General features: G+C 35.8%; 8 protein-coding genes, 1 long non-coding RNA gene and 1 pseudogene across 9 annotated transcripts; 4 read left to right on the forward strand and 6 right to left on the reverse strand.

The window, feature by feature from the left end:
• Positions 1 to 7,846: 7,846 nt before the first annotated feature.
• LOC125203101 (branched-chain-amino-acid aminotransferase 2, chloroplastic-like) lies at positions 7,847 to 12,373 on the forward strand. Its single transcript, XM_048101390.2, has 10 exons — positions 7,847 to 8,046; positions 8,126 to 8,175; positions 8,281 to 8,449; positions 10,067 to 10,243; positions 10,330 to 10,461; positions 10,550 to 10,648; positions 11,155 to 11,271; positions 11,447 to 11,542; positions 11,947 to 12,059; positions 12,143 to 12,373. The coding sequence occupies exons 1-10, from the start codon at positions 7,978 to 7,980 to the stop codon at positions 12,255 to 12,257; spliced, it is 1,137 nt and encodes a 378-aa protein (XP_047957347.1). The 5' UTR covers positions 7,847 to 7,977; the 3' UTR covers positions 12,258 to 12,373.
• A 543-nt stretch (positions 12,374 to 12,916) lies between these two features.
• On the forward strand, positions 12,917 to 17,051 carry LOC125201571 (branched-chain-amino-acid aminotransferase 2, chloroplastic-like). The gene is made up of 10 exons (XM_048099743.2): positions 12,917 to 13,080; positions 13,163 to 13,212; positions 13,302 to 13,473; positions 14,989 to 15,165; positions 15,248 to 15,379; positions 15,471 to 15,569; positions 15,880 to 15,996; positions 16,239 to 16,334; positions 16,567 to 16,679; positions 16,764 to 17,051. The coding sequence occupies exons 1-10, from the start codon at positions 13,012 to 13,014 to the stop codon at positions 16,876 to 16,878; spliced, it is 1,140 nt and encodes a 379-aa protein (XP_047955700.1). The 5' UTR covers positions 12,917 to 13,011; the 3' UTR covers positions 16,879 to 17,051.
• Positions 17,052 to 24,551: 7,500 nt separating this feature from the next.
• On the forward strand, positions 24,552 to 26,216 carry LOC125199512 (uncharacterized). Its single transcript, XM_089064318.1, has 3 exons — positions 24,552 to 24,781; positions 24,878 to 25,007; positions 25,442 to 26,216. The coding sequence occupies exons 1-3, from the start codon at positions 24,646 to 24,648 to the stop codon at positions 26,094 to 26,096; spliced, it is 921 nt and encodes a 306-aa protein (XP_088920444.1). The 5' UTR covers positions 24,552 to 24,645; the 3' UTR covers positions 26,097 to 26,216.
• Positions 26,217 to 29,855: 3,639 nt separating this feature from the next.
• Positions 29,856 to 34,598, reverse strand: LOC125207995 (hyperosmolality-gated Ca2+ permeable channel 2.1-like). Its single transcript, XM_048107563.2, has 9 exons — positions 34,228 to 34,598; positions 33,753 to 33,899; positions 33,463 to 33,526; positions 33,024 to 33,233; positions 32,762 to 32,941; positions 32,120 to 32,418; positions 31,685 to 31,973; positions 30,849 to 31,364; positions 29,856 to 30,224 (listed from the first exon to the last, which is right to left on the reverse strand). The coding sequence occupies exons 1-9, from the start codon at positions 34,506 to 34,508 to the stop codon at positions 30,036 to 30,038; spliced, it is 2,175 nt and encodes a 724-aa protein (XP_047963520.1). The 5' UTR covers positions 34,509 to 34,598; the 3' UTR covers positions 29,856 to 30,035.
• A 585-nt stretch (positions 34,599 to 35,183) lies between these two features.
• On the reverse strand, positions 35,184 to 38,280 carry LOC125207307 (putative pectin methylesterase CGR3). The gene is made up of 6 exons (XM_048106594.2): positions 37,999 to 38,280; positions 37,855 to 37,894; positions 37,466 to 37,504; positions 36,116 to 36,490; positions 35,868 to 35,914; positions 35,184 to 35,603 (listed from the first exon to the last, which is right to left on the reverse strand). Exons 1-6 carry the CDS (start codon positions 38,125 to 38,127, stop codon positions 35,451 to 35,453), a joined length of 783 nt encoding a protein of 260 aa, XP_047962551.1. The 5' UTR covers positions 38,128 to 38,280; the 3' UTR covers positions 35,184 to 35,450.
• Positions 38,281 to 38,892: 612 nt separating this feature from the next.
• On the reverse strand, positions 38,893 to 42,194 carry LOC125202166 (squalene monooxygenase SE1-like). The gene is made up of 8 exons (XM_048100519.2): positions 41,570 to 42,194; positions 41,266 to 41,377; positions 40,605 to 40,779; positions 40,236 to 40,404; positions 39,941 to 40,159; positions 39,594 to 39,869; positions 39,231 to 39,509; positions 38,893 to 39,142 (listed from the first exon to the last, which is right to left on the reverse strand). Exons 1-8 carry the CDS (start codon positions 41,792 to 41,794, stop codon positions 39,038 to 39,040), a joined length of 1,560 nt encoding a protein of 519 aa, XP_047956476.1. The 5' UTR covers positions 41,795 to 42,194; the 3' UTR covers positions 38,893 to 39,037.
• Positions 42,195 to 46,819: 4,625 nt separating this feature from the next.
• Positions 46,820 to 50,362, reverse strand: LOC125201205 (putative xyloglucan glycosyltransferase 12). Its single transcript, XM_048099223.2, has 5 exons — positions 49,054 to 50,362; positions 48,650 to 48,958; positions 48,197 to 48,487; positions 47,994 to 48,107; positions 46,820 to 47,888 (listed from the first exon to the last, which is right to left on the reverse strand). Exons 1-5 carry the CDS (start codon positions 49,774 to 49,776, stop codon positions 47,247 to 47,249), a joined length of 2,079 nt encoding a protein of 692 aa, XP_047955180.1. The 5' UTR covers positions 49,777 to 50,362; the 3' UTR covers positions 46,820 to 47,246.
• Positions 50,363 to 52,588: 2,226 nt separating this feature from the next.
• LOC148932865 (UDP-glucosyltransferase 29 pseudogene) lies at positions 52,589 to 54,173 on the forward strand (annotated as a pseudogene).
• A 4,560-nt stretch (positions 54,174 to 58,733) lies between these two features.
• LOC125205365 (uncharacterized) lies at positions 58,734 to 66,644 on the reverse strand. The gene is made up of 4 exons (XM_089065263.1): positions 66,316 to 66,644; positions 61,432 to 61,512; positions 61,070 to 61,244; positions 58,734 to 59,123 (listed from the first exon to the last, which is right to left on the reverse strand). Exons 1-4 carry the CDS (start codon positions 66,642 to 66,644, stop codon positions 58,860 to 58,862), a joined length of 849 nt encoding a protein of 282 aa, XP_088921389.1. The 3' UTR covers positions 58,734 to 58,859.
• A 62,118-nt stretch (positions 66,645 to 128,762) lies between these two features.
• On the reverse strand, positions 128,763 to 131,624 carry LOC125202566 (uncharacterized). Its single transcript, XR_007173117.2, has 2 exons — positions 129,462 to 131,624; positions 128,763 to 129,199 (listed from the first exon to the last, which is right to left on the reverse strand). It is a non-coding gene; the product is annotated as an uncharacterized LOC125202566 (long non-coding RNA).
• Between the last annotated feature and the right edge of the window lie 4,662 nt (positions 131,625 to 136,286).

Consider the following 136,286-nt stretch of genomic DNA (forward strand, 5'->3'; position numbering starts at 1 on the left):
TTTATGTAAGGGTTGATACTTAAGGGATATTGACCTCTAATATTAGGTAATTTTTAAAAATTTATTTTCTCACATAAACTTTGAACTTGGTATATAATATCACGAACTTAAATAATTGTTAAATATTTTCTATCAGTGTCAAAATTCGGAATTTGTCACTGGTCGAAAAATTCAACAATTGTTTAAGTTCGTGATATTATATCTCAAGTTCAAAATTCAAAATCCAAAGAAAAAAAAATATTAAATTTTTGAAAAATTTCATGATATCAAGCGACAATATCTCTAATAATAAATTTTTTTAAGAAAAGCACAATGACAATAAACCAAACGCCTCAACAAATCGTCACAACTCAACAATAGGTAACCCAAAACAATGAAAACGCTAAAACAAAAATGACACTCCGAACAACACGATTAAACGAAAGTAACCTACTTGTACTAATTTGATCTGAACATCATAGAAAACGCTAGGACACGGTTATCTTAATTAATTCATATAAATTGACATTGGACCATTCAAATTGTCGTTTTATATATCGATCTATTTAGATTTGAAACTTATCTGTCAAAAAAATCGAATTTAATTGACATAGATTATGGATTACTTAATAATCTGCTGTGCAACAACATAAGCCATTTTTTAGCTAAGTAATTATAAGTACTTTTTATTTTCTAAATCAAAATTTCAATTAAAGGAATATTCTACTATTAATTATTGAATTATGGAAAGAAGATATTCTATTATTGAATTATGGGAGAGAAGATGGGTGTTAGGTGTCACCAATGGCTTTGAGTGGCCATCTCCATCATGATCTTTGGGTTTATCTTTTGTGACAATATTCGAGAAAAAAACGTTTTATTTAATCATTGTGCCAATTTAATTATGTACATTTCTTCCCTTTCTAATCTCCTTTCGAATCATTATCTAAATGCCAACATTAGGATAAACTTGTGATATAGTGATGAAGTTTTAGTGTAATCATATGTTATGATAATATATGTTTAGTTACATTTGAAAATCTATGAATATGTTTTGTTACATAGTGACTTTTTGTTATATTTGTTAGAGCACTCCCAATGGAGGTGGCGAATTCTCGGCGATAAATCGCCGATTATCGCCGAATTATCGCCGGCCATTGTGGCGAAGTCGGCGATAATTCGGCGATAATGTTACCGTTGCTTCGCCGAGTGGCGATTTATCGCCGGATTATCGCCGAGCGATCGCCGGCCACTGTGGGCGACGCTCGGCGATAATCGGCGATTTTTAAAATTTTTTTTTTTTTTTTTGGCCGAACGGCTATTTTATCCCACCCCTATAAATATTTCATCCTCTTCCTCCATTCATCACCCACAAACTTCATTCACACAAATTTTCAATCTTTTTTCTCTCCATCTTTATTAAATGAGTTCTGATTCATCGTCTCGTGCTCAGTCCGACGAGGAAATATCACATTCTTCTTCCGAAGAAGAGGTACCTCCCGCTCCCACCGGATGGGATGTAGCGGGTTTCGCCAACAACCCAATCAACAACTATATCTCCCGCTGCATACAAAGCGAGATCGCTCGAATGCAGCAGCCACCCCCCCAACGGCCAATCCGCCGGCGGCGCCGATACATCCCTCGCAACCACACTGGTGCGCACGATCGGCTGTTCGCCGATTATTTCGCGGAGGAACCACGTTATCCGGCAGATGTATTTCGTCGCCGGTTCAGAATGCGCCGCTCCCTCTTCCTGCGCATTGTTAATGCGTTGTCCGCGCGTTACCCCGAGTTCCGGCTCCAGCGAGACGCAGCAGGGAAGCCCGGACTATCGCCCCTACAGAAATGCACTGTTGCCATCCGGCAGTTGGCATATGGAGGGTCCGCCGACATGTTCGATGAGTATCTGCAATGCGGCGAGACGACTGGCAACGAGTGCCTGAAGAATTTCTGTCAGGGCGTGCGAGAGATATTTGGGGAGCACTACCTTCGCTCGCCGGACGCAGCTGACTGCCAGTTCCTACTGGATTGGCACTGGAGGACCCACGGCTTTCCGGGGATGCTCGGCAGCATCGACTGTATGCACTGGCAGTGGAAGAACTGCCCAACCGCGTGGCGAGGCCAGTTTACTACCGGCTACAAAGGTACGCATCCCACCATCATTCTTGAAGCCGTTGCCGACCAACGGCTTTGGATTTGGCATGCTTATTTTGGTATAGCCGGGTCGAACAACGACCTAAATGTTCTCAATTCCTCGCCCCTTTTCAACGAGCGGATCAACGGATTAGGCCCCTCCATCGAATTCACGGCCAATGGCAATGTGCATAACATGGGGTACTACCTGGCTGACGGCATCTATCCGCAATGGCCCGTGTTTCTGAAGACGATCAGATGCCCACTCGGAGATAGAAGAAGGTATTTTGCCCGAGCGCAAGAGTCTGCGCGCAAGGATGTGGAGAGGGCATTTGGGGTGCTCCAATCGCGATTTGCACTGGTAAAGGGTCCGACGCGCTTTTTCTACCAGGGGGATATTGCCGATATCATGTATGCGTGCATCATCATGCATAACATGATCATCGAAGATGAACACGAAGGCGTCCTCGACGTCACCAACGACCCAAGTGTTGCATCATCGAGTCACGGTGTCTCAACCGAGTCCGCCCGCCAGGGTGTACCGCACAACGAACATGAACGGTTCCAGGCGTTCATGGACATACACCAGAAGGAGGCCCATCAAGCACTACAACACGATATCATCGAAGAATTGTGGGCAAATAGAAACCGCGCCCACCGCCCTTGAATTTTTTTTTCTTTGAATTTTTTTTTTGATTTTTTATTTCCATTCGTGTACTTTTTTTTTTTTTAATTTTCTTCGTTGTAATGTGTACCCGTGTTTAATACAACGAACTTTATTACTATTTATTTGATTTATCTTTATAAATTAAATAAGCTAGCTTTATTATATATAAAAATAAAACAATTAAATTAGTGATGATGTAAAAATGAAATGTTGAGTTAGGGAGAAATAAGGGAGAAATAAGGGAGAAACCATTGTAGGGGTTGGCTAAAAACTGGGGATAAAATGTGATGCTGATGTGGCGCTGATGTGGCAGGAGTTAGGGAGAAATAAGGGAGAAATAAGGGAACTCCATTGGGAGTGCTCTTAGTCAAATTTTGTTATAATAATAGTATTTTTTTTTATCACACAATATATATGAATAAGATCCAGTATTTTTCATTGTTTAATAAAAATAAAACATATTGAGATTGTTTTTAATTTTTTTATTTAAAAAATAAAGTTAGAAAAAAGGTATGCCCTAGCTAGCTTTGAGGTTAATTATAAACCATGGTATATAAACTAATTAATGAGAAATTAAATTATAAAATATAATCATACCCAATGGGATGCAAGAAATCTAAGTTGATGATTACAAAAGTAAAGTAAAACATATAAAAATAAAATAAAAGAAAAAAAATGAAAGTACTACCGACTACAATCTCAAGTGGTAACTGTAAAACTAACAATAAAACGCAATTAATCAATATGTAAAACACCATACAATAAATTGAGGGTTAGAATCGCATTAAAAAAAATAAAAAAAAAATAATTTATCCTGTTTAAAAACCCATCCAAAAAATCATTATTAATCCAATTTTAAATTAGGGATATTGACATCTAATATCACGAAACTTTCAAAAAGTTGGACTTTTCCCACGAACTTTAAAATTGACAAATAATATCACGAACTTTACCCCGTGTTTGTTTTTTCCCACGAATGAAAAAATTCATGTTATTTTAATAGATTGAAGAACAATTTTGGAGGGTGTGCTTCAAGAAAAACTATCTTCAAAAATTGAAAAACTTGAAACTTTCAAAATTGTTGTCGAGAAATTACGAAAAAAATCGGTATCATAATATTATTTGTGGGAATTTTTTCATTCGTGGGAAAAAACAAACACGGGGTAAAATTCGTGATATTATTTGCTAATTTTAAAATTCGTGGGAAAAACTCAACTTTTTGAAAGTTTCGTGATATTAGATGTCAATATCCCTTTAAATTAAAACCATCCAAAAATTCATTATTAATCATATTAATTTAAAAACCTATCCAAGTGCCAAAACTGACGCCATAAATTCACAATGTGATGTCCAATTCACATGAGATTCAAACACATAAATCAATAATCACACTAAAAAAATGCGGGTGTCATTTAGAAACTATTGTGTGTGGTCCGTTGAATTTGCAATTGGTAGCAAGTGTTTTGAACGTGTTTCGTATTTTAAACTTGTGATTTTAATGTTTGATTCACGAGCGTTGGTTTAATAAATTATATTCTACTTGTAATGTTACTGAATCGAATTCGATATAATGATATTCTAATTTAACTTCAAAATATTTGTTTAATATATTAAGTGATCAATACTATATAATTGCTATCTCGCGGCTCATTCATTCGGCATGACCATATTTCAATATTATATGAGATTTTCTTTAGATTTGTTTAGTGTATTGAAAGAGAAAGATAGAATGTAATTGGTTATTTTACTAAGGAGAGAGTCAACATTAAATAGAAAATATAGACCTCTTAAACAAATTAAAGAGTTTAAGTATATATTCTAATTCAAAATTATTTATCTCTGATAAGTAAAAATTAATCAAAAATTGACATATACTTTTATTGATTGTTGTTCACGCTACTTTATTTTTATATACTATCGATGTGCTAGTGTCTGTGTCGTGTTTGTTTTGTGTGCGCAATATTGTGTGTCGTGTGTGAGTTCAGTGTGTGCATTATGTGTTTGTGTTGTGTGCAGTACGTGTGCAGTATTATGTGACATGTGTTGCGTGTGTGTTTTTAGTGCTTTGTGTGCGCGCAACATGTGTTTGTTAAATATTCAATTACTCGAACATTTATTTACCCATAAAATTAAAATTATATAATAACAAGGGCCTGAAATATGCTAATTAAATTTCAAATTCAAATTTTTTATGATACTAAACAATAAATTTATAATTAAAATGTCTCCAAATCCAGATTCATACCTACAAATAATTAGTACCAAGTCCAAAAAATGAATTTGAATCGAACAGTTTAGTAGAGGAATTAATGTAATGAAGTTTGTAGTGCAATACGGCAGCTGCTGGTGAAATAAATTACAACTACATTTATACACTGCTTGAATCAAGACTTTTTTGTAACCTTCATTAATACTATAGACACATAAATGTGTCGAAATAAATTGATCGGTGCAAAATGCAATGACTTTTTGTTTATAAGTGCTTCAGTTATTCACTTGCAAAACATAGAGATGTAACTATGTAAGTCAGGGTGATGAAAATTTTGCTCTAAGAAAATTCAACTTTGAATTAATTTTGTGTAAATACTTCCCATTTTCATATAACAATCGATTGCGCGTGTAACATCTTATATTGTATATTTGTAGAGATAATTGACTCATGATAATGTTAATGCTTTTAAATTGGACTTATCTACTAAACTAATGCGTGCATATTTGGTAGAGTAGATAACTCATTTAGGGATGAAAATCTATAAATAAAAATGACATTTATAATGTACACCACTGAAGATTGATAATCTTAAAATACTAAAAATACCCACATATATTAGTAAGAGATTTATTTTTCTACGAAAATATATAGCATTACAATTTGGAGATAGTGGTTGGTTGCCTGCATTAAATTCTTCAACAGATTCCTATCTAAGAATTCTCATTAATATAGAGTGAGTGAGTAACAAAGTAACCAACTGCAAAATCCAATATAGAGAGTATTGCTATTTCACCATATTATAAGTTTTTTTTTAAGAGTAGTTATGCTATTTATCATAAACTATTCTCTCTATAATTACATCCATAAACAATGATATGAAAATTGAATTAATATAGTAACTCAAACGCATTATTTTACTTATTACATCACTCACAAATAACGAATATATTTTCATTATGCCACCTTGTTTTTTTTTCTTTCTAATTATCTCACTCATAAATCAAGAATACAATAGTAATTTAGTTCATGAAATTTGGTTTGATTAGTAAATTATGAAATTTAATTCTTAATTAATTGTCATATCCAGCTATCATCAAATTTAATTTATTCTTAATTTCTTTTATAATTTTTTATTTTATTAAGAGGCAAGCAAACCATGCAGCTAGGCTATGAGCAGGGACAGGAGTCCATGTGCTCAAAAACAGCGTACCCATCTCTATCAAATTCATTGTATCGACCAACCCCTTTTATTACAGTTATGGTATTTGCCTCAACCAGCATGGCATTTATCAACCAAATTAAAGACATAATATATACTTCCTTACTCAAATTATGCTTATCAACAAAATCAAATACTCCCTCCGTCCGCGAATATGAGTTCCGTTTTTCCATTTTGATCCGTCCGCGAATAGGAGTCCCGATTCATAATTACCATAAATGGTAATGAGGCCCACATTCCTCTAACTCATTTCACTCACACATCATTTAAAAGTAATTTATACAAGTGGGACCCGTATTCCACTAATTTTTTTCCACTCACTTTTCTTTAAACTTTTTAAAACCGCGCCGGAGTGAAATGAGACTCCTATTCGCGAACGGAGGAAGTAATCATCTTATCAACTACTACCACAATTGCATCAAGTTTTGAAAAATACTAAACATTAAATATCTCATTTTGCCATTTTGATTTGTTCGTTTATAAAAGTCTGATTTCACTTTTGATTATAAATGAAAGTATGTTACATTTCATTATAAACTATATAAAAAAATGAGACTCTTATTTGTTAACTTATCATATTGAAAAGGAGTTATTGAAGATGGTACAATGGTGTGTCCTTTTACTTCTGTTTTATTGTGTTCGTCAGCTATTTTATTTGTATAATATTTTTGGTAAATGCTTTTATTTTTGTATAGGTTCTGTTCTAAATGGATCATTGCTCGAGCATTTACACTACCTCAAAAACGACCACATGCTATACCATTATCAATTTATCATTTATGATCATCTTGACATTTTATGATTTATTCACAAGTTATGATGGCTGTTAGTGTCCCACATTCATATCTATTTATTCTTTTATTTACAATTCATTATAGTTTTGGTAAAATTAGTTCAATCAGGCCGGGCCCTTCCCTAACAGAGAAAATAAGTCTCTATCACTCACCGTTGGATTGAAGCCTATTAGTAAATGAATTACCCAATCCTACTTTCATAGTATAATAAATAAATTACCCATTCCTACTTTCTTAGTTGTAAATAAGTTACCCATTCACGTGATCATTTTTTTTATCAATTATTTATATTTAGTATTTTAATACATAATATTCCCCCCATTACACAAAATATGGACATATATTTAGATGATTTATAAAAAAAAATTGTGTTGTTTATATTTTGAGTTTAGGAAAAAGACTCATAGCATGTAAATTAATAGTAAATAAATTACGACAATAAGAGTATTTATTGTATCAAATTGTGGTAGAGAAAGAACAAAAAGTAGGAGTAATATTCATGCTTTTATAGTTTTATGGGACAGAAAAAATATTAAGGTCCATATTTACAATTACTTTAACTTATAATATAGGAGTATTAATTTTAAAAATATTGCAATTTATATAAATATATTATATAATAAAAAAGTTAATAATGCAAATAAATTCGGAAAAGTAAGTACGATAAATTAAATAACTAATTAAGGTCCGACCTCATCCGAGGCCCGTGGATAGTGGATATTTCTAAGCTGATATGTCACGTGAATAGTACAGGTCTTGACACAGTGGCCTAATATGCAACTACTATATCAATAGAAATATTGAATCAATCACACGTAGATGCAAATTCAAAGATATATACGTATCACAACATATATAGTGTATAAAAAAGTTAGGCCAGCAATCAGATTAAATAGCCAATTTGCATGTCTATCCATCTCAAATCTTCCTCTTCAAACACAACTTTCTCTCTTTCTCCAAAAATCAAACAAGAATGTTTCTCAAAACCGCAACCACCAGAATCCTAAGCAGGATTACATCAACACCTCCCCACAAATCACAGGTTTGTTTGCCTCCTTTCAAAAACAGAGCTCTCTGCATTTAACTTCAAAAATTTCACTCAATTTTTCGTGAAATTTTAGATTGGATTGAGATTTTTGGGAGGCCAAGCTGCGTCTCCTCTACAAGAGAGGTGGTGTTTAATTTAATTTGATCTATTCAATTCAATTTAATTTAATTTAATTTAATTTTGATTTATGTTAGTTGTGATTTTGATTTATTGAATTAATGTGTGTAGTGTGGTGGAGGAAGAAATGGAGTGGGAAAATTTGGGATTTGGTTTGGTGCAGACTGATTATATGTATGTGATGAAGTGTGGAGAAGAAAACGAGTTCGAGGCGGGTCAACTCAGTCGTTTTGGCAATATTGAATTGAGTCCTTCTGCTGGAGTCTTGAATTATGGACAGGTATTCTTTTTTCACTATTTTTTGGATTTATTTTGACAAAAAAAATGCCATAATAAATGAGTTTTGTCTTCTCTCTCATCTGTTTTTCTGAATTTGTGTTTTAATGATTTGAGAGTTTCATGGCATATGTTGCCTAACTTGCCATTTTATCTCTTTTTGTCTTTTTGTTCAATTTTTGATTGAGAGTTTCATGGTACAAGTGGCCGAGCTTAAAATTTTTATAAATTTGTTTATTTTTTCTCAATTGTTGATGCTAGATTGCTAGTGGTGCTATTTTGTTACAGTCCTATATTAGAAATCCGAGCTATATCTATATTATTCACGTGATATATCATCTTGGCGTACCAGACCCCAGACCCCAAATATCCCACATTCCACAAATCATTGCTTAACAAAGCCATACATATATCCTAGGTCATAAAAACAATTAAAAAAGACAGAAAATAGGAAGAAAATCGAAATTCTAAATATTTAAATACCACTTATTATTATATGGTATATAAAATTGAATATTAAATTTGAAAAATACTACTAGTACTCTAATTCGAGGTTGTCATAAATACATCTTTATGCAAATATATGATTCTTTAAGAATGCAACTTATAAATTTGACAGCTAAATCAAGTTGGATATTAAATGAGCAATAAGGCGTTGGGCTAACTTGGGAAGATATGTTTTACACGTGCAACCCAGGCCCATCACACCCACTCAATCTTAATTAAATAATGTCCCCCACATCTAATTAACTTCAATTTTTTATTTTTATAATATTTTGATTATTAATTTATTAATAAATTTTTAACCAAATTATAATTGAAGTAAATATGACATATATCCATGCTATTAAATATCCGAAATATATATAATGCCAAGCTTTATTTTTAAATTCCTGATATTAATAGTTCAATTACATCCAAAACTTAATTGCATAGTCTCCCCAAAACCTTTATGTATCCATTTTATTAAGAATGACACTCTCCTCTTAAAATGTCTTATGAGGATAAGGGTTATCCACACTTATATAAATGAGATAAGATAATCACCAAGTCGATTTGGGAAAAGAGGTAATAGTTTTAACACATTTTCTTAAATGTGAAAAGTTATATGGTTATAAATACGACCTACTACTAGTGAAGCTTCGATTCCATAATCACTAGTCTCAGTTCAAAATTATTAATGATATTGGTAGAGAAATGGAATCATAACTTATTCGATTGATCCATACAAGAGTGACATGCATGAATAGAGAAAATTGATGGTTTTTGCTTTTGCAATGGAACTGCCCCTTTTTCCAATTTCGATTCAAAATCGACGATTTTCAACATTTTCTTTTTTTAGATTTTTACCGTTTTTACAATTTTATCCCGTTTATTATGAGTTTGTGTCGAAATTTACGACTACGATCGTTCATGGTTTCAAAATTTTTGAACCAAAACCGGATTAGTAGAACCATGCCATTTATGGTTCGAACCGTGAAGGCGCATGCGCTTGATTTAGAATATAATTATTAATTTAAAGATTAGTAGTAATTATTTTGGGATTATTATTAATTCAAAGATTAGAACTTCTTCACTGAAATAGAAAGTAACAGAGCTCAGTTTTTATGGAATCGATCAGGGAATTTTCGAAGGCACGAAAGCTTACCGAAGCGAAAATGGCGGTCTCTTTCTCTTCCGCCCACAAGAAAACGCGATTCGCATGCAAATCGGCGCTGACAGAATGTGTATGCAGTCTCCTTCAGTTCATCAATTCATCCATGCCGTCAAGCAAACCGCTCTCGCCAACCGCCGTTGGGTAATCAATCAATCAGCGATCTATTTTTGTTTCCTTAGCTGATTGCCTTTGCAGTTTTTCATTTTCTATCCCCTAAAATTGCGCAGATTCCTCCGCCGGGAATTGGATCTCTGTACATTCGGCCTCTGCTGATAGGGAGCGGGCCGGTTTTGGGGCTGGCGCCGTCTTCGGAGTACACATTTCTGGTGTATGCTTCTCCAGTTGGAAACTATTTCAAGGTTGTGTTTACGTTTTCAATTTTAATTCGATTGAATTATAGGAATATGAAGGAGTTGGTGGGTAAGGTTTGATTGTTGTGGTTTGCAGGAAGGGACTAAGCCGATCAATTTGTACGTTGAGGATGTGTTCCATCGCGCTGGTCGTGGCGGAGCTGGAGGTGTGAAGAGCATCACGAATTATGCGCCGGTATGTTAATTTTGCCTCTTTCTTCCAAGTGTTTGATGAAAGTTCTATATGAAGGTGGGGACTGGATAGAATCTACAATATGGAATTTTTGAAGCATGACAAAATTAACAAATTTGCAAAGTTCATTTGATGTTCAATAAATAAATTAATGAGTTAAAATTGAGGTCATAAATTAGAAAAAGAAGTAAAGCATGAGACCATGAACTGCTATAATCATATTTGGTCAAGATTTAATCTTGTAGTTAGTCTAGAATCTTTTTTTTTTGCACCAAAATCTCAGTCTTTACTCAGGTTTAGGTGGAGTATATGGAAATATGCAATTATTACATATCGAAAAATACTTGGTTAGATGTAGAGCGCATGATCTACCTTAAGGAAAACTCACTGGCCTAAGGAAATATTTTGTGTTAAGATTGTTTTGTTTTTTAGTTTTTTTGTATCATATTTCACCCGTATACTGCGTGATTCTGCGTATGCTTGATGCATATTGTTTTCATATCATGTAGGTGTTGAAAGCCATGAGGAGAGCCAAGGATAAAGGATTCTCCGATGTCTTATACCTGGATGCGAACAACAAAAGAGACATTGAGGAGGTCTCTTCTTCTAATGTTTTCATGCTCAAGGTATTTATCACCTAATCCTCTCATGTAAATGTTCAGCAGATATTGCCAGTATGACATGCATTTAACTCTTTTAGAGACTAGAGTTACTATGGCAGTCGATTAATTTGTGCTGTATTGTTTGTAACTGATGATATATTTACTTCTGGTGACTCACAGATGCTTTTTCTGTTTACAGGGCAATGTTATCTCCACTCCACCCACCAATGGTACAATTCTAGAAGGAATTACGCGTAAAAGCATCATGGACATTGCACGAGATCTCGGTTATCAGGTAAATCAATAGGATTTTCTAGGGGGTGTTACTCATGATTTTAAATATGTGGCTAGGCTAACGTTTAACTCTGGTTCCGGGAACACATGCTCAACTCGTACCGGAATGTGGTATCACTTAGCCAATCGTGGTATTATTGGATGCAGTAGAGCTTTGCCCATCCTGTCTTTGTATATCAGCCCCGAATAGATCTTATAACTAGTCCATTTCCTACTACAAAACAGTTATTATCGTGATGATTACCTAGTTGTCCTACTTTGATAGCTATAATTACCTGGTGCTTCCTATGTTGTCTTCTGCTATACTGTACGATGCAGATTCTTAAATGCTTTCGTGATGTTACCAACCAATTACCTTTGGTTCAATCTTTCTGAAAGCTCTACATTTTCTCTGAATTTGGGCAGGTTGAGGAGCGTTCTATTCCGATTGAAGAACTACTTGGCGCAGATGAAGTTTTCTGCACTGGAACCGCAGTTGTTGTTGCTCCTGTAGGAAGCATTACATACAAGGGTAACAGGTGAGTTCCAACTCCTTAGGCTGCAGTGCGTTCGATCTTTTTGTAGCTAACACCGTCCCGTTTCTTTGAATCGTTCCTCTCAGGGTCGAATATAAGATGAGCACTGAGCTTGGGTGCCTGAAACTTCACTCAACACTTGTTGGAATCCAAAGAGGTGAAATCGAAGATAGCAGGGGATGGTTGGTTCAAATTGAGTGATCCTGAAACTTATTTAGACTACTTTAGTAAGTATATATGCTATGAATGTAAATAAGACTGGCAGAATCGGTGTAAATCTCTATCTCATTAAACCCAAATTATTCTCTTTTATGGTATGTTGGAGTAAATTACCAGAGTCAAATTTGCAATTCTTTCAAAATTGTTTTGAAATTGAATAACTTTAGTTCACGATATTTAATTATCATAAAATTACAACAAAAAATAAGCCACAAAAACCATGTAGTTTTAAATTTTTAATTATTAATAGTACTATAAATTATCATAATTTAAATAAATATATAAAAATTGAAACAATAAACAAAAAAATTACTCCAAAAAGGTACTAAGTGATAAGAAGATGATGAATAATTAATTAAAGAATTGCTCGAAAAAGTACTAAGTGATAAGAAGATTATGAATAATTAATTAAAGCTAGCTAGACCTTGTATATGATCCGTGGACTGTGGATATGTCTAGCTCGGATCGAATAATTGACGTATCACGTGAATAGTATAGGTCTTGATCCGAATTTGCAGCCTAGTCAGCAGGTTCCCTAATAGTAAAGCAAATAATAATAGCAATAGAATCAATCACAGGTAGATGTATATTAATAGATTCGTATCAAAGCATTTACTGTTCAAAAAAGTTAGGCCAACAATCATATTTAATAGTAGCAAATTTGCATGACAATCCATACATCTTCTTCCTCCTCTTCACTCTCAAATTCCCCTCTCTCCCACAAAATCAAACAAACATGATTTTCAAAACCTTGAGCAGCAGAATCATACGCAGGATTACAGCAACACCTCCCCACAAATCACAGGTTTGTTTGCCTCCTCTAAAAAACAGAGCTCTCTCTCTGCATTAACTTCAAAATTTTCACTCAATTTTTGGTGAAATTTTAGATTGGAGTGAGGTTTTTAGGAGGTCAAGCTGCGTCTCCTCTACAAGAGAGGTATTGATTAATTTAATTTGATTTGATTTGATTTAATTTTGATTTATGTTTTATATTTTTTTGATTTATTGAATGAATAATGTGTGTAGTGTGGTAGAGGAAGAAATGGAGTGGGAGAATTTGGGATTTGGTTTGGTGCAGACTGATTATATGTATGTGATGAAGTGTGGAGAGGAAGAGGACGAGTTCGAGGCGGGTCAACTCAGTCGTTTTGGGAATATTGAATTGAATCCTGCTGCTGGAGTCTTGAATTATGGACAGGTATTCTTCTGTTTCTTTTTACAGTGTTTTTGGAATTATTTTGCATTTGGAGTGATGAACAATAAATGAGGGTTTTATGGCACAACTCACAAGTTGACAGACTTAACTTTTTTCATTCTATTTATTTTAATTCATTAAATCATAAATATAATTTGTTATAAGCTCTTTAGTATATATTGATGCTAAAAAAATCGAAAAACGAGATGGTAGACGATGAGCGAAAGGTGGATCATAGGCTCGGGCCATGTCTACGTCCGAAATACCATATATTAGTTCAAGCTACTAAATTGTTTTTTAAAGAAATTACGACCATATGGTGCTCTTATATTGACCGATGCCAATCGTGCAATGGATGATTCGCGCTCGTGCCTTAGATTTCGAAAATCGTTGTTCGTGACTGCGAGTAGCCTTGGTATCACTATCATATGCATGTCTCACTTTTAGACGTTCCATAAGCTTCTGATCTTAATTATAGTTCATTTAATAATAATTATTATGAAAATAATATTAGTATAGATGGACATACTTCTCATAATAATCCTATAATAGATTGATTTGGCCTGAAAACTGATTGGTCCCCCACTTTAACTGAAATATAGTTATTACTTATATTTTTAATTTCATTAGTTACTTATGTTAAATGTGTGTAGAATAATTCATTAGTTGTTCTATAAGTTAAACATTGCAATGATATTTTTTTTTCAAATATTAAATTAAATATTTTACTTTTAAAAAATTCGATCTAATTTCAGGTTGTCAATAATACATCTTTACATTTACATATGTAGATATGATGAATTGATGATAATTTATGAATTCAACTTATATACTTGCCAACTAAATCAAGTTGGAAATTTTAAGGCACTGGGCTAACATGCGAGGATATGTCTTACACGGGCCACCAGGCCCACCAAACCCACTCAATCTTAAATAAATAAAGGCCCCACTCGTGTGTGTCAGTGTGAATGAATTGGCGCCGTAATGTCCGAGACCGAACGTATCGGGTTCGAATCCACTGTGACGCAATCTCATTATCTGTGTGTGAGTTTGCTCAGTGGTGCAACGTTTAATATTTAAGACCAAATGTTTCGAGTTTGAGTCTCTCGTAGTGTATTCTTTAAATTTATATTCATTTAGAGGATGTTGGTCTCTAAACTAATGATCTTTGCTCAAATTTTGGTATTTCTCATTAATTTTAAATTTAACCTAAAAAATCATAAACTTTACATTTTGTTTGTTATTTTTCATGGCGCATCAATCACCATATCCAACCAACTTCCGTGAATTTTTTATCCTATTGACACTACTAAATCAACTTTTTTTCTACACAGCTTGTTATCCTAATTATCACAAATTTAAAAAATAATATAAAATATTATAAACATTTCACGATTACCACATATAATAAGATTTTTGTCAAAGATTTCTTATTTAGGCTAAAATATTTAAATTTTTTTTAATTATAATTATTGATTATAATAAATTTTAATCGAATTTTGATGTAATCGATCTCAGGGAGTTTTCGAAGGCACGAAAGCTTACCGAAGCGAAAATGGCGGACTCTTCCTCTTCCGTCCACGAGAAAACGCGATTCGCATGCAATTCGGCGCCGACAGAATGTGTATGCAGTCTCCCTCAGTTGATCAATTCATCCATGCCGTCAAGCAAACCGCTCTCGCCAACCGCCGATTTGTAATCAATCACCGATCTATTTTTGTTTCCTTAGCCGATTGCATTTGCAGTTTGTCATTCCGTATCCCCTGCAATTGCGCAGATTCCTCCGCCGGGAAAAGGATCTCTGTACATTCGGCCTCTGCTGATAGGGAGCGGGCCGGTTTTGGGGCTGGCGCCGTCACCGGAGTTCACATTTTTGGTGTATGCTTCTCCAGTTGGAAACTATTTCAAGGTTGTGTTTACGTTTTCAATTTTAATTCGATTGAATTGATGGAATATGAAGGAGCTGGTGGATAAGGTTTGATTGTTGTTGTGGTTTGCAGGAAGGTACTGCGCCGATCAGCTTGTACGTTGAGGATGAGTTCCATCGCGCTGGTCGCGGTGGTGCTGGAGGTGTGAAAAGCGTCACGAATTATGCGCCGGTATGTAAGTGTTGCCTCCTTCTTCCAAGTGTTTGATGAAAGTTCTAAATGAAGTTGGCGACTGAAAGTTCTTCCAAATTTACATAGTTCAATTGATATTCAATAAATAAATTACTTGGAGCATTACATGTCGATATTTGGTTGGAAGTAGAATATATATATGAATTATGATCTACCTTATGGAAAACTCACTGAAAATTTTTGTGATTAGATGGTTATGTTTTTAAGTTTTTGTGCATCATATTTCAAACCCTATGATACTGTTGTTCTGCATATGCTTTTGGTGAGATTATAACTTTGACCGGTGTAGGTGTTGAAAGCGATGAAGAGAGCCAAGGATAAAGGATTCTCCGATGTTTTATACCTGGATGCGAACAATAAAAGAGATGTTGAGGAGGTCTCAGCTTCTAATGTTTTCATGGTGAAGGTATTTATCACCTTGTTCCCTCATGTAGAATGTTCAGATGTGTCAGTAATCGGCATGCCAAGGATTTAACTCATGTATACAACACTGCACAAGTACACTATATTTTGTATGTGTATGTTGAGTTCTTGCATTCTGGTAATATTGATATGTTACTATGGCAGTAGATCAATATGTGCTGTATCGTTTGTAACTGATTATATTAAATGCTTCTGGTTACTCACAGATGGTTTTTCTGTTTACAGGACAATGTTATCTCCACTCCACCCACCAAGGGAACGATTCTTGAAGGAATTACGCGTAAAAGCATCATGGATATTGCACAAGATCTTGGTTATCAGGTAAAATCAGTGGGATTTTCTGGGGGTTATTCCATGGATCTCATGCTTTAAATGTTGGGAAAACATTTAACTCAGTTTCCGAGAACACAAGCTTTGGCCATCCCAGTCACTTTTCTGTCTCTGTATACCAGCCCCAAAGAGATCTTATAACTAGTCCATTTCATAATTAGTCCATCGACATCCTTTGTTTCAATCTGTCTGAAAGGTCTACATTCTCTCTGAATTCGGACAGGTTGAGGAGCGTTCTATTCCGATTGAAGAACTACTTGAGGCAGACGAAGTTTTCTGCACTGGGACCGCAGTTAGTGTTGCTCCTGTAGGAAGTATTACATACAAGGGTAACAGGTGAGTTCGAACTACTAAGTCTGCAGTGCGTTTCGATCTTTTTGTATCTGACAACGTTCCGTTTCTTTATATTGTTCCTTTCAGGGTCGAATATAAGATGAGCACTGAGCTCGGGTCCCTGAAACTTCACTCAAGACTTGTTGGGATCCAAAGAGGTGAGATTGAAGATAGCAGGGGATGGTTAGTTCAAATTGAGTGATCACAGAACTTATAAAGGCTACCTAAATATGCTATGAATATAAGATAGCCAAAATTGGTATAAATCTCTATTTCATTGATCTTATCATCCAAGCCATGCTTGTGCTGGCTGCCTCATGCCTAATCAATTTCATTTTAATTTTCTGAGTAATGCTACTTGAAAGTTTCTGATTAGTCATGTGCATTCAAGTTGAAATCTCTTTTTATAAAACTTTTTATCTGTCACAAAACGATGATGGAAGGCTGATTCTAACTGAGAAAAATATAAATTAAAAAAATGCATGATTGTAATTGCATTTTTGAAGAACTTGTGCTAATTAAAATTTGCTACTACTATCTTGTCAATTAAATGAGTGTATTTTCCCCAACACAGATACATTTTAATCCATCAAACATCTAAAATTAAGATATAAAAATTTTCATCAAAGTTTGAATTATTCTCCGAAGACAAGATGGTACAGTTTTGAAGTTTTTGATTTTAAATCTTGTAATATTTTGTTATTAGTTATTAGGACGTCGAATGTCAATTCTCTATTAGTTCATGAGCATTTTCTATTGATTTATTAAGAAAAATTGGGGAATCTTTGAATAAAAAATAAATGCAACTTTACTCCAAAAGTTTACGATAATAGCGAAGGACCGAACATTATTTCATCAGTTTTGAGGATCGCAATTTACGCCAAAAGAAAAAGCAATTTGAAAAATTATGTCTAGAAAATTATCAAAACAAAACTTCTATTTTATCCATATTGATATTGCACTTCATGAGTATGATATACTCCTTTCGTCCCGCTTTAGCAGTCCCATTGACTTTTCTGCACTCATTTTGTAAAAATGATAATAAATAGTTAAAGTGGAGAAATAATAAAGTAAAAAAGAGAATAATTTAGAGAAGAGTCTTATCTACATTATTCTCAATTTTACTTTATTATTTCTCCACTTTAACTATTTATTATCATTTTTACAAAATGAGTGCAGAAAAGTCAATGAGACTGTTAAAGCGGGACGGAGGGAGTAATAATATTCAAACTAATGTGAAACTAGAAAGAGAACCATTTTTCTGCTCATGTTTCTTTGCTTTTAAGCTTTTTTTATGAGATAGGACAAAAATAAAGAGTCTATTTTTATGAGACTTGGGGAAGTACTATTTTTAAAAATGGGGAAATATTAATCGAAATTAAAAACCGTTTAAGAATTTATAACAAAAAAAATCAGGATTGACCAAGAAGCCCAATAACACTATTACTTTATAAGCCCAATAACGCTGCTAGATAATATATAGCCCAGGCAAAAGTCCCAAATTAAATTCAATGTTATGATTAGATAATAGATAATATAAGTAAAATTAACAAGCAACCATTGCATTAAACATCATTTCTTTTGTTTCTTGGAATGTCTAGTATATGGCCTCGCAGTGGTCGAGCAAGCCGAGCCCGGGGAAGGGGGGCCGGACGGCCCAACGGACTTGGCATTCTTCCGGTCTTCTTCCGCAAGAAGTCCCACCGCTATCTTGCCTTGGCGGTCAAAGTGGAGACTATCCTCAATGTTGTATTGCTCCTTCGTTTGATCAGCAAATGAATCTATGATAATATTCATCTTTGGCTCAACTACCTTTTTGGGGGAGCTCGGGCCCCCCACCGACTCAGTGGGGTCCACAAGGGGTGGGTTGATCGGTTGTGGAGAGGCTGAGGAGGTGGCTTCCAAGGATTCGTCGAAGCTGGTGAATTCATTGCCCGGGAAGGGTTGATTTACTGATCGTGTAGAGCCCGTACTGGACTCGTGGAGTGAAATTTCCGACCTCTTCTTGGACGATAAGGAACCTACAATAATGTTGAGGGTACTCTCGGAGGAGGTAGAGTGACTGCCCGTGGAGGCAGCTGTGTTGATGGACATGTTGGAGTTACTGGTGTATGATTGACTCGACACACTACATGATAATATGCACGGATAAATGAATTTTGACTTGAGGAGTGGTTTTGTAATTAAAAAAAATATAAACATGTACGTTCAAATTGAGGGGTCAAAATAGGGAGTAGTACTATTAGCTAGAAAACCAGAATAACATATGCAAGTACTTATATACCCTTAAATTTTCATTTACAATTTTATAGCATTTCTTTCTTAAAATACAATTCATTTGTGAATAATTCATAAGTGGATCATACAACTTCTTAATTGAATTCTCGTTCTGCGTCATTACATAGACTTTTTTTTAGCAATATAAGCTCTTTTGGGCTCAGTTGTAGGACTGATAAATTTGGAGTGTAGTCGCTATCACGTCAACTTAATAACAATCCAACCCATTAAGGCCAAACATCAACTTGATCCATCCAGTAAACTCTCAATTCGGAAAGCAACATAACTTGATACCTCCAAATTCGAACAAAATCCGCACACGACACTAACCCAATAGCAACATGATTCTTTTCGGTTTAACACGACACCATATATAACCACACTATAGCATCACAAACTTGACATGATACAATAAATAATATGAAAACAATTAATACATGATTTTCATGATTCCAATTTAAATGATTCATCTTATGATTAGTGATTTGAGATTTACCAGTGGAAATGAGAGGCTCCTCGATTGAGGTTGACGTTGGTTAACAAAAGACTCTGGCAGTATAGAGTATAGACTATGATTTCCGACTTAGACATTTGGGGACTTTATACTTTAATTCCAATTTTGGATATATCCAATATAACATTTTCGTAACATCACAATATCGTATTTTCTCTCTTAAACAATATTGTAATGATGTTATTCACGATTCATAATATTATAATATCTTATAATCAATATCATTTTCTTTCCTACGTAATACCATATTCTCTCTTAAAGAATATTGTAATGATGTTATTCATGATTCATAATATTATAATATCTTTTAATAAATATCATTTTCTTTCGCCTAAGTAATACTTCCTCCGTCACATAATAGATGTCACACTTTTCTTTTTAGTTTGTTCCACAAAAGATGTCACATTTCCTTTTTTCGGAAAAAGTTCCCTCTCACATTAATATAAATATATTATTTTCTCTTTCCACGTAACACACAAAACAATCTCCTAAAATCTCGTGTCAATTCTCAAATGTGACATCTACTATGGGACGGAGGGAGTACCATATTCTCTCTCGTGCAATATCATCAAACATATCCTATAGACCAAAATTTTTAATATCATTACTTCTCTTGTACAATATCACTGATAATATCGTTTTCTCTTTTAAACTTTCATTTTCGCTCATAACATCGCATGAAACGATATTGTGATTGTTAAGAAAATGATAATGTGATTTTATCAATGATATTGTGAATAATATTATGGACGATATTAGGATTGATATTATGTAGGAGATATAATGATAATGTTTAAAAGAGAATGTTAATGTTTAAAAGATAATGATAATGTTTAAAAGATAATGATAATGATAATGATAATGTTTAACAGAGAATGTTATTGACTTATTGTGATGTTAAAAAAATGGTATTTAGCTCTTGAAACAATGGTAAAGGAAAAATGATAGTACGATTAATGTTTGTAAGCGATGATGATATTATAAAATCTCTTTATGTGTAATCATATGCAATTAAGATTTTGTTATAATCATAAGATTTTTGTTATAATCATAGAATTATGTAGAATTTAAAGTTTTGAGTAAATATTTAGAACAAATATGATTAGCGTTAATTTGTTACATAAATTACAGTCTAATATTTTCTGTCCGGACAAAAATACCCTCTAAATGATATGATCAACGAGATTAAATTGGAATAATCTATTTTCATATTTAATGGTTCATATTAGTGGTTTGGTGAATGAATCTTGTTATGATTTTTCTAATTCTGTGAAAAAGAAGATTGAGAAATATATAAATCATAAGATTATAATAATTGCATTTGGGAGAAAGCTGATTATCCAGATTGCCTTAAAATCTACAAAAGTGAGACCTAACAAAATTTCTTAAACATATATTATTATAGAAGTGATCAATTGCTAACTCATCATTTAATTGCTAACTACAACTAATTTAAGGCCATATGATTTTAAAAAGTGTGTGGTCTACAATTTGCCACGTGTAATTTTCGTTTTTATTAATTAAATTAATTTTTTTTTTTAAAAAACGTCAAATTAGGGTTTTGGATGAAAATGTCAATATAGTGTTTCGAAAATATCAACACAATGCTTTGAGAATGTCAACACAAATTTAGGATTGACATTGTACATGCTTTATATTGTCTTAGCTGTATTGACATTAGCCTGTGTACGAAAAATACGAAAATTCTAGATTTTTTTTTTTCAAATTTTGACGTCGGAACATATGCATGTAGTATATCGTTGGAATCCTTATAAAATTATCTTTAATTTGATATATGTTATATGAATTTAAAGTTTTGAAATTTCTTTTAAAAGTTAGTTATAACTAACTTGACATTAATACCCCTATTGATTTTTATTGGAATTAATCATATAGCCTTATTGACGTTTTTTGTTGATCGTATTGACATTTTGTGGTTAATGATCTAGACCTTTAATTTGAATATTTAATGACTATTATTAAGTTGTAGTTAGCAATTAAGCATTGAGTTAGCAATATAACACTCCCCATACTATATTTATGTTTGATATAATTTCTATCAGATTAATTCTAGATAACTCAGTTTGTTAAAACCTGTAGTACAACAATTAATCACGAAATCCCGAAGTTTTTGGATACATCCGAAAAGTCCTAATTATAAAAGTTAAAAATATTTGACCTTAAATATGCAAGGGAGTGATCAATTGCTAACTAATTGCTATCTTAGTTATTATATTAGAAGGTCTAGTGATTGAAATAATGACACATGAATTATATTTTTAATTAAGAAAATTAATAAATAAAATTAGAGAGTATTAATGTCAATTCTCTCTCATTAAAATCATCTTAAAAATTTAAATTTACGTAACTCTCTCGATTTAAAGTATTTTTTCGCAAAAAATATATCAAATTAAAGATAATTTTATAAGGATTCCAACGAGATCTCAATTGCATATGTTCCGACGACGTTCGGATGATGAAATTTGATATTTTTTATTTTAGTTTTTGTAAAGGTTGATAACCAAATTTTTATCAACAAATACATCAAAAAATCTCAATAAAACCATGTAAAAATCTCAATAAATATGGGTTGATATTTTCTTGTACTAGTATTGATATTCTTATGTCATATTGTTGATATTTGTAATACACTATGTTGATATAAAAAAACATTCACGAAAATTATCATATGATAACATAACGACAATATTACCCTTTTGTTGATATTTTGTCTACTATTTATTGAGATTCATAAGATTTAATTTCATTCACTCATTTTAAAATCTAATGGTGAAGATTTGGTCTTGATTTTGGATTATAGTGCTATAAGCATTAGAATATGACCTAATATTCAAAGGTCAAATTTACGAAATGAATAGTGATTCATTTTGTATGTATAAAGCAAGAAAGGATTGAGGTGGTATGAATTTGCATTTTATTCTCACTAGTTTTAACCCACGTGCGATGCACGACGGAATATTTTTTCGTCATACGATTTCAAATACCTAATTTATTAATTAAAATGAAAAACAGTATAACTATATAAGATATAGAAATAGAAAAATATATTATATAATAACAATTCAATAAATATATACTCAATTCATTTTGCATCTTAAGACATAATATTAAACAAATTTAAAAGGGAATCAAGACAAACATAATTATTTGGATAAACATAATTGTTAGAAATATAGGAATAAAATTCTCGAACCATATACACGCGGTACTCTAACTATTACAATAAAAAAACAACAACAATAATTGAAATGTAAATTATAATGAAAGTTATCAAATAAACCGAACTATAAGTATAGTAGAGATAAATCTCATTTCTGCAAGACAAATTACATCACAATTATTTCTCTCGTATTGACGTAGTATCCCCAAAGATGAAACAACTTCCTACTAACGTATATAACATCTCAAATCTGCTAGGCAACGATGAACTTGATGGGGCTCCAAAAATCAAGCAATACAATATTCCTAAAATGGAAAATAATGTTTAGAGCTTGATATAGAATGAAGATGCTTTTGTTGGTGTATAATTTATCCACAACTCTATGCCTTTTATAAGCATAAAATTAGGACATGAGAGATCATGATATTAAAACATCATAAATTATAAAATTAAGATCGCAGATGTTACAAATGTGGAACGTCAATTATGTGTGAATTATATTTTGAATTATGGTATAGTAGTCTTGAAAATTTGTTAAATTCTCATTATTCTATTTTAATATTTGTAACCTACGGTTACTCATTTATTAGCTCTTACATGATTATTAAGTTTTCTGTACATAAAACTGTTGATATAAGGTATTGACCAATGATTAAACAAACGGTTAAAATGTGCAGAGTATTAAACACAATGTTTATTGATTCATTTCACAATTCAACAATAATTAAAGAAACGGTCAAAATTTATAACCTGCTGAGTGCTAAAATAGATTCCATGTCTCATAAATATTCAAAATATAATTCAAAACTTGTAAATATTTCAATTCATGCCCAGAATTTATAAATATTCAAATTAAGGCTAAAACTCGCCTTTTATATATGTATAGATTTAACAGACCAATCGTCAATCACATTTACTATATAGTCTCAATCAACAAAATTACTTGTTAGGTTTACAACGTTTGCGTTGCACAAATCTCATTTTTATCACTTTTCCAAATTACTTGGGAGTATATGAGGTATGTAATTAAGAACTATGCCTAGTGGAGTAGAAAATTTATAATGCAAGTTCAAATAAACTACACTACAACACGCATAATATTCATTCGTACTCAGTCTCATTCTGTCAGTTTGATACGTCTTACTTCCTCCGTCCCAAATAATTTGGGACACTTTGACCCAGCACAGATTTTAAGAAATCCAATGAAAAATGAGTTGAAAAAGTTGGTGGGATGTGGGTCCTACTTTTAAAGTATTAGTTTTATAATAAAATATGAGTAGGAATGAGTTAGTGGAATATGAGGTCTACTACCAAAAATGGTAAAAGTGAAGTGGGACAAATTATGTGGGACGACCTGAAATGGAATACTGGGTCGAATTATCTGGGACGGATGGAGTATTTTATTTTTATATGTAGACCTCACATTATATTAATTTATTCTACTCAAATTTATTTATGAAACTAATAGAGTGTATTAAAACTGAGATCCACACTCCACTAACTTTTTCACTCACATTTATTCTTCTTATTTTTTTAAAATCCTAACTTTTTGACCACATTAATTCCTTCTTATTTTTACAATCCAGTTAAGCCGTCAAAAATTACGACATGTAATTCAGTAATTGGAGTATATGCTAGATAGTTATGTATGGATAAATATCTAAAATAGGAATGAGACAACCCGACCCATTTCCATATTCGAACCCGAAACGAATGTGTAATTTTCAGAAAGATTGGCAAATTGATGTCATAATGATTCTATCCAGAGGAAGACAAGAAGATAAACCTCTCAACATGGTTGCCATATTTCATTTTATATTCCAACACCCCTTTTTTGCCATTTGATTTCAATTATATATGTCCTCTCCATGTAACATGTCTATGGCCTTTTTTCCACCCCACCCCCCCTCTCTCTCTCACACACACAAACTAATTTTTTCACCCACATTAATTCAACAATAATTGAACCATAAATTAGCTAGAGAAAGAGAAAAAAAATGGGAAGAGCTCCATGCTGCGACAAAGCAAACGTGAAGAAAGGGCCGTGGTCTCCGGAAGAAGACGCCAAGCTCAAATCCTACATCGACCGCCATGGCACCGGCGGTAATTGGATTGCCCTCCCTCAAAAAATTGGTATATAAATCCTTTTTTTTCCTTTTAATTTCTACAACTTGAGAAAACCCTCTTTTTCACTGATCATCAATATATGTTGATTGATCGGAAAAATAGGCCTAAAGAGATGTGGCAAGAGTTGTCGTCTTAGATGGCTCAACTACCTCCGGCCCAACATCAAACACGGTGGCTTCTCCGAAGAAGAAGACAACATCATATGTAGCCTCTATATTAGCATCGGAAGCAGGTCACTTTCTTCACTGACAATATTTATTTCAGTTTAATCTGAATTGATGGATGATAGCCCCCTTTGTGTTTGATTTGTGAGAACCCTAGTTTTATGTAGAGAAATATTTGTTACATTTTGGAAATTTAGGTATTACCTAGCTAGGTCAAATTGATTTCCAAACTAGGTCAAAATAAAAAATAAAAAAACATATATACACATAACTTTTTTAAGGGGACATAGAAATCTGTTTTGTTAAGGGCTATATTTATTCTTAATTTTAAGTTTGAAATTTCAAGACTATAATTTTCCTATTATTCATCACGATTTTGCACAATGATTCAAACAAAATATAAAAAATTCGACGATATTTTACGAATAAAAAATATTTTTTTAGATTGTTAGGGGTTACTTGCTTCTATGTGTGTCTGCTTAAAGGTGGATTTCATGGACAGGTGGTCAATAATTGCAGCCCAGCTGCCGGGGAGAACTGACAACGACATCAAGAACTACTGGAACACGAGGCTAAAGAAGAAGCTTCTAGGAAAGCAGAGGAAAGAGAAGAGCGGCCGCGGCAAACAAACCACGGCCAAGGGTTCAGGCGGTGGCCCATGCTTCCAAACTGGGCCACCGCCTCAGCCTCTTCCACTGCCGTCTCTTCAACCCATACCCTACTCCTCGGGCGAGGAGGCACGGTTCAACAACCACGCCTCCATCAGAAGGCTTCTAATGAAGCTCGGGGGTAGGTTTTCGACGCAAGACCCGATTAGCTCAGGGCTCGCACCCGACAACGATCATCCTCGATATCCGGTCATCGATGATCAAGCCCTAATCCAACCAATGTACGGTGATCCAATCGATCAATTGATCAGTACTAGTTCTGACCAAACCCCTATCTTGGGCATGGTTCCGCCTCCGCCTCATTTCGGGCTGGGCCCGGCCGAGGCGAGCGGCGGAGTGTATGAGAATTTGCAAGGGCTGGAGTTCTTATATGATGATTTGGTGAATGGGAGTGTTTTTGGAGGAGAGAGTGTGGATTGGGGAGAAATGAATCAGTGGATTTGTGGACAAAATGAGGTACCATGGAACATAATCAATGGTCATTCTTGATTTGGATATTTGTACATTGTGCATTGTATATGGTACTCTTTGTGTGGCTTGTGTTTTTGGAGATGTTTGCTTAGTTTATGTCCCAAACCCTAATTATAGTACTTCTCACATTTTGATGCATATTCATGGAGTTTGGAATCACTATCTAATTATCTCACCAATAAAATATAAAGGAGAGAGGAATATATATCACTAAGACACAAATTGAAAATCATTGATCAAGAATGTTAGTGAAACTTTATTTTTTTGTGATAATTGAGTTTTTAAATCATTTATCGACCCACCTCGAAGTTCAACACGGGCGTTCCAAACAACTCAATCTCTGTTTTGTGTGTGTGTGTGTGTGTGTGTAAGAGAGAGAGAGAGGGAGAAAGAGAGAGTTGATATTGTGTTTCATATGTAAAACTGGGATTTCAGGGATTTTCTAGACTTGATATGATTAAAATTGACTTATATTTCATGCATGTGTCACGTTTTCCTCCTTCATTCCAACCGACCTAGTTAACTAATTAGGGCTCATCTCTCCCCAGTCACATGTTTTGACCACATCTAACTATTTTCGATTTTTTTTAATAGGACAGATTGCCCTGAATAAAATTATGAATTTTGGTTAAATTTTGGCCTGCAACTCTGAAAATTAACCGTACAAATAATGAATTTTAACATTTTCTCAATTTTCTCATAACCAATATTATGTTGATTTGGTGTACACGTGGTTCAAAGTGATGACGTGGTTGAATTATTTTCTAAGTATATTTAGAAAAATGATAAATTTCACGTTTGTTGTTGTCCTTGTTGAATTTTTTGGACCATCACATTAGATAAAATATCATCCAAATTAGACATTTGATTTTTACAACTAATTTTTCATGTGGGAAAATTGAAAAAAATGTTGAATTTATAGTTTTTACAGTTGATTTTTTTATTGCATGCGAATCAAAATTTAAGCAAAATTTATGATTTTTCTACAATGTGCCCTTTATAATATTTATCTTTCATTAACCTCTAAACTTAATTTCTCTCATTCTAGAAAGGGATAGGGGGACTGAGAAAGCACTCAATGATCTTTGTAGCAATCAATTGTTGAATGCTTAATTATTTAACATAAATGTTTAACCAAGTTTGTCAAATCAACTTCGTACTCTCCCTTTCATAAATTTAATAGAAATTTTTTTTCGTGGATATTGATTGTATTTGATTGCAATCAATTCGATTAAAAAGCTATGTTGATGATACAGGTTGTCATGAATGAAACCATTTGACTTTAACTGTGAAATTAAATTTGTTAGGTAAGCTATGGTCAAGGTTTGTTGCAATCAGAAGACATTTTAACCCAAATTGTTGCACAAGGGTCGTTTTGTAGATGACTTTAACACGACTACTTTTATTTTATATATTTGCAAAAATAGCATCTTGGTTGCGGAAAAAAGTACCTACGGAATAATTGATTGATCACCTTAATTAAATGATGTCATTGAAACTTTTGTACATAAAATGGTGGTAATATTTTCAAAAAAATCGCAAAATAATCACTTGTTAAGATTAGTATTTCCTCAAAAATAATTAGATCTGATTTAGATGACAAGAATTTAGAGCCATCAACGTAACACCATATATATGTAGACAAAGAGCATGCAACTATGGCGCGCTTTGTCTCTAATTAACTAATTGCAAGCTATTTCTAGTTAATTTAATTTATATTTAGGGTGGGCTAAAGGTGCGGCCACCCCGCAAGACCAGTAGGGGGGGGGGGGGGTGGCTTTGAGTCGACGGAAAATGTCGTGAACGCATTCCCGATCCCTACTGATATTTTTTTTAAGAAAAGGAAGACATCAAACGAAGTCGTTTTGGGATTAAAAAAAATGCTTAATACGGTAAAATTACAAAATAATTTACCTCCTGCTAGAGCCAAATTAATTTACCTCATGTTGCAAATCATTTTCACCCAATAATATTTTTAAAAAATAAATTATGTTTTAGATCAGCCACTTATTTCCGCATCATTTATCAATTTATAGTAGTTAATTCGTTATATAAATGTTATCCTTGTCATCTACTTTTATAAACATAAATTTTGTCCTTGGTAATAACTAGGCTGCCAATCATATTCTAACTACATGAGCCTCATTTAAACCACACAACTTTAATCTGACGCCAAGTTTTATATTTCTAATTCAATATCGATTTCATTGCTACATATATTGTGTATATAGACTAAAAACTAATTAGCAATTTTCTACTGCCATACAAGGTAATCATATTTTATGCAACCTCATAACATAATTAATTAAATTGATTTTAAGATCGAAGTGTGAATTGTGTCAATTTTGGTAAGCACCAATTCTAAACCCTAACTTATTAACGTTAATACTATACATGTATGTTCTTAGAATTTAAACCCTAACTTATTAATGTCAATTTTATGTTACCTTTTTGCTAGTCAATTTTTTTATATAAGTATTCTTTTTGTATATCTTATCTTAATTATGTTGATCTAGTGGAGTATTTTGATTGCTAGCTTTTGAATATGGAAGATAATAGTATTATTAATCCGGAAAGAAAGTAATGCAAGTAATCTTGTTATTATAGTATTACTAATTTTGAATGAAATTAAGTAGTGCAAGTAATTAATCGTGTCATGAAATAAAATAGTACCCATTCAACTCTAAAAAGCACGTTATTAGCAGCCACGGAATAAAATAAAAGGGACAACAAGATGGTACTACAAAATTATTTTAATTTAACTCAATTATCAATCAATGACATAAAGCAATTTTATAAATAAATTATTGAATTCCCTTAGTTTCTGTAAAGTTGTGAGGAATATCGTCCAACAAGAAGCAGCACCTCAGATAAAGCCTCGAGAATAAAACCAATTTCTTTTAAAGATTGGCTTTATTCAGAAGGCGACATTCTGTCAAATTCCATAATATATTATTGATGACAAAATGGATTTATCTTCCAAATTACGACAAATTTGAAAGCCCTTGTGATTTTTAATATTCAATTAATAATTACAGTCAGCAATTTAATTGATGATTTTGACACTCACTAGGATTATGAGAATATTCTCTGAGAATTGTTGTCGTTTAAGGACAAAATTGGAGGCTGCATGGCATAGAATTTTGCAGAAAAAAACTGTGAATATTTAAGGTTAAAAGAAATGTTACTAGTTATGAACTTATGATTATTCTGTTTCCAAAAAGAAGAAGATGACCCTAATTTGGGCATTATTCTTTTGTCTTAACCTTAATACTTGGAATTATAAATAGTTTATCTGATCTGACCCACACAGAAAATCATGAAGAATCTATAAAATGAGAATTTGTGTTACTTAATTCTCTGGAATTTCAGTGGTATCTTTCAGTTTATCGTGCTTAGGGCCTTAGGCACGTATAATTATTTTATTTGTTAATATTTTTGGGTAATTCGTATGTTAATTTCTAAATTTAGTTGACAAATAGGTCCTCAAACATAAGGACGTTTTTCTTCGCAACCTCAAATTTGATTATTATAATCGTGTTTTTAATTTTATGTCCTTATAAAATTGTTGTAGCGACAAAGTCTCAAACGACACAAACAGTGCGTTAGACTTTCATTTTGTTGGATCATTATTGGTAGTTGAAACTTTGCCTGATCAATCACTGTTTGTGTGGTTTGAGACTTTTTTCAATATTGAAAATTAAAACAACACACGCATCAATCCTTTTAAAATGAAATCGATCAAAACTTCAATCCAAACAAAAACACCATAAATTTGAAATGGTACATTTCTCTATATCAATCAATCACAAAATGTGCCCATATAGTAGTGCAATTATTAATCTACATGTGGATTTCCTTTCAAATGGAAACAAGCACTACAAAAAAAAAACACGCGATTTACCAATGAGTTTACCGACAGAAAATTTTCCACCGAGAGAGGAAAATTGTGGATGATCAAGCATGAGAAATACCTCCCATCTCAGCTGTATCATGTGCAGAATTAGACCTACTCATCATCCCTAACTTTCTACTTCCCCATCTCCCACTCTTGGATTTGTATTGAGAATAAGCAGTTAGCAAACTTTGGTGGATATCTTCCATTTGCCCACTTTGCTCATCTACACGGTCCATTTCAATAACACTCTGCAATTTTAAATAAAAGAGTTAAACTAATCATTTATGGACTAATACTTCATAAAGATTCATACTCATGAATTGATCATATTTTGGTTATAATTAAAGATTACATAACTTTTTAGTCATGAACCAAGTTAAAAACAATACATGTAGGCCAAAATATAACCATTTTCTAAATTATTACAATATGCAAAACTAAATTAATTGCATTTTGCTTACAATTCATAACCACGAAGAAGTTGAAATAAGGGTAATACAATACTTTTAATTCGGAAATTGACCATTTTGAAAACACCTTTTCAATAAGAAAAAATAGCACATAAAATAACTTCATTCAATGTAAAAAATTATACCTGCACTTAATTTATAAAGAACATTTTCGTGGTCCTGAGTTCGAATTCCCAGTAGGGACGCAATTACAAGACTACGAAAATTCAGTTTCTCTACCGGTTCAGCCCAGAGCCAGACCAGTGGTTCCGGTTTTTTAATGTAACCAGAACTGGCCAGTTCTATTGGTCCGGTTCTGGTTTTAAAATTTTGGAACCATAACTGGCGGTTCACCTCCTTTTTTTTTTTACTAAAACCGAGAAAAATCGAAAAAAAATCATGACAGGTGCACTGATTAATTACCTTAGCCGGAGTTCGAAAGAAGACGGGAAGAAACCTCTGCCTGCAGAACTGGTTAAAGAGGAGAGTGAGAACGATGAGAGGGAAAGTGAAAGTGGAAGGCCCCGGTGCGTCTTTAATCCCAAACACACCAAGAGCTATGACCTGCATCAGCACGAGGGAGAATATAGCTGTGTTGTGAACAATCGGCCAGTACTGGCCGCCACTGTCGTACTTCATAACGTACACGTTCAGTATCTGGTTGCGGTAGACGAGGAAGGCGAGAACGAAGTAGACAAGCACGAATGGCAGGATGAGCGGGGCCAAGGTGCAGCATGTGATGCCAAGCAGACCAAACAGGAGAACTCGAGGAACTTCTGTGTGGTAAGGGAACGAAAAGGGGGTCGGGGTGGAGGTGTCGCCGTTGGTTTTGAGAATGTATCGACTGATCACGTTGGTGAGAAGAGGGACGACCTGAATCAGCTCGCATGCTAAGCTCGCCCACCCCGACGTTAGACAGTAGGTCATGAAGAAGGTCGCCTAAGAAAATGAACAAATCGAGCTTTAAGTAGTTTTGTTTTATTATCTAGAAGATATTGATATGATGATATTTTTCGAGGTGTAAACCCCTAACATATGACAAAAAAACATAAATCGACTTCAAACGTTAGACAATAGGTCATGAAGAAGGTCGTCTGAGAAAATGAACAAATCGAGCTTTAATGTTTTTAAGTAGTTTTGTTTTATTATCTCAAAGATATTGATATGATGATATTTTTCGAGCGTAAAAATGACAAAAAAAAATCGACATTTTCATGGCTCGATCGTTGTGATGATAATTAATAAATAAAGATGAGTACCGTTGAGGGGACGGCTTTGGCGAGCAAAGCGGGTATGTTTTTGTAGTCTCCCAGCTTGAGAATGGAGATTTGATAATGGACGATGGCAGCCTCGGTCAAGATATTGGCGAAGAAGACATTCCATATGACGAAGTATACAACCTTGATGCATGCACTTCTCTTCCTCTCGCTGCGCGATATAACTCCCTCCAACGTCGAGAACACGTACATAACCGGCGGAACCATGTATAGAAAGAGAGTTAGTATAACACTAGGTAGATATCCAGTCACCAGTTGTTCCAATACCACCCTGCAAAAGAATAGTGCAATCTATAGATTTTGTATATAGGTTCAAACAAGAATATGATGCATATATAAAGATGAAGTAAGTCAAATGATTGAGATTCACAACAAACTAGAGTGTGAAAAATAGAAAAGCTTGGAGGGAGCATTTACCTCCCTACAGCTTTCTCCAAGAATGGTAGAAACCTGGTTAGTTTATCAAGATGGACTAGAGATTGTGTAAAGACGACGGGAACGAGGAAGAAAGTGACGAAGAAAAAGGAGGCGAAAACAACTATGATCTTTCGGATCCAAAGGCTTTGGTAGGAGACACAAAGATTAGCCCAAAACATGTCGCGTGGTTCAGGAGCTGCATTAGTTACCCATGCCATTGGATTCTGCGTTTGAAGAGCCTCCGAAGCAACCAATGCAGCATATCGAGTCCTGAAGAAAACAAGCGCAGCTCCACACTCCTATACGTACACAAAAAGTGAGGACTGTGGAAATTCTTGCACGAAACTTATAAGTCATTTGCACATAATCTATAAGTCACTTGCACTAAGTTCAGTGCAAGTGACTTATAAGTTTAGTCCGTGAATCGTAAAATTCATAAACGTGGGATCATTTAAACTTCTAAGTCATTTGCACCAAATCCATAAATCACTTGCATTGAATCAATAATATCACAAATTTGCAATATTTTCAAACCGTTGAATTCAATGCAAGTATCATGATATCATAGAGATCTTCTATGGTGCATACATCATGATATTTACGAAAGCGTATGTATAAATTAAAACATGAATCTTTTCTTACATCTGAATCATCAAGGAAGGTTTCATCTTTGGTAATACTTTTAGACTCATCAGAAAGTTCCTTCATTTCTTGTGAAGCATTATTATTGCCTCCACAAAACCCACATCTTAGTAATCGTTTCACATATCGTCTCTCCATGTGTACGCTTTTCAGTATCTTGTACATCCTCTCAGCGTCACTCTAAACATATAACATGAAACACAAACATAAATCATTAGATAGGATAGATAAATTTGTACAATTAATATTGGATCAGTATTACCATCAATTTTTGGATTGCACTCTTCTCATAAACCATTTGATGAGATAGATAGCTTGTTGAATATAAATCTGTGAAGAATCTGGTTAGAGTATCACTGTAAGATTCTTGGTCTATCCATGGGATTGCTCGGACAACTACGGTAAACTGACTAGCACAGTGAAGGGGTGAATTGATGTGGTTCAATCTCATCTTCATGATGTGCTTGAATTCCTGAACAAGGATTCATGGACATATATAGGTCAAGATGACTATTTCTTGAATAGCATGAGATTTAGGTGGTGGAATTGTTGGGTGTACTGAAATAGAGAGAAAAATTTTACGAGGAGAGAAAATAGACAAATTTTAGTCTAGATATGACAAAAGGTGGACATCTTCAGTGAGACGGAAGATTTAGTTTACAAGAACCAAAAGCCCAAAAAAAGAATAAGAAATTACTTACAGAGTAAAGGAAGAAACATGCACATATAGTTATGATATGTAATACAAAACAATGGAACCCTAACCTGTAAAAGAGAGAAATTCAGTGTTAGATTTTACGCAACCACATTCACTAAAGCATTTCTGATACGCGAAAAGTGATCAACAAAACCCTAGGTTTCATCCCAAACCAATTACTGATGGGAAGAGTTACTCATTAGGTATTTAAATTGATCGCTTTCACTTCACATTTTTTATGCGGACAATTCATATGTGAATATCACGACAAATATTAATAAAAGTTTTCCATACCATTCTGATCCTCTTTGGACATTCCCAATGGTGAAGACAGTCAAAAGCTCTTCTCTGATTTCCTTGTGCTCCATTTCTTTTCCAAAATAATTAAGAGGGAGAACAAATACCAAGCATATGACTGAAGCAACAGTAAACAATTTGATACTGCACAAATCAAAATAAATTGAAATAGTTATACATACTCATATACAAAAAACACAAACAATTTATTACACTCCCTCCCCTTCCGTCCACAAAATAAAGTCTCAGTCTAACATAAATGGACGTCCGCAATTAATAGTCCTATTTCACTTTTTTTTTGGTTACCGGAATCCGCATTTAACTAAATCAACTTTTTGGTCTCATTTTCCTTTATGTTTCTTAAAACTTTTGCCAAGTCAAAAGTATCGGGTCATATCTATCCAACCAAATATTATTTATAAAACTCAACTTCATCTAATCCAACAAACGGAACACAATTTCTAGACAACACCTGAAGACGACGGCTCGCAGAAAGACGACGGCGTCGACGCCCCCGGCAACGTAGAGCTCGTCCTCGGTGGCGCCATACGCCTTGACGACCCAGCTGGCGGAGGGGACGAGGCGCGCCAGCCAAAAGGGGTCATGGCGCTTGGATCTGGCTCGAGCAAGCTTGTGGCCAAAGTAGACAGTCACAAAGTGTGGCTGCTTTCTTAGCACGGAATACAAAGAGAAAACGCCCAAACACACAACACTATTCACACCCACAGAAGCCAAGAGACCACCAACGTTCATCTCTTAAAATCCAAAAATGCATCCAATCTTCATAACAAAATTCAATTCAATCATACATGAGATAGCTAGCTTTGTGTGGGAAGCAAAAAATGTGGTTGAATTGGGAGGAAAGGGAAAAGAATGAGATTTGCAAATTGCACGAAGAGAAAGAGAAAGTGAGGGAGAGTCAAGCGGATCGGAATGATGTTGTGGCAAACCGTTTTAACTGTCACTTCTCTCTCATCTCTTTTTTATCTTTCTATTTTTTTTCTTGTCTTCATTAAACTATGTATATGGATTATACATCTTGCTTTAAAGATCCCAACAAAAGCTTTAATTTGAGGTATGTGATATAGAAAATGTATTAAAATTAATGCTCTGTAGTTTTTTTTTTTTGGGTTAATGATTGAATCTATCCTAATATCTGATGATTTTATTAATTATATCCAATTTATTAAATTGTCAATTTTTGTCCCAGCCTTTTAGCAATTGTATTAATTATATTTCAGTCTTTTTAAATTACCAATTCTATATCAATGTAAATTTTATCATTTGGATTTCATTTCAAGGATTGAGCCGTGAAATGATGTATCCGTTGATATTTTTTATGTTGCTCTGAAAAATAAATTGCATACGACCTTTATATTCACTTGATCAATTTTAGTTTTTTAGTAGTTGTCAAAATGGATTGAAAAATAGAGATAAAAATATAATCAATATAATTTCTAAAGGTTTAGATACAATTGACAAATTTCAAAGCCAATGGATGAATGTAACAATATACCATTATATAAATTGTAGTTTGCTGAAACCCACTGCCTAAATGAACATATCATTTCTAATGACAATAACTATATTCCATTTCCCTCAGATTCTCAGATACTAAAAGATAGGACAGTGGATGTTAGTCGCCTTTTCGTTATAAATAAAAGAACGAGACTCCAAAAACGTACTGCTGTAAGATCAGTTGTATGGCTTGAGATGGAAAATTTGGCAATGTGGGATGTGCGACATTTTTTCTGCAGCTTTCTCGAACTTCTTAGCCACGTCTTCATTCTCCTCTAAGCTCAGATGATCAAAATAGTCGCCCCACCAGTTCGCGCTCCTCAACTTAACCTGTTGGAGAAGAGAGGTTTCAATGAAAGTTTGATCAAAGCCATCTCTTCCGATTGTATTTTGTTGTACCTTAAATATTGTCTTTGACAGCAACAACATATATTAATCTCTGCTTTTTCTATTTAAACTATTTGGTGACAAAATATGAAACAAAATAACTTTTTGCATTGCATTTGATCATTTTCCTCTCCTTGAACAAAATCCAATATACTGTTATGTGGAATAAAAACAAAAATATATAGGAGTATGAGAGAGATGGGTTACCGAATTTCCGTATCTGTTGGCTTTAGCTTTGACATTACGTGGGTATCCTACAAATGTGCAAAGTTAGAGTTTGAGGTACAAGTTCAGTAACACTGTCAGAACAACGATAAAGAAGCTTTACACAATTCGTCGCAATTGTGTGGGAGAAATACATTCAGGTAGCAGGATAAGACTCGTATCTTTTAAATGAGCAAAATTTACTGGATCTTGTGAAAGAATAAGTCTAAAGCATAGGATGTTTCTCTAACCAGTGAAAATGATAAGGCCGCTGGATGACACCCTCGCTAGTTCAGGAATAGTTCTGTTCAGATACTTTGGAGACAAGTAATCCAGTGCGTCCGACACAATCACAAGAGGAAATGACTTTGCCCTGTAGGGAAGTAAAAACTTTATATCAGCCACTCGGACGAGGCCGCTTTTCACCATTCTCTTGCACTTTCGATCAGCATCCTCTGTATCGTATGGCTCCACGCCCCAAGCATCGGTCTCCTCCTCCCTTAACAATCTAGAAACAGTGGAACAAGCATCTGGACCGACATGTAGCACCTTTTGCATGCTATTCCCATATGCTGCTTTCAGAATTGGAACGGCACGTTGAACTTCTTCGCTACATGAAACATCACCTGAACAGAGAGTCGAAACTTTTAATGGGATGCAGCATACCAAACATCAGTTTTTTTCTTTTTTCAATGTACGGTAACTACTAGATAGTTGATATATTGATGGAAATATCTTCTTCCACTAATATGATGCTGGAAGGCTGAAATCAACACTCCCGAGTTTCTGTATAAACCCCAAGGACACACTTCAGGAAATCTTTTATGCTGCAAGTTGTAACTACTTTACCATCACACCACCAAACTTTTTTCAATGCATATGAGTTTAGAAGTTTGAAGTTATGGTTAAACTGTGCAAGGTTGAACAAGAAATTTTAGCAGGGAGCATGTTTTCGTAGATGAAGTTTGACATCTAAAATGCAATCAATATTTGCAATATCCTGGAAAATCGATTCGCTACCCCTAAATTTAAAATCTAGACTAGATGAAGCATCAAGCATCTTCATTTTGTGGCAGTGTTGTATCTAAGCAACACTGAGATTCATGTCGCAGAGGTGGTACTTGCAAATGTAATATCCTTTCAGGAAGATGGAATCTTCCGTAAATGACACTGAAAAGAACGTCTAACGCTAGTTTGTAGGTCTAATTAGATCAACAAGGGCCTTTGGAAAAAGAAGCTCCGGCTAGCAAAGGAAAAAAAGACCCATATCTCAAAGAGAAGAAAACTGCACTAATCAAATTAAAATGACTGGCAATAAGGTAAGTCGATATATGGTCTCTTAGTTTGTGATAAAACTTTGAAGAGACCTTTGAGATATAGGAAACTCAAGCAATAAGATTTAAGAAAACTCAGAAAAACCAACACAGAACCCTGTGACCTCAAATAACATACCAACAGCTTTGTCTATCTTTAAAATATGTGAAATCGGTCTTCCAGAAATCACTAGTAGGTACAACATGTTGCAGCCTAGTACTGGGTTATGGAGACGAATAAAACAAACGACATAGTAGTTCATATAGAAAGCAAGAAAATTTAGTTACCTTGAGCCCAACTGAGAGCTAGTCTACTTCCCAAAGCATCTACAACGCAACCAATGATCATCAGTCAAAGCAAAACAGTATGCTTTATTGCTGCAACAACGCATAAACACGTAACCTAAGAACTAACAACACGATTCATAACCACAAAAGAGAATCCAATAAAGAAAAACTGGACCAGAATACTGGAAACAAAATGAGGTAAATTCAACATGAGTATATATTCAATGACATGAACATCAAAAGGATGAAAGAGCTATCTTTCTAAACAAGAACAAGCAGCTAAAAACTGCAAATTAGTGACTGAAACTGTTTGATTGGAACCAATTCTAGCAAATCTTTCATTCAGTAGTGAAATTAAGAGATATATTGAGCAAGGGGAAGTGATAGACCTTGACCGGCGCGCAGATAACCAATTACAAGGATTGCTCCCTGCAAAAAACACAAAAGGAACAAAATTCAATCCATTGCTGAAACCCTAACCACATCACAAAGCACACGAAATCGAATTCGTAAAAAATGAAATAGAAAAATACCAGAATTAGGAGTGCAATGGATAAGTATGGAGGAGGGCGGGATCTGGAATGGAGGTGCGATGCAAATGAAGCTGCCTCGCTTTCGGAGGGGCGCCGGGCGGGATTAACCGGCCGTCTCCAAACCTTCATTGCTATCAAACTTGAGTGATTGATTTGATTCAGAGTTTTAGTAATTGTGAAATGTTGGAGAAGTCATTAGGAATGGCGGTGATCGTGAGATTAACCGTTAACGGAATTCCTGATTATGATTTACCATTGTTGAATGCTGTAACCATAAATTAGTTATTTGGCGTGAGTTAAATTTTGGTATTCATGTTTAGCAAGCCATGATCAAGAATTTGGCTGGTGAGTTTGTAACGTAAATAATAGTCCATGATATCATTTTCTAAAAATTGAATACACGTATTTTTATGGGACTGGGGGGTATAATTATAATCGACATGCTTCATTTCCTTGTAGCAGGCAATAATCAATTAAAAAATTGAGTTCAAATTGTTTTTGATAGCATAGTAGAGAAAGGATTAGAGAATGTATGTTGTAACTACTTTATGTTATATTTATGTTAAGAAAACGAGTAGGTGGAAAAATATTATGAGTAACTGTTTTTCCTTTTAGCAAATTAGGTTTTTCTTTTATATTTGTTTTTTTTTTCAATTTTATTTTTCATAAGTTTGGATTTATCCTTATTATTGAACTATAAAGATAGACATTAAATATTAATTTTATATTGAATTTTTATATTCTTAAATTCTCAACTAGTTGAGTTATTAGTTATTTATTAACCAGTTCAGTCATTTTCTGCACGTTTAGAACCTAGAAGCATTGCTAACTGTAGTGTTTTCATCATCAAAACGCCGTCGTAAGATCCAAACTAAAAATTACAGAGTTGTGCCGTTTGTGAAAGAAATTAAATACTACTTGTGAGAAGGAAAGATTGTATTTACACAAGGCAATTAACTTCAAATTTCTCAACCACAAGTCAGCTTAAACAACAAACAAATTTTGACATCAAATTGCAGTGTTGGCTACAAAATGACCATTACTTAACAGGAGGAGCTCTGTAGTATGCAGGAACGGTGGCCGGAAAGAACATCTGCCGGACGCCCTCTGCCTTGATGATCGGAAAGATTATCGCCGACGCACTCTGAAACCAAGAAAAACAGCAAGTTTACAGATGAAACAAGTGGAAATGGAACTAGTTTTAGTGATGGATATAACATGTGTGTTCTCACTGATATCAATCTGGCCCCGATCCACATCCGTTTCGGGGAGGGGAACGGAAGCAGCAGCCGGCCAACGCCATATATCGCCACTGCAAAGAAATGGCAGACGAGGCTGAGCGGCCGTGGGTTCAAGCCAGAGAGGAGAGACACTGGCCCACTCGAGAACACCCCTCCGAGGCTCAGATAGTCGAAGCATGCCTGGCGCATCTCGTTCCTTGCTTGATCCGGTGAGGCACTAAAGACCTTGTATAGGGCGCCTGCCAACGTGTTGATGGTCGATGCCACAGGCTGCAGATGAAAAACAGATAAATTCCAAATCAAGAAGCTGTCGTGTAAATATAGAGAGCTGATGATAATGATCGAATCGACAACCTTGCGCAAGGTGTAGAAAGATTCGAGGTACTTGCAGAGAGTGGGAGCGTCGTTTAGGTCTTTCAACGGCCTAAGGAGGTTGCGCAAGACGACTATATCTGATAATGCAACAGTCATCCCTCCTCCGGTCAAGGGGTGGCGCATGTTGAACGCGTCCCCCATGAGCAGAGCTCCCGGGGTCGGATGAGGAGCAGCAGGCATGCTTCTGTTCGGCATTGTCCTCATGTTTCCTCTCTCGATAGCCGAGAGGAACGCACCGTGCAGCTCGGGCGGGACCTAAAACGAGCGAACATCAGCAACGGAGCAAAAGCAAGCATTATAAAAAGATCAACTGGATAAATAATTACTTGGGGAGCAATGACAGTCTTCAAATACTTGGCCAGATCACCGTTCGATATGGACGGCACCTTCTCACCCGGAACGTCGACCAGGCATCGGATTTCAGTGCTACTGATGGGGTAAAACAAGATGGGTGAAGGGTCTGCCAAGATGACATGCCCATGGTTCGCAAAGGGGAGGTCGCACTTCTCGAGGACCAATCCCACGAAACAGGAGGGGACGTCCACCTGCAGAGCAAAACGGAGTCTCAGCCCAACGAAGAAGCTAAATTTAACAGCAAACATGTTTCTTTATGAACCTTACTTTAGGAGTGCAAAGAGAGCGTCGCAAGTTGGAAAAGCATCCATCACAGACGACTGTCAGAGGCGCATAAGCTTTCGTCTCCTCGCCCGATTTTGTTCTGTACTGTACCCCCGTTATAGCCCCCTTCTCTTCGAGGAGAGATGTCACAGTTCCTTGCTCTAGTGTGACACTGCCACACAAAGAAACTAGTGTTTAGTCCACCACAAACTCGATCTTATGTAACGCCAAATCTAATCTGTTTCGCCCCCTTATTGAACCGACCGTCTCAGGAAAGGAGAGAGGCACAGATTCAAACAGAAGATCATTATAAACATAACAAGAGACTGATTCATTATCTATATATCCAAATTAGCAGGGAGAGGCAAATACTTGGGAAGCGAAGCAGCTTTCTCGCGCATCCTCTGTATGAAGCGTCCGTTATGGAAGCTCCGTCCGGATACATCAGAGTGAAACTTCTCCAGAGGGTAGGACAGCCGAGTCGCTTTCCCATCCTTGAAAAGAGCATAACCGAATACCCTCTGAGCATCGATTTCATCCACACAATCTGGACTCGAAAACACATCCAAATCAAACTAACATTTATAAAACTAAACATCAACAGCCAACAGACAGCATAACAGTGCAAAATGTATCCCCCAAAGATCAAAGAAGACCCCACACACACCACCACCAACACATATCTTGGATTTCTAACTCAAACATCAAATCTGATGTCAACTATACAGACTTCTAATCCAAATCACAGTAACACTTGCAAAATCAAAGAAGAAGAATACCCACTTCAACAAGGACACACACACACACACACACACATTATACCTTAAGTTCTAACTCAAACATCAAATCTAATGCTCCAAACACCTAATCCAAATCACATTAACACTTGCAAAACCAAAGGAGAATACACCCGCTAAAACAAAAACACACACACTAAACCTTGGAGTTCTAACTGAAACATCAAATCTAATGTCAACTACAAACACCTAATCCAAATACTTTAACACTTGCAACATCAAAGAAGAATGTATACCTTGGAGTTCTAACTCAATGAGCTTGAGATATCCACCTGGTTGCAAGAGTTCTCCCACAATCCTGTCAGGCTCAGTCAAGTCTCTCTCAATCACCCTAACCCTTCTACCATCCTTGATCCAAATCAACAACACACAAGCCAACAACATTGCAAAAATCAGGTTCAAATAAAAGACACAACTTCCAAATCATTCTGATTCAGTTCCAAATCTGGTGGCCATCTTCATAACAATCAAAAATTGGAAAACACAACAAATCCAATAAAACACCCTTAAAACAGTGCAAACAATGTAAAAAGGCGCTACCTTTCCGAGGGTATAAGCAAGGGCGGCGCCGGCAACTCCGGCACCCACAATGATGATGTCATCGCCGCCGTCCCTCGATCTGCATTCCCTCTCGTCGACGACGGTGGCGGCGGCGGCAGTGTCTCCCTTACTCTCCTCGATCTTTTTCAAGAACCCATTGCGGAAAAAGAGGAAACCCCCCAAAATGGCAAGCAGAAGGGAGCCCAGAAGGGTGAGATCGACCATCTCCTCCGGCAATGCGAGCCCAACTCTCCCCGGCCGGCGGCAATGCGGTGGCGAAGCAAGCAGCTAGACGAAGGATGTGTATTCCCCTCTTCCTTGGGTTAAATAAAGATGCAAAATTGAAACCAAAATCAATGCCTCGCTGGCGTGATTTGGCGTATCCAATTCAAGACCTCTCTATATTTTTTGCACACACTCACAATTGAACGTGTGACAGACTCAAAAATAAGGGGAAAACAAATTTTATTTGAATAATCTCCCACCACAAACATAAAACAGCCAGAAAAAGATGAAATTTTCTGCTAAAGTGAATATTTTAAAGTTAAAGATTGGTTTTTTATTTCGAAGAAGGTTGGAGAAACAGATTATTGAAGTGTTCATAAAAATGGGAGATGAATATTCTAGCAGCTTCTAATTGTGTTTGAGTATAATTCTTTTTGCATTGGACAAACAATTCTTATGCAACAAGATTTGGTAATGTTTGTGAATTGGTGTATCACATAATAAATGTGTTAGATAATCTTGTCGTTGTTTTCGTAGGTCATAGTTTATGTCATGTTGCATTAAATTAGACAAACCATCTTTGTTCTATAAGGTTTGATATTATTTATGTTTGATGCAAATGTAATACAAGGTAATATGAATAATCTTTTTGTAATCAAGATATGTAGAATCGGAATAATATTTAAATCTTAACTTCGAATAGTTGGGATGGATTTGTCGCAATTTGGAATTGTCGGCAGCTATGAGAATTAAATTTAATGGAATTTTTTTATTCTCATGTGCCAGCAGTGGAGTCGGTCGACCCTTGATCGGCTTCTATTGTATGATTCGGTGGAATTGCAGAATCTCCTATCCAATCATATGCATTATATGGATGTATTCGAATTATGTTATATTGTAAATGACCACGTATTCAAATACTAAGATGTCATAATAATTTTTTTTCCTCGGACTCCTAAATTGATTTGAAGTGTTTTTTGAATGCCCTTAAATGAATCTCATGATAAACTGCAATTCGCTCGTTAATAAACGCACGATCCCTTTCGTATCAATCCCCCTTCATATCAATCTGAAGGACTAACAAACATCTACTTCTTCTATTGACTTATATAACTAATCATGGAATAATTTCTAGTTTCACTGTAAATTATCCTTTAATCCATTTCTGGGACCAGTTTTTGGCTTAATGTAATGTTGAGAGAGACATTGTGGTCCAAATACAAATCATGTAGGGTAAGCACATCATTATTCAGATTCAATTCAAACAAAAGTTACGATTTCAATTTCTCATTCTTGTTCTTATGTATTTGTATTTTAACTATATTAAATACCAAGCTTTTACTATATCTTTATTGTTATAGTCACGATGTACGCACCATTAGAATCGTTAGGGCCCTCACAAACAGACACACTACATGGACTACAAATATACCAAACTTTATTATTCATAGTCTCACCACTAAGGTATGTAATTATTTATAATTTCTTAAATCTTCAATTTCATATGTATTTATTTAAATTGTGATATTTATAAAAATAAAGGAAAGGATTCTAATTTCAAAAATTACGTACTCCTATTAAAATTAATTCACTATAATTGCGATATTTTATTTGTTTATTTATTTTTAATTTGATCAACCCTACTCAGTTCTGCATAATTTTATATTCCAAATTCTAATTAACAGTTTAATTAAAAAGACTTGAATGCAATCATTGTTTTTCTTGTTCACACTGCCCCTCATGTATTGATCATTATAAGGGTTTATTAAATAATTATCCCAATCATTGTTTCTTGTTCACAGTAGTACTTTTGAATATTTTGATCATTACAGAGGCTAAGTAGCATGACAATTCTATTCTTTTTCTTTTCAGTCCATCAACTAAGGCCTGCATTATATGTATGAGCCCAAGTATTTGTTGGGCTTACAAATCAAGTGATCCAAGTCCACTCAACGTCCTAATTAATTTCCTGAACTAATAAAAATAAAAGTTCAAGGTCAATACATAAAAGTAATATTTGCCCTAATATTAGCTGGTGATAATAGTGCTAAAAAAATTGAAATTATTTGTGGCACTACTCACTAGTAGGTCACGCCACCAGCCTTATTTATTGGTACAGATATATCACGAAACATATGAGGTCACAATTATATCTTCATTTCAAACCTTGTCTAGGCTTTAATTATATGAGCTGTACCAAATTGGACTCACACAAATTCTAATAGCCCACACATTATTTTGTGATCGTATTCAATTTTTTTTTCACTTATGATTTAATATATTAAAATGTGTGACTGTATAATGACAACATTTCAAATATTAGGTTTAATTTATTGAAATATTGAGAGGTTGGGAATTTATCTACTATAAGTCATTTTCTTAATTTTTTTGGATGTGACTAAATTTAAAACAACATGTGTTTGATTTTCTTGAAAAGGTTAGACATTCTGGTTAAATGTTGGGCGTGGATGAATTTGAACCAACATATTTGGAATATTTATTGTTTTAGAAAAAAAATATATTTACATTTAATAATTAGATAATGAAGAAAATAACTTATGATGGAACCTAACGCAAACATTTTAAATGTTTTGGTTCCAAATTCGAGCATAAACTCAATGAGACGCCTTAGGCCCCTACCACAAAGTTCTCTCTTTTTTTTTTTTGAAATTTTGACATTGTCGAAAACTATTTTCAGCCCTCACCAAACCAACGAGACTAAATCACCAGAGATCGATTGATGGGAAGAGGCTGAAATTGCAGAGGAAAAGGAAATAGCAATGGTTGCAGAAATAAATTAAGACAATAAGATAAATTAAGTAGTATACAAATTTAATCTCTCAAACTAAACCAAGAATAGAATTTGCTTGGTACTAAATTTGAAATCCAAAACCAAAATATAACTCCACGTTTGCTCATCTCCCCTAAAATCTTCATCACTTGCCAATTGCCACAATATTACTTGAGATTCACTTCCAAATATTCCAAAAAAAATAAATCATAATGCATTTAGAATCTTTAAGATTTTTATGAACTGAACTTTCAAAATTAAAAGAAATAAGAGAAGGAAAATTCATTATGGGTAAAACCAATAAACAATTAAAACTTCTACAAATTGAGTTTGGATTTTGGACCACCTTGAGACGCTCGAACCATAGCTAATATTTTATTTAAATAAAAAAGAAAAGAATTGTTTAAGGGATTTGAATAAGATAAATTGGAAAAGTTGGTTAGACTGTCCCTATTAAGGGTGATGTGGATGCTTGATGTTTGTGAATAAAATTTATGTGTGGACAAAGCTAAGGTCGTATTCTTACACATGTGTAAAACAAAAAAATATCTGGTCACCGTTTACTTCTTTAACCACTTGCTTCATATATATATGGTCGATAATCACTAGGATTTAAATTATTACTAGTATTTTTTATTTTTCCCTTAGTGCATATGTTGCTTTATTGTCATGTCCTTGTAGAGGACCTAGCTAGTTTATTGGTATCTTTTATTTTAAACATAAACTAAATATAAAATATGATGTTCTAGGTGGTGTAGTAAAACACAATATTTTTGAATTCTTTATTTTAAGTTATTTGCAACATATTGTCCCCATACATTTACTTATTCACAACTTATATCAAAATGTTTTTACACTTTTTTTCATCCCCTTCTAATTATGTAAACTTAAATAATATCTATTTTTTTTCTTTTCTCACTTTATCGACTTTACATTAAAGCATATTTCTTTCATTATCAAGGTCATTGTTTGTGAGACGATGTAGTACTTAGCTTCACTACTACTATCATAATCTCAAAGATTTGAATAATTGAAAACGAGACAAAGGTTAGGTTATTCTCTCCTACTTCAAGTCAGGGACATCAGTAATCACATACATCAAAACTGCAATTATTTGTACTATTCACCTCAATTTTTTCCTCGTAACTCCAACACGTCAGAGCACTTATCACTATGTATAACACTCTCGCAGTGCACACGCATATGGCGTGCATCGTGGGGAACAGTGTTCAAATGCTCGACATCTCGTCGGGCACCTTTCCTCCAACGCATACGGTGCACTAACGCCGGGCCGTGCGCCTTATGCCACCGTTGCAAATACCCTACAAAAGGGAGGAGAAAATGCGTTGGCTAATAGTTAATGCTGAGTAAGAACTAGAACACATTGTTCAATGAATGTCCATTCATGTTTCTTAGCTGCAATACAACAAATAGGGCCTTCGTCCATTAATAATCATTAATTTTGGTGCTTACTTATTGATTCAACTCCTATTTTTATTGTGACAGACAAATTAAAAATTAAATGCTGGCTAAAGAAGGTAGAGATAGTAGATTAGTAACATAATAAAGTGGTTGGGAATTATTCTTTGAAAGGTTAGACTCGAAACTGTATAGCATATTAGCATCCTCCTCATTAAATGAAAACATTTACCATATGATTGTACAATGCTGTTTATTTTGTAGATTAGTTAATGAAAATTACAAAAAATGAATTATCCGAAAATTATAATCGACATTCACTATTTTATCATAATAGTTTGCACTAAATAAATTAACGCTACACTAAATGTCTAAATGTAAATCCAATGCTATTTTATTGACCGTCATGAATGTAGGGAAGGTATCCAAAGAATTAGACACATCCAATCGCCAAAATTGCAAAGTATAATAAAATATTTTAGGGAATTTTTTAGATACAGACAGAGAATAGAGTATTCTCTTTTTAGTGTGACATTTTAGAGTGTGCCAATTGCCAAATATCTCATTTCTAATGGGACGGAAGGAGTGCTAGACATGCAACTTTTTTAATAATATTAAACCTCATAATTTTCTAGAATTTTAAAACTACAGAATAAATCAGAATTCGCAAATTTTCATAATTATCCTGACAATTTAGCCGTTTAAATATCTCATATTTTGATTCAAATTTAAAAATTATATGACATACACAAGTTACAAAATTTGATCAAGATAAATGGATGTATTATTATATGTAACATTTGAACAAAGTGAGGTAGGATAAAGAGGAGAGAAATCTCCATCCAACTCAACAAGTGAATCACAATATATAATATCAATGTGAATATGCATATATATCATCACTATTTTCCTAAATCCTCAGCTGTGACTGTGAATGAACGATGAATTCTTCTTACAAAAGAATATTACCCCAAAAAAACAAAAGAATCCAAACAAGAAAACTAACAATGATCATCGCCATTCCTCTACTCTCCCCTTCCCTCCCCTCCTCTTCAAGGAGGAGATCATCCCATCCCGCGCCTTCCACGACAAGGCGCGCAGACGCAGGGAGAAGACGACTTTCATCCCATATATTCGCGTATTTCTCGTGTTCAAGTTCTTGTCGTATAATAAATCTTTATCTCAAGTATCCACGTACCGATCCAAAGACGATTTCTCTACCGATTTACATGTTTTTCGCCCCTACGCGACTTGCTCACCGATCAAATCTAGGCCGACGAGCAAGAAGGATATCCCTTGGAAGAGCAAGAAGTAAAAGTGGATACCTTGCGCCGACAGAAGGCTTCTTGCCGAGGCCGTGAGCAGAAGGAACGCGAGAGCCAGCTCTTTCGTGTAGATCCGGTTGTGCTTCTTCTTTTTCTCCTTCTGAGCCGCGAGCTGCTCCTGCTGCATGATCTCCTCGCGCATCTCGTCCAGATTAGGCTCCGAGTTGTTCCTGTGGCGCGTGGGGAGCTGGTCCTTCTCGACCAGGGCTATGAGGTCGCCCTCGGACGAGCGCCCGGATTTCTTGGTGACGACCCACTCGTACGCGCTCCCGAGCTGGAAGAGGCCCGAGATCATGGCGTTGAATTTGGTCACGGACATGGTGTTCTCGAAGAGGAGGTAAGGGACGATGAACGGGAACGATTTTGGAGCCGGGAGTATGTTGAGAAACGACATGACGGCCGGTATATAGCAAACGACCCACGACGGGAGCGTGGCTTCCGGAACAAACATGGTCATTGGGAGAATGATGCAGAAAAGTGTGAATGAGTAAAATGGGAGAATAAGTTTTCTTAGCAAGAAAAATAGGAAGATCATATTGGCCTTCTTCAAAATGCTTATCTGAAACATCACATTTCACATACATATCATTAGCTAATCACACCAAAACTTAATCTTGAACACATTATTACATAAAAGGGGGGAAAAGGCTCTCTCTCGACGTACCTCTGATCGGATAATGGCAGGCAAACAGAGACGGAACAGCTGCATTGGGCCGGAATGCCATCTATGCTGCTGCTTCCGGTAAGCCTCATATGACTCGGGAAGTTCACATTGGCACTGGACAGTCAAGAAAGCAGCAACATTACTAAATACCAACACACACAAGAAAGCAACAAAAGGCAAAAAAGGCCTTCAAAAGCAGCTACCTCAACATCATTGAGGAAAACAAACTTCCATCCGTGAAGATGGGCGCGAACAGCGATGTCCATATCCTCGACAGTGGTCCTCTCCAACCACCCGCCCGACTCCTCCAACGCCTTTATCCTCCATATACCAGCGGTCCCATTGAAGCCAAAGAAATTCAAGAAAATCCCATTAACCTGCTGCTCCACCTCGAAATGAAAAGCCAGATTAATCAGCTGCAACCGCGTAAGCAGATTCTCATCCTTGTTCACAAAGGACCACCTTGCCTGGACCAGTCCTACCTCCTCATTATCCTACCAAATCCAAAGTGAAACCAAACTTTTCATTCACAAATAAGCATATCATCGTGACATAATCCAAATCACATTACATCACAAGATAATCAAATTTAAAGCATGCCAAGGAATTCAAGAATTCAAGAAACAGACACATTCAATCAAAAAAGCAAAAGATACCTTAAAGTGAGGGATGGTTCGCATCAGAAAGTCCGGACTTGGCTGGAAATCAGCGTCGAAAATGGCAACAAATTCGTAATCTTTGACATAGCTGCAATTCATGGCTGACTTAAGATTGCCTGCTTTATACCCCTCCCTAATCACTCTATGTCTGTATATGATGTTGGCACCATTCTCCTGCCATTTATGAACTTCCTCCTTTATCATCAACTGCGTTATCGGATCATCCGAATCATCCAATACTTGAACCAACATCCTCCCCTTTGGCCACTCCAAATTGCACACAGCAGCTATAGATTGCTGATAAACCTATCCCAGAATCCCCAAACTCAATAAAATTACAAAACAACACATAAATCAAGAATTCAAGAATGTGAAGAAAAGAAAGCAATACAATTCAATACCTCTTTCTCATTGCACATAGGGATTTGAACAAGCACCATGGGGAAATAGCCATCACCATCACCAGACTCAAGATCCACAATGCAGTGTTTGGCAACAGGCTTAATGTTCCTGAGCTTAATCCAAAGGCAACCCAAGCAGAGAACAAGCCTATCCAAGCTCTGGATGAGGAAGAGGACTATACAGAGATGAATCAAAAGCTGCAGCGGCGGAGCGAGATACCTCACTCTGATCAAAACCCAAGTGGAGTAGAGCGAATCAAACGCGCCCTTAACCACCGCGGCGTCGGCCAAGCTGTATAAATCCGGCTGCCGGAAATGCTGCCACCCTTTGAAATAAGCTGCCATTTCGAAACAGAGCAGAAGCAGAGACAGCCACAGGAACGCCTTGATGCAGGCGAAGAATCTCGACTTGGAGGAGGAATCCAAGCCGTCGGTGCGCCCCGAGGCGACGCGGCGGCGGACGGCGGAGGTGAGGGAGACGAATGCGGCGGCGATGGAGGTGAGGCAGCCGGCGGCGCGGTGGGCCTTGAGGAGGAGCACCCAAGTCAGCTGCTTGGCGTTGCGGTTGCGGCCGCCCTTCGCCACGGCGTCGTTCGGGCAGATGAAGTCCTCGTCGGAGGGGGACTCCAGCTCCACCATCGACCAGTTGTTCGGCTTCTCCATTTTCACCACCACCGGCGTGCCTCTGTGTGACTCCTTCGCCCACCACAGAGATGGGGCCATTTTTTTGCTCCAAGATTGAATCTTTCGGTGGCCCTTTTGCTCGAATAATCAAGAATTGGGGGAAATGCAGTAGAAAGGTTTGAACTTTGAGTTGAAAATGGAGGGAGAGAGAGAGAATGCTACCAAAGATTCATTTTTTATGACGCGTGGGAGTTGTGAAGGAAGCTAGACGTCTCCAAAGCATTGGAGACATTGGTGTGGAGAAGAATTATTTGCAGAGGAACCATAAAATATAAGGAATTGCAGAGGAGAGAGAGATGGATAAATATAAAGACTGTTGAGCAAAAGTGTAGTACAAAAGGAGCTTTACATTGCATTAACATTCATTTTACAGCTAATCTAGAGAGATGGGGTTGGAGGTAAATGCAACTCAAATGGAATTGAAAATTTTGAATTGAAAAAAAAGGGAAAAAGGAAAAGGTAAATCATGAAAATACCCAAACTAAAACCGACAGCACGTTCTTGTAATACTTCTCCACTACCAAACCAAAAACCCTCATTTCATTTTCAAGAGAACAATTTGAAATCTTTCTAATTTCTCTAGGAGAGATCGGAAAAATGCACAATTGCGATGAGATTCTTGGCCTTTTAAAAGGGGACAAAGATTAAGAGGCCAATCAATGAAATAAGATTAGATCAACCAAGAAAAAAAATTGAATATACCGACAAAATGTTGTGGGCATTAGGGTTTTTTAATAAGAAAAATATCCCCAAAAAATCTGTAGATAAAATGCCCAGAACCAGAAGAAGGAATTGTGTGGAATCTGGAGATGTATGAATTTGTGAAAATACCCTAAAAGAGAAAATACGGAAGTCAAAAGAATTTAATGTATTTAAGAATTAAACCTATTAATCAATTAGGAAAATTACGTTAATTTTGATGGAATTAATGCTTTTTGTTCATTTCACTTTACTGAATTGAATCCATCACATAAAAATTGGATTCGTTTGATTGACCAAATATAACGAGAATGGTCCTAACATTTTTGCAACTTTGTCTATCATTGCATGTGAATGCGATAATGATATTTCAAATCTATTTATTTATTATTTTAATTTCCAGATTGTTAGGAATAAAATAATCGTTATTTGTGTTTTATTCAACGACTTAGTCAGGGCGTTAACTGTAAAAACAGGTATTCGGATATAGTTGTAGTTTTCCAAAGTGTATTCGTGTTGACATATGTTCAAATGAAATTTTGCCACTTCGATACCTAATATTTATTTAATTTGGAGCCAATAACCTAAAAATATGAAATTAGTTTGTTTTGGCGTATTAGGATAACTTATGCTACTATCACAGTTTGCGAATTTTAAAGTAATTTATCTCTCTTTATGTGGCCGGTTGACTCTCATAATTTTATTATGAGGGTAATGACACTTAATTATTCCTCCATTTACTTAAAAATTTATTACTACCACCTAGGAGTAGTAAAGTAATTGTGATAAAATAAATATACTTTCAAACTCCTATATAAAAAGTATTACTCTCTCTGTTCCATAGTAATGGAGACGTTTTTTTTCAGCATAGAAATTAAAAAAAATTGTTAGGTGAATTAAGTAAGGGAGAATAAAGTGGAAAATGAAAAAAGATAGATAGATTAATAGAGAAAAAAGTAAGAAAGTAAAGTAGGTGTGAAAAATGTGTTAGACTTTTACTAAAAAATGAAATAACTCTGTTATTATGGAACGTATCAAAATGGCAAAATGACTCTATTACTATGGAACGGAGGGAGTACTAATCTTGGAATCTCAATAACTAAATCATTTTAATATATCGAGAAAAAAATAAACTTAATTACTTTCAAGAAAATAGTTTGCAGATATAGGTGAATTTATGAAGTCTTAAATTAATCCTAGTGAAGATTATCTAATAGACGAAAATTTGGGGAAAGTATAATTAGTTTCGTGAAATTTTGTTTTTGAGTTTTTATTCTTCTAATTTTTAGAAGATAAAATGACACAGTTTTATCACTGTAAGCTTTTATTGATTCCGGATAATTACGTCAATGTGACAATGTGCATATAGTGCTAAATTATCACTATTTCAAAATGGAATATACTACTGAGAATCCGTTCAAAGCCAAGTTTTTCAAAAATAAATTAAAAATATGTGGTGGAGTAATGTACAATACTACAATGGTGCTTCCTGACATCATATAAAATTTAAAATAGCCGTTCGATTTGTCGAAAATAGCCCTCAAGTTACTTGAAGCACCGACAGTATTTTACTTGGTAGTAGTAACCTGAATCTTAATTGACCATTTTCGTAAATTCGCGCAAAGGTGCGACAACCACAAATAAATGCGGTCCTACGACGGAGATAACAACATATTTAAAACGTTACAACAAATAAAATATTTGTATTGAAATACTATATTATACTCCTATACACATTATTTTATTTTATCTTATCCCACGTCACTACCAACCGCTTCGCCCCACATTCAATATCACGGTGGACATGTAGTTTTCGTTGTACAGTGTATCCATTTTTTTGACCATTTAATAAAATTATTTGAGTCGATCGAAATATCATCTTTGTATTTTTATGATAATTTTCTCTATTTTGAATATGGAAAATTAAATTGTAGAAAAATATGAATCTTGGTCTAATTTTCATCCAATTTTATTTTTCTCAACTTTTTTATGGTGAAATATCTCAATTTATTACTTGTAATAGTATATTACTAATTTGATGCACATGTTTATCAATTTTATAACACGTCCTCATTAACTTTTTTTTCGGATACTGCATTACATACAAACTTTTGAACAGTGAAACGAACCAGAATTTGACCAAACTTCATAGTTTTTCAGACGTTCCGTATTCATATATATATATATATATATATATATATATATAAACATTCAATTACAAGAGCTAATTAAACCAATCTCCACTCTCTCTTTGTCTTTGTCATTGTATTGTCATTGTCATCGTGATGAATTCACAAAAAAGCAATATGAAGAAGAAGAAGATACTAATGTTCCCATGGCTAGCCCATGGCCACATCTTCCCCTACCTCCAACTAGCCAAGAGAATCCTCTCCACCAACAAAGACTTCCACATACACCTCACCACCACCGCCGTCAACATCCCCTCCATCACCTCCTTCCTCCACAAACACTCCCTCCAAACCTCCATCTCCACCATCCCCCTCCACCTCTCCCCCACCCCCTCCCTCCCCCCTCACCTCCACACCACCAAGAACCTCCCCTCCCACCTCCAACTCCCCCTCATCCAAGCCCTCCAAACCTCCCAACCCTCCTTCTCCCTCCTCCTCTCCTCCCTCCTCCCCGACCTCCTCATCTTCGACGTCTTCCAGCCCTGGGCCGCCTCCTCCGCCGCCTCCCTCAACATCCCCGCCGTCCACTTCGCCCCCCTCAGCGCCACCACCTTCTCCTACACCCGCCACGCCTACAACTCCCCCTCCCTCCCTCCCTTACCCTCCCCCAACCCCCTCATCCTCCGCCCCTCCGAGAGACAAACCCTAGACTCCCTCTTCCACCTCCTCCTCACTGAGGTCTACGGCCGCGGCGAAAACTCCACCCTCATCAACTTCCAACTCTCCTCCTCCGTCGCCCTCCTCCGCACAATCCCATCCCTCGAACACAACTACTTAAACTACCTCTCCGACCTCCTCCCCACAAAAAAAATCCTCCCTGTCGGAACCCTGGTTGACGACAACAATGAGAATCTTGACGAAGATGATAAATCCGACATAATGAGATGGTTGGGAGAGCAAGAGGAGCACTCCATCGTCTACATTTCATTCGGGAGCGAATACTTTTTATCAGACAGGGAAATATCTGAGCTGGCAAAGGGTCTCGAGATCTCGGGAGCCGGCTTCGTGTGGGTGATCAGGGGGAGAGAGGAAGCGGAGGTGGTGTTGCCGGAGGGAGTGAGGGGGAGGGGGAGGGTGGTGGTGGGGTGGGCGCCGCAGGAGAGGATATTAAGGCATCCGAGCGTGGGAGGGTTTGTGAGCCATTGCGGGTGGAGCTCGGTGATCGAGAGCGTGTATCACGGGGTGCCGGTGGTGGGGATGCCGGTGAATGTGAATATGTTTGTGGATGTGAAGATGCTGGCGGCGGCGGGGGTGTGTGTGGAGGTGGAGGGAGAGGAGGAGGGAGGGTTTAAGGGGGAGGAGATTGGGAAGGCGATTGATGCGGTGCTGAGAGGGGAGAGAGGGGAAGGGCTGAGGCGGAGAGTGAAGGAGGTGAGTGAGAAGATGAAGATGGAGGATGAGGCAGCCATTCATCAAGTAGCCGATCACCTTTGGCAACTCTGTTGCAAGAGAGACGGAGAGACATAATTTGTGTGCTTTGTATCTTTTCATACTGTAATATGATCTTTATAATTGAATCAAAGAGCTATACGCGTTGTCAGATAAGAATTGTGGTGACTTTGAAGTCACAGGTTCAACCTTTGTCGAGCAGGATGGATTAATTATTAGAACCCAAAAAAAAAGCCTATCCCCTAGCAAAAGTATTAAAGGGAGTATTAAAGGGCTTCATACATAAATGAAACCGCAATGAAAATAAAAAATCATTTTCCAAAATATAAATAACTACTCCTAGTCTCTTTCTTTCCTTTTGTCCCTTTCATCACCCAATAATTTTAGTGCACTACTCCTACCGCATCTAGTTGGGATGAATTTACGAAATTGGAAATTGCCTAAGTACTCCTATAAAACTGTCGGTGCTTGCAGTAACTACGGGGCTATTTTAAACAAATCATCCACTATTTAATCGTTAATAATTTAATATGGTGTCAAGCACCTTTGTATATTACTACTCCTCTCGTCCACTATTAAAATCTTATTTTTCTTTTTTTTCGTCCGCTGATAAATATTCCATTTCTCTGTTACTATATTTACTATTTAGTAAGTGAATCTTAGATTCAACTAACTCATTCACTTATATTTTATCATAAAATCAATATATAAAAGTAGGATTCACGTTACACTAATTTTTTTTTACCCATTTTACTTTATAAAGTCAACTAAATTTTTAAAACACGTGACGATCAGATATAAGATACTCCCTCCGTCCCAATTTAGGAGTGTCAATTAGTTATGACATGAGTTTTAAAAAATTGGTAGTGTGTAATACTAAATGAAGTGAGTTGGTGGAAAATGAGATGGTTTGACTTTTGGGTTTTTCTTTTTTTTTTTTGGTTTATTTTTGTATAGATAATGGCATTTGGGTGTAATTTTGATGAATAATAGGGTAAAATTTTATATCCAAATATGGAAGATTTTAAATGTGACTCCTAAACTGGGACGGACTTTTATGTCAAAATGTGACTGTTAAATTGGGACGGGAAATCAGTATTTAATCATGGACAACGGAGGGAGTACTACTATACTAGTGTACTTCATGACATTTTTAAAAGTAATTGACTTAACCGGATATATGATTATAGTGTCGTCGCAAAAAAATTTATACCATTATGTAGAAAATATATATATTTTTAAAAATGTTCGTAAACTGAAGATATAAATTGAGAGTGAAGTATGTCTACACGTATGAATGTCAGCTTAAGTGACTATGAAATAATGAAAAAAAAACTCTATCTTTTTCCTCATAAATTTAAAGCATGATTTTCGATGAAGTTTCAAATTAATCCTTAGGGCATCCACTATAGGGGCGGCGCGCCGGCCGCCCCCTTCCCGGCTACGCCGCGGCGGCGTATAGTGGACTAGGCGTCCGCCCCGGGGGCGGACGAATTGGCTGGGGCGGAAGGGCCATCGCCGGCTTTGCGGCGAGGACAAGCCGCATGAGAGAGAAGCGCGGCGGCCGCCGCACCTATCTATTGCGCGGCGAAACCGCCGCGGCGGTCGCCGGCTTTTCTTTTTTTTTTTTTTTTATTTCGAATTTATAAATATTTTTTTATAAATATTCCTCCCATTTTCATCTTCTCTCCACACACTTCTTCACTCTCTATCCAAATTTTCTATCTCTAAAACTTTTCAATTTATGGATGATTTGTGGAATCAAGCATGGGATTCTTTGATTCAAGAGGTGCAGAGGGAGGCCGACGAGGAGGCGGCGGCGGCGGCGATCCCTCGTGAGATTCGTCATCGTCGGACAATCCCACGAGACCATGTCGGAGCGGTTGAGCGGCTTATGGCCGACTACTTTAGTGATGAGCCTCGTTACCCGGCTGAGATTTTTCGTCGGCGTTTCAGAATGTCGCGACCGCTATTCACCCATATAGCGACGACATTGGCGGACCGGTTCGAGTGCTTCACGCTCCGGAGGGATTGCACTGGCCGGATCGGGCTTTCTACTTTGCAGAAATGCACCTCTGCAATTAGGCAGCTTGCCTATGCCGGACCGGCTGATATGTTCGACGAATACCTACAGATGGGTGAGACGACTAGTCTAACTGTGCTCCGGCAGTTTTGTAAGGGCATTCGGCAAGTCTTTGGTCCGGAGTTCCTACGAAAGCCAACCCCTGATGAGTGCCAGAGACTGCTAGATATGCACGATGCGGTGCACAGTTTCCCCGGGATGATGGGCAGCATTGATTGCATGCATTGGGAGTGGAGAAACTGCCCGGTGGCGTGGAAAGGCCAGTTCACTACCGGTTTCAAGCAGAAACATCCGTCGATGATCCTCGAAGCCGTTGCTGACTACCGTTTGCGGATCTGGCATGCATATTTCGGTGTTGCAGGTTCGAACAACGACATCAACGTTCTGCAGTCGTCGCCTATCTTCAATGATGAGTGCCGGGGAGAGGGTCCAGAGATCAGTTTTGTAGCAAACGGCACGCAGTATCGCAGGGGATACTATTTGGCAGATGGAATATACCCTCGTTGGCCCGTATTCGTCAAGACACTTCGGCAACCGGCTGGCGCGAAGAGACAATATTTTGCGCGCAAACAAGAGGCCGCTAGGAAAGATGTTGAGCGAGCTTTTGGTGTGCTCCAAGCGCGATGAGCCATTCTACGCTGCCCCGCACGAGTGTGGCACGAAGATGATGTCGCGGATATCATGGTAGCGTGTATCATATTGCACAATATGATAATAGAAGATGAAGGATTTGCTGCAGAACGTTGGGCGCCGGAAGATGGTGCAAGTACAAGTCACGGTGTTGCCTCCGCGCCGATACAGATGGGTGTACCACGTAGTGATGAATATTTGATCCAACGTTTCGCTGATATACGCCGGAGCACAGCACATGACCAACTCCAGGTCGATTTAATTGAAGAGATTTGGGCACGTAGGGGAGGCGGCGTAGCATGAACAACATGTGTGATTTCCGTGGATCAAATTTTCGTTGTAATTTTCCTCTCACTTTAAACCGACGAAAATTTAGTTTTCAATTTTAATTTTATTGCACTAGCCGTTTTTCTCGAATTATTTTTAGTCCGATAATTTGTAGATTGAATTAAAAAATACAACAAGAAAAATAAAGTGAAAGATGTCCACCAAAAAGTGTCCATTATTGCTACGGACACTTTTTTTTAGGCTGTGGACAAATAAAATGGGGCTATGGACAAAAAAAAAAGTTGTCCACCAAAACTTGTTCACCTATAGTGGATGCTCTTGATACTATTCCAATGTGCAGGTTCTAAACTATCAATACTTCAAAATGGAATATACTATTGAGAATCCGTTGAAAGCCAAGTAAAAGTTTTTCAAAAATAAATTAAAAATACGTGGTAGAGTAATTTACAACCGTTTCATAGTATGAAAGTGACACAATATTAAATTACTATTAACAATTAAATAGCTGTGATTTGTCGAAAATAGCCCTCAAGTTAGTAAGCACCGACAGTATATTTTACCAGGTAACTTTACCCTCAAATGTCCAATTTTGTAAATTGACGCAAAGCCGCGACATCCACAATTAAATGGGGTCATATGTGAGAGACAACAACGAACGTTACACAAATAAATTATTTGGTCTTTTTTGTATAAGTTGTTTATTTTATTTACTTTGTTCGTATTGCTACCGTGGCCACACGTCAATTCCAACCGCTTTGTTCCGGATTTTATTTTATTTAAATTATAGTAATTGATTCGATCGAATCAGCTTTGTTCCGGATTTTATTTATTTCCTAAATTGTGATTTCCAATGATTAAGTATGATTTTCCCCCAAATAATGGTTTATCTTAGATTAGATAGCATGTTAAATAATGGATGATAAAAAGGACAAAAGGAAGAAAGATGCTCTTTTTATCAATATTTTATTAGATTTATGACACCAATTTGCTTTTGTACGTATTTTTATTTTCTGGGTGTGGTTGCAATACAGTATGATTATCTTCTTTAATTTTTTAAACATATCAATTCTAATAATGTTTATTTAAGACCAACAATATCTATTTTATTTTTATTTGTTTACTTTGTTTTTGCTCAACAAGAAATAAATTCATTTTTACCTAACACGACACACGAATCAAAATCACTTAAAAATTTAAAATCGCATCTATGAAAGAGTGTATTTTTTAGTTTAAAAATTAATGTCTTTTATTTACAACAAGGGTCATTACATAAGATAAGCCTCTCATGCATCCCTTCTAACATACTAATACGGAGCTTTTCCGGCACACTGTACTCATTCTAGAACGCATATACAAATGTTATAGATGTGAACTTGATAAATGGAGCCTCAGAGCGCAGTTGATTGGCGATCCAAGGCCGATCTGACAACCTTAGACCGGGATGCTAAGGGGATCATTGTTCTCACAAAAGTTGCTTTATTGTATCACCTAGAAAATGGTTCATTTGATATGCATACTCTACTCTATTAGGACATAATAGGTGATATGCTTCACCTAGTATGTCCTAATAGATTTATTGAATCGCCATTGTGTAGTTTCCTCCATTTGTGTGGTGCCATCAAGATGGAGAGACATACAGAGCAATTAAACTAATAGACTTTCACTCTTTACCGATTAGAAAATAGCAAATTCCTAATACTAGAGTTGCTTTTCAAGAATTAAAGGACAATCATATATCAATTGAAAATGCACCAATATGCAGAAGGTGAACAATATGAATTCCACATCACTAACATTTTGAAGATAATAGTCACTAGAAAAAATATAGATTGATTGATAAAAGTCTATGATCCCTTGAGTTTCTTGGAGGGACTAGCATGAGCATCAAGTGATTGAAGTGGGTGGGTGGATGAGTGAAGCTTCATTAAAATAAATTGAATGAAATGATGAGCCAAATGATCAGACCACAAATTTTGATCAACCTTGCACAGAGAGAGGAGCAATAGTGCGAAGTATCGAACAAAGAGATACAATAGATGTAAATGATGACCCTCCTCTGGAAAGGATAAGGCAGACTGATCGTGATCACGATGCTCAACAGATTGAACCTTGGCTATCACGAATTGAGCTAAATCAACATTCCAATCATCGGCCCACTCTCCTCGCACATTGTACGCAACCTTCACCATTGACATACACGTATCAACTGTGAGTTTGATATAACTATCCTCAGAACGCAGCTGATCGGCAATCCAAGCACGATTTGATGTTTCACCCGATTTGCTGACAGAGATGCTCTGTGGCCTTTTACGACGGGGAGGAAGGGGCGGTTTTCCGGCGGCGGCGGAGGGCTTCGCATCAATTCTGCACAAATTAAAAGAGAGCGTGAGAGAGAGAGAGAGATATGATCAGAAAGGCAATGCCGATTTGACCTTTGACGCCGGGGAGGGAGCGGCGGTTTTCTGCCGGAGGCGGAGCCCTTTTCCATTAGCGACACAGATTTGGGGGTACAGAAACAAACACAGCTTTTTTTTCACGAAACATGTATGATTAAATGAAATAATCAAAGCTAAAATTTAAACAATTTAAATTAGTTAAAGAGAATCACGTCATAAATAGGTTTTTTTTCATTTTATTATTGGTTTAATTAACATTATATACCTAAGTACAAAAGGAACATTGATAGAATTGAAATTCATAATCTTTAAATCATACTACTAAAATACAGAGCCTGTATTAATTTACGCAGTTTCATAGGTCAGAAATTTATATAACTATGCGCAACTATTTGTTTCTCAAAAGTAATTTGATCTCATATAAAATTAGGTTGCAATTATTATTTTTATTTTTTTCATTTAATTTTATTTGAACTATGGATGGCAAAAATCCAAATTCTAATAAGGTTTTTTAAATTTGCTAAATCAATATTTTTGACTAATATACTTAAAATTCGGTCCAAATCTCACCTCTCCACTACCCCTTACGGTTGCTAGTCCAACTGAGGATGATGGAGAGATTCAATACACCATAAATAGACTTGCGATTATGTGAAAAACAAAACATCAACCATCATCCTACAACCAACATACAAACCATAGCTCCTAAATATAAGAAACACCCACTTACATTCACAATCATGGTCTTCAAACCAAAACACATACCCACAGCTGATAGTAATTTATTTAAAGGGCAAAAACAGATGGTGAATTGGATATAAAGATAGTTGCAACAAATATACAATGCAGATTGTGGCTTGCTAAGATAAAATTCCTCAACATTAACTGATCTTTGGTTTCTTGAACGATACAGCATCAACATCAAGTGGCTTCGGGCCATGATCAACAAAAACAGATGGCGATCTCTTGACTTGTCTTCCGAAGCTTATTTTTACTAATCGAACGAGATGATGGGTAAAATAATAGCATAATTGATTCTCCAGGCATACTTAATTAATGGCTCGTGCGAATAACTTAGCAGTGACATGCAATAAATAGGAAGGGGAAGCCGCCAAGATGCAAGAACGATGATACATGTTAATCCCGATAAATTTTCATCAGACGTTACGATACCTTGTATAACCACCAGCCAAGGCTCAAAGATCAACTTGTATTACAACCTAAAAACAACACCAAAATTTTAAAGTTCGGATGATGATGAGAGTAAAAAGTTGAGAATCTTGAACTAGTAGGAATACTGCTCACCTAGAGAACTTGTTTGCTTCTTTTGTTGATGCAAGAAGCATTGTATGCTTCTATGTTGTAGAAGCTAATAGATTTAGTTAAATTTACTATGTCCTAATAGATTTAGTTAATTCTAGTTTCCTCCATTTCTGTGGTGCCAACAATACAGAGCAACTAAAGAAATCAACTTCCTCTCTTTATAAATTAGATACAGAGCAATTAAAAAGGCAAATTCTAAAACTAGAGTTGCTCTTGAAGAATTAAAGGACAATCATATATCAAAACATAAAATGCACCCATCACCACAAAGTAATAGAGAATCAAAATGCATAGGTCAACAATATGAATTCAACATTGGAGAAGATAGTTTTAACCTTGGCTATCAAGTATAGAGCCAAATCAACATTAAACTCATCAGGCCAGTCTGCTCGCACATTGTACAAATCCCTCACCATTGATACACATATCTTAGATGAGATTTTCACAAATCTACCGTCAGAGCGCAGCTGATCGGCAATCCAAGCTCGATTTGATGTTTCACTCGATTTTCTGCCCCAAAAAAAACAAGAGATGATGAGAGAGATGGCCAATTATGTGATGAGCAAGGCAAGGCCGATTTGACCTTTGACGGGGAGGAAGCGGCGATTTGCTGGACTCGTCATCCACTCTGCACGCAAAAGCAAGGGATAATGAAAGAGATGGCCTTCTGTGTGAATTAATTATAATTGGATTTCACCTTTTACGACGGAGCGGGAGGGGCGGGTTTCTGGCGGCGGCGGAGGCCTTCTCATCGATTCTGCAGGGGGGAAAAAGAGGTTAGAGAGATGGATATGTAAAATTCGGCTGATAATTAAGGGCAAGGCATCGCCGATTTGGCCTTTGACGACGGGGAGGGAGGGAAGGTTTTCCGGCGGCGGCGGGGGAGGGCTTCTCATCAATTCTGCACAAATTAAAAGAGAGTGAGAGAGAGAGGGAGATAGGTATGTGAATGTCGGCTGATCAGTAAGGGAAGGCCAATTGAATTTGACCTTTGACGACGGGGAGGGAGTGGCGGTTTTCTGGCGGAGGCAGTGCCCTTTTCCATAACAGAGAAAATGCGGGAGATTTGGGGGACGGAAAAAAAAATACAGTGCTTAAAACGCATCTATCGAAGAAGGATTTAATATGGATCAAATTCTCTAAACAAAAAAAAACACTCCCACCGGTCATCACAAGTGATATACTCCTTTTTTTTTTTTCCATAAAAAATGAAACGTTTTTCTTTTTGGGATGTTTTCTAAAATGAAAATAACTCTCTCTCTACTTTTTTTATCTCTCTTACTTTACTCTCTCTTCATTAACTCAGAAAACAACACTAAATAAAATTTCGTGCCGATTTCTAAATGTTTCATTTTAAGTGGGATAGAGAGAGTAGTTTTTTTGGACACGGGATTTAAGAAAATAATATATAATAAATTAAAGTGAAGAGAATAAAGTATGGGGGAGGAAAAAATAAGAAAGATTAAGAGAGAATAAAGTAAGAGAAAGAAAAATCTTTGAGCCAGTTGTCCTACCGGTGTCTATAAATCAGCACGGGGAATTATCACTGGCTCCGCCGGTGGATACCCTTGGTAATTACCAAAAAAAAAGTAAGAGAAAGAGAATAAAAATAAGAGGGACAACCCAAATTGAAAAGTTGATCACTTATGGTGGGATGGAGGGAGTATTGTTGACTAGGTATAGAAAGATACTACTTCTATTACGTAGTTTAATAGGGATACTCTCTTCGTCTCTAAATATGAGTCTCATTTATTTTTTATATGAATTTAAAAAAATGTTAAGAAAAGTGGATGGAAGAAAGTTAATGGAATATGAGTCTCACTCACTTGTGTGTATTAGTTTTAAATTATATGTAAATAGAATAAGTTAATAAATGTGAAACATCTTTACCATTTATTTGAACTGAGACTTATATTCACGAACGAAAGATGTAAAATTTTTTTACTATTCACTCTAGAGTTTATCTGATTTTAACCAGATAATTTTTTTTATTTGTTGTTTGATAACTGAGATTGTTATATGAATAGTAATAGGGATGTTAAAATTATAGGGTTAGGCTATATTTTTTCAACCTAAATATAAAAATGGTATATAAATTAATTATTGGTATATTTATAATTGTGTATTTATAAATGAATATACATAATCCTCGTGATTCTTGGCATGTTAATAACTTAATGTCATGCATTTTTTCTTAAGTTCGGTGCTACACTAGTACTTTTATTTTATCTGGATTGCGGTAGGATAAAATGGTTTTAACTTTTAGTTATGTCAATAAATATATATTGTTAGATTTCAATGTATAGTAACTGTGTTCCTCAGATCGCATGTAGAGGTGATTGTAAATTTGCAATGAAAAATCTAGTAGACTCGGGCATAGTAAAAGGTTGAGAATAATATTATATTTCAATAATTACTACTATATTAAAAAAAAAAAAAAACATTATACTAGATCATACGATTGTTCACCTTTTAAAAATGTTCAAAATTATTCCATAGAAATAGCAGCAAAATAACATTTCCTTGTGTTGTGTAACACCAAGGCATCATTCAACTAATCATCTCATGCATTATTTTGAATTTATAGAATGATTACAGCTGAAAAAAATGAGCAGTATTGAAGAAATATATCTAATTTCTATTAGTCCTTTGAAATTTTTAGCTTCTCCAAATAAAACCACCAATGTTAATTACATCATTGACATAATCATGAAATTTGCTGAATATAATGACATACACATGAATGTAGTGTGTGAATATCTTTTCCTAACGACAAAAAAAGTGGAATACATAAGCAATTTTTTTGTCTCACAAGCATAATTTAGGTTGAAAAAGTATAACATTTCAACATAATAGGGACTTTAATTAATTTGAATATAGATAATGCTTTCATAGTTTCATCAGTTCTTGCTTTTGTAAAATTTATATATGTGACATTTCAACTTAATAATTTTTTAGAAATCTTAATGAAAACGAAAGAGTTAAATTATATGCAAAAACACTTTTATTCTCTACAAATTTATTAATATATTTTTTAGAATACATAAGTTTTAAAGTTATTTTTTTTCAAGAGATTATATTCAGAGGCGTATTTTAAAATCCTGTATTAATACTATATGTAGTTGCATAACAAGTAAATACATCTGTGGTATAGTGGAAAATGGGCTTTTGAGAGGCCCGTGTTCTAAATCTCTCGAACAACATTCCCTCGGTTCATTTTTACTTTAACTCACTTTTCTCTAAATAAGAATTATCTTTTAATCTATATCACATCTAATTCAAAGTAATTTATTTTCAATTCATATTTAAGTTTCATCGATTATTTTTGTTACCAAATATTTACTGTAATTAGTTTAACCACTAACTTGCTCTTTTTTAATTTAATTGTGTCACCTTTCATACTTATTTTAATTAATTATTTTTAATAGATATTTATATGACTAGTATAAAGTAATACTCCATATTTTTTGTTATAGTTTAAAAAACCTCAACATAAATTACTAAATTCAAATAAGTATCATTACTTATAAAACTAACCTCCTCGATATATTTATATCGATATAATATAGTATTTCTAAGTTACAAAACATGGATACTTGTATTTGAAATGTATAATTATGTGAAATCGTATAATAATTTTTTATTTGGAAATTTTTTGATAAAAAAAAAATAAAGACAAAGATTTTATTTTATAAAATAGAACAATTAAAAAAACATAACAAAGAAAACAAAAAAGATTAGCCAAATTTTGAAATTTTAAGTTGGCAATTATATTTTGCACCCTAGATAAAAAATCCTAGACACGCCACTGATTATATTTATAATATTATAATAATTTTATAAATATATACTTTTATCATTGTTTTATATTTTCTCTGTCTCATGCTATTCGTTCTTTTCTTTTTCCGCACATTCTAAACTATTTGCATTATTTCTATTTTAATCATGAATTGTCGTATTTAATTTAAAGAGTCATTTTACCATTTTGGTTTATCCACGATTTATAGAACCATTTACTTTATTCCACTTTTAGTAAGCAAATCACACAATCCACCAACTTTTTACACTCACAATCCAATATAAAACTAATACTTTAAATGGGTCTCACATTCACTCACTTTATCCTTTTACTTTTCTTCACAAAGTCAAACAATTTCATAAAACTCGTGTCGAGTCAAAAGGGCTTTTAAATGGTCCCGGAGGGAGTACTTTTTAAATTGTGAATCTTCATTGTTTGTTGGGAATAATTACAACCACCTATTGAAATGAATAGAGATAATTAGACAATTCTCAACTCAGACACTATACTAGTCAGGTATTGAATACCCTAAAAACGTGGAATATGTGGCGGTATAATAAAGAAGAGTAAATGTCATTTGTGGTCCTGAACATATAACGATTTTATGATTTCGGTCAAGAATATTATTTTTTAAATTATTGTATCTAAACAAATGAAAACGTCTGGATTTGGTCCATCTTGGACGTCATCGTCAAAAATTTGACGGTCAATCAATTAACTGAATTTCGACCGGATGAACAATTTTAACTAAATAATGTATTCTATTTTTTTGTCATATAATATTATCTTTATTCACCCACCATCCGCAATGGCAAAAGTGCTGGCCAGCCACACGTTTGCTTCTGCTGCTCGCGGATCTCCACCACCCACTTCACCAATCCCGTTGTTGGACGCCTTAGTGGATTGAGGGCCGTTTTTATATAATGAAATATTACCGGTTTTCCTTTACAATCTACCATATGATAATTATAATAAAATATTAATGACATATGTTCACGTAACTTATGAACAATTTGCCACATATCATACAAAGCTATATTTTTCTAATCCAAATGAAATGATTAATCTTAATTGCCTAGTTATATCAAGCTCCACTATCTTATATAGATATATTATATAGATATATAAGGCGTGTAATCAAATATTAACTAATTTATAGTAATAACTAATAACTAATATTAATTTTATATCTTAAAAATATCAACACAAAGATATAAATTTATCAATATTAAATGAGTATTCTTGAATTAATGACATAAATTCTTAACACATATAGGAGTAGTAAGAGAAATTTTATAAGAGACTGATACAGATACATTTGTGGACTCATCTCAGCCTACCACGGATGACGTAGCAGGGCCGCGCGAAGCAGAGGATCTGGAGGAAAGCAGCGAGGAGGAGAGGAATGAGCCGAGGCGTACTCTATGCCTAAGGCAGAAGCCGGCATGGTTCGGAGACTATGTTTCTAGTTAGAATTATTATTAGCTAGATCTTATTGCCTTATGTATTTTTGAATTATTTAAATTTTGAACTCTTGAGTCGAGCAAATTATAAGCTCCGTTTCGGGTTTTCTTGTTTGTTCTTTCCCGGAATGATCGAGTCGAACCAAACCTAGGGTCCTTAGTATAAATAGGAAATTTGTATATTGAAACCTTAAGAATCAATATCACAAAAATTTCCTACTTTCTTTCCTTTCACGTAACAAAACAGTCCGCCGCCGCCAACCCTAGTGGGATGGCCCATCCCGACGATCCTGTTCGTCGGCGTGATACGAGTACTTACGTATCATCTTGTGCTTTCACCGGATCTCTTCCTTCCGACACGATGTCGATCCATGGCTCGGGTGTGGGACGCACCGAACCTATCGGCGTGACGACGACGCCATCGCACCCGCTGTTTGAGTCATCGGATCCGGCGGTATCTGCCCTATCGACACAGGTGGTGCAACTCACGGCCTTGGTGTCGGAGATGCGATCGCGGATGGACAACCCTCGCGATTCGCTGATTTTTGGACGACCGCCGCCATCCATACCGTTATCAGTACCACCATCATCGCACGCTACGAGTACCTTTCCGATGTTCACGTTTACTCCGACGGCAACGGTGAGCATTCCGACACAAACCTAGCCCCTTCCGCTGTTTTCGTCTGGGATCCCTCAAAACCTAGGCATGTCGCAGCCGATCTCCATACCATCATTCAGGTTTCTTGATAATGGTGGTTCAATCCCCACGGCAACACGGTTCGCGCAACCACTTCCGCAGCCGTGGCAGTTTAGTCAGCCAGAGCAACAACCATCAGATCGTCTACCGCTATCGCGCCCGCAGACGGTGGGCGTTTCGTCATGCTGGGGGCCACCGAGGCCAAATACCACGTTTAGATCGTTTCAGGCTGAACAAAGGCGACCTATGATTAAAATGGAGCCTCCGAGGTTTGATGGCACAGAAGTTAACAATTGGATCCGTGGCATCCAATTCTATTTCGACCATGTGGGCACGCTAAAGGCCGAACGTCTCCATTATGTGATCATGCTCTTTGAACCGAGCATTGCTGATTGGATTTGGAACTATTGTTCGAGTCATGATTTCGTCACATGGACAGAGTTCCTAGACGACGTCCGCCGACGTTTCGATCCTCAATGCTATGTTAGCCACGTCGGTCTCCTTAAGAAACTCCAACAGACAGGTACGCTCTCCGACTATCAATTAGCTTTTGAAAAATTGCAAACTAAAGTTGTGGGTGTCCCCGATCACGTTTTACTTGATTTGTATGTCGCCGGGTTGAAACAACCGATCCAAGACGAGGTACTACTTCACCGCCCAGCATCCCTAGCAGCTGCGTTTGCGCTAGCCACCCAATTAGCGTATTGTAGGGCAGAAACTTCGCCACCGCAGCCAGCGTACAGCCGCCGTCAGTGGCAAACGCGTGACTCCAGGGTCTCTGGTCAGCCCTCACAACCGGTTTCCGCGAGCCAGGCATCGCCGGCTCCGGCTAACCGTGCATCCTTTTCCGCTCCCCGTCCCAGCGACTCAACATCTATTCCGATTGTTCGGCTTTCGGCAGCACAAAAGGCAGAACGCAGGCGCTTGAACCTGTGTTTTTATTGCCTGGAGAAGTGGGTTGCCGGCCACGTCTGCAATCAGCGCCTATTGGTGTATATGGGTTTATGCGAGGATGAGGACGATCCGATCGAGACGGTGGAGGAAAATGTTGCTGAGGAGGAAGTCATTACAGCAGACTTGTCTCACTTATTGGCAATGGAGGGGAGACGACAATCTAAATCCTTAACCTTATCTGGGACAATTGAGTCAGAACCAGTGGAGGTCTTAATTGATACTGGGAGTTCTCATGACTTCCTACACCCGCGCATCGCAGAAAAACTCCACCTTCCTCTGACTGCGATTCGACCCTTTCGAGTTTATGTGGGGAATGGGGCTTCTCTATTGTGTTCCCAGCTGTGCAAAGCGACATGCCTATCCCTACAGGGTACACCATTGTAAGTGGACCTACACGTCCTACCGGTTCATGGCCCGGATGTGATACTAGGCATGGAGTGGTTGGAATCGTTGGGCAGGGTGACCACCGATTTTGCAACCACATCGATCGAATTCGTCAAGGACGACAAGCTCATTGTTCTTTCGGGTGTGCTGCGAGCTCCCTCCATGCTGTCGCTCAATTCATTTGTTTCCTTGATGTCGCACTAGGCAGTTTTTGAGCTTTATGAAATGATCTAGACCCCCCATCACCGGACACAGAGATGTCGAGCCCAGTGGAAGAGCTCCCGCCAGACCTGCCATCGGCGATCAGCGCTATTTTGGCTCGACACCAGGCGGTTTTCCGCCTACCGAGCGGCCTGCCACCAGCCAGAAAATTTGACCACCGCATCCACTTGCTTCCTAATAGCAAACCGGTCAATGTGCGTCCATATAGGTACCCGTATTTCCAGAAGAATGAGATCGAGAAGCAGGTTCAGGATATGTTGGATCAAGGCGTGATTCAACACAGCCATAGTCCGTTCTCGTCACCGGTTTTATTAGTACGAAAAAAGGACGGTACATTTCGATTCTGCATCGACTACAGGGCTTTGAACAAAGCCACGGTACCTGACCATTTTCCGATCCCCACGGCAGACGAGCTCTTTGATGAGTTGGGTGCAGCTCGATTTTTCACCAAGTTGGACCTCCGTTCGGGATACCACCAAATCCGAATGCACGAGGCGGATGTGTTTAAAACAGCGTTTCGTACACATGATGGCCATTTCGAGTTTCTGGTGATGCCCTTTGGCCTGACGAACGCTCCATCTACCTTCCAAGCTGCGATGAATTCTGTTTTCAAGCCACTCCTACGACAGTCGGTGATTGTTTTTTTTTATGATATTCTGGTTTACAGTCCGAGTCTGGAATCGCATGGTGTTCATCTTGATCAGGTTCTATCGATTTTGGAGGAGAACCAATTTTTTGTAAAGCTATCTAAGTGCTCGTTTTGCGGTACAACTGTTGACTACCTTGGGCATTTGATTTCGGAGGGCCAGCTGATGGCCGACCCAGCAAAGATAGACGCGATGGTGGCATGGCCCACACCCGCGACCGTGCGGCAGCTCCGCGGATTTTTGGGTCTCACCGGCTACTATCGCCGTTTCATTGCCCATTATGCGGTATTGCAGCACCCTTGACGAACCTCTTGAAAAAAAGAGGCGTTTATATGGTCTCAGGCGACAACTGACAGTTTCGACGCATTAAAACGAGCGATGACAGCAGCTCCGGTTCTTCACCTACTGGACTTTTCGAAGACTTTTTATCTGGAAACGGACGCCTCTGATTTTGGAATAGGCGCGGTCCTCATGCAAGAAGGCCACCCACTCGCCTTCTTCAATAAGAAATTGGGTCCTCGTCGCCGAAGTGCGTCGACGTATCATAAGGAGTTGTACGCCATCGTCGAGGCCGTACAAAAATGGCGCCAATACCTACTTGGCCGGGAATTCGTTATAAGGAGTGATCAGAAGAACTTGCGGGAACTTCTGCAGCAAGTGATTCAAACGCCGGAACAGCATTTGTACGTTCGTAAACTAATGGGCTACAAGTTTACGATCGAATATAAGGCGGGGGCCGCAAATAAGGTCGCTAACGCCCTATCGTGCCGCGATGAAGAGGTCGATGGTGGGGTAGCGCTGTTGACGGCCTTGGCACATCCGATCCCAGATATTTTGCATTTGTTACGCGAGGAGACAGCGGCTTCGCCGGAGTTATGCGCCCTCCGAGCACAGTTTGAAGGGGGGAAGGCAGATGGTAAATATTCGGTGGCGAATGAGTTTATTTATTTGGGCCGCCGGATTGTGGTCAGCAATGACTCGTCTTTGCGGGCGGCGCTGTTGCACGAACATCATAGTACCCCATTAGCAGGTCATCCTGGGTTGGAGAGAACTCTACGTCGCCTGAACATGGCCTTCTATTGGCCGAATATGCGACAAGATGTGAAATCGTTTGTGGCTTCATGCATAGTTTGCCAAACTACGAAATATTCGACGCAGAAGCCCGCGGGGCTATTGCAGCCGCTTCCGATTCCATCCCAAGTTTGGGAGGATGTTTCGATGGATTTTATTGTGGGGCTGCCCACGTCTAGAGGATATACAACTATTATGGTCGCTGTGGACCGCTTATCAAAATATGCCCATTTTGCTCCATTACCGTAGCGCTTCGATGCTTTGAGAGTGGCACGCCTATTTATTGACACAGTGGTAAAACATCATGGCTTTCCGAGGACTATGGTGTGGGATTGAGACCCAATATTTCTGAGCGATGTGTAGAAGGACATGCTTCGTCTAAGTGGCACGACGTTGCATTGTTCAACTGCATACCACCCCCAATCCGACGGGCAGACGGAGGTGCGAAATAGAGGGTTGGAACAATATTTGCGCGCCTTTGCTGCTGATCGCCCAACGAAATGGACGGCATTTTTGCCATGGGCAGAATTAGCTCTCAACTGTTTTCACAATGAGAGTACTGGGACGTCCCCTTTTCGTGCTCTATATGGAAGGGAGCCGCCCCCTCTAGTGGCATCGCAACCGTCAGCTGGAAGGATTAGGCACGAACCCACAGTGGCAGCTTTGATTGAGGAGCGTGTGACGTTGTTGGTGGAGCTACGAAAAAACCTGGAACGTTCGCTGCAACGGATGCGCACTTCAGCGAATCAGCACCGTCGGGAGGTGCAATTTGAGGTCGGGGATAGAGTTCTACTCAAGTTGCAGAATTATAGACAACACTCTGTTGCGAAACCTTTGTCTGCTAAGCTGGCGCGAAGATTTTATGGTCCATTCACGGTCTTGGAGAAGGGGGTTTATCTGCAGTAGGGGTTGACTTGCCGGAGGAGTTTGTCGGCAATCGCTCTGTGGTCCGTCCTGTTAAGATTCTGGAGAAACGAATGGCGTTGAAGGGAGGGCTGCCAGTGGAGCATGCCTTGTGGTCTGGAGAGGACGATTCCCTCGCTTCTTGGGAACCACTGGAAATGATTGCGAGCCGTTTTCCGTCGCTCCTTGAGGACAAGGAGCCTCTTATCGGGGAGGGGGTCGATACAGATACATTTGTGGACTCATCTCAGCCTACCACGGATGACGTAGCAGAGCCGTGCGAAGCAGAGGAACTGGAGGAAAGCAGCGAGGAGGAGAGGAATGAGCCGAGGCGTACTCTACGCCTAAGGCAGAAGCCGGCATGGTTCGGAGACTATGTTTCTAGCTAGAATTATTATTAGCTAGATCTTATTGCCTTATGTATTTTTGAATTGTTTAAATTTTGAACTCTTGAGTCGAGCAAATTATAAGCTCCGTTTCGGGTTTTCTTGTTGGTTCTTTCCCGGAATGATCGAGTCGAACCAAACCTAGGGTCCTTAGTATAAATTGGAAATTTGTATATTGAAACCTTAAGAATCAATATCACAAAAATTTCCTACTTTCTTTCCTTTCACGTAACAAAACAGTCCGCCGCCGCCAACCCTAGTGGGATGGCCCATCCCGACGATCCCGTTCGTCGGCGTGATACGAGTACTTACGTATCAGAGGACAAAGTATATGGTGGGACACAACCGAAGTTTTGCGGTCGGACACAAGCTGAAGAAGGGGGACAATAACAGTATAAAAGAAATGACAAAAATGGGATACTATGAATAGAGAAGGCGAAGAGTATATATATTGTGTGTGTGTGTGTAAGAAAGAGAGAGAGTGCAAAATGGAAGATACTTGATGCTGATTTCCAATAATAAAGGATGATGACTCTGAAAATATATACACCATTAATTACTAATTAAAGATGACTTCTAATATTGTGCATTACGCTATTATGCTTATGAAAATAGATATTTAATTGGTGAGAATGCAAAATATCCATGACAATTCATAACAATTAGACTATCGAGTTTCAATTTCGTATACTAGAAAAAGAGTTGGGCAAAATGATATATTATGAAAGATAATTTAAAAGACATACAAATGGAATATTTCATAGTGCAATTTGAGGTCGGGGATAGAGTTCTACTCAAGTTGCAGAATTATAGACAACACTCTGTTGCGAAACCTTTGTCTGCTAAGCTGGCGCGAAGTTTTTATGGTCCATTCACGGTCTTGGAGAAGGTGGGCCCGGTCGCATATCGCCTGCAACTTCCGCAGGGAGTGCGCATCAACGACGTGTTTCATGTAAGTCTTCTACGACCCTTTGTGGAAGGGGGTTTATCTGCAGCAGGGGTTGACTTGCCGGAGGAGTTTGTCGGCAATCGCTCTGTGGTCCGTCCTGTTAAGATTCTGGAGAAACGAATGGCGTTGAAGGGAGGGCTTCCAGTGGAGCATGCCTTGTGGTCTGGAGAGGACGATTCCCTCGCTTCTTGGGAACCACTGGAAATGATTGCGAGCCGTTTTCCGTCGCTCCTTGAGGACAAGGAGCCTCTTATCGGGGAGGGGGTCGATACAGATACATTTGTGGACTCATCTCAGCCTACCACGGATGACGTAGCAGAGCCGCGCGAAGCAGAGGAACTGGAGGAAAGCAGCGAGGAGGAGAGGAATGAGCCGAGGCGTACTCTACGCCTAAGGCAGAAGCCGACATGGTTCGGAGACTATGTTTCTAGTTAGAATTATTATTAGCTAGATCTTATTGCCTTATGTATTTTTGAATTGTTTAAATTTTGAACTCTTGAGTCGAGCAAATTATAAGCTCCGTTTCGGGTTTTCTTGTTGGTTCTTTCCCGGAATGATCGAGTCGAACCAAACCTAGGGTCCTTAGTATAAATTGGAAATTTGTATATTGAAACCTTAAGAATCAATATCACAAAAATTTCCTACTTTCTTTCCTTTCACGTAACAAAACAGTCCGCCGCCGCCAACCCTAGTGGGATGGCCCATCCCGACGATCCCGTTCGTCGGCGTGATACGAGCACTTACGTATCAGAGGACAAAGTATATGGTGGGACACAACCGAAGTTGTGCGGTCGGACACAAGCTGAAGAAGGGGGACAATAACAGTATGAAAGAAATGACAAAAATGGGATACTATGAATAGAGAAGGCGAAGAGTATATATATTGTGTGTGTGTGTGTAAGAAAGAGAGAGAGTGCAAAATGGTTGATACTTGATGCTGATTTCCAATAATAAAGGATGATGACTTTGAAAATATATACACCATTAATTACTAATTAAAGATGACTTCTAATATTGTGCATTATGCTATTATGCTTATGAAAATAGATATTTAATTGGTGAGAATGCAAAATATCCATGACAATTCATAACAATTAGACTATCGAGTTTCAATTTCGTAAACTAGAAAAAGAGTTGGGCAAAATGATATATTATGAAAGATAATTTAAAGACATACAAATGGTATATTTCATAGTGCAATTTGAGGTCGGGGATAGAGTTCTACTCAAGTTGCAGAATTATAGACAACACTCTGTTGCAAAACCTTTGTCTGCTAAGCTGGCGCGAAGATTTTATGGTCCATTCACGGTCTTGGAGAAGGTGGGCCCGGTCGCATATCGCCTGCAACTTCCGCAGGGAGTGCGCATCAACGACGTGTTTCATGTAATTCTTCTACGACCCTTTGTGGAAGGGGGTTTATCTGCAGCAGGGGTTGACTTGCCGGAGGAGTTTGTCGGCAATCGCTCTGTGGTCCGTCCTGTTAATATTCTAGAGAAACGAATGGCGTTGAAGGGAGGGCTGCCAGTGGAGCATGCCTTGTGGTCTGGAGAGGACGATTCCCTCGCTTCTTGGGAACCACTGGAAATGATTGCGAGCCGTTTTCCGTCGCTCCTTGAGGACAAGGAGTCTCTTATCGGGGAGGGGGTCGATACAGATACATTTGTGGACTCATCTCAGCCTACCACGGATGACGTAGCAGAGCCGCGCGAAGCAGAGGAACTGGAGGAAAGCAGCGAGGAGGAGAGGAATGAGCCGAGGCGTACTCTACGCCTAAGGGAGAAGCCGGCATGGTTCGGAGACTATGTTTCTAGTTAGAATTATTATTAGCTAGATCATATTGCCTTATGTATTTTTGAATTATTTAAATTTTGAACTCTTGAGTCGAGCAAATTATAAGCTCCGTTTCGGGTTTTCTTGTTGGTTCTTTCCCGGAATGATCGAGTCGAACCAAACCTAGGGTCCTTAGTATAAATTGGAAATTTGTATATTGAAACCTTAAGAATCAATATCACAAAAATTTCCTACTTTCTTTCCTTTCACGTAACAAAACAGTCCGCCGCCGCCAACCCTAGTGGGATGGCCCATCCCGACGATCCCGTTCGTCGGCGTGATACGAGTACTTACGTATCAGAGGACAAAGTATATGGTGGGACACAACCGAAGTTGTGCGGTCGGACACAAGCTGAAGAAGGGGGACAATAACAGTATGAAAGAAATGACAAAAATGGGATACTATGAATAGAGAAGGCGAAGAGTATATATATTGTGTGTGTGTGTGTAAGAAAGAGAGAGAGTGCAAAATGGTTGATACTTGATGCTGATTTCCAATAATAAAGGATGATGACTCTGAAAATATATACACAATTAATTACTAATTAAAGATGAATTCTAATATTGTGCATTTTGCTATTATGCTTATGAAAATAGATATTTAATTGGTGAGAATGCAAAATATCCATGACAATTCATAATAATTAGACTATCGAGTTTCAATTTCGTATACTAGAAAAAGAGTTGGGCAAAATGATAATTATGAAAGATAATTTAAAGGCATACAAATGGAATATTTCATAATTAAATGTAGAGCTCTAAAATGAGTTGAGTGGGATTCTCATTTCTCAATATTAAACAAAACTTAAATTTCATAATCTTCTCAAACATTAATAAATTTTGATGCCAAAAAAATGAAATTGATTGTACTACTACTATTTTTATTACAGCAGTAGGATATAACATCCAATTATAAAGTGACAATAATAATTAAGAAAGTTGACTCAAAAATAAGTTTGGATTATGAGTTTCATGGTAAAATACTACTAGTACTAAATGAGAAGAAACGAGAAGAACATAAAGTGCATGCGAAGAGTCTTTATGGACTATAAGTTCTATAAAGTAAAGTCCTACAAGTTGACATGAAAAACTACTAGTGGACAGTAACATAAAGGGTAAGTGATTCAAAATGTATCAACCATTTATGAACACGCTGGACATTTTAAAATGTTTTAAATTTAATAGATTATCACGTAGTAGTACTTATTTCAATTATCCACCATTTAAACACTTTTACTTCTAGTATTTTAAAGAAATACTTTAATACTACTATTATTGTGATATCTATACATATATAAAAGGGGAGTTTTGGCCATCTTTTTAAATATTTGTAAAATTTGGGCAAGATTTTAAATATATATTAGTTATGAACCTTTTTAATATTTGTAGATAATTGTGGAAAAGTAACTGTCATTGGATTAAATATTTGAGCCCATTAATTATTTTTAATAGTAATATAACATATGTGAAATATATTCATCGAGTTGGCAGTTATATAGTTAGTGGTAGATGATTGGGCATGATACTCAAAATATATACTAGCATTTATAATTCATATACGCTTTAATAATCAATAAACGTGGAAATCATAATTAGGTTAATTATGCCTAATTCAAATGGAGGTGTTTTTATTTGATAAATATAAAATTGTAGACCATTATTATCATGGTATACTAAATAATAACTAAAAGGCTCCATGAACTCATTTAGGTTATGGGAGAAAAGGAATAGAGCAAAAATAATTAGGTAGAAACGGTCAATGTGGCTTAACTGATTAATTAGAAAGTAAATGAAATTGGCGTTTTATAAACGTGGCTGCCTTTTCTATTTCCACCAATGAATCCGACCATTATAAATTAATACTAATGGCTAATGGTTATACAAGACTCTTTAGGGACTATAAATATGAGACTAAATTCTGACTCTAAGAAATTAGTGGTACAGACAGCTATCTGTCGTGAATAGAGCAGCGAAATTGCTTGAGATTCAACTCCGTCACCACCATCTGCTCGACAATGATCTCCACGAGTGAGGGGTAGTTTTAATTGTTCACAACCTTGACATTTTATAGTAAGTACATTATAAATTTGGAGATTAATTATTTCATATGGATGACATTTTAGTAATGAGCGATGCATATATTGTTAAGGTATGGCTGCTCCCTTTATAGTATAAATCCAAAAATATCATATTTAATATATGTGCTTTTATTATTTTTATCCAAAAATAATAATTTTCATACGCAATTTTATTTACTATTTTTCATTTTTTTGTTGATGGTGTATCACTTTTGAACTTGCATATGCTTAATTATGCGTGTAATGTGATTACATATTTTGTATTGAATATCCAAAATATTTTAATCAATATTTATGTGTTGATTTTAATAAATATTTTGTCATGTCATTTTGGTTGAACTATAAATATATGACATATGGGATACTATAATCCAGGTGGAGGCACACCCGAACCAAGAAATGGTTTTGCTTGAAGTTCAGAAGCTATTTGTGAAGCTGGTATGAATGAATTTGCAAAACAGATCTTTGTCCACTTTTATAAGGTTTCACATAAAAAGTTTGTCATCCATTTACTTGCACGGCCAATCATCCGACAGTTCGCAAAGACTCCTCCAAATTGATGTGTTTCGACGAGATAAATCCACGAGATGGCCTTCGAGAAGTACTAGGCCAGCCGTCCGTTCGTCGCCATATTGTTATCAAGTTTCGTCTTTAGAGAAAAGGGGAAGATAAGAAATATATACCTTTGAACAAACGCGAAGAACTCTTTGCGCAGGGAAGAAAGAATAACGCGGCGCATTATTTTAGGGCATAATGAATATGTATATTTTCTTTTACAATTAACCCCATATGTTTTATGATTAAAGGCCATCGTATAATATCTTTTACTAACTAATTTTCTATGATAAATAAGCCACCGTACGTTAGTTTCAATTGCTTAGTTTATTTCATTTTAATTGATTACTTTAATTATTTATTTGTTTAAAGTTATTGGATTTATCGAATTGTTAACTCATTTTATGATTTATTAACTTAATGTATTTGATTCATTTAAGTTTTTATATTCCTCACAATTTTATTAAAATATCCCCCCCCCCCACCCCCAAAATAGAGTAAGTGATAACAAAGTAAAATCAAACTGGGACGAAGGGAGAATTTTATTGATGATGGCTTATTTGTTGGTCATGATGAGTATATTTTAAAGTTAAGGGTTTATGTTTAGGTTTTAAGGTTTGGGTTTTTAATGTATAGGGTTACTATATTTCAATGAAATGAAGCTCGACTAGGAAATGTCTCACCAGTGCAATCTTAAATTATAGCTTTTGATAAACAATATCTTCAATCTCATTAGGAGAAGTGGTAATTATACATTCTTTAGTTTTTTTGTTTTGTTTTGTGTGATGTAAATTTGCTTTATTTTTAGTCTCACGGTCAGAGTCATTTTTCCATTTCACAAAAATAATATACAGTATTATTTTCCACGTATTTATATTTTAACTTAATCATAACTTCCTTCGTTTGTTTTTACTAAGCGGGTCATATTAAAACTTAAACTAACAATTGTTACTATTTGCCATTTTTTGTAAGAAGTAGAGTACCACGTATTATATTTTAACTTAATCCTAACTTCCTTCGTTTGTTTTTACTAAGCGGGTCATATTAAAACTTAAACTAACAATTATTACTATTTGTTTTTTTAGAAGAAGTAGAGTACATACTCCAGTTTCAAATTATAAATTATAAATTATTATGTGCTCCAAAACACGAATATCTGAAGTCATTGACCCCAAAATATCCAAGATTTATTGTTTAAGATAATTGATCTAATCAAGCATATAAAAAAATAGGTGAAGAGCCACTCTTTGGTACTAATATTTTAGTACTACTACTTTTGCAATTACATTATTATTATTTGTGTATTAACATTGACTCGTATTGTATTTTTGTAGATATAATTGGTGTGATTATTGACCCTGACAAGTTCATTACACAATTTAATTCTTAATCGTGAAGGATTGAATATTTTAGTTTGTAATAAAAATAGTGATGGTACTTGTGATTTTTCTATTAATGTTGTTTACAGATAAGTTTTGCAAAATGTATAAAATATGAAATATTAAATTGTACTTGTGTTAACTTTTGTTAATGTTTGATTTTATTTATGTTTTGTCTGTGTAATTGACTATTTTTTTTTATATTATCACATTAATTGTTTATATTTTCATAATGTGTTTGTTTACTATATAAATGTAAATATGTTTCAATTAAATTTGTTCACAATTTAAAAAATTACCAAGAGAAATAAAATGAGTCGTGCAACGCACGGGCGTGACACTAGTTTCGTATAAAGACTATCTTGTCATCTATTTTAGGATATAAATTACATTAAACTTTAACTTTTATTAGTATATTTTTCGTATACAAAAAGCCATTTGATAAAAAAACAAATCTCATTTTCTTAATTCGCATTTTAATTGTTTATATTAATGCAATAATACTAGGCGTAGGTTATTGACAGTATGTTTATACAATTTGTAATAGATCATAACGCAAAATTTTCTACTAATTGCCTAGTCCAAATTTTGATTAGATAGACCATTTATACTGCCTCTGTCCCAATATATCACTTTCTCAAAATATAAATATTTTTAATTTTCTTATTCTCTATTCATTAATCCACCAAAAAAAAAAAAAAATACTATACTCCTTCTGTTTCACGTTACTTGAGGCGTTTGTTTTAAACACGAGATTTAAGAAAAGTAAACATTTCGAACTCCAACTATCTCATTAAAAATAAAACATTTTCCTTTTTATGTTGTCCTATTAAAAATAACTCTCTCTTCAATAATTCACAAAACAATAATATATAAAATCCCATATAAAAAATTAAATGTTTTATATACGAAAAGAGTATTTAATGTGATTGGAGTAACTTACAATAATTAATCTTTTGGGTTGCTTTACATCCCAAAATAATAGCATCCACAATAGTGGACGAGCGATCGGCGAGCCGCCCGTCCGTCGCGCTCGTCCACTATTGCGACCGGCGAGCGCCCGACGGATGACCCCTCATCCGTCGGATAAGCCGCTCGTCCGTCCGGTCGTCCGCTATTGTGGACTTCCGACGGACGAGCGCACGGACGTCTGCATTTTTTAATTTTTTTTCAAAACTCTATATATACGGCTCGTTTCGATTCATTTTCATTTGCACCACTTGTATTAACGAGTTTCTCTCTTTCTACTCTCTACATTTCTCGACATCCCGTAATGGCTAGTGGTAGTGGTAGTGGTAGTGATAGCGGGGAAGGTGTTGGTGGCAATGGGGAAGGTGCAGGTGGCTGGGATAGTGAAGCATCGCGGCAGATCCGCGAATGGGCCTATACGTCGGCTGAGATAAGTCGCCTGATGAGGGAGGCCTTGCAGCAGCAGCAGCCGCAACCGGCAGTACATCGCCCCATCCAACGTCGAGCTGTAGTACCCCGGGACCACGTCGGTGCACACCAAAGATTGTTTGAGGACTATTTCGCTGAGCAGCCCCGATTTGGGGACAACTTCTTCCGACGGCGGTTTAGGATGCACTGTGATCTATTCATGCATATCATGAACGCTTTATCGCGTTGATTCACGTACTTCCGGTGCAAGGAGGATGCGAGTGGGAGGCTCGGTCACTCGCCTATATAGAAGTGCACTGCCGTAATCAGGCAGCTCGCCTACGGAGGCCCAGCCGACATGTTCGATGAGTACCTCCACATCGGCGAGACGACAACCCTAATATGCGTCGAGTATTTTTGTCAAAGTGTCAGTGAAATATTCAGGGATACCTATCTTCGGAAGCTTACTCCCCAAGACTGCCATGATATGATGGTTATGCATGGGAGTCAGCACGGGTTTCCGGGAATGTTAGGCAACATAGATTGTATGCATTGGGAGTGGAAGAACTGTCCCACCGCCTGGAAGGGGCACTACACGACCGGCTTCAAAGTCAAGAATCCCACGATGATCCTCGAAGTCGTGGCCGACTACCGACTTTGGATTTGGCATGCATATTTTGGGGTAGTCGGGTCGAACAACGACATCAACGTGCTCCATTCGTCGCCCCTTTTCAACGAGCAGTGCCGGGGCGTTGGTCCTGCCATCAGTTTTGTCGTCAACGACAACCAACATCATATGGGCTACTATTTGGTGGATGGGATATGCCCTAGGTGGTCTGTCTTTGTGAAGATGATCAGATGTCCGCTCGAAAAAAAGATTTTTTTTGCGGTTCGTCAGGAGGCAGCGAGCAAGGATGTGGAGCGGGCATTTGGTGTGCTCCAGGCTTGATGGGCAGCAGTGAGGGGTCCAACCCGTTTGTCTGATCTCGCCTGCATTGCTGATATCATGTACGCGTGTATTATAATGCACAACATGATCGTCGAACAAGAAGGTCTAGAACTGACTAATTGGACCAATGAAGATGTCGTCGGGCCAAGTCACGGCGTGGCCACTGCCAGTGTATGAATGGGGATACCTCATGATTACGTCGGACGGCTCCAAGCCCATGCCGACATGCGCCAACAAGAAGCCCATATTTGACTCCAACAGGATCTAATTGAAGAGTTGTGGACGCGGAGGGGTGCACGTTGATTTAAAAGAAATTGTATTTTTTTAAATTGTACTTTTTTAATGTTTTTTATTTAATGAAATTACGATTGCATTTTACTTGTATTCGTGTCGAAATTTTAATTCCATATTTAATTATGCATATAACATGTGAATTTGTGTTGTCGGATGTCGTAGTGCTTGTCCTAGTGCTAGTCCACTATTGTGCAGTGGGAAGTCCTAGTGATGTGGCACTGGAGTGAGAAGTCCTAGTGACATGGCAGAAGGTGTTTTTGGAAAGTTCTAGTGCTAGTCCGTCGGGAAGTCCATCCTATTGTGGATGCTCTAATACAGCTATATGTTTTTCCTATTACTATATATAGTATGAGTGTATATGTGTGTGTGTTTGATTCAAGTGCACCTGTAGGAAAGGAGCTGAAAAGGAGCTTTGTTCCCCAGATGTTTACTTATTAAAAGTGTCACATGTTTTTCTTCTGTTTTTACCCAACCGTCTAACTATTTATCAGTGATACTCCTATATGATTTTTTAAGTTAGAAAATATTCTCCCCCCATTCCCTCATAGAAAACGAGAGAGAGAGAGAATATATTCATTTATGATGTTAAAGACCGAAATGGGGGAGAATCTCTGTTGTTTTGCAAATCACAGCTCAACTTGTTGCGTATAAAACGCATGGAGTATTCAATGAAATGCAGGAAATGTAACTTAAAAGTTTCTTTCATTTCCATTTAATTATCATTAGCCAATTAGTAATTCAAACATCATTCTACCGCATGGGCCACCACTCTCTTCCATTAATATATATGCAAATAAACCATTCTTTTTATAAATTTTGTTTTCAATTTTTGTATCATCAACTATTAAAATTGATTTGTTTTATTCAAAAGTGTAAATAGTGATGAAATTCTACTAATTGTTTTATCAACAGAATTCCACACATCATAATTATAGAATTGTTAGGAATCCAACCCGTTTGTGGGATCCCGACTACATTACTTATATCATGTACGCGTGTATTATAATGCACAACATGATCGTCGAACAAGAAGGTCTAGAACTGACTAATTGGATCAATGAAGATGCCGTCGGGCCAAGTCACGGCGTGGCCACTGCCAGTGTACGAATGGGGATACCTCATGATTACGTCGGATGGCTCCAAGCCCATGCCGACATGCGCCAACAAGAAGCCCATATTTGACTCCAACAAGATCTAATTGAAGAGTTGTGGACGCGGAGGGGTGCACGTTGATTTAAAAGAAATTGTATTTTTTTATAATTGTACTTTTTTAATGTTTTTAATTTAATGAAATTACTATTGCATTTTACTCGTATTCGTGTCGAAATTTTAATTCCGTATTAAATTATGCATATAACATGTGAATTTGTGTTGTCGGATGTCGTAGTGCTTGTCCTAGTGCTAATCCACTATTGTGCAGTGGGAAGTCCTATTGATGTGGCACTGGGGTGAGAAGTCCTAGTGACGTGGCAGAAGGTGTTTTTGGAAAGTCCTAGTGCTAGTCCGTGGGGAAGTCCATCCTATTGTGGATGCTCTAATACAGCTATATGTTTTTCCTATTACTATATATAGTATGAGTGTATATGTGTGTGTGTTTGATTCAGGTGCAACTGTAGGAAAAGAGCTGAAAAGGAGCTTTGTTCCCCAGATGTTTACTTATTAAAAGACTCACATGCTTTTCTTCTGTTTTTACCCAACCGTCTAACTATTTATCAGTGATACTCCTATATGATTTTTTAAGTTAGAAAAATATTCTCCCTCCATTCCCTCATAGAAAACGAGAGAGAGAGAGAATATATTCATTTATGATGTTAAAGACCGAAATGGGGGAGAATCTCTGTTGTTTTGCAAATCACAGCTCAACTTGTTGCGCATAAAACGCATGGAGTATTCAATGAAATGCAGGAAATGTAACTTAAAAGATTCTTTCATTTCCATTTAATTATCGTTAGCCAATTAGTAATTCAAACATCATTCTACCGCATAGGCCCACCACTCTCTTCCATTAATATATATGCAAACAAACCATTCTTTTTATAATTTTTTTTTTTTAATTTTTGTATCATCAACTATTAAAATTGATTTGTTTTATTCAAAAGTGTAAATAGTGATGAAATTCTACTAATTGTTTTATCAATAGAATTCCACAAATCATAATTATACAATTGTTAGGAATCCAACCCGTTTGTGGGATCCCGACTACATTACTGATATCATGTACGCGTGTATTATAATGCACAACATGATCGTCGAACAAGAAGGTCTAGAACTGACTAATTGGACCAATGATGATGCCGTCGGGCCAAGTCACGGCGTGGCCACTGCCAGTGTACGAATGGGGATACCTCATGATTACGTCGGACGGCTCCAAGCCCATGCCGACATGCGCCAACAAGAAGCCCATATTTGACTCCAACAGGATCTAATTGAAGAGTTGTGGACGCGGAGGGGTGCACGTTGATTTAAAAGAAATTGTATTTTTTTTATAATTGTACTTTTTTAATGTTTTTAATTTAATGAAATTACGATTGCATTTTACTCGTATTCGTGTCGAAATTTTAATTCCGTATTAAATTATGCATATAACATGTGAATTTGTGTTGTCGGATGTCGTAGTGCTTGTCCTAGTGCTAGTCCACTTATTGTGCAGTGGGAAGTCCTAGTGATGTGGCACTGGGGCGAGAAGTCCTAGTGACGTGGCAGAAGGTGTTTTTGGAAAGTCCTAGTACTAGTCCGTGGGGAAGTCCATCCTATTGTGGATGCTCTAATACAACTATATGTTTTTCCTATTACTATATATAATATGAGTGTATATGTGTGTGTGTTTGATTCAGGTGCAACCGTAGGAAAAGAGCTGAAAAGGAGCTTTGTTCCCCAGATGTTTACTTATTAAAAGTCTCACATGCTTTTCTTCTGTTTTTACCCAACCGTCTAACTATTTATCAGTGATACTCCTATATGATTTTTTAAGTTAGAAAAATATTCTCCCTCCATTCCCTCATAGAAAACGAGAGAGAGAGATAATATATTCATTTATGATGTTAAAGACTGAAATGGGGGAGAATCTCTGTTGTTTTGCAAATCACAGCTCAACTTGCTGCACATAAAACGCATGGAGTATTCAATGAAACGCAGAGCTACGCATAAAACGCATGGAGTATTCAATGAAATGCAAGAAATGTAACTTAAAAGTTTCTTTCGTTTCCATTTAATTATCGTTAGCCAATTAGTAATTCAAAAATCATTTGACCGCATGGGCCTACCACTCTCTTCCATTAATATATATGCAAATAAAACCATTCTTTTTATAATTTTTTTTTTCAATTTTTGTATCATCAACTATTAAAATTGATTTGTTTTATTCAAAAGTGTAAATAGTGATGAAATTCTACTAATTGTTTTATCAACAGAATTCCATACATCATAATTATACAATTGTTATTTATCACAAGAATTTCTGCTATTCACATTTTAGAACAATTTATATCATGTACTCCCTTCGTTCCACAGTAATAGAGGCATTTAATTTTCTGCACTCATTTTGAAAAAATGATATTAAATAGTTAAAGTGGAGAGAGAGTAGAGTAAGAGAGATAATATTGTAGATAAGAGTCTTATCTACATTATGGGTCGTGTTTTCATGTGTCTTTCCACTATGCATCTAATCTTTCTAGCCAACATACAAAACGATAAACTACAAAAGATCATATCATATATATCAAAAGCTAGCAATATGTTGTTGATGTTAATTCACCAAATATGTGCGTCCATATTTGGCCGAACTAACATACATGAAGTTCATAATTAGATATACAAAATACTAAATAAGTTATCAAGTGTTCAAACATAACCCAAACTATACTAGATAGGGAATAAAGAAGCAAAGCATAAGGTGTAGATGTCGACCATCACCGAATATTGCTACTATAGTCAAAAGAGAAGCATGCGTATCTCCGCCCACATTCAGGATGTCGTTGGGTTCTGCCTGATAAACCTGAGCACGTACCCCGATTTGGCAACATCGTCCATACCCATGAACACTTCAAGCCGTTGAGGCTTCTGAGTAAGTATGTCACACAACTCATACCTCTGCTCGCTTGTAATACCCACAACACTACAAAGTTTGCGATGTATAGTTTGCCTTGCCTGGCCCAAATCAAATTCGTATCCAATCATGACAGAGATGACATCAAGTCTTTTATTTTTCTCGGAGTGAATACGGTCTAGGAACTCCAGCAGCATGGCATCAGTGCTAACAACTTTCCGCTTTTTCGGTGTCTTTGTTGGAGGTTGTTCACGCTGTTCACTCTGACCCGTGCTTTCAGAGTGGTGGCTTTCCGGAGTTACACTGAAAGGGGGGTGCATCCGTTCATCAAAAAAATCGTCAAGGTTGACAACATAGTTGTTTGATGGATCATCATTGGGATGATCATACCGAGCCGCATTCTCATCCTCAATGCATTCGCCCCATCAGCAAAGTCTTCACTTACAACTCAAGTACCGCGATCTTTGCAAAAGATTTGAGTCCAAACATCATACATCGGCCATGATTCGGGGCGCATGAACTTGGCATTCTTATCAGCCTACAACATATGTACACAACTCTCCCATAATTTATAAGGCAGTTGGAAACAAATAATGAATAACTCAAACACGATGCAATTATCAACAACTCAAGACCAAACCACCCACAAACGACAATCATAACATATCACAAATGCAAATGAAACACACATAAAAACCATGATTGAATAGATACTACTTATAACTACAATCTGTTCTCATTGCTTGTCGCTGCAGTCGATCTTGTGGTTACCGTCTGGATTGAAGCCTACGCCAGTCCTTGAAAGCTTGTTCCAGAGACTATTGAAGTTGGTCTTCCAAGCAGTGATCTTCGAGACAACAAGGGGCGTACCCTTCAGGTCGGTATTGGGAAATTCCTTACGAAGGTCGTCTTCGATGCGTTGGAGATAGCCGGTCCTGAAACCATTGTCTAATTTCCATCCGCGTTCAGTGAGTTCCAATAATGAAGAAGCCAATACCTCTTCTTCCCGGGTATTCCACATACGCCGACTCCGCTCGCCCTTTCGGTACTTCTGCCTCACCCATTCAGAGCTCCCTGTTTTGACAAAGATGGACCGTTAGTTTTAGACACAATAGCCTTAGGTCCCCAAACTAGACGAAGAAGGATACCAACCTTGTGCAGAGCTGCCGCTGAGACCGGATACAACATTGAGAATTACTTGAGACATTGATGAATACAACTACACAAAATAAACTGTAATTAAATGAACCAAAAACTCCTTTATGCCATTATAGCAACTCGAAGAGACAATACCTAGATTATATCAGCTCGACCCCTTTGTGCCATTATATATCGAGGTAGTAGAACTGAAAAGATAATTCCTGCCGAATATTTGAGGAAAAATCAAATGACAACGCTTCCTGGTTAAATTAGGGCTTTAATTTGGGAAATTAGGGCTTGGGGTAATTTCGACATTTACCAACTACAATTAGGTCAAAACATTGACCGCGATCTACTGTGCACACCAGATGTGGACTCATTTGATGCAAACTAAACAAAACTGCCATTCCATAAATTACTTCCAAATCTGCTTCAAATCATGGGAAGAATTCAATTCTTCAATTGTCGGTTTCGGGAAAAGCCAAAGTGAACACGCCCTGAGTGTATATGTGTCTTGTAATAGTTTTTTCCTATTACTGTCTATAGTACGAGTGTATGTGTGTGCGTAGGTGCTATATTAAGAATATACCTCATTGGAGGACAGAAGGAAATGATCTGAAAGGTATTTTGTTACCCAATGCCAGGAATAGTTGTTTACTTATGTCAGTATCATATGCTCTTCAAATGTACTATTTACCCAACGGTCTAAGTAGTGTTATTCTCCAGTCATTAATGTTGCGTACTTGCGTAGCTTCCAAGACTTGATCACTCAACATATTTTGGGTGAAACATAAAATAACCAAAACAAATCTTACAATTAAACCAATTTGCTACTACTATAAAACAGTATACTCCGTAAAACATTAATTTAATGTTTCACCTCATATTTCATAAATCATAATTCTCTTGTTGAATTAGTTAGTGTTCCCAAATTCAGAACTTTAAATACACACATTTTTGTGATCAACAATTTTTTAATTATAATACACAACTAATTAAAACTGCTCTAAGTTTGTTAATTAATGAATTCCATTAATCCTATAATTCGCGTTATTGCCAAATACTCCATACTACTACTAACTAGGACTATTGTCCGATTAGTTCATCAAATGGAAATATTTTAAATAGACGTTCTATTTATATCTTTTGTGTGGCTAGTTAGGAATTTCTACAAAACCATAGGAGAGCAGCTAGTTTATTCCTCCAAGGTACTTATCCAAGCTAGTTTATCACTTTATCCTACAAGACCACGCCGCTGCTCGATGCATCGAGCACGTCCGTGCCGCTGAGCAGGCGACGTGGCGCGTTTCTGTTCGCCAACAGATTATCCATTGGATTTTCTTTTCTCTTTTTAAAAATAAATCAAAAATAATACCAAAAATTTTTAAAAATATTTTTTCAGATTCCCAAAAATATAGTCGTTTTATTACCGTTTTTTTTAAATTTATTTGATTTTTTAAAAAAAAATCAAATCCAAAAATCATCTATAAATACACACATTCATCATCCATTTTTCACATCAAATTATCTCTCCTTCATATATTTCCATACAACTCATCTACATCTTCCTCTCTCACTCAAACCCTCTCTAAAAATTCAAAAATGGATTTCACCGATATCATTGCGGAAGCAGAGCGCGAAGAACAAGAATTCTATGAACAATATCGTGCCGCCTATGAAGCCTATGTCGCCGTCGCTGTCGCTGTCGCTGCCCCGCCCCTCCTCCTCGACCAACTAGATCAATTCGCCGCTACATCCCTCGTAACCGGGAGGGAGCCAACGAAAGGCTCGTTGCCGACTATTTTTCCGACCATCCGCGGTTTCCAAAAGATTACTTTCGGCGCCGTTTTTGCATGTCAAAATGGTTGTTTATGCGTATTGTCAACACATTGTCCGCCCGTGTTGAATATTTTCAATCACGTAGAGACGCAACCGGTCGACAAAGTCCCTCGCATTGCAGAAGTGTACTTATGCCATCCGACAACTTGCTACTGGGCAAACGGCTGACCTCTTCAATGAGTATTTGCATGTGGGTGAGTTAACTAGAATCCTATGCCTCAAAATATTTTGCGACAGCGTTCGTTCTGCATTTGGTGAGGAATTCCTTCGGGCACCCACCGCCGAAGATTGTCAACGGTCGCTTCATCTTCACGAAATAGTCCACGGTATTCCCGGTATGCTTAAGCGGCCACAAAGGCGGTGGCCCAACGCTTATCCTTGAAGCGGTCGCCGACTACCGCCTATGGATTTGACATGCATATTTCGGTGTTGGCGGATCTAACAACGACTTGAACGTGCTCTATTCTTCACCACTCTTCAATGATGTTTTGAATGGTGTAGCATCAGTGATCGACTTCACCGTTAACGGAAATGCATACCACATGGGTTACTATCTCGCCGATGTTTACCTAAGGTGGTCGACTTTCGTGAAGACGTTCAGCAATCCACAAGACCCGAGACGGGTTCTTTTTGCGCAGCGGCAAGAGGTTGCTCGGAAAGATGTCGAAAGAGCTTTTGGTGTCCTTCAAGCCCGATTCAACATTGTGAAGGCCATGTCTCGGCTGTGGTACGTTAAGAATATCGCTGACATCATATACACGTGTATTATCTTGCACAACATGATTATAGTTGACTAAAATGATTTGCATGTTGGTTCAATCCGAGTTTTATACTATAAGATTTATTTTTTGACTGTTACGGTAATTTCTAAATGACCGAATTAAAAACATCTAAAGTACAGAACAAATTTTATCAATTTCGGCATTTGAGATTTGAGAAAGAAGTGGAGTAAATTCTTCTAATGAGTTTCGATTTCAAAGATACATAATTTTATCAATTTCGGCATTTGTACTATTTTTTTGTTCATAATTGTGAAGTTGCTAACGTTTCTAAGCATCATAATTGTTATAACAAATCAAGTACTAAGAAAACTTAAATAGAAAACTAAAGAAATTCTTTAGTAAATCTGAAGTGTTGTAGTTCGAAAACAAAGATGCTACTAATTAGATGAAATACGTTAAGTTCGACTAAATAAACGAAGAAAATATACTAGACAAATTCATTAACATACTAATACCGTCTAAGTTTCTTACCAACAACGTCAACGGCATCATCATCCTCGCTCTTTCGTTTGCCAGTATCAACTTGACCAACAAGAAATTTGAATACCCTAAAAATTGGATATGTGTTGAATAATAAGAATTCGGCGGAATTTTGGTACTATTAGATATAGCCGATAAACAAGAAATTACCTAATTTTAAATTGAGTAAAGGCCAAAATTGGTCCTGAACATATGTCCAATTTATCATTTTGGTCCTAAACTTTATCTTTTGAATTTTTTGGTCCTGTACATTTCAAATCAGATCACAATTGGTCCTCCGTTAACAATTCCGTTAATATTTAACGATCAACTATTTTAATCACAATTTTGACCAACTTAAGCAATTTTTAATTATTTAATCATCAATATTATTTTTTTAAATAAAATCATAAATTATTTATTCCAATTGCCACTTTCATCTTCTTCCTCCACTTTCATCAATGGCGTATGTAGAATCGATCTTGCAGAAATGCATCTACTTCCACTAAATCCAGCGACTCCACGCCCACCTCCTTGTCACCGGCCTCTTCCACCTCCCCTACACCTTCCTCCACTTCTTCGCCACCGCAAACGGCACACAAATCGAACGCATCGCCGCCGTCTGGCTCGCCGGCGCCGAGCTCCTCCGCACCAGCACTCCCGAATCCACCCCCGACGGCGTCTCCTGGTCCTTCACCAAGGACGTCACCCGCTTCTCCGCCCTCCTCCGCCGCAAAAACCTCTCCCTCTCATGTCATGTTAAAGAACACCGTCGATGAATTCCTCACCGGCGCATTCGACGTCAACATTGTTAGGGAGATATAAAACAGAGAAACAAAAACCGGATATCTGAAAGTCGTGTTTATCACTTTCGGATCAAATCAATTTTGGGGTTCAACCAAAATGTTTGATCGGATAAAATTCAGAGTATTAGAAGATCATATGTCTGTATTTTCGATAATATTGAACCAGAAGATGATCAGTAGAAGAAGAAGATGAAACAGTGCAATGAAACATTGCAACTGTTGGGAGATGAAACCGAAAATAACCGAATTTCAAAGGTTTCCAAAATTGCAGCCAAGGGGCCCCTTGGACCCCGCTACCCGGGGGCACTGCCCCCGGACCCCCGTTCATCTATCTAGGAGCTTCGCTCCTAATATTATAACGAATTCAAATAAGCATGCACTCCGCACCTCCATACTTAAATGATGTATCATTATAACAATAACCGATCATTCAAGTTAATCCAATTACACTAAAATATCTAACAATCCTCCCCTATTTTAGTGCAATCCTTGATTAACTAAAACAAGTCATCTCAAACATTCAAACTTTTGCATAAATGAAATATCGTAACGATTGAATTCCATATTAGTACATTACACATTCCAAATATTCGAATACCCCGGGTGTCTCTAAGGATTGAACCCTGGGAACTCACATTGAATACACGAAGATAATGTACACAAAAGTTTACATATGAATAGTTCTATCTTGACACTATATTTTACTAGCCTATGTCCTTATCCTTCATAAACATATCGAAACCAAGTCCCAGCTTCTTGAAGCGGCTAAACTTCATGCTTATATAGGTAGCTCCTTTATTCTTGCACCTACATTTGCAATTTTTCAAAAGAACTATTAAGAATCTATATATTCAACCTCCTTAACTTGTAGGTCCGAACACATACCTTGGGACGATTTTCAAATGTGTTCCAATCTCCAACATTAAGTTTTCCACATTGAATTCTGCATCTAGTGTCATACTAAATGGGAATTGGGTATCTTAATATCAGAGATTTGTAGTGGACTTTAATCCCATCCCTATAGCCGATTTGTACACAAGATCTCTACTTAACCCTTTGGTTAAATGATCGGCTAAGTTGTCATGAGTTCTTACAAACTCCACAGATATCCCACCATCCAAGATAAGTTCACGAATCATGCTATGTCTAACACCTAAGTGTCTTGACTTTCCATTATACACTTGACTATATGCCTTAGCCAAGGTAGCAGCACTATCACATCTGATAGATATAGGTGATATCGGTTTAGGCCACAATGGAATCTCATATATCAAATTTCTTAGCCATTCAGCCTCTTTACCAGCTGCTGCTAATGCCACAAACTCCGATTCCATTGTTGAATTTGTTATACAAGTTTGTTTCTTTGATGCCCAACATATAGCACCACCTCCAAGACGGAATACCCAACCACTTGTGGAAGAATGATCTTCCATATTGGTGATCCAACTTGCATCTGAATAACCTTCAAGAACAGAAGGAAATCCATAATAAGACAAACTATAATCCATTGTTCCTTTTAAGTACTTAAATACTCGATTAATGGCAAACTCCTTTATTAGGTACGAGCTTGGATTATGAGTATATCGACTCAACTTTCCAAATGCAAAGGCTATATCGGGTCTGGTACTAGTCATAGCATACATTAGTAATCCAATAGCCTTTGAATATTCAAGCTGATACACAGCAACTCCTTTATTAGGTACGAGCTTTGCACTAGGATCAAAAGGAGTCTTAACTGGAGAACAATCTTTGAAGTTAAATTTTTCCAAAATCTTCTCAATATAATGTGATTGAGAAATGGAAATTCCTTGTTCTCCATGTGTGATCTTAATTCCAAGAATCACATCAGCCTTCCCCATGTCTTTCATCTCAAACTTAGATGACAAAAATGCCTTTGTTTTATCAACTTGATCTTGGTCAGTACCGAAGATCAACATGTCATCCACATATAGGCAAATGATAACCCCTTTACCGGTAGCATCAAATTTGCTATATACACACTTGTCTGCTTGGTTTAATACAAAACCATTAGACAATACTACGTCATCAAACTTCTGATTCCATTGTTTGGGGGCTTGCTTTAGTTCATAAAGAGATTTTACCAATTTACAAACCTTATGTTCATTACCAAGCATGACAAAGCCTTCTGGTTGTTTGATATAAATCTCTTCATTTAATTCACCATTCAAGAAGGCAGTTTTGACATTCATTTGGTGAATTACAAGATTATGTATAGCAGCAAGTGCTAACAATAATCTAATTGTGGAAATCCTAGCAACAGGAGCATAGGTGTCAAAATAATCAATTCCTTCCCTTTGCCTAAAGCCTTGGATAACCAATCTGGCTTTATATTTGTCTATGCTTCCATCCACCTTCATCTTCGTTTTGAAGATCCATTTGCTATTTAAAGCTTCACAACCAGGTGGTAAATCAGTCAGTATCCAAGTACCATTTTGGATTATAGAATCCATCTCCTCTTGGATTGCCTCTTTCCAAAAAGCGGAATCTCTTGAAGCCATAGCTTCTTTGTAAGTCCTTGGATCATCACCAATAGTAAAGCAATACTGATATTGAAAATTAATTTCATTTCTTGATCCTTCAAGTAAGTACAATTGGAAATCATTTCCAAAGGACTTAGCTTTTCTTGCTCTACTACTTCTCCTAGCCTCAGGAGGTGTATCTATCACCTTTCCAGTAACATCATCAGAGTTACTAGACCTTGCAATCATGCCTCCAGGTTTAGGTATAGACGTGAATCTATCCTCATTGCCAAAATCAGCATTCCTTGACTCAATAATAGAGTGCACAGATACATAGTCATTAGGTTCTAAGACATAGAACCTATAACAAACAGAATTTTCTGAATACCCCAGAAACACACAATCTATGCCTCTTTGACCTATGGTTTTCATTTTAGGGTCAGTTAGTCTTAGCACTGCTCGACAACCCCAAACTCTAAGATAACTCAATTTTGGAGGTTTCTTATGCCAAAGTTCATAAGGGGTAATCTTGTTCCTTTTGTTAGGAACTCTATTCAACAAATAACAGGCTGTTAACATAGCCTCACCCCAAAATCCTTCACTTAGGCCAGAATAACACAACATTGAATTAATCATTTCTTTCAACGTTCTATTCTTTCTTTCAGCTACACCATTTTGTTGTGGTGTATATGGAGCAGTCGTTTGATGTACTATACCAGTCGATTCAAAATACGCTGGATCATAATACTCACCTCCCCTATCAGTGCGAAGAGTTTTAATCTTCACACCATGATAAAGCTCTACACTTTCCTTAAAGATTTTAAATTTATCAAGAGCTTCATCTTTTGAATGACATAGATAGACATGACAAAATCTAGTAGCATCATCAATAAAAGTAACTACATACTTTTTATTACCAAGTGATTGAGTCGAATGAAAATCACACAAGTCACTATGTATAAGTTCTAATACCTTAGTTTCTTTATTTACATTCTTATTGAAAGGTTGTCTAGTTATTTTAGTTAACATGCAAGTTTTACACCTTTCATTATTCAACTCGAAAGCAGGTATCAAACTCATTTTCGACATCTCTTTTAATCTCTTATAATGAACATGTCCAAGTCTAGCATGCCACAATTCTGATTTACTAACATGATTACCAATACTTGAAGAGGTCATGCAAACAGAATTATTCACAAAAGAGACATCTAGATTCAACCTAAACATGCCACAAAGATAACCAATCCCAATAAAATTACCATGCCTTGACAGAATGTATTTATCACTTTCTAATACTTGTTTATAGCCACAACTATTCAATATAATACCAGAAACTAAGTTTTTACGAATTCCTTTGAACCATTTTCTAACAATAACGAATTTCCAGAGGTAAATACTAGGCTAACAGATCATATTCCTTTGATTGGTTCAGTTGCAACATTGCCCATCTTCAAGGAAGATCCATCTTCAATTGGTTTAAAGTCCTTGAACCATTGACAATCCTTGCATACATGACATGTTGCACCCGAATCAATCCACCATGAGATATCATCATCCTGCACATAAAATGCTTCAGAGATTATTGATGCATAATAATTCTCAACCGAATAATCATTAGGTACAAAAGACGAACCTGATTGCTTTTCCGGATCCTTGGATCCATTTTGACCAGCCTCGTTTTTCCCTTTTCCTCCACCCTTTCCAGACTTACAATCCTTCTTGAAGTGCCCGGATTTGCCACACTTCCAGCAAGTCAGTTTGGGCTTCTTATTCCCATCCTTACTGTTATAACCTTGAAACTTCCGTTTCCCTTGAAACTTACGTTTCTCTTTACCAGCCTTTGAGGATTCACCCTCTTCCACCATGTTCACAGAAGAACCGACCACATTTTTAGTATTACCACCAGAACTCTTTTCCATATCACGTATGGACTGTTCAATTTGGAAATCACTTCCAAGTTCGACCAAGTTCAGTTCCTCCTTCTTGTGTTTCAGATTATTTTTAAAATCCTTCCAAGAAGGTGGCAATTTATCGATAATACTAGAAACAGAAATAGATTCATCCATTTTCATATCATATTGGGAAAACTGTCCCAATATCCTCAACAATTCATTGTATTGTTCCATGACAGGCCTCGAATCAACCATTTTATAGTTGATAAAGTTACCAACAAGAAATTTCTTGCTAGAGGCATCTTCTGCCATATACTTGGCTTCGAGAGAATCCCACAATTCCTTAGCAAACTCTACATTTTGATACACATCAAAGAGGGAATCAGACATACCGTTTAAGATGTGACCACGACATATGTAGTCATCGTTCTCCCACTTCATCCGCCTCCTCGTCTGTTCCAGAGTTTCATTATCAACAGCCTCGGGCATGGGAGTACTCAGAACGTACACCACCTTGAGATTTGTCAGCATGAAATGCATCTTCTTTTGCCAGCGTCTAAAGTCCTGGCCAGCAAAGTTATCTAACTTTGCGAAACCTTTCGCTCCTTCCTTCATCGTTTCTTTGTTCGACATATTGATTTGATCTTTGTTAGGAAGATATAAAACAGAGAAACAAAAACCGGATATCTGAAAGTCGTGTTTATCACTTTCAGATCAAATCAATTTCGGGGTTCAACCAAAATGTTTGATCGGATAAAATTCAGAGTATTAGAAGATCATATGTCTGTATTTTCGATAATATTGAACCAGAAGATGATCAGTAGAAGAAGAAGATGAAACAGTGCAATGAAACATTGCAACTGTTGGGAGATGAAACTGAAAATAACCGAATTTCAAAGGTTTCCAAAATTGCAGCCAGGGGCTGCCGCCCCTTGGACCCCGCTACCCTGGGGCGCTGCCCCCGGACCCCCGTTCATCTATCTAGGAGCTTCGCTCCTAATATTATAACGAATTCAAATAAGCGTGCACTCCGCACCTCCATACTTAAATGATGTATTATTATAACAATAACCGATCATTCAAGTTAATCCAATTACACTAAAATATCTAACAAACATCACCGGAAACTCCACGCCCACCTCCTCGTCATCTCGCCCATCAATGGCGTATCGCGTGCTGGAACCCTTTGGTCTCTGGTTTGGCTTTGGCGCAGGGGAATCAGCCGTATGCTGAAGCTGTTTGGAGGAAGAAGATGAAATTGGCAATTGAAATAAATAATTTATGATTTTAGTTTAAAAAATAATTTTGATGATTAAATCATTAAAAATTACTTAAGTTGGTCAAAATTGTGATTAAAATAGCTGACCGTTAAATATTAATGCAATTGTTAACGGAGGACCAATTGTGATCCGATTTGAATTGTACAGGACCAAAAAATTTAAAAGATAAAGTTTATGACCAAAATGATAAAATGGGCATATGTTCAGGACCAATTTTAACATTTACTTTTTTAAATTTAGTGATTTACTTTTATCCACGCATATTCAAGCACAAGCCCACTCAAAAGTTGGGCCCATGAGCCTTTGCTCGAGTCAAGACCCCATGGGCCACGGCCTTTCACGGTCTTATACCCCACTCAACATTTAATTATATCAAAATCTGATTATATTATAAATATAATATTGAGTATATAGAATGTACACTCACAACACACTCATTGTGGGTGTGCCTAGTGTGTTGGGTTGACAAATTATTTAAAATACAAGTATCGCAACTAAACAAATCGACACTTCCGATTCAAATTTTTTATTTATTTATATGATATATGGAGTAGTATATTAAGGGTGTTCGATTTGCAAGATTATATCTTGAGATTAAATATGCAGTGTGTTTAGTTCATGAGATTTAATCTCACAACTCAATCCTAGATGCATAATTATAGGATGGATAGTCATATCCAACTAAATTAATCTCACAACTCAATTTTAGATTATATCTTTATACTATTTTATGTAGAAAACCGAACACCGCCTAATCGTATAATATATGTACATTTCATCTTTAACTTAAATTTTAATGGAACGATAATGAGATATGAAGGCCCATTTCCTCAATAAAAAAAAAAACAAAAAAACAAAACAAGCGCCCAACACATGATGTTGTTTAATTCAATTTAATGGTACTAAGTATTGTTCAAATGAATTTCTACTCGCTTTGCTTTGCAGTTTCTATTGATGTTGCTTGCAACCGTAAATCCATCGCATAAACCTTGTATTTCATCACTAATTATACATCGTGTCTGACATAATGGGGAATAAAAATTGAATTCATCAATTTTATATACTCCATTTAATATCAAAAGTTTAAAATGATTAAATATTGTTTAAGATTTTTTTAAAATTTTTGGATGTATTGTTTTAAAAATTGTTTTGGAATAATTTATACTCCTACATTGGTTGAAATTTATGTTACTAGTACTATTTTTTACTTTGTCAATCAATACGTGACTTGAGAAAATTAGCTGTATGAGTCGAATTGTGTATGCTCCGAATGATAGAAATGTGCAATACTAGATGGGCTGCCAACTAGCTACTATTATTACATATTCATTGGCATTTGACGATTAATCCTTTTAGATATTCTCTCCGTCCACTAAAGTTAGTTGTCTTTTATATTTTGGATTGTATTAATCACTTTTATTTTACTTTTATTTTAGTTAAGTTTTTATTATTTTAACTTTTATTAAATATAAATTTTTTAATCTACATGCTCAAAAGAAATGCTTCAACTAAGATGAGACGAAGGAAATACTTGGATGACACAAAATTGCATGTCTAATGTCTAGTGCACATATAGTACTCTATATATTGCATTTTTTGGGTTCTACGCGTTCTTATTAATCTGTTTCATTTTACAACTTAATTTTAATTAATTGAATCTATCACGATATTTTAATTAACTTGTTTTCGAGTTTTAAATATCAACAATTAATAAATTTTGACACATCCATATATTTTTTTTATTAACTTGTTTCCTAGTTTTAAATATCAACAATTGATTAATTTTTGACACATCCATATATTTTAAATGTGAATCTTTATTCTCCGTAGAGTATAATCACAAAATTCTCAACATTAGACATGTCAAAAGGAGTAGAGATTATCGGACAATTCTTGACCCGATACTAATCGTCAGGTATCGAATACCCTTAAAAGTTGGGTTATTTGTCGGGTGATAAGAATCATGAAATATTGTGTGTATAAGATATACCAATTCGATTTATGTTATATTTAGTGATTTACTTTTCATTCACAAAATTCATCCGGTCCAAAATTCAAAATTCATCTGTGGTGATAGCTTATGATTCCTGGCAGCGATCTGGAATTCTGGACTATACATTTACTCTGCTTCTGCAAAATTGAATTGAGTTAATTAGGTTTCTTGTTTTACTACTGATTTTGGAGAAATGGCTAGCAATTGTGCAAATTAAATGTAAATAATACCATAAATATGTAGAATATGCAGGTAGGTGAATTATAAAAGAGTTGTTACTTCATCTGGCTTGTCACGGGTGGATAAATTCCAAAAGATCATGTCACTTTTTTTTTTCTTTTTATTAAATTCCAATATATATGTGATATTTATAGAAAATTTTAATTTATTGATTTAACTATATAGACATCGTGTGAAACATGGTCTCACTTGTGTGTAGTAGTTTAAATAATATGGAGTGAAATGAGTTGATTGAATGTGGGACATTTATACTGTTTATGGACAAACATGAGTCTAATTCACGGACGGAGGGAGCATGCCTGATGAATGAATGTTTCAGTTACCTCTCATTGTATCACAGAATATTCGCATGTTAATGATATCCAATCATAAGTGGTGGACTAACATCCCTCGACGTATATTCTAGGAGTATCATTCAAATACTAACATATACTCCTATATGAAGTCCAAGAGTAAGTTCCAGTTCCAATGCTGTTATATATGGAGTTTGGAATTCTGATTTATGGACAAATGTTATCAATAAATATAAATCTGGACTGATAAAAATAAATGGTTTTGTTGTTATATCAGTAGTATTTAATTTTGTCCAATTAATTTTGATTTTGACTTTCACGATACAATTGCAAAATATTGTAATGTGATGATTTTAGATTTCAATTTAAAATGAAGGGATTAATAAAAAAACAATGAAAAGTTAATGAATACTCGTACTTATCCCAATAAGTAATAACATCTAGAAAATAACTCAATAAGCATAGGCTATAATAAATTTTTGACACATCTACGGCATTCGTAACTGACATTTTTTTATCCCACATAATTTTTCAATCATTACCAACAAAATTATGTACAGCGATTCTCACGTTAGTAAAGAAACAATAACTTATTTTAATTTAATAATTAAAAATTGAAACTGATCGAAACAAATTAAAAAATCGTTTTCGTAGTAATGCTATAGTACATTGGTGATTCGTTTCGACTGATGACAAAAACGCCCGTATTATGATTAATAGGGTATTTCCATCCCTAGATGAGTTATCACCTTTACCAAACATGTCATTAATAATAGGAGGTTTGAAAGTAATGGCTAATTTACTACTCCCTCCGTCCCAGATAATTTGGGACACTTTGACCAGGCACGAGTTTTAATAAATCTAATGGAAAGTGAGTTGAAAAAGTTGGTGGGATGTGGGTCCTACTTTTAAAGTATTGGTTTTATAATAAAATGTGAGTAGGAATGAGTTAGTGGAATATGGGGTCCACTACCAAAAATGGTAAAAGTGAAGTGGGACAAATTATGTGGGACGGTCCGAAATGGAATACTGATCGAATTATCTGGGACGGGGGGAGTAATTAATTAAAGAGAAGAAAATAAAGAATAATTGAAATTTAGTGATGGAAATAGGGTATTTTGTGTAATCCAGAAAGTGAGATCCAGACATCCAGTCACCAAACATGTACAAACTTTATTCTTTACCTTTAATCACAGAATAGTTTGTTTGAAAGCCAAATTCATGAAAAATTTATCCATATTGTAGACAACACCAATACACAATCTAGTTAGTCAGATATGAACTCCAACTGATTACTTGCAAGTGATTACTATTATGGATGTTGTGTGATCTAGAACAGGATGGGAAGTTGTAAACAGGAAAGGACATTTCAAGTGTTTTAAAAAATTTGGGAATTTGGGTACCGGATTTTTCGGGGCCTGATACCCGAGTCGGGTATGCAGGTACTCGAAAGCTTATCGGGTTCAAAGAAACGGGACAGTGTCAGCTACAAAAAGATGAAAACGCATGGCAGCCTTAGGAGTTAGAACTTACCTGTTACCCTAATATATGTAATACTTCTACAGGAGCAACACCAACTGCAGTTCCAGTGCAGAAAACTTCGTCTGCCTCAAGTAGTTCTTCAATCGGAATAGAACACTCCTCAACCTGTCCGAATTCAGAGAGAATGTGGAGCTTTCAAAAAAATTGAACCAAAGGATGTCGATACACCAGGAAGATAAACTAATAAGAAAGCATGTAAATTGTTGGTGATCGAAAAGACTTAAAAGTTCGATACAACGACAGCACACCAAAAGCATTTAAGCATCTGTATCTTGCAGTGTAGCAGAAGGCAACAAAGAAAGCACCTGCTAACTATAGCTATCAAAGTGGGATATGCCTAGCTAATCATCGCGATGAGAACTGTTTTATAGCATGAAATGGACTAGTTATAACATCTTCTCGGGACTAGTATACAGAGACAGCAAAGTGGCCAGGATGGCCAAAGCTCCTGTTCCCGGAACAAGAGTTGAATGTTATCCCCACATTTAAAAGCATGAGATCCATGGATTACCCCCTAGAATATCCCACTGATTGTACCTTGCAATATACACGAGTTAAATACATGGTATACCGATACTGACACATCTGATGAACATTCTACATGAGACAATTAAGTGATAAATACCTTCTTCGCGAAAACATTAGAAGCTGAGACCTCCTCAATGTCTCTATTATTGTTCGCAGCCAGGTATAAGACATCAGAAAATCATTTATCCTTGTTTCTCAACACCTACACCAACCAAAGTATAATCTCGTCAAATGCATATGCAGAATCACAGTATAAGGGTGAAATATGATGTCAAAACTCAAAAACATAATCATCTATTCACAAAATCTCGCCAAATGCATATGCTCTACATCCAACCAAATATTTTCAATATGTAATTAGTTAATGTTCCTGAACACATAAGTGCCACTGATATCTATCATTTCTCTTTATGTCATGTTAAGAGTTCAATATCAAAATTCCAAGTAGTTTGAGATTAAGCCAGTAGTGTATTCCCTATATTAGTTTTACTGTGTTCAAAGTTCAAACTGACTAGGATAATATTTTTTAGGGTGATCAAGGTTTTCCACTGTAAGCCATCATGCATACCTTGCAATATCCATGTTGCTTTTACGCATAATTTCCTTCAAGAATCGTTCCATTGGTGGGCGGAGTGGAGATAACATTGTCCTGACTCCTGAGTCCTGTAAACAGAAATACCATCTATGAGTAACCAGAAGTAAAAAATACCATCAGTTACAAACGATGCAGCACATATTAATCGACTGTCATTTGACATATTAATATTTAACCAGAAGGCAAGAATTCAACATACTACCAAAACAAATACATACATACAAAATATATTGCTTGTGTAGTGTTCGTATAGACGAGTTAAATGCATGGTATACCTTCTGATGAATTAGGTGATAAATACCTTCTGCAGTAAAATTATGAGTTCAATATTAAAATTTCAAGTAGTTTGAGATTAAGGCAGTAGTGTATAACCTATCTTAGCTTTACAGTGTTCAAAGTTCAAACTGACTAGGATCTAATATTTTTTAAGGTGATCAAGGTTTTCCACTGTAAGCCACTCTATATATTAAAGACTCAGTGCAGGCAGAGATTCATCAATGCTATCTGTGTTTCTCTTCCCATGTGTAGCATTCCTTTCACCAATTGGTCATAACCGGATGGAGCAACAAACCTTTCTGACACATATGTTGGCATGGGATCCTCTCTTTGGCCATAAGCTGCCCGTTCTGGAATAGAACTGAATCCAGTTAGACCAGGGCCCACCCTGCCCGATCTCACAGAAGGTATTCTCCATCAGAGCTTTATCCAAAATCTGCAAGATGACCCCAGACAGTGTAACAACATTATCAACATTGACTTGCTGAACTTGCTGGAACAGTTTCTCAAATTTTTGAGATGTGAGTTTGTTCAATATGCCCTTCAACTGCATCTGTTCCTCTTCTTCATCATCAGTAACCTTACCCACTTACTTCTTCACAGCTAGGTGCATAATTGGGGTTGGTGTCTGAGGAGAAGGCATCTAACCTTTCTGGAAAGCAGTTCCCCACTGCCATCTATCCGATTTGGAGTTATTTCTTCGTAACACTCCCTGAGGACCAAGGGACTGCGTTGGCCCTGAGAGAATGCCCCCAACCATGCATGGGTGTTTGAGGCCGTGGATTCTTTAGAACGCCACAATTACCTACTTGACCAGGTCGAAAACCAACAACATTATTCGCATATCCAATATCTGCACCCATATCTTTTCGCTCTGACATAAGTGGGCCTGGAAAATTTTCCATTTATCCTCATCCTCCACAGCAACTTGCAAGGATATCCAGAAACCCTGTGAATGTTTCTTCCAGGACTAGGATGTGTCTCAAGTATATTGACACTGGATACGATCATTACATCTGCTACGTATGAAGGGAAACCTCAAGTCCTTCTGGAAGAGCAGTGCATTCCTCCACGAATTTAAGAAGGAAATCTCAGAATTCGAAGACTGAAGGGATAAAGGCTTAGATTTAGTCAGAGGAGGTTTCTCCCTTGGCAGGTCACTCTCTCTAGAAATTTCAGATGTCTGCTTCATGTTAATGCTTGAAGATTCTTCAATGCTCTCTGCATAGATCACAGCATCTTTCTTGTCCACATGACCCTTGTACATCTTATAAAGATAATGATTCATTGGAAGTTTCACATGCAAAATGAGTTATAGGCACCGGATAATTTGTGCTAATGCTTCACCTTCCAAGCAAGGGTGTTTACCTGCCAACCTGAAATAATTGGGTAATCTAGCCCATAAATAATGAAAATAATCGTAACATGGACAGTACTCATAACTGGATAAACAAACAGACATATCATACCTGATCCTGCTAGCCGTGATTGAGTAACTACATCTTTAACTGAACCAGGCACGGCTACTTTATTTCTTGCCTACTAGCGGAGCTTTTTATTTTAAAATTATGCAGAACCATCCATAGGAACAAAAGCAGGAGCCTACCAAATATTTTCGATACGTAACAAATGCATATTTCCATAGACTTCACCAAAACTCGATGATGATTAAGATTTTAGAGCAAAAAAACAGAGATTTTAGACTAACTACAATATTCAGTGGTGACCACATAGAGTCGATGATAGTTTACGACACCATATAGAGATCCAAGCTCAGCAATGCTTGCCTCAAAGATCAACTAGTAGTACATCCTAAAACAACACCAAAAATTGTAAAGTTAGCATGGTGATGAGAGAATAAAGTTGAGAATCATGAACGAGTAGGATAATGGTTATCTAGAGAACTTGTTTGCTGCAAGAAGCATTGTCTGCTTCTATGTTGTAGATTCTTCTCTTTACAACAGGCAAACTAGGATTCATTTAAATTAAATCTAATTAGTATGTCCTAATAGATTTATGGTATAGCCATTGTGTAGTTTCCTCCATTTCTGTGGTGCCAACACCATGGCAAAGAAGGCAGCAACCAGATGGAGAGACATACAGAGCAACTAAAGAAATCAACTTTCTCTCTTTATAAATTAGATACAGAGCAACTTAAAAAGTAAATTCCTAAAACTAGAGTTGCTCTTCAAGAATTAAAGGACAATCATATATCAAAATATAAATGCACCCATCACCACAAAGTAATAGAGAATCAAAATGCATAGGTCAACAATATGAATTCAACATTGGAGGAGAAGATGAGCAGGATTCTAATAGTAAGATCACATTGTCAAGATAATAGCCACAAGAAAATTACAGATTGATAACAGTCTATGATCCCTTGAGTTTTAAGGAGGAGTTTATTGTATTATATGTAGAAATAAGAAAGAAGTGATATTAAAATTTTATTTCGAATTGTAACATTATTCCGAGCTTGATTCGAACTAGTTATGCAATGTTTAATAAGAAAATATTTTTTTCTTAAATATACAAACATTTAACTTATAATTTCAATTTTTTTTGAAGTGTTAAAATGATTAGTATGAAATTTATTTTAAATTAATTAATGTTTAAAAATTGATTTTCAATCTAAAATATTTAAAAAGTTCGATTACGTACGTATACGTAGATTTAATTTAATTAAATTAAATCTAGAGCAAAGCGGTAGGAATTGTCGTTGTAACCACGGTATCAATTCGAATAAAGTAAATAAAATAAATAACTTATATTAAAAGACCAAATATATTATTTGTGTAACGCTTCAGATAGGACCGCATTTGACTGTGGATGTCTCGTCTTTGCGTCAATTTACAAAATTGGACATTTTGAGGGTCAAGTTACCTGGTAAAATAATACTGTCAGTGCTTCAAGTAAGTAACATGAGGGCTATTTTCGACAAATCAACGACTATATTTAATCGTTAATAGTAGTAATATAATATGGTTTCACTTTCATATTATGAAGCGTTTGTTAATACTAGTACTTATTTACTCCACCACGTATTTTATATTTACTTTTGAAAAACTTTTATTTGGTTTTGAACGGATTCTCAATAGTATATTCCATTTTGAAGTAGTACATGCATATTGACGTAATTATAGCCGGAATTAATAAAAGTTTACGCCGTTAAAACGGTGTCATTTAATCTTCAAAAAAAAACAAAATTTCACGAGAGCTTATTTTTTCCCCATATTTCCTTCCGTGTATTAGATGATCATCACTAGGATTAAGGATTAATTTAAAACTTCATCGAAAATCATGCTTTAAATTTAAGAGGAAAAAGATAGAGTTCTTTCATTATTTCATAGTCACTTTAGTCTTAAGGTGACATTCATATATGTACATGAGGACCATGAGGTCAATGGGTATTATACTACACTCTCAATATATATCTTTATCTTATTCTTACGAACATTTTTTTGTTAAAAAGATATTTTCTATGTAATGGTATAAATTCATAAATATCTGCTACAAACTATAGTACTACTATATTTGTCGTGAACGAAGGACTAATTAAGTTCAATAGGACTAATTAAGTTCAATGTCCTTAATTTTTCTCTCGATGTATTAAAATAATTTAGTTATTGAGACATAGTAAGTCAATAATTTTCCATTAAATTTGAATTATCCTAGTTATGATTATCTAAAATAGACGGGGAAAGGAGAGGCTTTTGTATAATTTTGTTTTGATTTTTTTTTTTTCTAATTAGATAAAACGACACCGTTTACCCACGTAACCTTTTTTCCAACGTCACTATATGCATGAATCCGGTTAATTAAGTCAATTTGCATTTACTAAAGTATCACCATTTCAATATGTATGGAGTAGTAGTAATTTACAAGGGTGCTTAACACCATATTAAACTATTAACGATTAAATTACAAGGGAGCAATAGGAGCACTCCATCGTCTACATTTCATTCGGGAGTGAGTACTTTTTATCAGACAAGGAAATATCTGAGCTGGCAAAAGGGCTCGAGATCTCGGGAGCTGGATTCGTGTGGGTGATCAGAGGGAGAGAGGAGGTGGTGTTGCTGGCAAAAGGACTCATTTTGCTTTTTACTATATTCAATAAGTGAACTTAGAGCATCCGCAGCGTTGGCGTCCGTCCATCCGTTCGTCCGTGCCGCTGAGCACGAGCTCGTCCGTCCGCCGATGGAGCTCGTCCGTCCGTGCCGCTGAGCAGCACAGGTGGCGGCTTCTTATTCGCCAGCGGCTATTATTCAAATTTTATTTATATTTTTTTTAAATATACGAAATTAATTAAAAAAACGTTTTTAAATAAAAAAAAATATTTTCCCACTTCCCAAAAAATATATCCTTTTTCTACCCACTTTTAATTTATTTTTCAATTTTTTTCCCCAAAATTAACATTTTCATCTATAAATACCCTCACTTCAACACAAAAAAAATCACATTCTAGATTTTCCCAAAAAATCACATTTTAATTATGTATTTTTTTATTTTCTAGGATTTTAATTATGTATTTTTATATTTTAGTATTTTAATTATGTAATTTTTATTTTTTAGGATTTTAATTATGTAATTTTTATTTTTTAATGTATTTTTATAATGTAGAAATGTTTTTAGTAATTGAAGTATTTAAATTAAATAGTAGAATGGTGGGACCTTTGAGCTTGTCCTTAGCTAAGAGCACGGACGTGGGTGTTGTGCTCTTAGCTAAGGACAAAGAGTAAAAGTGGGTCCGGGCCCACTTCCGTGCTCTTAGCTAAGAGCACGGATGAGGATGCTCTTACACTCAATTAACTCATTCACTCACATTTTTTTATAAAGTTAATATATAAAAGTAGGATTCACATTCTACTAACTTTTTCTATCCATTGTACTTTATAAAATTAAATAATGTCTTAAAATCTATGCTATATGAGACATTTAATCATGCATAGAGAAAGTACCAATGTATTTCATGACATTTTTAAATAGTGATACTTTAGTAAATGAAATCGACTTAACCGGATATGTGCATATAGTGTCGTCGCAAAAAAATTTATACCATTACATAGAAAATATTTTTTAACGAACAATGTTCGTAACATGAAGATATGAATTGTGAGTGTATTATATCTACACATTAATGTCAGCTTAAGTGACTATGAAATAATGAAAAAAAAACTCTATCTTTTTCCTCATAAATTTAAAACATGATTTCCGATGAAGTTTCAAATTAATCCTTAATACTGACTATCTAATAGACGGAAATATGAGGAAAGAATATATAAGCTCTCGAGAAGTTTTGATTTTTTGAAAATAAAATATACCGTTTTAACAACGTAAACTATTATTGATTCCGGCTATAACTACTCCAATGGGCATGTACTAGACTATCACTACTCCAAAATGGAATACACTATTATCGATTATTAGAAATGAGCCACTCATCCCTTAAAAGAATACATAAGGGGAGAGTTATCCACACTTATATAGGTAAGCTAGAATCGTTACCAGGTCGATGTGAGACAAGATATAGAGAGTTTTAACACGCCCCCTCATGTGTGGGTCGTGAGCTAGGATCGTTACCAAGTCCATGTGGGACAAAATATAGAGGGTTTTAACACGCCCTCTCACATGTGGGCCGAAATGACACATCGGACTTCCATCACGTGGGTAGGCAAGAGAAAGAGATAAAGAAATATATTCATATTGGGTCTGATCTGATACCATATTAGAAATGGACTACTTACCCCTTAAAAAGCCTCATAAGGGGAGGGTTATCCACACTTATATGGGTGAGCTAAGATCGTTATCAAGTCGATTTGAGACAAGATATAGAGAGTTTTAACATTGAGAATCCGTTTCAAAGCCAAATAAACGTTTTTCAAAAATAAATTAAAAAAACGCGGTGGAGTAATTTATAACCGTTTCATAGTACAAAGTGACAACATATATAATTACTATCAACAATTAAATAGCTGTTTTGTCGAAAATAGCCCTCAAGGGCCAAGGCTCAAGTTAAGCACACACAGTATTATTTTACCAGGTAATTACTTGACCCTCAAGTGTCCACTTTTGTAAATTGACGCAAACCTGCGACACCACAAATAAATGGGGTCCTATGTGACAGGCAACAACGACATATTTAAAACGTTACACAAATAAAATGTTTGGTCTTTCTGTATAAGAGCATCTTCAATGGTCGGCTAGCGACCGGCTAGCCGATTCGCCGCGCTGGCCGATCGGCTAGTCGAACCATTGAGTCGGCCAGCGGAAAATCGGCCAAAATTTCGGCGTGGGCTGGCCGATCGCTCGGCGCTGGCCGATGCGCTGGCCGGCATTGTGGTGTGCCGATCGGCCAGAGATCGGCCAGCGCTATTTTTAAAAAAAAATTTAATTCTTTTTTTTTAATTTTTGAAAAAATATATAAACGCGATTTTCTCTATCTCTAAATTTATGTACAAGAGCAACATCTAGCAATGGACAACAACAACTAGCCCAATACAAAATTAAGACCTAAAACAGAAACACCCTCGTTCGGCTAGCGGCAAACTATAACGGATTCAAGGCATACTAACATTTTTTAATGTATTTTTTTAATAAATTAGTGAGGAGTAGAGTGGGGCGGTGGCTCGTGTGTGGAAGCCCGGATTTTTTTTTTATTATGTAATTTTTTTTATTTTTAGTTAATGAATACTTTTTTTTATGTAAATAAAATTAATGAATTTTCCCGTATATGTCTTGTAAATTTAATTCGGTAATTTAATCGTAATTTTAATTCCGTAAATGTAGTATATTTTGAATTATTTTTGTTGCGGCTGGTCTATGGCTGGCCTAAATCTGATGTGACAGGTGGATTTTTAGTGCTGCTTACGTGGCAGTGAGAGAGAGTGGCTGGCCGATTGCTGACCTTCTAAGCTGTTTATTTTATTTACTACTTTGTTCGTATTGATACCGTGGCAACACGTCAACCGCTTTGTTCCGGATTTTATTTAATTTAATTAAAATTGAGTCGATCGAATCAGCTTTGTTCCGGATTTATGCTTTATTTATTTCCTATATTGTGATTTCCCGTAATCATGTTTGATTTTCCACCAAATAATGGTGTATCTTAGATTAGATAGCATGTAAATTAATGGATGATAAAACGGACAAAAGGAAGAAAGATACTCTTTTTATGAACGCTCCGTATTTTAGATTCATGAAACAAGTAGTATTTGCTTTTGTATACTTTTTTTTTTAACTTTTGATGAAACAAATCAATTTTACTGTTTATTCAAGACCAGCAATATCTATCTTATTTTTATTTGTTTATTTTATTTTTTCTCAACCCGAAACAAATTCATTTTTACCTAACACAATATATGTCTAATAATATACTAATAACCACACGAATCAATGTCTTTTATTTACATAAACCTCTAATTTATCCCTTTTAACATACTTACGGAGCATTTCCGGCACATTGTACTCATTCTCGAATGCTTATACAAACGTCATAGATGTGGAGTTGATAAATGGAGCCAAAAAGCGCAGTTGATTGGCGATTCAAGGCCGATTTGACACCTTGGACCAGGATGCATAAATTTTTTTAAATGATACTCCGTTCTGTCATATAAAAAAAAGTAGTTATAGAAAAGAATATGAATTATAATGCATAACTAATATTTCTAATTAAGAAAATAATAGTAAAAAAAATTGATTGAATTATTGTTTAAGGATTAACTTCACTATATAATGACTAATGAGATATACCTTACATATCACGGGTGGATATAGTAAAGATATAGGAGGGGCATTTGGCCACCTCATATTTTCTACTCCATGTATATATTATTAATTATAAATTTTTTTTTTTTTAATTTCTCACTAAATGTTCCTCAAAGTATGAAATCTTTTTTATAGGTAAATTGGTCTTCCTCCCTTCAAAATCCTAGCTTCACCCCTTATACATATCATCAGAAAAAAAAAGTTTATTTATTTAAAATTAGACTAATTTTAATGAACGATAAAAAAAAATAGTAAGATTAGTCTATATATAAAAGACAGAGAGTATCGTACTATCGAAATAATGCAGTACATTTCTTCACTGCGCGTTGATAAATATGTACTCATTTTTGAGAGAAGGTGCAACATAACAAAGTTATTTCTATGCATGACAAAAAATAATATATTTGTTCGCTCTTATTTTATTTTCCCCCTTCATATTAAACATTTTTTTTGTTAATCTCAATGCTAAGAAAATGCTAGTATGACGTGAAATAGAGAAATAATTAATTGCAGAGATGTCTTCTAGTATTATAGTAGTACTAGTATATGCTTTTGAAAATAAATGTTTAATTGATTTTTTTAATAAATGTTTCATTGGTGAAAGTGCAAAAGATTTATTATACTAATTCATATTTCCTCTGTTCCGGATAATTTATCTCATTTTGACCGGGAACGAGTTTTAAGAAATTTACTCCTTTTGTCCCTGATTAAGAGTCACATTTCATTTTTACCATAAATAGTAAGTAGATCTCACATTCCACTAACTCAATTCGCTCACATTTTATTATAAAACTAATATAAAAAATGGGTCCCACATTCCGCTAACTTTTCAACCAATTTTTCTTTACATTTCTTAAAACTCGTGCCCAGTCAAAGTGTGACTTTTAATCAGGGGCGGAGGGAGTAATGAAAAAAAGTGAATAAAAAGTTAGTAGAATGTGGGTCCTACTTTTATATATTAGTTTTATAAAAAAATGTGAGCAAGAATTAGTTAATGGAATATGAGGTCCACTATCAAAAATGGTAAAAAAGTAAAATAGGACAAATTATATGGAACGGACCAAAATAAAAAAATGGAACAAATTATCCGATACAGAGGGAATAATACAGTTAGACTACATATATAGCCATATATTACCCCCAGAAACTAAAAAATATTTTGTTAAACACCACAAACTAAAAAACACAGCATTACTTAATTAAAAAAAAAATACATTACTAAACAAAATTCCTAAATTACGGAAGAATTGACTCGGATCCATCCTTGAAAAAATATAACATTTCAACATTATAGGGACTTTAATTAATTTGAATATAGATAATGCTTTCATAGTTTCATCAGTTCTTGCTTTTGTAAAATTTATGTATATGACATTTCAACTTAATAATTTTTTAGAAATCTTAATGAAAACATAAGAGTTAAATTATATGCAAAAATACTTTTATTCTCTACCAATTTATGAATATATTTTTTAGAATACATAAGTTTTAAAATTATTTTTTTCCAAGAGATTATATTCAGAGGCGTATTTTAAAATTATGTATTAATACTATATATAGGTGCATAACAATTGAATACATCAGTGATATAGTGGAAAATGGGCTTTTGAGAGGCCCGTGTTCGAAATCTCTCGAACAACATTCCCTAGGTTCATTTTTTCCTTAACTCACATTTCTCTAAATAAACTAGTTCTATCTTTTAATCTATATCACCTCTAATTCAAAGTAATTTGTTTTCAATTCATATTTAAGGTTCACTAATTATTATTTTTAACAAATATTTACTGTATTAGTTTAACCACTAACTTGCTCTTTTTTAATTTAATTGTGTCACCTTTCATACTTATTTTCATTAATTATTTTTATTAGATACTTATATGACTAAGTTTAAAGTAATACTCCATATTTTTTGTAATAGTGTAAAAAACCTCAACATAAATTACTAAATTCAAATAAGTATCATTACCTATAAAACTAACCTCCTCAGTATATTTATATCGATATAATATAGTATTTCTAAGTAACAAAACATGGATACTTGTATTTGAAATGTATAATTATGTGAAATCGTATAATAATTTTTTTTATTTGGAAATTTTTTGATAAAAAAAATAAAAATAAAAATTTTATTTTATAAAATAGAACAATTAAAAAACATAACAAAGAAAACAAAAATGATTAATCAAATTTTGAAATTTTAAGTCTGCAATTATTTTTTGCACCGTAGATAAAAAATCCTAGATACGCCACCCACTGATTATATTTATAATATTATAATAATTTTATAAATATATACTTTTATCATTGTTTTATACTTTCTCTGTCTCATGATATTCGTTCTTTTCTTTTTCAGAACATTCTAAACTATTTGCATTACTTCTATTTGAATCATGAATTGTCGTATTTAATTTAAAGAGTCATTTTGCTATTTTGGTTTGTCCACGACTTATAAACCATTTACTTTATTCCACTTTTAGTAAGCAAACCACACAATCCACCAACTTTTTACACTCACAATCCAATATAAAACTAATACGTTAAATGGTTATCACATTCACTCACTTTATCCTTTTACTTCTCTTCACAGAGTCAAACAATTTCATAAAACCGGCATCGAGTCAAAAGGGTTCTTTAAATGGTGGATGGAGAGAGTACTTTTTTAATTGTGAATGTTCATTGTTTGTTGGGACTAATTACAACCACCTATTGAAATGAACAGAGATAATTAGACAATTCTCAACTCGACACAATATTAGTCAGGTATTGAATACCCTAAAAACGTGGAATATGTGGCGGTATAATAAAGAAGAGTAAATGTCATTTGTGGTCCTGAACATATAACGATTTTATGATTTCGGTCAAGAATATTATCTTTTAAATTATTGCATCCAAACAAATGAAAACAGTCTGGATATAGTCCATCTTGGACGTCGTCGTAAAAAATTTGACGGTCAACCAATTAACTCAATTTTGACTGGATGAACAATTTTAACTCAATAATGTATTCTATTTTTTGGTCATAAACACATTGTCTTTATTCATCCACCATCCGCAATAGCGAAAGTGTTTAGCCAGCCCCACGTTTGCTTCTGCGGCTCGCGGATCTCCGCCACCCACTTCACCAATCCCGTTGTTGGACGCCTTTGTGGATTGGGGGCCGTTTTTTGAAGATGGGGGGATGGTGGTGGTGGAATATAATGAAATATTAAGGGCATATGTTCACGTAATGAAATTTTACAATATTACCAGTTTTCCTTTACAATCTACTGTATGATAGTTGTAGTAAAATACTAATGACATATGTTCACGTAACTTATGAACAATTTGCCACAGATCATACAAAGCTATATTTTTTCTAATCTAGATGAAATAAACAATCTTAATTGCCTAGTTATATCAAGCTCCACTATCTTATATAGATATATATACTAATTTACTATTATTGGGGTGTTTTTACGTCCCAAAATGTATGAAATAGGTTTTTCCTCAATGAAGTTGTACTACCTAAATAATTCAAAACATTTCTCGACATATATATGTGCTTAATAAATGGTTGATGTTGGTTTCCAACAATATTTCGTATACTAGAAAAAGAGTTGGGCAAAATGATATACTATCAAAGATAATTTAAAGACATACAAATGGAATATTTCATGATTAAATGTAGAGCTCTAAAATGAGTTGAGTGGGATTCTCATTTCTCAAATGTAGAGCTCTAAAATGAGAAGTACTACTAGTAGACATTAAGAACTACTACTAGTAGAGAGTAACATAAAGGGTAACTGATTTAAATGTATCTACCATTTATGAACACGCTGGGCATTTTAAAACGTTTTAAATTTAATAGATTATCACGTAGTAGTACTTATTTCAATTATCCACCATTTAAACATTTTTACTTCTAATATTTTAAAGAAATACTTTAATACTATTATTATTGTGATATTTCGTATACAGACTATCGTGTCATCTATTTTAGGATATAAATTACATTAAACTTTAACTTTTATTAGTATATTTTTCGTATACAAAAAGCCATTTGATAAAAAAACAAATCTCATTTTCTTAATTCGCATTTTAATTGTTTATATTAATGCAATAATACTAGGCGTAGTAAGGTTATTGACAATATGTATAAACAATTTGTAATAGATCGTAACGCATAATTTTCTACTAATTGCCTAATCCAAATTTTGATTAGATAGACCACTTATACTGCCTCAGTCCCAATATATCACTTTCTTAAAATATTTTTATTTTTATGTTTTTCTTTTTTATTTTATTCTCTGTTTATTAATCCACCAAAAAAATACTTTACTCCTTATGTTCCATGTTACTTGAGACGTTTGTTTTAAACAAGATATTTAAGAAAAATAAACATTTCGAACTCCAACTATCTCATTAAAAATAAAACGTTTTCCTTTTTGTGTTATCCTATTAAAAATTACTCTCTCTACATTAATTCACAAAACAATAATATATAAAATCCCATATCAAAAATTAAATGTTTTATATACGAAAAGAGTATTTAATGTGATTGGAGTAACTAACAATAATTAATCTTTTGGGTTGCTTTACATCCCAAAATAAGAGCATCTACAATAGTGGACGAGCGACCGGCGAGCCACCCGTCTGTCGCGCTCGTCCACTATTGCAACCGGTGAGCGCCCGACGGATGACCCCTCGTCCGTCATATAAGCCGCTCGTCCGTTCGGTCGTCCACTATTGTGGACTCTCGACGGACGAGCGCACGGACGTCCGCATTTTTTATTTTTTTTTAAAACTCTATATATACGGCTCGTTTCGGTTCATTTTCATTTGCACCACTTGTATTAACGAGTTTCTCTCTTTCTACTCTCTACATTTCTCGACATCCCGAAATGGCTAGTGGTAGTGGTAGTGGTAGTGGTAGCGGGGAAGGTGTCGGTGGCAGTGAGGAAGGTGCGGGTGGCTGGGATAGTGAAGCATCGCGGCAGATCCGCGAACAGATATGGGCCTATACGTCGGCTGAGATAAGTCGCCTGACGAGGGAGGCCTTGCAGCAGTAGCAGTAGCAGCCGGCAGTACCTCGCCCCATCCAGCGTCGAGCTGTAGTACCCCGGGACCACGTCGGTGCACACCAAAGATTGTTTGAGGCCTATTTTGCTTAGTAGCCCCGGTTTAGGGACAACTTCTTACGACGGCGGTTTAGGATGCACCGTGATCTATTCATGCGTATCGTGAACGCTTTATTGCGTTGATACATGTACTTCCGGTGCAAGGAGACTGCGTTAACTTAGATAGGTTTCTACTTATTACTCTTAAGTATTGGCCTATTTATTTCTTAGGTTTGATGTTAAGTTGCTGGGTTTAACGTTAAGTTGTTTACATTTGATGTTAAGTTGATGGGTTTAATGTTAAGTTGTTTAGGTTTGATGTTAAGTTGTTGGGTTTAGTGTTAAGTTGTTTAAGTTTGATGTTAAATTGCTGAGTTTAATGTTAAGTTGTTTAGGTTTGATGTTAAGTTGTTGGGCTTAACGATAATTTGTTTAGCTTTGATGTTAACTTGTTGGGTTTAACGTTAAGTTGTTTAGGTTTGATGTTATGTTGCCGAGTTTAACGTTAAGTTATTTAGGTTTGATGTTAAGTTGTTGGGTTTAACGTTAAGTTGTTTAGATTTGATGTTAAGTTGTTGGGTTTAACGTTAAGTTGTTTAGGTTTGATGTTAAGTTGTTTAGGTTTATGTTAAGTTGCTGGGTTTAATGTTAAGTTGTTTAGGTTTGATGTTAAGTTGTTGTGTTCATATTGAGTTATTTAGGTTTGATGTTAACTTGCTGGGTTTAACTTTAAGTTGTTTTAGGTTTGATGTTGACTTGCTGGGTTTAACGTTAAGTTGTTTTAGGTTTGATGTTAAGTTGCTGGGTTTAACGTTAAGTTTTTTAGGTTTGATGTTAACTTGCTGGGTTTAATGTTAAGTTATTTAGGTTTGATGTTAACTTGCTGGGTTTAACGTTAAGTTGTTTAGGTTTGATGTTAAGTTGTTGGGTTTGATGTTAAGTTGTTTAAGTTTGATGTTAAGTTGTTGGTTTTGATGTTAAGTTGTTGGGTTTAACGTTAAGTTGTTTAGGTTTGATGTTAAGTTGTTGGGTTTAACGTTAAGTTGTTTAGGTTTGATGTTAAGTTGCTGGGTTTTATGTTAAGTTGTTTAGGTTTATGTTAAGTTGCTGGGTTTAATGTTAAGTTGTTTAGGTTTGATGTTAAGTTGTTGTGTTCATATTAAGTTATTTAGGTTTGATGTTAACTTGCTGGGTTTAACTTTAAGTTGTTTTAGGTTTGATGTTAACTTGCTGGGTTTAACGTTAAGTTGTTTTAGGTTTGATGTTAAGTTACTGGGTTTAACGTTAAGTTATTTAGGTTTGATGTTAACTTTCTGGGTTTAATGTTAAGTTATTTATGTTTGATGTTAACTTGTTGGGTTTAACGTTAAGTTGTTTAGGTTTGATGTTAAGTTGATGAGTTTACCGTTAAGTTGTTTAGGTTTGATGTTAAATCGTTGGGTTTAACGTTAAGTTGTTTAGGTTTGATGTTAAGTTGTTGGGTTTAATGTTAAGTTGTTTAGGTTTGATGTTAAGTTGTTGGGTTTGATGTTAAGTTGTTGGAGTTTGATGTTAAGTTGCTGGGTTTGACGTTAAGTTGTTTGGATTTGATGTTAAGTTGCTGGGTTTAATGTTAAGTTGTTTAGGTTTGATGTTATGTTGCTGGGTTTAATGTTAAGTTGTTTAGGTTTGATGTTAAGTTGTTGGGTTTAATGTTAAGTTGTTTAGGTTTGATGTTAAGTTGTTGGGTTTAATGTTAAGTTGTTTAGGTTTGATGTTAAGTTGTTGGGTTTAATGTTAAGTTGTTGAGGCTTGATGTTAAGTTGTTGGGTTTAAAGTTATGTTGTTTAGGTTAGATGTTAAGTTGTTGGGTTTAATGTTAAGTTATTAGGTTTGATGTTAAGTTGCTGGATAGATTATGTAAAAACAAAAATTGGATAGATTTAGGATAAGAAGTAGGGAATGTATATGTGTTTTAATAAATGTCTAAATGAGTTCATTATTTGTTTTTCTTCTTTTTTTTTGTTTCATTTCTCGTTGTGGCAATTTTATAGTAGTATCATCTTCCGTGGATATTGGATTAAAAGCTGAATATATGCTTTCGAACAAACAAACAAAAACATTTATTGAAGTACTCTTGGGCATAATTTAAAGAAAAACAAATGCTCAAGCTTATATTTAGCACTATCTTAATCCATAAATCCCAATTAGAATGAATATATTTTCAGCACAATAAGTATAAGATAATTTGAATCAAATGTCAAAATATTTCCAATTGATCAATTGGATATAAAATGCAATTAAAATCCCATATTTAATTTAGGGTCAAAGAACAATTAAAATGAGTGTATCAAATTAATCTAATATTTGATTGAGTTATTTGAGTAGATAAATTGAATACTCAATTGCTTTAAATCTAAAATTTGGTTCAATTAACCTTAGCATTCAATTGATTGATTTTATTTTATCAAACTAAATATACAATTGATACAATTGGATATAAAATAACTTGAATCAAATCTAAATACCAATTTAATTTAATGTTTAATTTATTCAGTTAAATCTAATACGGGGTACTAAACTTAATTGTTTAATTGAATAGTCAACTTAACTTTCATCCAACTATTTGATTAGTAAGGAAATTTTTTAATGAAATTGGTGGTTGATTAAATAAGAATTTGAATGAAGTTAGTTAAATTATAATAATTTGAATGTGATTAAGCTCTCTATCTTTACAAAACTACTAATAGAATAACCGTTGAATTATTTTCATCTAACTATTAGTAAAAAATTAATAATGAAATTAAAGTTTGATTAAGTTATAATTTAAATGTGCTTAAATTTTAATATCATAAGATGGTCAGATTAATTATTGAAATTTTCTTGCCCAATAATTGAATTTTATAAATTGTTTAATGCGGACAAGATCTAATATCGCAATATATATTATAGATATACTAGTGATTATTTTCATCCATCTATTTAAATTGTTATAGAAATTCTAATGACATTAGTGCTTGGTTAAATGATATTTTTAACGTGATTAAGATCTAATATCACAAAATAAATAGTTCAGTTAGCTAATTACTCTCATCCAACTATTTTATTTTAAAAAGAATTGTAATAACATTAGTGTTTGATTAAAAAAAATCTTTTAATGTGCTCCAGAGTTAAGACCTAATAAGAAAAAGGGTAGATCAAACACTGAATTATTTTCATCCAATTATTGGTTTGTAAAAAATACCTAGTGACATTAGTGTTTTATTAAATTCGTTTTTACGTGCTTAAGATTATATCACAAAATAGATAGATTAACTAGTGAATTATTTTTATTAAACTATTTGATTCGCAAAATTATCCTAATAACATTAGTGTAAATAAATTTTTAATATGGTCAAGAAGACCTAATATCCCAACATAGATAAATAAATTAATGAATTAAATTCATCCTACTATTTGATATGTAAAATGAATTCTAATGGCATTGGTATTTGAAATAAATAGAACAATGAGTTAATTATTCGCATCCAACGTAGTCGTTCGATGGATCATTATTGGAATGATTATACCGAGCCGCATTCTCAATCCTCAATGCATTCGCCCCATCAACAAAGTCTTCACTTACAACTCCAGTAGCACGATCTTTGCCGAAGATTTGAGTCCAGACATCATACAGTGGCCATGATTCGGGGCGCATGAACTTGACATTCTTATCAGCCTACAACATATGTACACAGCTCTCCCATGATTTATAAGGCAGTTGGCAACAAATAATGAATAACTCAAACACGATGCAATTCTCAACAACTCAAGACCAAACCACCCACAGACGACAACCATAACATATCACAAATGCAAATGAAACACACATAAAAACCATGATTGAATAGATACTACTTAAAGCCACAATCTGTTCTCATTGCTCGTCACTGCAGTCGATCTTGTGGTTACCGTCTGGATTGAAGGCTACGCCAGTCCTTGAAAGCATGTTCCAGAGACTATTGAAGTTGGTCTTCCAAGCAGTGATCTTCGAGACAACATGGGGCGTACCCTTCAGGTCGATATTGGGAAATTCCTTACGAAGGTCATCTTCGATGCGTTGGAGATAGCTGATCCTGAAACCATTGTCTGATCTCCATCCGCGTGCAGTAAGATCCAATAATGAAGCAACCAATACCTCTTCTTCCCGGGCATTCCACATACGCCGACTTCGCTCGCCCTTTCGGTACTTCTGCCTCACCTGTTCAGAGCTCCCTGTTTTGACAAAGATGGACCGTTAGTTTTAGACACAATAGCCTTAGGTCCCCAAACTAGACGAAGAAGGATACCAACCTTGTGTAGAGCTGCCGCTGAGACCGGATACAACATTGCGAATTACTTGAGACATTGATGAATACAAATACACAAAATAAATTGTAATCAAATGAACCGAAAACCCTTATATGCCATTATAGTAATTCAAAGAGACAATACCTGGACTATAGCAACTCGAAGAGACAAAAATGAACCGAAAACCCCTATGTGGCATTATATATCGAGGTTGTAGAACTGAAAAGATGATTCCCACCAAATATTTGGGGAAAAATAAAATGACAACGCTTCCCGGTTAAATTAGAGCTTTAATTTGGGGAAATTAGAGCTTGGGGTAATTTCGACATTTACCAACTACAATTAGGTCAAAACATTGACCGCGATCTACTGTGCACACCTGATTTGGATTCATTTGATGCAAATTGAACAAAACGGCCATTCCATAAATTACTTCCAAATCTGCTTCAAATCTTGGGAAGAATTCAATTCTTTAAATTGTCGGCTTTGGGGAAAAGCCAAAGTGAACACGCCTTGAGTATATATGTGTGTGTAATAGTTGTTTACTTGTGTCAGTATCACATGCTCTTCAAATGTACTATTTACCCAACGGTCTATGTAATTCTCCAGTCATTAATGTTGCGTAGCTTCCAAGACTTGATCACTCAACATATTTTGGGTGAAACATAAAATAACCAAAACAAATCTTACAATTAAACCAATTTGCTACTACTATAAAACAGTATACTCCGTAAAACATTAATTTAATGTTTCACCTCATATTTCATAAATCATAATTCTCTTGTTGAATTAGTTAGTGTTCCCAAATTCAGAACTTTAAATACACACGTTTTTTTGATCAACAATTTTTATTATAATCCACAATTAATTAAAACTGCTCTAAGTTTGTTAATTAATGAATTCCATTATTCCTATAATTCACGTTACTGCCAAATTCTCCATGCTACTACTAATTGGGACTATTGTTCGATTAGTTCATCGAATGTAAATATTTTAAATAGACGTTCTATTTATATCTTTTGTGAGGCTAATTAAGAATTTCTACAAATCCATAGGAGAGCAGCTAGTTTATTCCTCCAAGGTACTTATCTAAGCTAGTTTATTCTACAAGACCACGGTGCTGCTCGATGCATCGTGCACGTTCGTGCCGCTGAGTAGGCGACGTGGCACGTTCGTTTCCGTTAGATTTTCTTTTCTTTATATTAAAAAAATAAAAAATAATACCAAAAATTAAAAAAAAAATATTTCCAGATTCCCAAAAATATAGCCATTTTATTACCTTTTTTGAAATTTATTTGTTTTTTTCTTAAATTTTAAAATCCAAAAATCATCTATAAATACACACATTCATCATCCATTTTCCACATCAAACTGTCACCCATTCATATTTTTCCATACAACCCATCTACATCTTTCTCTCTCACTCAAACCCTCTCTAAAAAATTTTAAAAATGGATTTCACCGATATCATTGCGGAAGCGGAGCACGAAGCACAAGAATATTATGAACAATATCGTGCCGCCTATGAAGCCTATGTCGCTGCCGCTGCCCCCCCCCCCCCCCCCCCCCCTCCTCCTCGACCAACTAGATCAATTCGCCGCTACATCCCTCGTAACCGGGAGGGAGCTAACGAAAGGCTCGTTGCCGACTATTTTTCTGACTAGCCGCGGTTTTCGGAAGATTACTTTCGGCGCCGTTTTCTCATGTCAAAACGGTTGTTTATGCATTTTGTCAACACATTGTCCGCCCGTGTTGAATACTTTCAATCACGTAGAGACGCAACCGGTCGACAAAGTCTCTTGGCGTTGCAGAAGTGTAATTGTGCCATCCGACAACTTACTACTGGGCAAAGGACTGACCTCTTCGAAGAGTATTTGCATGTGGGTGAGTCACCTGGAATCCTATGCCTCAAAAATTTTTGCAACAACGTTCGTTCTGCATTCGGTGAGGAATTACTTCGGGCACCCACCGCCGAAGATTGTCAACGATTGTTTCATCTTCACGAAACGGTCCACGGTTTTCCCGGTATGCTTAGCAGCATTGACTCCATGCATTGGAAGTGGAATAATTGGCTGACTGCTTGGAGGGGGCAATACTTAAGCGGCCACAAAGGCGGCGGCCCAACGCTTATCCTTGAAGCAGTCGCCGACTACCGCCTTTGGATTCGGCATGCATATTTCGGTGTTGCCGGATCCAACAACGACTTGAACGTGCTCTATTCTTTACCACTCTTCAATGATGTTTTGAATGGTGTAGCATCGGTGATCGACTTCACCGTCAACGGAAATGCATACCACATGGGTTACTATCTCGCCGATGTCTACCCAAGGTGGTCGACTTTCGTAAAGACGTTCAGCAATCCGCAAGACCCGAGATGGGTTCTTTTTGCACAGCGGCAAGAGGCTGCTCGGAAAGATGTCGAAAGAGCTTTTGGTGTGCTTCAAGCCCGATTCAACATTGTGAAGGCCCCGTCTCGGCTGTGATACGTTAAGAATATCGCCGACATCATATACACGTGTATTATCTTGCACAACATGATTAAAGCTGATGAAGGACCAAAGCCGGAAGCTCAACCGCGAGGTTCTCCCCCACGCCAAGGGAGTAAATAGTCATTTAAGATGTTCATGTAATTGGGTACCTATGTTTTATGCTATTCTATTTGGATGAAAGAAACATGACTAAAATGATTTGCGTGCTGGTTCAATCTGAGTTTTATTCTATAAGATTTATTTTTTGACTGTTACGGTAATTTCTAAATGACCGAATTAAAAACATCTAAAGTACAGAACAAATTTTATCAATTTCGGCATTTGTGATTTGAGAAATAAGTGGAGTAAATTCTTCTAATGAGTTTCAATTTCAAAGATACATAATTTTATCAATTTCGGCATTTGTACTGTTTTTTTGTTCATAATTGTGAAGTTGCTAACGTATCTAAGCATCATAATTGTTATAACAAATCAATTAGTAAGAATACTTAAATAGAAAACTAAAGAAATTCTTTAGTAAATCCGAAGTGTTGTAGTTCGAAAACAAAAATGCTACTAATTAGATGATATGCGTTAAGTTCGACTAAATAAACTAAGAAAAGATATTGACAAATTCATTAACATACTAATATCGTCTAAGTTTCTTACCAACAACGTCAACGGCATCATCATCCTTCCTCTTTCGTTTGCCAGTTCCTAACCAACAACACCAACAGAACCCTAATCACCTCCAACACCAGCAACACCCTGACCACCTTCAACCCCAGCAACAAAAATGAACTGTATCACCGGATTAGGTTGAGAAAAAAATGAACAATATCCCACCGGATCTCCACGTACACAGTACCCCGGAGAGGGCTTTGGGACTCTTTCTATCTCTCTACAAGGAGAAGGCACAAGCAATGGGAATTCCTACCGGAGAATGGGGCCTACCTACTACTGGAGCTGGCCCATCAAGGGTGGTGAAGGATGGGGATGAGCTGCCCAACCGGAACTCAAGGATGGTGGCGCGGCAGGCTCGTCGGCTAAAGCCGAGGAGGATGGAGTTGCAGATGACGATGGTGGCCCTCCTTCAAAGAAGCCCAAGATTCAGTAATTTTAGGGTTTGATGATGTTTAGTTGGTTTGGTTTTTATGTTTCTACTTATTTCCCGGGTTTGATATGCAATTTCATGTTAAGCTGCATGTTTAGGACTTATTAAGCATTTTTATTTCTATTTTCTGTTGCGTTGTTTGAAAATTATTTAGAAAAAGGTAGTTAGTTTCCAAGTTCGACTATACACAACATTCAAAAACAAAGATGCTAAGATGGAATACATTCAAGTTCGACTACATACGAAAACAAAAGATACTAGACGAAATTAGAAATTAAGGTAGAGAGTTCAATAACATACTTAATTCCGCTTGAGTTTCTTGGTAACAATTTCAACAACATCATCATCCCACTTACGTATACCAAACTTTTTAATTTTACAAGATACCAAACTTTCAGTATGGATAATATAACTATTGTTACCGTATCAATATTTCGATATATTGTACCGAATTTTGGTATACCTTACCAGGATGGCATACCGAACTTCGATACACTCTACGGTTATACCGGTATCTTCATTAATTGTTTTTGGTAATATTCATTATGTTCGGTAACATATACATGTAATATTCGTATATATCAGTAATATTCGTTATATATACCGGTAATATTTATGAAAAGTTATCTCCAACTCACTACTCGTATATATTAATTTATTTATAACTTATACCACTATGACCCACCATTACAACTTGTTAAACACTAATAATAGTATCAGTCACATTATCCACTAACACAACTTTAACTATTTTTCTCCCCCTTTCTTTTACTTTAACAATTGTGTATTAATTTTTGTGTTATTTCAAATATTCATATTTTTATTGGATAAAGAAGATTATATAGAATGTGTGTGTGTGTGTGTGTGTGTTTGATTGATCAGGTGCGACATCAAAAATATCCCATTGGACGACCGAAGGAAAAGAGATGAAAAGGTAGTGTGTTCTCTATTGCAAGGAATAGACGTTATTCTCAAATGGTTATACTCTTTTTAATCAACGGTCAAGTATGTGTATCCAATAGCCATTAGACTTGATTAAAGTTCAAAAAATGTTGCTTAAATTTCAAGACTTGATTACTCAAAATATTTTGTGTAAAACATAAAAGAACCAAAACAAATAAAATCTTACAACTAAACAAATTCTCTACTAATAAAAAAGTACTTCGTAAAACATTAATTAAATGTTTCACCTCATATTTCATAAATCGAAATTCTCTTATTGAATTAGTTAGTGTTTGCAAATTCAGAACTTTGAATACACTCGTTTAAGTGATTAAACTTTTTTTACTATAATTTACAATTAATTAAAACCGTTCTACGCTTGTTAATTTATGAATTCTATTACTCTATATTGCACGTATGTTACTACCAAATACTACGTACTACTATAGGACTATTGTCCGGACGTTACTGAAGATTTTGCCTCTACTCAATACATATTTACGAAACAAATTTTGGGTGGTTAATCCGATCAGTTCATCGATGGTCAACGGAGAACGGATATATTTTAAATAGATTTTACAAATGGTTCTTGTCATGCCTGCCTTTTCTATGGTTAATAAATGCGGGTAGTCGCGATTAATGGAACTTTAAGAATGGGAGATCTATTAGGGTTTCAATAAAGAGTTAGACCAATACATATAATATTCCAATAATAGAGGAAAAATCAATGTAACGTAATTAACATTTAAATCCAAAGACAACAGTAATCATAATTAATAATCCAATTGTAAAAGGGATTAAAAATATAATTGTGAAAAATAGTCATAATTCAACTGAAGCGTTCATGAGAAAGAGTGACGACACTCGGAATTCAAATAATAACTAGCAAGACTTCAAATTAAGTTCAACACCATCCCAAGCTCATCGTCACTCAACCTACACATAAGGAAAACACATACAGAGCTGAGTACTATAAATTATGTCAAAAACGCAGTTATCAAAAATATTTATCTTGTCATTATCAAGTAACCATCGGGTTTTTAGCTTTACAAGGCTTAGACACCAGAATACTTCATCATTCAAAATCACGGCTGCGCAGCCAATATCCCATAGACGTCAACCATATTTGCACATATATGACATAGACTGTGGCGACAATCCAAGTCACTAGACTGGCCAACCCATAAGATGGCACATTGTCTACCATAGGTGTACACTAATCCAAGTAGGGTTTGCAGCACTACAAGAATCTGAATTCGATTTAAATAATACTCCCTCCGTCCCCAAAGAATATGCTTTTTGGGGTCGGTACGAATTTTAATGTAAAATTGGTAAAGTAAGAGAGGTGTAGAAAGAAAAAATAAATAAAGTATTGTTAGTGGAGAATGAGTTCAGGCTCATTAGAGAGAAAAGACTTTCTGAAATTAGAAAGTGCATATTCTTGTGGGACAGACTAAAAATGAAAATGTGCATATTTTTTAGGGACGGAGGGAGTATATGGCAAAGTCATTTCAGATAGACACGTTAAAACCAAAATACGGCATAATAAACATATTCCCAATTCATTCTATCGATAAAAATAGTTAAGACATTGTCCTTATTTAAAAGAAAGTCACCTCGAGTGCTTAATCCTTAATTCAATTCTTTCCCTTGCGATCACGATTCACTTGCAAGGGAGCACCTTTAAAATTTGAAATAACACTCAGATCAACACACAGAATCAAATAAATAAATAAAATGCATGAATCCTACGACTTTTGATTAAGAATTTTTACAATTAGAAACTTAGTTTTGCCGCCCGCTCACTTCCCCTACAATTTTTGAGAATAGATAAATCGGCTCACGATGATTTAATTTAATTAACTACATTCATTCCATTTCCAAATAATTGTTTTAAAACAGCCTCAGGTACATGAATTTCACATCGGCCCCAAACTAGGCTCCAAATTCAAATAATTGAAACAAGGCCCACAAAAAATATTAGTGGCCTAAAAAGTAATAAAAGTTGAATATACTTTTTATACTCTCCCTCGAACACTGATAAAGCTTTGCTTTGAGAGTTGTTGAGAATGAATTGCAGATTACAGAGAAATAATATGTGAGGGTGAGACGTGATTTATGAATGTGAGGAGCGGCTGTATGATTAGGTTAGGTTATAACCGAGATTAGGAGTGAATTAATTTTGGTGATTTATTTCCAATTAATTTGGAATTAAAGGTTGAGAGATTTGGTTGACTGCACTAATTTTGGAGCGTGATTATGCAGATTGGAGAGGCTAAACGCGTGAATAGGGAAGATTACGAATCTTTTGCGAATTTATTTTCCTGCAGCTGAAAAAACAAATGAACTTTTTGGGCTCAAATGATGGGATATAATAAATTTAATTTGGGCTCAAGATCCTTTGGAGTACTATATAATTTAAACTGTGTGGCCCACATCTTTTTTATTTATTTAATTTATTGTACTCAGAGTCACATAAATATTCCTCACATAAGGGAATTATTTAAATTCAAGTGTGAAAATGTCACAAATTAACATAAAAAAATCACTCAACGGTCATACAAATTGACGGGAGTAAAGGCCGGAGACAGATGAACAAGACATAAACATGAACATAAACTGGGGAACGAACTATAAAATTGAAAGAACAAGATGAACTGAATGGAACTAACCTAACTAAAACAATACAAGAAAATAATCCTCACAATGGAGGCCAATCCTCACGCAGGAGGCCACGTCCAAAATATTGATCTCTCAAAAGATGGTTTTCACCACTTAAGAGCCTACGAAATGAGAGAAATCTGCAAACTAACTTAGTTCAAAATTCAAACCTACTAACAACTAACTAACTAAACAAATAAATTAAGAAATAATATCTAATCAAATCCTAACTAATCCTGACTAAGTATGCATATCCCGCAATATGCATATCTGTATCACAAATAAACTCAACTTGTTTAATGGAAAGAATAAGAAATTACTCGTTTCCAATCGGCTAAATGGTTGGATCTCTGTATGGCTATAAATTTTCATCAGATTTTAGGATACCTCAAAGATCAACTTGTATTACAACCTAAAACAACACCAAACTTTTAAAGTAAAAGGCTGAGAATCTTGAACTGATAAGAATACTGCTTACCTCAAAAATATGTATGGAGATATTAAAGTAAATGGTGTTCTCAAACAAAAACTATAGAGAGCCAAAAACTAAGATTCTCAAACAACAAGGTCAAGAATATATGAAACATGAACACTTGTGAATAATCACAAATAAACTGCCAACAGTTGCTCTATGTTTCAAGAATCATAGATTAATAGAGAATTAACAGCAAACAATACGAATAACTAATAACATGACTTTAATATATTCAACATCCTAATAACATAACATTTTCATGATATAACGAAAACACGATAGTAGTCTTGTTCTATGATAGGGAAACTGATTTGAGTTTCTTCTTCGAGGGCAATGCATCGGCATCAAGTGGCTTGGTGGATGATTGAAGCTTCATTACGGCTAATTGAACGAGATCATGTGTAAAACCATGAGGCCACCACAGTTGCTTGAATTCGCATGCAAGTTGGACGATTAGTGGGAATGACCTACCACTGTCATACACTAAACGTGAAGGTGAATCCTCTGGGAAGGGAAAAGGATGATTAGGCGAATCCTCATAAGGACGATCGTCATATTCGCATCTCTTATCAGATGGCGTAGCTCGAACCTTGTTTACAACAAATTCCGCGAGATCTAACGTATAATCATTTGACCAATTTTCGTGAAGATTGTACCTTCCCTTTACCATAGTCGCAAATATCCCAGCCATCGTCTTTACATGCATATCGTTCTTGCTACTGCGCATTTGATCGGAAATCCAGAGCCGAGTTGAGCCGAGACGGGGATGGAGTGGCGGTTTTCTGCAGGAGAACCCCTTCTTCTTCTCCATCTCTTTAACCTAATTTCGAATCAACTTCAAATTTGGGGGTTTTGTTTTGTGATTCAATGAAATAGATTTATAGAAACAGTTATAGGAATAGAAAGGAAAATTATTAGGGATAAAAAAAAAAATAAAGTCAGTTACGTAGGCCATAGATGTGCCAAAAATTTATTATAGCCTATGCTTATTGAGTTATTTTCTTATCTCGGATCTACTAAACAGGGGAGTGCTCAATTGCTAACTCATCATTTAATTGCTAACTACAACTAATTTAAGGCCATAGGATTGTAGAAAACGTATGGTCTACAATTTGTCACGTGTAATTTTTGTTTTTATTAATTAAATCGAAAAAGATAAAAAAAAAAACTCCAAATTAGGGTTTTGGATGAAAATGTCAATATAGTGTTCCGAAAATATCAACACAATGCTTTGAGAATGTCAATACAATGCTTTAAGAATGTTAACTCATTGCTTATATTGACTATCTACATGTATTATATTGACATATTTTATATAGTATGTTAACATTTCTGCTTGTACGAAAAAATTAAAAAATTTTGAATTTTTTTTCAAATTTTGACGTCGGAACATATGCATGTAGTATATCGTTGGAATTCTTATGAAATTATCTTTAATTTGTTATATGTTATATGAATTTAAAGTTTTGGGATTTCTTTTAAAAGTTAATTATAACTAAACATGTAGTTAATTGACATTAATACCCCTATTGATATTTTTTAGAATTAATTATATGACTTTATTGACGTTTTTCGTTGATCGTATTGACATTTAAGAATTAATGATCTAAGCCCTTAATTTGAATATCTAATGGCTATTATTTAATTGTAGTTACCAATTAAGTTATGAGTTATCAATATAGCACTCGTGCTAAACAATCTGATGTTATATCCTTATTGGGATAGTTACGTGTATTCATTAACTTTTCAATATTTTGCAATTGTATAGTGAAAGTCAAAATCAAAATTAATTTGACAAAATTAAATACTATGGAGTTTGGAATTCTGATTTATATTTGTTGGTTTAGTCACAAAATTCTAGATCAACAGTGGTGGCGTCCGTCCGCAGCAGTGGCGTCCATTCTAGATCAAAATTAATTTGTTGATTTATATTTGTTGGAGCATCCGCAGCGGTGGCGTCCGTCCGTGCCGCTGAGCACGAGCTCGTCCGTCCGCCGATAGAGCTCGTCCGTCCATGCCAGCGGCACGGCGCTGCCCTTAGCTAAGAGAACGTCCGTGCCGCTGAGCAGCACACGTGGCGGCTTCTTATTCGCCAACGGCTATTATTCAAATTTTATTTATATTCTTAAAAAAAATACGAAATTAATTAAAAAAAACGTTTTTAAATAAAAAAATATATTTTCCCACTACCCAAAAAATATATCCGTTTTCTACCCACTTTTAATTTAGTTTTCAATTTTTTTTCTCAAAATTAACATTTTCATCTATAAATACCCTCACTTCAACACAAAAAAAATTACATTCTAGGATTTTCCCAAAAATCACATTTTAATTATGCATTTTTTTATTTTCTAGGATTTTTATTATGTATTTTTATATTTTAATATTTTAATTATGTAATTTTTATTTTTTAGAATTTTAATTATATAATTTTTATTTTTAATGTATTTTTATAATGTAGAAATGTTTTTAGTAATTGAAGTATTTAAATTAAATAATAGAATAGTGGGACCTTTGATCTTGTCCTCAGCTAAGAGCACGGTTGTGGGTGTTGTGCTCTTAGCTAAGGACAAGGAGTAAAAGTGGGTCCGGGTCCATTTCCGTGCTCTTAGCTAAGAGCACGGATGGGGATGCTCTTAAACCTATCAAAATGGGTAACGATAAAAGGAAATTTTCACACGATGTCTATGTAGTTAAATCAATAAATTAGATTTTATATAAATATCACAAATATATTGGTATTTAATAAAAAGAAAAAAAAATATGTGACATGATCTTTTGGAATTTATCCACCCGTGACAAGCCAGATGAAGTAACAACTCTTTTATAATTCACCTACCTGCATATTCTACATATTTATGGTATTATTCAAATTTATTTTGCACAACAGCTGTCCAAAATCGGTAGTAAAACAAGAAACCTAATTAACTCAATTTAATTTTGCAGAAGCAGAGTAAATGTATAGTCCAGAAATCAGAAGCTATCACCACAGATGAATATTGAATTTTGGACGGGATGAATTTTGTGAATGAAAAGTAAATCACTAAATATACCTAAATCGAATTGGTATATCTCATACACAATATTTCGTGATTCTTATCATTCGACAAATAACCCAATTTTTAAGGGTATTCGATATCTAACGACTAGTATATATCGTGCTGGGTCAAGAATTGTCCGATAATCTCTACTCCTTTTGACATGTCTAATGGTGATATAAAATTCAATAACATACTAATAACATCTAAATTTCTTACAAACATCATCGACAACATCATCATCCTCCCTCTTCCGTTTGCCACCGGCCGGACCAATGTCACCTCCTCCAGCCGGAACACCAACGCCACCTCCTCCAGCCGGATGCCAGCCACCTTGCTCCAGCGGCCACCTCTATGTGTGACGTGATGTGTGTAGTTTTTCCAATACCGCTCAAACCGACGTAGTGGATTTATTGAGGAAATAGATTGACCTAGTTGTAGTTCCTTTGTCGTTTCCTCCTCCATGAGATATCTGTCAAATTGAGAATGAATTTGATGTAGGAATGGCGTACTAAAATTCTGAGTATAAATTTGGGTGCCTTACATCAAATTAAATAGTAATCATAATATGCATGACGAAATGCAACTTAATAAACTATCACGAGAAGCATCAAATTGAATAGTCATACATATATAATTTTCAAACGGAAATGGTGAAATACTTATGGTATCATGGTATGTTAACTAAAAAGTAGTGAGATAAATAAATGAAGATGAGTGTAATTTATATATACCGGTGGAATTAATAAAGGACGACGGAATTTGCTTCTCTTTTCTCTTCGAATTAATAAAAAAGAGGAATAGAAGAGGAGAGAAGATGAATCCTTTAAATTTCTTTAGAGTTATGTATATATGGAATGAAATGTAATGTGTTAGGTGGAGTGGAATAAGAGAATGTGGTAGGTGGGAGAAGAGAGGGAGAGAAATAAATGGGTTGTGGAGTGATGAATTTTGCATGACACTTCTTTTAGACCGATGAATTTTGTTGTTCTTCCCCCAATCTATTTTTAGTTTCTATTTAATGAGAAAAGATCTGCTCAGCGACTAATACTCTCACATAGGCTAATTTCCTTAATTTTAGATATTTATTAACAGAAAGCCAATTATCCTTGATTTTAGATGCTTGTCAACAGAAAATCAATTACGGTACTTTATTTTCCAAGCCATCAATATCATTAAATTTCTTTTTTATCTTTTCATTTTCGATTTTTCTGCCTTTTGTTCTTATTGTAAATAAGCTTTTCTACCACAACGTCAATATTTCTTATTAATTTTCTCTCTCTTCACCTAAATTAAACTATTTCATTGTTAGTTTCTGAAAAAAAGTAAAATAGCATTCTTTTTTATTACTCTCTACTTTTGATGATAAAATAGTGTAAAAGAATAAAAAAAAAATGAGAATTTTATGATAAAGCAAGGTTTTTAATTGATAAAATTAAAAGCATAGATTTTAATCAAGAGACAACTAAAAAAGCATAGATTTAATCAAGAGACAACTAAAATGCGAAGAAACAAATTATTACATACTGCTACCATGTAAAAAAGTGAATCAAGTATAATGATATAAACAAAGTAGAAAAAAAAGTGTAAATTGTATAAGCATATTTCCAAACATATATGAACAAAGGCTAAAAAAACAACCTCAAACAAGCATATATGAAAATTATAATAAAAACCTAGGGAAACACATGTATTATGAATTTATGATGTATAGTTGTATACGCTAAAGGATACGAAAAGTAAATAAAGGAAAAGGGAAAGATAAAAAAGAAAGTAAATGATATTTATGAAATGGAAATAAATGAAAGATAATTGTTGGTTTGTTAACAAACATCTAAAACTTCGGAAATTAGCCAACGTGGGATTAGTCGCTCACACAAGTTCACATTTGTTATGCAGGAGATCTTTTCTCTCTATTTAATTAGTAATCATAATTAACAAAGAAAAATATATAAGGCTAATTATATTTTCTTAGAAAGAGATGAAAACGCACTAAAAAAACCGCTTGTTTTCGAGCAAATATTTTCAAGCATCTTTGCTGGAAAACAATAAAAGCCAGTATATATTCTTTTCTGATCAAGTCGAGTCAAATTCTTTTTCTGCCCCAATATAGTCGAGTCAGTCATATTTCTTTTCGGATTGTCTCAGCAATGTTTCTATCCCGCTAGATGTAGAGACATTAAAGTAATTGGTGTTCTCTCTATCTAACATAGGACTAACTAAATTAGCAGCCTCAAATCAAGATTCTTCAAACAGCAAGGCCAAGAGCATATATCACACAATCACAAATAAATTGAAACAGAAGATAAGTTCAGCCAAAAGTTGATCTATTGGTTCAAGAATTAAAGGAAAAATGCTCCAAAAACCACAGATTAATAGAGAATTAGTAGTAACTAATAGTAACATGACATTAAAAGATTTCAAAAATAACATCCTTCCTAATAACATAGTTCTATGATGAAACTTGATGAAATGATTTGAGTTTCTTGTTGGAGGGCAATGCATCAACATCATGTTGAGAAAATCGGGCAAATTTTCTCTCAAATAGTGAAATGAACCGATTCAATAATTTTAGAGTTAACCTAATGGGGTCTACCTTGATAAAATTACTTCCCCAAATAAATTCTCTGGAAAGACTAGTGGGGACACTGTCATCTCTTAATTATCAGACTCCAAACAGAATTTATTAGTCAGTGTACAAAACACTACTACAAAATCCGCAAATAATATTGAATACAATATCATAGCAGAAAAGCAAACCCAGAAATAAATGCGGAACAAAATAAATAATAAAGAAAGAACACACCCGAAACTTTGATAACGGAGTTCGGCCGAATTGCCTACGTCTCCAAGCACCCTCAGCACAGCCCGATTATATTAAACGGAGAAGAGAATACAATATTTGAGGTACTAAACAAATGAGGGAGGAGTGCTCGTTTTATAGGCAGCCATTCCCCCCAATGTTTCCATTACCAACCGATGTGGGATTTACATTTTGACAATAGTCAAAGTTTGTAGGCAACAAACTTCAACAAATCTCCATCTTGGCAAAATTTGAAATCCCACCGAACACAAATCTTCTCCACCCAAACAAACGACTCGCGGTGCTTTCATATTGGCGTTGTCAAGCGCCAATTCCAATTCGCAGAATATTAACCAAGTCCAAACAATGTTCAAACTTGGCTCTCGTCACCACCTTGGTCAACATATCTGCAGGATTCTCTAAAGTCGAACCTTTCTGATGACAATTTCCTCTTCTTCGAGAATTTCCCGCACAAAATGATAGCGAACATCAATGTGCTTCGTCCTTGCATGAAAGACCTGATTCTTTGCTAAATGAATAGCACTCTGGCTGTCAGAATATACTTCAAGTTGTTTCTGACCAACACCCAATTCTTTCAGCAACCCATGAAGCCAAATTTCCTCCTTCACAGCTTTAGTGTTGGCCATGTATTCTGCCCCTGTCGTAGACAAAGCTACCGTTGACTGCAAGGTAGACTTCCAACTAACCGGTGCACTAACTAAAGTGAACAAATAGCCAGTTGTAGATCTTCGCTTATCCAAATCACCAGCATAGTCAGAATCACAATATCCTACTGCAAAATGACCAAGTGATTTATCCTGCTCAAACAACAAACCAATATTTACGGTATCTTTGATATACCGCAGAATCCATTTCACAGCTTGCCAATGACCCTTGCCTAGATCATGCATATACCTACTCACAGTACCAACGACCTGTGAAATGTCTGGTCGTGTACACACCATTGCATACATCAAGCTTCCAACTACATTAGCATAGGGAACTTTCGCCATATATTCTCGCTCATCATCCGTATTTGGAGATAACTGAGAACTAAGTTTAAAATGAGGAGCAAGTGGGGTAATTACATGTTTGGAATCATCGTTTATACCAAAACGCTGAAGTACTTTGGTCAAACACTGTTTCGGTGTCAACCAAAGCTTGCCTCCCTCTCTATCCCTTGTAATCTCCATTGCGAGAATCTTATTGGCTCTCCCAAATCCTTCATCTCGAACTCCTTACTCAACTGAGCCTTCAATCTGTCAATTTCAACTTGGCTCTTTGATGCTATCAGCATATCATCAACGTATAAAAGTAGGTAGATGTAGGACCCATCTTGAAGTCTGCGCAAATACACACAGTGGTCGTATTTGCTTCTTGTGTACATCTGATCCTTCATAAATTTGTCAAACCGCTTGTACCACTGTCTTGAAGACTGCTTCAATCCGTACAACGATTTGTTCAACTTGCAAACCCAGTTTTCTTTACCAGCAACCTTGAATCCCTCCGGTTGGGTCATATAGATTTCCTCCTTCAAATCACCGTGTAACAACGCGGTCTTCACGTCAAGTTGAGCTAGCTTCAAATTCAACTGCGCTACCAAAGCCAACAAAATTCTAATGGAAGAATGTTTAACAACCAGATAAAATACCTCATTGTAATCAATTCCCTCCTTCTGGGCGTAGCCTTTAGCTACCAATCTTGCTTTGTAGCGCACATCATCTTTGTCAGGAAATCCCTCTTTCTTTGCAAAAACTCATTTACATCCAATTGTCTTCTTGCCTTCCGGCAACGACATCAGCTTCCACGTCTTGTTCTTCTGAAGAGATTGCATCTCTTCTTCCAAAGCACCTTTCCAACCATCGCTTTCTAAACTTTCAACAGCTTTCGAAAAGATACCTGGAACATCATCAACAATTGGAAGCGCATATGCTACCATATCCGCAAAACGAGCAGGTCTCTTATTTTCCCTCCTCGTTCGCCTGACTACAATTGGCTTTGATTGCTGCGAAGGTTCTTGGGGTGGAACCTCTTCATCATCTGACTCTTCTTCTTCCATAGGAGAGTCATTTGTGGTGTTCGTAGTCGGGATCACAACTGCATCTTCGAACTCCACCTGCTGCGAAGTATCACTACTATTTGGATGTACCTTATTCAACATGGAAGATTCATCAAAGGTAACATCCCTACTTACAATCGTCTTCTTAGACTCCAAACACCATAACCGATATCCTTTAACACCATCACTAAAACCAATAAACAAAGCCTTCTTTGCACGTGGATCCAATTTTGATTCAGTGGCATGATAATATGCAGCAGAACCAAAAATACGCAAAGAATCATAATCAGTTGCAGGTTTACCAGACCATACCTCTAAAGGAGTCTTGCCATCAATGACAGAACATGGCAAACGATTAACAATGTGTTGAGCGTATGTGAGGGCCTCAGCCCAAAGTTTCCTGTCTAGCCCAGCATTAGACAGCATACAACAAACTTTCTCCACTAGTGTTCGACTCATCCGCTCTGACACTCCATTCTGCTGTGGTGTATTTCTCACTGTGAAGTGCCGAACTATGCCACACTCCTGGCATACATCTTGGAAAGGATCACTCTTGTATTCTCCACCGTTATCTGATCGGAGAACCTTGATCTTCCTCCCCATCTGATTTTCAACTTGAGCTTTCGATTTTAGAAAATCCCAAGGACTTCATCTTTGCTCTTCATAGTGTACACCCAAACTCTTCTGGAAAAATCAACAACAAAAGTGACAAAATAGTGTCTACCTCCAAGTGACGGAGTCTTGGCAGGTCCCCACACATCAGAATGCACGTAATCCAGAATTCCCTTTGTATTATGGATTGCAGTGCCAAATTTCAGTCTTCGTTGTTTCCCCAGAACACAATGCTCGCAAAACTCTAATTTGCAAGACTTCGTACCTTTTAGCAATCATTGCTTGGCGATAATTTGCAATGATCTCTCACCAGTATGTCCCAATCGCAAATGCCAAAGCTTCGTCGCTTCTGCATCTTTCTAGTTACTCGAAGTCGCAGTTGCTACTGTCCCAACAACTATACTACCTTGGTAGCAATAAAAATTATTCTTCCTCACGCCTTTCAACATCACCAATGCTCCTGAAGGTTCTTTAAGAATTCCATCCCGCATCATCATAACTAGGCCTTTAGATTCCAAGGCCCCCAATGAGATGAGATTCTTCTTCAAATGGGGGCACGTACCGTACATCCTTCAAAATTCTGGTGGATCCATCCTGATTTTGTAGCTTGATTGAGCCTATCCCGTTTGTCTTACATGGACTGTCATTTCCCATGTAAACAAGTCCGCCATTGAGTTCTTCGAAATCAAAGAACCACTCCCTGATGGGACACATAGCATAGGTGCAACCTGAATCCAATATCCACTCGTCTGGATGCGATGTTGTAGGTGAAACCGTCAAAGAACAATCTGACTTCGCATCATTTTTGCATTCAACAACATTTGCATCCTGCGAAGCCTTTTCTTTCTTTTTCAACTTTGGGCAATCTTTCTTCCAATGTCCTTTCTCATAACAGAAAGCACACTCATCTTTGGTAGCTCGTCTTTTCGATTTGGACCTTCCTCTTCTCTCCTTTGATCGGCCTTGTTGACGACCCCTTGCCATTAATGCTTCATCGTAACTGCTTTGCCTTTCATTTTCTGCCTTTCGCAATTCATGACTATACAAAGCAGAACATACAATATCTAAAGACACATTCTCTTTACCATGGAGCAATGTGGTCTCCAGATGTTCAAATTCATCAGGAAGAGACGACAACAACATCAATGCCAGATCCTCATCCTCAAATTTCACATCTAAATTTAGCAGGTGTGCTACTAACTTATTAAACAAAGTAGTGTATTCATTCATAGTGGTACCTGGCCGGTATTCAAAACGTAACAACCTTTTCTTCATAAGGAGCTTATTCTGACCACTCTTCTTCATAAATTTGTCCTCGAGTGTCTTCCATAATCTATGTGCAGAAGTCTCATTCTTGACAGCATACTTCTGCTCCCTGGACTGACACGACCGAATTGTTCCACAATCTAACCGATTTATGATACTCCAATCTTTATCATCTATATCTTCTGGTTTCTTTTCTTCAATGGCAATGTCAAGACCCTATTGGAAGAGAGTCTAGAACCTCTCCCTGCCACATACCAAAATGGCTAGTACCATCAAAAATCTCCACCGTCAATTTCATATTTGACAGTGAAAACCTTGACCACGATGACGAAGAACTAGCCTTGACTTCTTGATCATTACCCGCCATTACATACTCAAAATAAAGTATTCAATATTACAGACAAAGAGTGATATTATTTCAAAAATTATCATCATTCGCTTTGTTTCTTTATTTCAATATTAGACTTAATTTTTTAAAATTAAATTTTAAATTTCGATTTTAAATATCAATAAATTTTTTTAATTATTAAAATTACTATTAAATAACAAATTAATTGTTTTAATCAATATTTGATAGTGTCTAATATTTAATCAATAAGGTACGACGACACCTTAGTTTTAATTAATATTTAATAGTTTTAATCATAAATCTATCATATTATAACACAATATATTCCGAAATAAATATGCATCTAATGCATAGGAGAATTTAACTAAAAATATTATGAAGTTGACTAAAAATTTGATACTACTAAAAATTTGATATAGGAGAATTTTTGTTGAAATTTTCTAGTTAATTTTGATTGTTTTCAAATTAAT

Source organism: Salvia hispanica, chromosome 2 (genome assembly GCF_029641045.1).
Source record: "Salvia hispanica isolate PSC_SH4W2 chromosome 2, Shi_PSC_v1, whole genome shotgun sequence".
Lineage (NCBI taxonomy): Eukaryota > Viridiplantae > Streptophyta > Magnoliopsida > Lamiales > Lamiaceae > Salvia > Salvia hispanica.

Coding starts and splice junctions, on each gene's coding strand:
- LOC125203101 (XM_048101390.2), top strand. CDS start 7,978: ATGTTTCTCAAAACCGCAACCACCAGAATCCTAAGCAGGATTACATCA. Junction 11,272..11,446: donor CTAATGTTTTCATGCTCAAG/GTATTTATCACC, acceptor TTCTGTTTACAG/GGCAATGTTATCTCCACTCC. Junction 11,543..11,946: donor CACGAGATCTCGGTTATCAG/GTAAATCAATAG, acceptor GAATTTGGGCAG/GTTGAGGAGCGTTCTATTCC.
- LOC125199512 (XM_089064318.1), top strand. CDS start 24,646: ATGGGAAGAGCTCCATGCTGCGACAAAGCAAACGTGAAGAAAGGGCCG. Junction 24,782..24,877: donor TGCCCTCCCTCAAAAAATTG/GTATATAAATCC, acceptor TCGGAAAAATAG/GCCTAAAGAGATGTGGCAAG. Junction 25,008..25,441: donor TATATTAGCATCGGAAGCAG/GTCACTTTCTTC, acceptor TTTCATGGACAG/GTGGTCAATAATTGCAGCCC.
- LOC125201205 (XM_048099223.2), bottom strand. CDS start 49,776: ATGGCCCCATCTCTGTGGTGGGCGAAGGAGTCACACAGAGGCACGCCG. Junction 48,959..49,053: donor CTATGTGCAATGAGAAAGAG/GTATTGAATTGT, acceptor ATTCTGGGATAG/GTTTATCAGCAATCTATAGC. Junction 48,488..48,649: donor GAACCATCCCTCACTTTAAG/GTATCTTTTGCT, acceptor TGGATTTGGTAG/GATAATGAGGAGGTAGGACT.
- LOC125207307 (XM_048106594.2), bottom strand. CDS start 38,127: ATGAAGGTTTGGAGACGGCCGGTTAATCCCGCCCGGCGCCCCTCCGAA. Junction 37,895..37,998: donor CCATTGCACTCCTAATTCTG/GTATTTTTCTAT, acceptor TGTTTTTTGCAG/GGAGCAATCCTTGTAATTGG. Junction 37,505..37,854: donor TTATCTGCGCGCCGGTCAAG/GTCTATCACTTC, acceptor GTTGCGTTGTAG/ATGCTTTGGGAAGTAGACTA.
- LOC125207995 (XM_048107563.2), bottom strand. CDS start 34,508: ATGAACGTTGGTGGTCTCTTGGCTTCTGTGGGTGTGAATAGTGTTGTG. Junction 33,527..33,752: donor GTCCAAAGAGGATCAGAATG/GTATGGAAAACT, acceptor TCTCTTTTACAG/GTTAGGGTTCCATTGTTTTG. Junction 31,974..32,119: donor TTGGAGAAAGCTGTAGGGAG/GTAAATGCTCCC, acceptor ATTCTTTTGCAG/GGTGGTATTGGAACAACTGG.
- LOC125202166 (XM_048100519.2), bottom strand. CDS start 41,794: ATGGTCGATCTCACCCTTCTGGGCTCCCTTCTGCTTGCCATTTTGGGG. Junction 41,378..41,569: donor TTGCTTATACCCTCGGAAAG/GTAGCGCCTTTT, acceptor ATTTGGATCAAG/GATGGTAGAAGGGTTAGGGT. Junction 40,405..40,604: donor AAAGCTGCTTCGCTTCCCAA/GTATTTGCCTCT, acceptor TTTGTGTGGCAG/TGTCACACTAGAGCAAGGAA.
- LOC125201571 (XM_048099743.2), top strand. CDS start 13,012: ATGATTTTCAAAACCTTGAGCAGCAGAATCATACGCAGGATTACAGCA. Junction 13,081..13,162: donor CACCTCCCCACAAATCACAG/GTTTGTTTGCCT, acceptor GTGAAATTTTAG/ATTGGAGTGAGGTTTTTAGG. Junction 15,380..15,470: donor CAGTTGGAAACTATTTCAAG/GTTGTGTTTACG, acceptor TGTGGTTTGCAG/GAAGGTACTGCGCCGATCAG.
- LOC125205365 (XM_089065263.1), bottom strand. CDS start 66,644: ATGCTCACCGTTGCCGTCGGAGTAAACGTGAACATCGGAAAGGTACTC. Junction 61,245..61,431: donor CTCCCGCTCCGTCGTAAAAG/GTGAAATCCAAT, acceptor TTTTTGGGGCAG/AAAATCGAGTGAAACATCAA. Junction 59,124..61,069: donor CTCTATACTTGATAGCCAAG/GTTAAAACTATC, acceptor GTGATAGCCAAG/GTTCAATCTGTTGAGCATCG.